Source organism: Trichomycterus rosablanca, chromosome 17 (genome assembly GCF_030014385.1).
Source record: "Trichomycterus rosablanca isolate fTriRos1 chromosome 17, fTriRos1.hap1, whole genome shotgun sequence".
Lineage (NCBI taxonomy): Eukaryota > Metazoa > Chordata > Actinopteri > Siluriformes > Trichomycteridae > Trichomycterus > Trichomycterus rosablanca.
Genome location: NC_086004.1, coordinates 7526818 through 7645306, shown reverse-complemented (window position 1 = coordinate 7645306; position 118489 = coordinate 7526818). Strand labels below are relative to the sequence as shown.

The window sequence follows — 118489 nt, the reverse complement described above, 5'->3', positions numbered from 1 at the left end:
ACAGCATCACCCCTTTGTGCAAAGTGAGCTCTATACAGACATGATTTGGTACAGTGGTAGCCTAGTGGGTAAAGGTTTGGGCTGTCAACTGAAAGGTTGAGAGTTTGAATACCAGCTCTGCCATGCAGCCACTGTTGGGCCCTTGAGCAAGGCTGCTCCAGGAGCGCCTTGCAATGGCTGACACTGCGGTCAGACCCCAGCTTCCAAACAAGCTGGGATATGTGAATTAAGAATTTTGTTGTACTGTACATCTGTTTATGTATTTATACAACAAGTAGTTCCGACCTTACAATCTGATTGGTTGAGAAGCGTTCTAACTGTGCTGATATTCGTGATAACAGCACGGTCTTTTCACACCACAATGGTATTACTCCGCTGACGCGTTGCCAGTAACGACAAGCTTCATGCACACAAACGCGCACGCAGGCGACACAGACCTTATTCCCGATCACGTTTTAAATCCGTTATCTGATAAACAATCTAGCGCACTGTGTAGGGAACATAAATCCGCGATCTGATACACAATCTAGCGCACTGTGTAGGGAACATAACCAATTGTCTAATATATTGTCTAGTGCACTATGTAGTGAACATGAATGCGTTATCTGATATACAATCTAGCGCACTGTGTAGTGAACATAAATCAATTGTCTAATATATTGTCTAGTGCACTATGTAGTGAACATGAATGCGTTATCCGATACACAATCTAGTGCACTATGTAGGGAACATTAATGTGTTTGTAACGCGAACAGTTAGCTTAATAGCCCAGTTAGCAGCTCCTAAGAGTTCTGTTCTCACCTATATCCTTTGGTGTGTGCAAGATGTTTTTTGTTTCTTTTTTTTTCTCTTCGGAGGTTCTTGACTTTTTCTTCTTGTTGTTCTTACCTCCCTAAAATGAGTTTTTGCAACTTGGGATGTCTGCTTTGTAGTGTTAAACTTTATATTCGTTGTGGAACTACTTTTTGGCGGAAGGTATTGTCAATATTAAAGCATATTTATTATGAAATTCAGGGCTTCTTTGATTTATTTTCTTTCTTTATTTTGTCAAAACTGTTGTATAAAAGCAATAGAACACTTGAGGTCATGTGTTATTGCGAATAACATCATGGCTGTGATTCGGTCGCAGGCACGAGCCAAAGGCGAGTACACACTCCCTCTCGCGTTCTATTGCTTAAATATGACAAACAGAGGCATTCTATTCTGTTTGATAAGTCTGATGTAAGCACCCTTGGGCAGAATTTGACCCTGAGTTTATAAAATGTGCCCTTTCCTGAATAAATTTCCTCAGACAAACTTCAAAATCCTGTGTAAATCCTTCCTAGAGAAATACAGCTGCAGTGGTGGGGCAGCTCCATATTAATGCCCATGGTTTTGTAACGAAATATCCAACAAGCTCATGGTCAGGTGTCCACAAACGTTTAGACATATAGTGTATTAACATTAAACTACTAAACGATTAATCAACAGAATGCATAAGTATTGGGTGGGTAAAATGAAGAAATAGTGCCTTCAATATCTTCATCCCCAAACAATTTTTTCACATAAATAACGGTCACAGGAAGTCAAAAGGATTTTGTTGTTGCAACAACAAGACAACTGTTTTGCATCATTGTACCTCTTTAGCTCACCACATTAACAACCGGTCAGTGGTTTTGTAACTTGTTCTCTTTTCTACCTTTTGTCTGTCACGCACAAAATGTGCATTAAAATGAAAGTACCTTTTAGTTTCTAAGAATATGCTCAAGTAAGTTAGTAATGCAGTACCTGTAGGAGAAAAATGTAGCATGCTACTAACCATCTCTAATCACCATAGCTGAAGCACTTATCATAGCTCATTTAACTATCAGTGTCTTTAATTTATTACTATGTAATATATAAACCTAAAATCTGCATGTTAAAGTTTGTTGCTGACTAGATGGACTAAGAAGAAGCAGACACAGGGGTTTCTTTATTGAATGACAGCCTCTAAACCCATGGCAATCCTTGCTTAACTGTGGACAGAGATGCCCATGTTCCAGCAACTTTTCATTCATGACATACCCGACCCGGGGAAAGGGGGGTTTAATAAGAGGTGTGATCTGTCTGTCCGTCCATTCACCCATCTATCTATCTATCTGTCTGTCTGTCTGTCTGTCTGTCTGTCTGTCTAAGCAATAAGGTTTGAGAACAGACTATATTATAGACTATATTAAGATGCAAATGGTGTGTTTTATTTTACCTTCAGGCCTATCTCATAGCCTACCAATTAGTCTATGGGATGTAATAAAAATGAAATCATGGTGCAATTAAATGCAAAAGGTATTCAGATGAGTTAGCATTAAGTGTATAAGTGTTGGGCTGTGATTTCCTGTCAATCTGTGTGTTTATTGTGGAACTTGTAGCTGGATTGTGAGCAACATAGTCCATATTTCTGTGTGTGTGCTTTGTGTTCAGCCAGCATGGACTTTTTTTCTGGCGCTTTAGCACTGAATAGAAACATTGTATTTAGCATCTCTGTTAACTATTGGATGGATGGATGGATGGATGGATTAGTGAAAATATTAATTGTAAACATCTAGGAGGAAAACATGTCATCCAGGGTTGTGACAAGGTATGGGACCAGACCATTAAAAATACAGGAACAAAGAATAAAAACGTATTTTGCTTGCTCACAGGCTTAACAGTGGCTGCTTGGCAGAACTAGGTTTCAAACCCTCAACCATCCAGTCGACAGCACAGCTTTTGTTTGTGCTGCAACTGCATGTGTGCTACAGCTGCTGAGATCTCTCTTTACTACAGATTAATGAAAAGGCCCTTGCTCAGTTTCCATCTGTGCACATCAGGAATGCTGAGGTCTTGGCTGATGCTCAAAATGGCAGGTACCTGTAAAACCCAAGCTATTTCCGCAGGTGCAGACAGTGCCAGAACAGACAGGTCGTGGTGTAATAACACACCCTAGAAGGAATGTCAGTCAATTGTGGGGCCTCAAGCCATGACACCCCCAACTGCCCCCCCCCCAAATGGTCACTTATGTCTGTAGGACTTGAACGCTGGATGCTACCACAATTCATTGCACCACCCGAGCGCCCCCTTTTGCAAAAAGATGTGTTTAATCAATTGTATATATAATTGTGGCAACAGAATTGGGAAGGACCTTTCCTTTTCTGCGTGACTCTGTTTCCATGCACACACTGACAGGGATTGATTCATTTGTTGTTGAGTAACACCAGTGGCCCACACAATTCCCTCACCTCAGCCCTATTAAACATGATCAGCCAGCACTTTTTTGATGTATTGGGTTAGACTCATACACATAGTTTAATACTGACGATCATGTTTTGAACATGTAATGAAGTGATTGAATTACTCTACTCAAATATTTAAATAGTCATTTTTTTTGTAGCTGTACTACACAGAACATGTACTAAAGAACAGAGATGGATTTTACTGTACAGTGCATGTGTGTGTGTCTGTCTGGGGTGTTTCCTGCCTTTCGCCCACCAAACAGACAATGAATAAATGATTACTGTGCTCTATAGTGCCTCTAGTGGTCCACTAGACACTGTATGGCTGGCAATATTAATGATCCTGGATTACTTGCCAGTATGTCTATTGTTCAGTGCCAGCACATTACATTTCCATCATAAATTTCAGAATGATACAGTGTACTGTAGTCCCGTCTGTAGTGGCCACTCAACGCCTAAAAATAAACAACTTCTAGACACCATCATCCATAATGCATCAGACAATGGGCTGAGCATTTCCTGGACTGTGAAAGCGTGATCTTTTGTTTGGAGATTGAACAGATGAGCTGAGTCTTCCAACTCCATGGCCCAATTCCTATAGTGCATGAAATAAATTATATAAAATAAATTACATACATCCAACTCTGTAGCCCAATTCCTATATGGCATAAAATAAATTATATAAAATAAATTATATACTTACAACTCCATGGCCCAATTCCTATACGGCATAAAATAAATTATATAAAATAAATGATATACTTTCAACTCCATGGCCCAATTCCTATAGAGCGTGAGGGCTATGGAGAAACTGTCCACAACCACACTTTACACCTCTGAATTAAACTAGAACATTTCACACTGCATAAGTGCCTGTCCTTACAAATTCTGATTGAATGGAGGCTGTTATAGCCAACTCTCTATTTATACTCATGGTTTTGGAAAAGTTGAGTGAATGTCCAACAAACTCATGGTCAAGATACTTTTGTCCATATGTATGCTGTGTTTTACATCAAACTATAACATTTATTTATTATTAAATAATATTAATTGCATTCATGTTGATTTTGCAACTGAAGGTTTTACGTCACAACTCTTAGTTATTTATTTTGCCCTAGAATGTAAAAGTCATGGTTCTTCACAGCAGCATGACGTGCAAATGTTTTTCCAGATCCTCCCAGCTGAAGCCCCCAAGATGCTGAGTGTCAGTCAAATTCCACTTCGGCAGCTGCACTTCAGAGACAATGCATTATAAATGACCGCCTCTGACCTACTTTCTCTAACGTGATTGGCCCTGGAGAGCCTTCTTTCATCTTTCAGCTCTTGCCATCCTGCATGCTGCTTTGAATTCACAAACTTTAGAAAAGGTAGAGAGAGTGACGAGAGAAATACAGCTGAACTGAAACATACCAGCACTGAGACCATTTCGGTCATGTCCTGTTAGTTACTGAGGTGTTTTCATGTGGGCTTCCAATGGGTACACCACATTTTTATACTCCCTAAACTTGCAGAAGATGAATGGGTTACTCTTATGTACCTAGGTACCTAGGTGTGGTACAAACCTCGAGGTACAGGGTTTGATCCTGTCTTTCACTCATTTTTGTGCAGGGTAATAAACAGTCACCTAGATCAGAATTTACATTTACATTTTTGGCATTTAGCAGACAATCCTATCATATCATACTCTTGTTTAGGTAGACAACAGTCCAAGAGCACAAATCTGCTGAAAACCTGTTAGAACAATTTTTTTTAGAAATATGAAATAAATAAGAGTGTTAGTAACATGTTAGTTCTCAGCTTAAGTGCTTAGTAAAGAGGTGATGAAGGTTTTTAATTGCCTTTTGAAGCTGTTGAGAGACTCGGGTGTTCGGACAGACAGATAAAGTTCGTTCCACCACTTGGGTGCTAGTACACAAAAGAGCCTTGATGTTTGTCTTCTCTGAGATCTGGGTGGAGGATCAAGACGAGCGATACTAGAGGCTTGGAGGTTCCGTGGTACAAAGAGGGGTGTGATGAGTTCTCTAAGGTACATTTACATTTTCAGCATTTAGCAGACGCTTTTATCCAAAGCGACTTACACAGTGAGCGGAACACAATGAGCAATTGAGGGTTAAGGGCCTTGCTCAGGGACCCAACAGTGGCAACTTGGTGGTGGCGGGGCTTGAACCGGCAACCTTCTGTTTACTAGTCCAGTACCTTAACCACTGAGCTATCACTGGCCACAAGGTAGTTTGGAGCTGGCCCATTTTTGGCTTTGTAGGTGAGCATTAGTGTTTTAAACTGAATGTGGGCAGCTACAGGAAGCCAGTAAAAAGAACGCAGCAGTGGGGTGATGTGGCAGAATGAAATAAATTTAGGGCAATTACTTCTATAGGAGACACCGCTAGCTTGTAATAGATGCATTCCATTAAGCATCCATCATTGAACAAACACAGAGTTTGCCATTTAGGGCCTTGCTCAGGGGCCAATAGTGGCAGCTTGGCACAGGTGGGGCTTAACCCATTAACCTTCTGAGCACTAATCCAGTGCCCTTACTGCTGAGCAACCACAGCTATCAGCGTGACTAAAATTGAAGATTTATGATGAACCATGGTGCTGCACAACACCCACTATACCAGCTCTGTCACCATGACACTCGAATAAAGCAGATACAAAAGATAAATGAACAGACAGATGATCACTGAAGATAAATGATTGAATGATAGGGTATCAAGGATCTCACCTTGACTGGAACTAAGCTTCCTATTGTTAGCACTGCAGCTCCACTGTTTATTCGGTTTAAAGTGAATCATCGTGAAGGCACTGAGCAGAAAGAATTGATCATCTCATCATCCATTTACAGCTGCAAATGTCTCTTATGGTTGTCAGTGCTGCTTTGAGAGGGTAAAATGTTGGTAAAAAGCCCAGCCTAGCTGCACTATAGTTTTATGTTACCCCCGAGCCCTCATAAAGCTGGCGTCCTGAACAGTGGTAGCTAAGTGGAAAAATACGGACTAGTGATCTGATTCGAGGACTAGGTCACTGATTCAAGCCCCATCGTTGGCAAGTTACGACTCTTTTAATACTCAGCTGCATAAACTGTATTCAGTAACAATTGTAAATTGCTTTTGATAAAACATCAGCTAAATGCCATAAATGCAAACCAAAAAAGCCTATTAAGAAGGGCTGCAGGGAGGTCAGGCTGTGATGATTTTTAATGGGTATAAACAGTTTGGGTATAAAGGTACACTTATCAGCCATAACATTAAAACCACCTCCTTGTTTCTACACTCACTGTCTATTTTATCAGCTCCACTTACCATATAGATGCACTTTGTAGTTCTACAATTACTGACTGTAGTCCATCTGTTTCTCTGCATGCTTAGTTATCCTGCTTTCCTGCCTACACTACAGAGCAGGTATTATTTGGGTGGTGGATCATTCTCAGCACTGCAGTGACACTGACATGGTGGTGGTGTGTTAGTGTGTGTTGTGCTGGTATGAGTGGATCAGACACAGCAGCGCTGCTGGAGTTTTTAAATATCGTGTCCACTCACTGTCCACTCTATTAGACACTCCTACCTAGTTGGTTCACCTTGTAGATGTAAAGTCAGTAATTGTAGAACTACAAATTGCTTCTATATAGTAAGTGGAGCTGATAAAAGTGTGGTTTTAATGTTATGACTGATCAGTGTATATAGACAAGCAGTAGCCTAGTTGTTAAGGTACTAGACTAGTAATCAGAAGGTTGCTGGTTCCAGCCCCACTAGTGCCAGATTGCTGCTGTTGGGCCCTTCAGCAAGGCCCTTAACCCTCATTTGCTCAGACTGTATACTGTAACTGTAATGTAAGCCGCTTTGGATAAGGGTGTCTGGATGTAAATATAAATGTATTGGGTGGGGGTATTTCTGCACCCAAAAAGATGGGAGTGAGTGGGTACTGGATTAAATCCACAGAGAGCTTTGCTGAGAAATCCCCAGAGATTGACGAGACGAGAACTAGCTGCACCACTCACCAGCTCTCTATATATCTGTCCTCATTGTTACTTTCCAGGATGACATTAAAGCCATGATAAGCCAAACATTTTTTAAAAAGCTTAATTAATTAAAAAGATTCATAAATCAGTCAAAGACTAAAACGTTGTGTAAAAACTGTCGGAAATTGTTGCTGTGCTTTTAGACAGCACACAATAACATATTGTACTACAGGGTTTTTCATTAAAATTTGAAAAAAAATGGGTCACAGAGAAAAATAATAATGAAATAAATTAATTTTAAAAGGCACATAAACATGAAATGAATTTGTACACGACCGCCCCCGTGTGGAGGCTTTACCTCTTGTAAACCACAGTGGTACAAGATTGCCACCACTTTAATTAATTAAGTATATTTGGTTTTGTGTTTTGTTTTGATGCATTGTTTGTGTATCCTGGGTCGCGGTAAAAATCATGGACAAAATGTGGGTCACTTAAAAAAAGTTTTGGCCGATTGGCCTGTTGTTCGTATAGGGATGGGATATTGAACCAGATAAGGACTCTGTCATAACTAATGAAAGTACGACCTCTGCTGGCTGATTGATGCGCCTGCACAAAAATGGCAAAAGAGTGTGGATCAGGGTGTGTCTCTCCGTACACAGAGCTGATCCACGGCTGATCTCGTCTAGTGTAGGTGACAAAATGAATATGGCTGCTGCCCACGTGTCGGAGGAGGCGTGGGTTAGCTTCGTTCTCCTCAAATCAACTCCTGTTTGAGTCCTGATGATGCCATAAAATCATAGCATTACCTTGTGCTTTAGGTGGCAGGAATGAAATTTTACCTTTCCCATGTTTTAAATCAATTTTAGCCTAATTGTAAAATAGTGGCTTATGTAAATAGAAGGTGGGCATTAGCACCTTCGTCCAATCTTTATCTGATTAGTAATGTTGCATTACAGACCCTGCTGCAGTTTATGTCTCGGAGTAAGCACCTGCTACCCTTCACCCTCATAGATTGGTATCTGCTGTCTGACAGAAGGCTTATGGGGACTGCTAGTTTAGAGGTTCAAGTACTGGACAAAAATTAGACGGTCACTGGTTCAAGCCCCACCACTGCTAAGTTGCTGCTTTAAGCCAATGAGCAATGCCCTTAACCCTTAATTGCTTAGATTGTATTTAGTCACAATTGTAAGTCGCTTTGGTTAATTTGCTAAATGCCAGTTAAATGTCAGTTAGTTGATTGCAATTGACAGTAACAATGGGAAAGGTGTGTGTGTAAATCAAAATTATTTGATTTGATAAAAAAAGCAAATCATAATGCAAATGTTTAAAACACTTCACTCTGCATAGAGGAAACCAAACAATCCAAACTCTGCCAGCCTGGTCCCCTTTTTATTTTGTTATTGGGAGTTTCTTAAAGAGCTCTTGGCTTTGTTGTTGAGTGGGTACGTGAGTGGCTTTGATTTGTAACACTCAGCAGTGATGCATGGGTGCATAGCAAGGGCATAATGTAAGCAGCAGGGCGGAGTGAGACACACATTGGCTATTAATGGCCCTCCATTCTCATTCCTCTCATCCTCCTCTTGCCAAGACACACACTTTCACCCACAGAAAGGTATTATATAAGTGGATTAACTGCTTACGAATGGACACACTCAACATAGCTAAGCCGCCACCAACACACATCTTACCCCGAGGCTGAGACGCCTCACTGGGTTTATCTGATGTTCCTGAATGGCATCATTTGCACACATGAATGCTAGTGGATTGCATTTAGCCAGCAAGGAGTCCCGTTTAAAAACCTACCAGCAGAGTGCAGGTGAACTCTAAACTAATCCCACTTACACACTCAGAAACACATCTGTGTGCTTCATCACACAGGGACATAAAACCCTTACCAAAAAAAAGACCCCAAACACTCAGCTCCATTATTTACACACTAGATCCAGCAGCTTGTACTCAACATCTGCTTCTTCTTCAGCGGTGTACTGGTAGATTGCATTTATTATGAACAAATGAGTTTTTCATTAATTTTTTTCTTTTAATTTTGTTTTGTTAAGGTTTGTTACTTTATATACGATGAGCTGACAAAGTGTGAAAAATAAAATAGTAGCTTGGTTACCCTGATAATTACAACCCCAAATCAAACACAGAGTTTCTTACATTTACTTTGACTTTTATTTGATTACAGACAGGATGAACCTGAGATATTTCATGTTTTTTTTTTCTGCTCAACTTCATTTCATTTATTAACAAACATCCATTCCTGCATTTCAGGCCTGCAACACATTCCAAAAAAAGTTGGGATGGGGGCAATTTAGGGCCAGTTATGAGGTGAAAAAACTAAATAATGATGTGATTCCAAACAGGTGATTGTAATCATAGTTTGGTACAAAAGCAGCATCCAGGAAAGGAGTCTTTGATGAGCAAAGATGATCAGAGGATCTCCATTGTCAACAAATGCGTGAGAAAATTATTGAAAAGTTTAAAAACAATGAACCTCATAGAAAGATTGGAAGGGATTTGCATATTTCTCCCTCTACAGTGCATAATATCATTAAACAGTTCAAGGAGTTGGGAGGAATTTCAGTGCGTAAAGGCCAAGGGCGCAAGCTTAAGCTTAATCCCTCAGACGGCACTGCATCAAGAACCGTCACTCAACAATAGCTGATATAACCACATGGGTGAGGGATTACTTTGACAAACCTTTGTCAGGCACTACAATACAGAGTTACATGCACAAATGCCACTTAAAACTTTACTGTGCAAAAAAGAAGCCTTATGTTAACCATGTCCAGAAGCGGCGTCGACTTTTCTGGGCTCGGAGGCATCTAGGATGGACCATCATACAGTGGAAACGTGTATTGTGGTCAGATGAATCAGCATTCCAGGTCTTTTTTAGGAAAAAATGGACACCGTGTGCTTCGGACCAAAGACGAAAAGGACCATCCAGACTGTTATCAGGAACAAGTCCAAAAGCCAGGGTCCGTCATGGTATGGGGTTGTGTCAGTGCCCTTGGCAAAGGTCATTTACACTTATGTGATGCAGCATTAATGCAGAAAAGTACATTGAGATCTTAGAGCAACATATTCTGCCTTCAAGACGTCATCTTTTCCAGGGATGTCCATGTATTTTTCAACAAGACAATGCAAAACCACATGCTGCACACATTACAAAGACATGGCTGCGACAGAAGAGGGTACGGGAACTGGACTGGCCTGCCTGCAGTTCTGACCTGTCCCCAATAGAGAATTTTGAAACGAAAAATGCGACAACAACGACCCCGTACTGTTGCACATCTTAAGACGTGTTTGCAGGAAGAATGAGACAAAATAAAAGCTAAAACACTAAATCACTTGGTCTCCTCGGTGCCGAAACGTCTTTTAAGTGTGGTGAAAAGGAATGGCAACATTAGTGTTGCAGACCTGAAATGCAGGAATGGATGTTTGTTAATAAATGAAATGAAGTTGAGCAGATAAAACATGAAATATCTCAGCTTCATCCTGTCTGAAATGAAATAAAAGTCAAAGTAAATGTAAGAAACTCTGTGTTTTTGGACATTGGACTTTCAACCAACATCTGCTGCTGGATTAGAGACTTCCTCTCAGACCGTGTACAGAGAGTTAGAGTTGGCTCACATCTCTCCACAGCTCTCAGACTCAACACTGGGTCTCCACAGGGCTGTGTGCTGAGTCCACTACTCTATACCCTGTACACGGTATGACTGTGTCAGTAGCCATCCAGACAACGTCACAATTAAATTCGCAGATGACACCACCCTGGTTGGGCTTATCTCTAATGGCGATGAAACGGCATATAAGGAGGAGGTCCAAAGGCTAGTGGGGTGGTGTGCAGACAACAACTTGGTCATCAACACCTCCAAGACCAAAGAACTGATTGTAGACTTCAGGAGGAGGAAGTCTGAACTGCATCCAATTTGGATTAACGGGGAGTGTGTGGAGAGGGTACCCAGCTTCAAGTTTCTGGGGGTGCATATGGACGCAGACCTCCAATGGAGCTCTAACACCTCGGCGGTAGTGAAGAGGGCCCAGCAGCGCTTCCACTTTCTGAGGATCCTCAGGAGGCTGAACCTGAGGAAAGATCTGCTGACTGTTTTCTACCGCTGCTCCGTGGAGAGTGTGCTGACCTATTGCATCTCTGTGTGGTTCTCCAGCTGCACCACAGCACACAAGAAGGCCATACAGAGGGTCATCAACACTGCCCAAAAAATCATTGGGCACCCTCTCCCATCACTAAAGGAGCTCTACAGCACCCGCTGTCTCAGGAGGGCACACAAAATTTAAAAAGACAGTACACACCCAGGGTACCGAATGTTTGAACTGATGCCCTCGGGCAGACGGTACAGGCAAATCAAAACAAGGACTAATAGACTAAGAGACACACAAACATGTGACACATCATGTGTCATTCAACGGGTATTGTGCAATTGCAATTTCATTCACTTTAATGGGACATGTGCAACTTATAATTTAAAATTTAATTGGACATTTAGTGAACATGTGCAATAGCTTATTTTCCTGCTTCGGTTTTGTTTAAGTGCTTTTTTTATATTTATATTTGTATATACTAGTACTATTGTTTGCTGTTGTTGTTTTTCCTTGCACCGAGAAGGGGGGGTTGTATTTCAATTTCGTTGTGTAAGTGTACAAGTACAATGTGCAATGACAATAAAGGATTCGTATTCGTATCGTATTCGTATTTTATTATTTGCATTTTCTATACTGTCCCAACTTTTTTTGATTTGGGGTTGTATAATAATAACAATAAATCTCTTGAATGCCAAACATTAGCAAACATATTTAGATTCAGCACAAACATAAACGTAAAATCTGACAATACCAAGTGGCACTGAACTTAAAAATAATAAGATACTTGATTCCTTGTCTTTTTAAAAAATAGCATCAGCTTTAATTTAAAAGCAAGCAATTAAAATTTGAAGCTGAATAATAATGAGGACAGGAAACAGACACAGGAGTAAATTAGCCACTTCTGCTTTTAATGGTGATGTCTTACTTTTTCAAGATTAGCTTTGTGGTTGTTGTGTGACATGTTTGGGGGAAATGGGAAGTGATCTCATTAGCAACATAGTGATGTGAAAAAATGAAACTGCTCTCTGTGGGTTTTGGTTTAGTGTAAGACATTAGACAAAAATTCTCTTTAAAGATGCCAGAAAGTCCAGTTCACTCTCTCAAGTCTCTTGTAATTTTCTTTATCTGTGTGACCTCATACATAAACACAAGATAGTTTTCCAGGCAAGGATCATACACTGATCAGCCATAACATTAAAACCACCTCCTTGTTTCTACACTCACTGTCCATTTTATCAGCTCCACTTACCATATAGAAGCACTTTGTAATTCTACAATTACTGACTGTAGTCCATCTGTTTCTCTGCATACTGTTTTAACCTGCTTTCACCCTGTTCTTCAATAATCAGGACCCCCACAGGACCACCACAGAGCAGGTATTATTTAGGTGGTGGATCATTCTCAGCACTGCAGTGACACTGACATGGTGGTGGTGTGTTAGTGTGTGTTGTGCTGGTATGAGTGGATCAGACACAGCAGCGCTGCTGGAGTTTTTAAATACCGTGTCCACTCACTGTCCACTCTATTAGACACTCCTACCTAGTCAGTCCACCTTGTAGATGTAAAGTCAGAGACGATCACTCATCTATTGCTGCTGTTTGAGTCGGTCATCTTCTAGACCTTCATCAGTGGTCACAGGACGTTGCCCACAGGGTGCCGTTGGCTGGATATTTTTGGTTGGTGGACTATTCTCAGTCCAGCAGTGACAGTGAGGTGTTTAAAAACTCCAGCAGCGCTGCTGTGTCTGATCCACTCACTTCCAGTAGCAAGGAATGATATCCGGACACGTTTGTTTGTTTTGTTTGTTAAGATGTAATGATTCTTGAAGACATTGTGGACTCTTTGATCTTATGTTCCTGAAAAACATTTATTGTATTTAAAATAAATGATATTAGCTTGATTGTATTTAATACTTTTAATTTTGTTCACATAGAAGAAGTGGAATAGGTCTTTATCTGTTTATTATTATTATTATTATTTTTCATCTTTGGACAGACAGATTTCACACTATAGTTTCTACTTGACAGACAATTACTGAAGTTAACCATACTGTGAAAAACTGTTTGCCCACTTCCTTCTCTTTTTTACACTATAATTGTGTTATTTCAAATACTGTAATTATTTTATCTATTAAAGGAAAAACGTCATCAGTCCCTGTGTAATAAGTAATTACCTGTTTTACTCAGTCAACCATTTAACTGAATGGAATTGATAATTGAGTTTATTTAGATTGGGCACACCCTGCTAATCATGTAAAAATATAAAATTATGATTATTGCAAAGTAGATAAAAGGTCCCAGCATGTATACTCAAAATTAATGTCACAATAAAAGAATACCTCCAAAAATCAGTGTTAAAAGGGTTATAAAGACATTTCGAGAATACTGGTATTTCAGCCAAACACAGTAAGAACAAATAAAACAAACATCAAAGGGTAACTCAGAACTCGGAATAAAGAAAAAAAATCTGGAAAACTGCAGGTCCTTTTGCCTCAGATAAGGTCAACATTACCAATTCCACTATTACACTAGTTTACACTATTAAGAGACTGGATAAAATGGTTTTCATGTGAAAGTTGCAGGGTGGAAATCACTGCTTGCCCAAAATAACATAAAAGCTCATCTCACATTAGCCAACAACACACTGGTTGTCCTTGAATCTTTTGTTCTGTGGCTCAATAAGTCAAAAACTGAACTTTTTTTGTAGGCGCTTGGGTGGCACAATGGTAAAATACACTAGCACACCAAAACTTGCGAGAATCTCAGCTCTGGTACCACCAGGCTGGACACCTATAAAGACAATGATTGGCTAATCCATGGGTGGGAGTGTCGGAGAGGATTCCTGATAACTGCACAGAGACGGGTAATAATGGAGATCAGTCCATGATTATCCATCCATACATACAATGGCAAAAGGGAGTCAATAATAGCAGCATAAATATTTGAGGTGCAAAGTGACAAAAATTAGGTGCAAAAATGCATGAGTTCTTTAGGGTTTGGGTGGGGGTATACAGAGGGATTAATGGGGGGTCACAACTCTGGGGAAGAAGCTGTTCCTCAGCCTGCTAGTCTGAGTTTTTATTGTTCTGTATCTCCATCCCAAAGGCAGAGGGACAAACAGGCTGTGTCCGGAGTGCGTGGGATCTGTAGTAATGTTGCTGGCTTTCTTTTGGAGTCGGCCAGCATACACTGAGTCCAGGTCTGGAAGTGGATTTCCTGTGATCCTCTGTGCTGTTCTTACCACCTAGGCTAGGTCCTTCCTGTCTTGTACTGTACAGCTGTTAATTGATAGTGTGTATAAAATAATTAAAATAAATAGTTAATTATATGCCTCCAGCTTTGCAGCAACAGTTTGGGAAAGGCCCCTTAGTGTTTCAGAATGGGGGGAAGCTCCAAAGTAATGTGCCTGATTTTTCAAATGATATGTCCAAACAAGCTCAGTCAACTGTCCCCAAACTTGTGGCTCTACAATGCAAATGCGCAAATAAAATGTTTAAAAAGCACCACTGAAAGTCCTGACAAGTAGATTTTTCATTATTTTGTTTTTTTTGGTTCCAGTGCATGTGGATTTCAGAAGCCTGCAGCAGCAGGGTGCAGGAATGAGCCAGTGTAGGAGGTCTGGTTGATGCTGCCAAACTGCAGAGCACAGAAGCCAGTGTGAACACAGAACCTGTTCTGTTCCAGTATTACTGCCAAACAAACGGTGGGAGGAAGCCGCTCTCCTCTGCTGGCTGGTCCGGTCCGCAGCAAGCTGATTCAGAAACAGTTTTCACAATCTAACACTAAACCAAAAGCATGTTGATAGAAACACTGAACTGATCTCAGAGCAGAATGAAAAGGCATACGCTTTCCAAATGCCATGCTAACAGTGGGCGCTTCCTCTGGCAGAAGAGAGGCTAACGAGGAGAGCTACGGGGGCTGGAGATTCTGGAAAAGCTGTCCAGCTTTCTGTCACGCAGCCCTGACGAACATTAATAAAAGTGTTAAGAAACCAAATGACACAGAAGTACAGCTCAAATGTGCCGGATTAATTTCTTTTCGAAAACAATGTTTTAATATAAATAATTGTAACCACTCGTGGCATTTAGGGTTTTTTAGAACTAATTTCTCACAAAACGTGTATTTTTGAGCATTTATCTACCTTGTTAAGATTAAATCTCAATTAATTTTGCATGACATGATTCAGCTATTTAAAATCTTAAAGATGCAGTGGGTAGAATTTTAATGTTAGTGATTTGTTTACTTTTTTGTCCATCTCCCATCCATGCAAATTTACACTGATCAGCCATAACATTAAAATCACCTCCTTGTTTCTACACTCACTGTCCATTTTATCAGCTCCACTTACCATATAGAAGCACTTTGTAGTTCTACAATTACTGACTGTAGTCCATCTGTTTCTCTGCATGTTTTGTTAGCCCCCTTTCATGCTGTTCTTCAATAATCAGGACCCCCACAGGACCACTACAGAGCAGGTATTATTTGGGTGGTGGATCATTCTCAGCACTGCAGTGACACTGACATGGTGGTGGTGTGTTAGTGTGTGTTATGCTGGTATGAGTGGATAAGACACAGCAGCACTGATGGAGTTTTTAAACACTGTCACTGCTGGACTGAGAATAGTCCACCAACCAAAAATATCCAGCCAACAGCACCCCGTGGGCAGCGTCCTGTGACCACTGATAAAGGTCTAGAAGATGACCGACTCAAACAGCAGCAATAGATGAGCGATCGTCTCTGACTTTACATCTACAAGGTGGACCAACTAGGTAGGAGTGTCTAATAGAGTGGACAGTGAGTGGACACAGTATTTAAAAACTTCAGCAGTGCTACTGTGTCTGATCCACTCATACCAGCACAACACACTAACACACCACCACCATGTCAGGGTCACTGCAGTGCTGAGAATCATCCACCACCCAAATAATACCTACTCTGTAGTGGTCATGTGGGGGTCCTGACCATTGAAGAACAGAGTAAAAGCAGGTTAAAAAAAGCTTGCAAAGAAACAGATGGACTACAGTCAGTAATTGTAGCACTTCAAAGTGCTTTTATATAGTAAGTGGAGCTGATAAAATGGACAGTGAGTGTAGAAACAAGGAGGTGGTTTTAATGTTATGGCTGATAAGTGTATATGTATACACAGGAAATAACTGCATTTCCTACTATGGATGAATTGTATTGATTGTCCTTAATTTATGTCAACAACCGATGAGATGCTTGGGTGGCACAGCAGTTATGCTATCCCACCACTGTTGAGACGCAAGTTTGAGTCTCACCATTGCCACAGCTGATTGTGTCTGAGGGCTGGATGAGGATTTATCATCTAGTATCATCACCCACAAGGGCAGCAAAGAAATACTTGACATATAGCGTTTTGCACCCACCACTAACCAGCATTTTCTGTATAAGCTAAGCATGTTATTCAGTTATGCAGTATTTATTTGAGGGCAGTTGTAGCCTAGAGGTTAAGGTACTGGACTAGTTATCAATAGGTTCACTGGTTCAAGCCCCACCACTGCCAGGTTGTCACTGTTGGCCCTTTGAGCAAGGCCCTCAACCCTCAGTTGCTTAGACTTTGTACAGTCACAGTAATGTAAGTCGCTTTGGATAAATGCATCTGCTAAGTGAGGAAAATGTAAATGTGTAAATGTTTTTACATCATGGTGACTAACTGGTGTCATTTCAGTTCTGTGTCGTCCGAAATTTATTAAATCTGTCACTGCTGAAAATTGATGTTAAGTGGAGCAAAGAAATGCACTTCACTTTTTGTGTAATAAATGTACCTGTCTATATTCTAACAGAAAAAAAATGTTTCCTGCAAAGCAACAACTGCAGCTTTCAAAGTATCAGGCAAATTTGAAGCGCCAATCGCTTTTTGACCTGCGGTTGTCCATCCAGTCCGAAATTGAGTTTAGCCAAAGTGCCGCGTCTGTACGAAGAGGTGAAGAGCACTCTAGCCGCCCTACATCAGGCCGAAAACAAATGAGTTACCCCGCCTCGCACCCGAGAGGCATCATTACCAAACCATTTAGACAAATGAACCAACCTTTGTTTCCTGTCTAGGAACTTTATAATTCAATTAGCCTCATTTATCGATGACAGACGGACGTTTAATGCCTCTTAGAGTGGGCGTAGAGAAATATTTACACGCAGGAGTTTGACAGGCCCATCAATCTTACAGAAAAAGAGTTAATGACAAATTCCGAGGGAAGTGATATAGGAGAACGTGGATGGAAAAATCCCAGGGTAGGAAACGCTTCAGCAATCTGCCTAATGCTATTTACCAATGGAGCTGATCTAAGATCACAGAAACTCTAGTAGAGGGTCATTACTTTGGGTAAATATCAGTTCTACAAGCTGCCAGACTACTAGTGATACAGTAAATACATGCCTGAATAAAGATTCAGAGAGTGTCAAACATTGTGAAATCCATAATGTTGAGATAGATTCCTATTAAGCAGCGTTTTTGATCATCTTTTTTGAAGACGTCAGTTAATCATTCACTTTTACTAACGGCTTTATGAGGGACATGGTGGGTCCAGCACCACCTGGAAACAGCAAGCAAAGGCAATAGTTCATTCTGGATTGACACTTGGTAGAAATTACAGTCTATATACCAGTACTTCTACCAGCTACAACACGTTCCACTCATAATTTGTTTTTAGACTATATTTAAATCTTAGTGTATTATTACAGTTAATATACTCTTTTTGTAGTTAGATTCAGGGTTTTCTTCATCCCCCGGCATCATAATTTCTACCGTAATGAGTCACATCAGAGATGTGACATTACCTGCTGCACCACTGTTCAACCGATCATATAAAAATGACTAAATAAATTGTGGTCAAGAACACAGACTGGGCAGCGTGTCAATCCATCACTTACTAAAACTTTCACTTTCTTATTATCACTATGGGTAATTCAAAGCTGCCAGCCCAACAACAGGCATTTTTGAAGGGTGGAAAGAAATCTAAGAATCCATAAAAGACCCAAGCAGACAATATACACTGATCAGCCATAACATTAAAACCACCTCCTTGTTTCTACACTCACTGTCCATTTTATCAGCTCCACTTACCATATAGAAGCACTTTGTAGTTTTACAATTACTGACTGTAGTCCATCTGTTTCTCTGCATGCTTTGTTAACCCCCTTTCATGCTGTTCTTTAAGGGTCAGGACTCTCCCAGGACCACTACAGAGTAGGTATTATTTGGGTGGTGGATCATTCTCAGCACTGCAGTGCAGGGCCGGCGCTAGGGGGGGGCTGAGGGGGGCATTGCCCCCCCAAATTGTGTCTTTGCCCCCCCAAGCAAAGCAGTCCAGAACCGGGGCTAGGGGGGGCTGAGGGGGGCATTGCCCCCCCAAATTGTGTCTTTGCCCCCCCAAGCAAAGCAGTCCAGAACCGGGGCTGCTGCAGTGACACCGACATGGTGGTGTGTTAGTGTGTGTTGTGCTGGTATGATTGGATAACACACAGCAGAATAGTCCACTAACCAAAAATATATCCAGCCAACAGCGCCCCGTGGGCAGCATCCTGTGATCACTGATAAAGGTCTAGAAGATGACCAACTCCAACAGTAGCAATAGATGAGCGATCATCTCTGACTTTACATCTACAAGGTGGACCAACTACGTAGGTAGGAGTGTCTAATAGAGTAGACAGTGTGGACACAGTATTTAAAAACCCCAGCAGCGCTGCTGTGTCTGATGGACTATAGATGGACTACAGTGGACTACAGTCAGTAATTGTAGAACTTCAAAGTGCTTCTATATGGTAAGTGGAGCTGATAAAATGGACAGTGAGGGTAGAAACAAGGAGGTGGTTCTAATGTTATGGTAAGGATCAAACAAAGTTCACCAGGACCTGGTGCTATAATACACCCATTTCTTCTTTGAAGAGGAGCAGTTACAGTGGGCTGTTATTTAAAATCAGAAATTTCTGTAAAATGGCTGATTAAAAATGTATTTTTTTCTTAACACCACTAAGATTAATCTAAGTAAATCTTTCATTTAATTTTATTTAATTCTTAAGAACTGTGCTTCATTTAACACAATCTTTGATCAAACTGAGCCAACTTATCGAGATCATTAATCTATAATGGCCTACAGTGTCACATAGTAATCTAAAATCACTTATTAATATTATCAGTAATAAATAAGGCTTAAGAAACCTGCAGAAAAAGTAAAAAATAAAAGTAAATAAATCAAAAGTAATCTATTTTTTAAACAGCATCCTCTGTGCATTAATCAGCGGCCCAAAAAACTTGACTTAAACACATTTATTACAACTTGAACATAAACAGTGATCAGGTGTAACCCTCACAGACATGAGGAATGCATGCCAGACTTAACATTAAGCAGAGCTGAACCAGGTACGTTAGAGCTAAGCAGCACCAACACTGACTGCTGCTCCACCATGCCACCTTGGGCTAATATTTAACTATAAAAACATAATGATCATTACCAGAGATTAATTCACTGATATATTGGACCGCTGGCTGTATTTTAATGGAATCATTTGCCTCCTAATAGACAGTCTGCGCTTCATCAGGACCTCTGGGGACGACGCTATAATTGTCATTCACATAATCATGACATTCAAAAGCTGTAATAACAGCTTAGCCAACAACACATGGACATTAAAGATTCATAGTTCAATGACTACGCTGTTCAAACAGTGTCTGTTGCTTCTCATTTCTCCGTCTTAAAACTGTTCATTCTTTTTTCTTTTGCTTTGTGATTTTGGAAAATTAAACGTAGATTATACACCGATCAGCCATAACATTAAAACCACCTCCTTGTTTCTACACACATTGTCCATTTTATTAGCTCCACTTAACATATAGAAACACTTTGTGGTTCTACAATTACTGACTGTAATCCATCTGTTCCATCAGTGCTTGTAACTTTTATAGTGTTCATTTGTATTCCTGGTTAAGGTAAGCTTCTGGTTAAAGTGTATATTTTTTGCTGTAACTTGTTCTAGACTCTATCTTTGTAACTTTGATTATTAACATTGCTAGAATTGAAGTAGCATTTAAGTAGCATTTAACTATTGTTAAATAGTCTGTTGATGCATTAATCTGTGTTTTGCTGATTGGTGAAGTGGCTTCAGGTGCCTTTTGTTAGAGGCCTAGGTGTGAATTGAGGGGCAGGGCTAAGCTTAGTATAAAATTAAATCTCCAGCCATTGAATTAATCAGTGCTTGTAACTTTTATAGTGTTCATTTGTATTCCTGGTTAAGGTAAGCTTCTGGTTAAAGTGTATATTTTTTGCTGTAACTTGTTCTAGACTCTATCTTTGTAACTTTGATTATTAACATTGCTAGAATTGAAGTAGCATTTAAGTAGCATTTAACTATTGTTAAATAGTCTGTTGATGCATTAATCTGTGTTTTGCTGATTGGTGAAGTGGCTTCAGGTGCCTTTTGTTAGAGGCCTAGGTGTGAATTGAGGGGCAGGGCTAAGCTTAGTATAAAATTAAATCTCCAGCCATTGAATTAATCAGTGCTTGTAACTTTTATAGTGTTCATTTGTATTCCTGGTTAAGGTAAGCTTCTGGTTAAAGTGTATATTTTTTGCTGTAACTTGTTCTAGACTCTATCTTTGTAACTTTGATTATTAACATTGCTAGAATTGAAGTAGCATTTAAGTAGCATTTAACTATTGTTAAATAGTCTGTTGATGCATTAATCTGTGTTTTGCTGATTGGTGAAGTGGCTTCAGGTGCCTTTTGTTAGAGGCCTAGGTGTGAATTGAGGGGCAGGGCTAAGCTTAGTATAAAATTAAATCTCCAGCCATTGAATTAATCAGTGCTTGTAACTTTTATAGTGTTCATTTGTATTCCTGGTTAAGGTAAGCTTCTGGTTAAAGTGTATATTTTTTGCTGTAACTTGTTCTAGACTCTATCTTTGTAACTTTGATTATTAACATTGCTAGAATTGAAGTAGCATTTAAGTAGCATTTAACTATTGTTAAATAGTCTGTTGATGCATTAATCTGTGTTTTGCTGATTGGTGAAGTGGCTTCAGGTGCCTTTTGTTAGAGGCCTAGGTGTGAATTGAGGGGCAGGGCTAAGCTTAGTATAAAATTAAATCTCCAGCCATTGAATTAATCAGTGCTTGTAACTTTTATAGTGTTCATTTGTATTCCTGGTTAAGGTAAGCTTCTGGTTAAAGTGTATATTTTTTGCTGTAACTTGTTCTAGACTCTATCTTTGTAACTTTGATTATTAACATTGCTAGAATTGAAGTAGCATTTAAGTAGCATTTAACTATTGTTAAATAGTCTGTTGATGCATTAATCTGTGTTTTGCTGATTGGTGAAGTGGCTTCAGGTGCCTTTTGTTAGAGGCCTAGGTGTGAATTGAGGGGCAGGGCTAAGCTTAGTATAAAATTAAATCTCCAGCCATTGAATTAATCAGTGCTTGTAACTTTTATAGTGTTCATTTGTATTCCTGGTTAAGGTAAGCTTCTGGTTAAAGTGTATATTTTTTGCTGTAACTTGTTCTAGACTCTATCTTTGTAACTTTGATTATTAACATTGCTAGAATTGAAGTAGCATTTAAGTAGCATTTAACTATTGTTAAATAGTCTGTTGATGCATTAATCTGTGTTTTGCTGATTGGTGAAGTGGCTTCAGGTGCCTTTTGTTAGAGGCCTAGGTGTGAATTGAGGGGCAGGGCTAAGCTTAGTATAAAATTAAATCTCCAGCCATTGAATTAATCAGTGCTTGTAACTTTTATAGTGTTCATTTGTATTCCTGGTTAAGGTAAGCTTCTGGTTAAAGTGTATATTTTTTGCTGTAACTTGTTCTAGACTCTATCTTTGTAACTTTGATTATTAACATTGCTAGAATTGAAGTAGCATTTAAGTAGCATTTAACTATTGTTAAATAGTCTGTTGATGCATTAATCTGTGTTTTGCTGATTGGTGAAGTGGCTTCAGGTGCCTTTTGTTAGAGGCCTAGGTGTGAATTGAGGGGCAGGGCTAAGCTTAGTATAAAATTAAATCTCCAGCCATTGAATTAATCAGTGCTTGTAACTTTTATAGTGTTCATTTGTATTCCTGGTTAAGGTAAGCTTCTGGTTAAAGTGTATATTTTTTGCTGTAACTTGTTCTAGACTCTATCTTTGTAACTTTGATTATTAACATTGCTAGAATTGAAGTAGCATTTAAGTAGCATTTAACTATTGTTAAATAGTCTGTTGATGCATTAATCTGTGTTTTGCTGATTGGTGAAGTGGCTTCAGGTGCCTTTTGTTAGAGGCCTAGGTGTGAATTGAGGGGCAGGGCTAAGCTTAGTATAAAATTAAATCTCCAGCCATTGAATTAATCAGTGCTTGTAACTTTTATAGTGTTCATTTGTATTCCTGGTTAAGGTAAGCTTCTGGTTAAAGTGTATATTTTTTGCTGTAACTTGTTCTAGACTCTATCTTTGTAACTTTGATTATTAACATTGCTAGAATTGAAGTAGCATTTAAGTAGCATTTAACTATTGTTAAATAGTCTGTTGATGCATTAATCTGTGTTTTGCTGATTGGTGAAGTGGCTTCAGGTGCCTTTTGTTAGAGGCCTAGGTGTGAATTGAGGGGCAGGGCTAAGCTTAGTATAAAATTAAATCTCCAGCCATTGAATTAATCAGTGCTTGTAACTTTTATAGTGTTCATTTGTATTCCTGGTTAAGGTAAGCTTCTGGTTAAAGTGTATATTTTTTGCTGTAACTTGTTCTAGACTCTATCTTTGTAACTTTGATTATTAACATTGCTAGAATTGAAGTAGCATTTAAGTAGCATTTAACTATTGTTAAATAGTCTGTTGATGCATTAATCTGTGTTTTGCTGATTGGTGAAGTGGCTTCAGGTGCCTTTTGTTAGAGGCCTAGGTGTGAATTGAGGGGCAGGGCTAAGCTTAGTATAAAATTAAATCTCCGCTACAGACGGTACCGTCTGTAGCGGCTGGTCTTCTCTATCACTAGGTTTTTTCTACTAATCTAAACTAACTTGGGTAAGTACTATCAGTCTCACATTGTTTAATCTATCAAACTTTTTCTCAGCATGTGCTACTCAATTATTCCTGTGCTTATATCTCACAGACCCTGCAGACATCAGAGGGCACATTATAGGAACAGCAACGCCAGCAACCTCATCTACCCCCAACTGTTGCAACAGTCTCAAACAGTGGTGGTAGGTGCAGTCTGGAACTGTCAATCAGCCGTCCAGAAAGCTGACTTTATTTCAGCTTTTGCACTTTCTCACAGCCTTGACTTCCTGGCACTGACTGAGACGTGGATCACCACCGAGAACTCAGCAACACCAGCAGCCTTATCCTCTGCCTACACCTTCTCTCATACACCGAGAGGATCTGGTAGGGGTGGAGGCACAGGTTTGCTCCTGACCAGGAAATGGCAATTCACTACTGTGACTGTTTCTCACCTTAACATTTCATCTTTTGAATTTCATGCTATTACTGTTACTTTTCCGATTACTCTTCATATCATTGTCATTTACAGACCACCTGGCGCACTGGGAGACTTCATAGAAGAGCTGGATGTTCTTCTGAGTTTCTTCCCTTCAGATGGAACTCCCCTAACTCTTCTTGGTGACTTTAATCTCCCTACACTTCAGTCCTCCTGCCTTCTTCCTCTTCTTTCATCTTTCGACCTCCTCTTTAACCACAGCCCTCCGACACACAAAGGAGGCAATCTTCTGGACCTGGTCTTCAGCCGTCCAGCTTCTGTTCTGGACCTCACTGTCACCCCACTCCACCTCTCTGACCATCACTTTGTGTCCTTCTCTCTCTGTCTCCCAACTCTTCCTACCTCCAACCACACTTTCACCCTTACAACACGCCCCAATCTTCACTCTTTATCTTCCTCCCTGCTAATCTCCAACATCCTAACTTCACTACCTAACCCTGACATGCTTGCTACCCTTCCACTTAACTCTGCAACTAATACTCTACTTTCTTCTCTTTCAACATCCCTTGATCAGCTCTGTCCTCCTACCCTCAAACGAGGAAAACCTTCTCACCCTGCTCCTTGGCTTTCAGATGCACTGCGCAGCAACAGAAGAGAATTAAGGGCAGCTGAGAGAAAGTGGAGGAAATCTAAGCTCAGTGGTGATCTCCACTCCTACCACGATCTGCTGTCCAGGTTCTCATCTGATGTGACTGCTGCAAAAACATCTTTTTACAAAGCCAAGCTTGAACAATCTGCTGCTGACCCACGTAAGCTTCATGCTATCTTTTCCTCTCTTTTAAACCCTCCTCCTCCTCCCCCTTCTGCCTCTCTCACTGCTACTGACTTTTCAACATTCTTTCAGGACAAGATCGACAAAATCAATCAATCCTTCTCTCCGACTGACCCACTTTCAACTGACCCTCAACCCACCAACACACTCACCAGCTTCACCCCACTCACCATGGATGAGGTTACACAGCTCCTCTCATCCAGCAATCCCACTACATGCACACTTGACCCTATACCATCCTCAAAGATCTCTCGCAGGACCTAATCCCCTTCATCACACCCATCATCAACAACTCCCTGACATCAGGTGTTGTCCCTACTGCATTTAAGAAGGCTCAGGTCATCCCCCTTCTTAAGAAACCTACACTAGACACTACAGACATTAACAACTACAGACCTGTCTCACTCCTCTCTTTTCTATCCAAAATTCTTGAACGTGCTGTCTATAACCAACTATCTGCCTTTCTCACTCAGAATGACCTCCACGATCCGTACCAGTCTGGCTTCAAGGCAGCGCATTCTACGGAAACAGCTCTTGTAGCGGTTACTGAGAAGCTTCATGCAGCCAAAGCAGCCAAACTGTCATCTGTCCTTATTCTTCTTGACCTCACTGCAGCCTTCGACACAGTGAATCACAGCATTCTCCTGACCACTCTCTCCAACCTTGGAGTAACAGGTTCAGCATGGCAATGGATGGCCTCCTACCTGGAAGGGCGCTCCTACCAAGTGTCATGGAGGGGATCCATATCTCCACCATGCACTCTCTCAACCGGTGTTCCTCAGGGCTCTGTACTTGGCCCACTTCTTTTCTCTATCTACACCCGCTCTCTGGGCAAGGTCATAGCCTCCCATGGCTTCTCCTACCACTCCTATGCAGATGACACTCAGCTCATTCTATCATTTCCTCCCTCAGACACGCAAGTCTCAGCTCGCATCTCAGCATGTCTGCGAGATATCTCACAATGGATGTCAGCTCATCATCTGAAACTTAATCCCAGTAAGACAGAGATGTTGCTCATTCCTGGAGATCAGTCTCCAACCCAGGACCTAGTCATTTCTCTGGATGACTCCCAGATCAGACCATCTGATAAGGCAAGAAGTCTTGGTGTTGTCCTTGATAACCAGCTGACATTCTCTCCTCATATAGCCAACATGACAAGATCATGCCGGTTCCTCTTGTACAACATCAGGAAGATTCGTCCATTTCTCTCCAGGGAAGCTACCCAGATTCTGGTGCAATCACTTGTAATCTCACGGTTGGACTACTGCAACTCCCTTCTGGCTGGAGCTCCCATGTCCACGATTAAACCCTTACAGCTCATTCAAAATGCAGCTGCCCGTCTGGTTTTTAACCAACCTAAACACTGCCACATCACCCCACTGCTGCGTTCTCTTCACTGGCTTCCTGTAGCTGCACGCATTCAGTTTAAAACACTGACGCTCGCCTACAAAGCCAAAAATGGACCAGCCCCAAGCTACCTTCGTGGCCTTATCAAACCCCGCTCTGTACCACGCAACCTCCGAGCCTCTAGTCTAGCTCGACTTGAGCCTCCATCCAGGACTAAAGGAAGACAAGCATCAAGGCTGTTCTCTGTTCTAGCGCCCAAATGGTGGAACGAACTTCCTCTGTCTGTCCGAACATCTGAGTCTCTTGCTGTCTTTAAAAAACGATTAAAAACCCATCTTTTTACTAAACACTTAGGCTGACTTGTACTTATTTACTAACATTTTGTTCCATTCTTTTCCATTTAAAAAAAAAAAAAAAAAAAAAAAAAAAAAAAAGCAGCACTTTGGTTCTAACAGGTTTTAGCAGATTTGTGTTCTTTGACTGTTGTTTTCCTAAACTTGAGAAATGAAATGTTCACTATAGAAGCACTTCTGTAAGTCGCTCTGGATAAGAGCGTCTGCTAAATGCTAAAAAATGTAAATGTAAAATGTTCCTCTGCATGCTTTGTTAGCCCCCTTTCATGCTGTTCTTTAATGGTCAGGACTCGCCCAGGACCGCTACAGAGTAGGTATTATTTGGGTGGTGGGTCATTCTCAGCACTGCAGTGACACTGACATGGTTGTGGTGTGTTAGTGTGTGTTGTGCTGGTATGAGTGGATCAGACACAGCAGCGCTGCTGGAGTTTTTAAACACCTCACTGTCACTGCTGCACTGAGAATAGTCCACCAACCAAAATATCCAGCCAACTGCGCCCCGTGGGCAGCGTTCTGTGTCCACTGATGAAGGTCTAGAAGATGACCAACTCAAACAGCAGCAATAGATGAGCGATCGTCTCTGACTTTACATCTACAAGCTGGACCAACTAGGTTTGTTTAGGTTCCAAAACAGGTGTTGATGATTACACACATTTCTAGTCATACATTGCCCTGTCCCAACTTTTAGGAATATGTTGGATGCACCAATAAGGAATTGCAAATATGTACAAAAAATTTGAGTTTAAAATACCTGTAAACATGGCAAATCGCTGTTTTACTTGTATTTTACCTACTGGCCCAGTTGCTCCAAAATTGGGATTGTACTTAACATGTAGAGATGTTTCTACACCGCTATGGTTTTATTCAGAATTTATTTCTTGTTGTCCATTTTTCATTCATTATTTTTAATACTTAGCACACACATATCATGCTCTCAACCTCCTCCTGATGTGCAACACATATGGCACACAACATCTGCTCAGTTCTAGCCTGGCACTTCTTTTAATTTGTTAGATGGAGGATAGAAAAGGTCACCGGTGCTACATTTGAATAATGCAGTCGTTATTCCTGAGGCGTCTTGAAGCAGCGCTGTTTGCACAGTGATGATTTTCACAGTATTAGTCTTGCAAAATGAGGGTCTATTTACCCTCAGAAAGTCCCAGGTGTCCGTTCAAGTGTACCGCAATGCACAGAATAAATAAATGATTAAGCAAATTAGGTGAACAAAAGAAACCAATTCATTCCTGCTGCACCAAATACAGAAAAACTAAAATAAATTAGTAGTGAATCTCAATCTAAGCTCTGGGGACTGCATCTTTTTAACATTTGTTTTTTTCTTGCTCATCATTCACTTCACTGGGCATGGAGACAAGGGCCAGAGGGGCGGGTAAGGGCAGGAGGGGCAGGAGGTTTACTAATGCATCATTTACTATACCAGAGTTTTTCTACCTTTATTTCATAGTTCTGTTTGAGCATGATGCCATTTTGACATGCTTATAAATTTCATATACACTATACGGCCAAAAGTATTGGCACATCATCCTAATTATTGAGCTCAGCTCCCTACATTTACCAGTTTTTATTAATATTTAAGTAGTTCAGGTCCAGTGAAAAACAAAAAAAGTGCAAAAATAGAAAAACAAAGACTTTATCAAGCAACAAATCAAAGTCATTGCAGACTGTAAAGCTGTTCTGCTGCAGCTAAAGTAAATTAGACTTTAAAAGTTAAACATTTATCTGATTAAAAGCAGTGTTGGAACAGGTTGTGTTTAGCCCTTATTAGTGTAGACCAAATTTACCCCCCCCATATATTGTGATTATGGTCTTGATATAATGAATCAAAACAGCAAGAGGTGGCTGGGCGGCCACATGAACAACCATTGGCTGTTGTTCGTGGTGGGATGAGCTGGAACAGGGTTCTTTATAACTGGTGCAATGACAACCTCTGCTGGCTAATTGATGGTACCTGCGCAGAGTTGGGGAATAATGCTGATCAGGGTGTGGCTCTCCGTGCACAAGGCTGATCCGCATATGAACTCACCTCGTGCAGGTGAAAAGAGGCAGTTGGTACTGCACACGTGTCGGAGGGGGCGTGTGTCAGTTGCACAGCTCCTCAGTCAGCAGTGGAGGGTTGTATCAGTAGAGGTAAAGCGTAACACAATCAGTGTAATTGGATACAACTAGATTAGGGGAGAAAATGTGGGGGAAATCGGAGAAAAGAAGGGGAAAAAACCCCAGCAAGTGGTCGACCAGAACAGGTCTTTCTAATCTGCCATAACAGAAGCATTACTATACGACCATCTACTAAACTAAATGTCACTTGCTTAGCTATTTACATATTTAACAGTTTTGTTTAATAACATTTTTACTTGTCTTTGCACATTGCAAGTTATACATGTGTGCTTTCACACACACCAGTTGTTGTACCATGTTAGGCACTAGAACAAGTAGCAGATTCTGTAAGCACTTCTCTCAGGCAATGAAGATGCTGTCAATTTCTACACTGAGCCAAAATGTTTCCATAGTTTTGTCATTTGATATTAAAAATGTTTTGCAAAAAGTCCAGATCAAGAATAGTAACCAGGAAGTGACTATCAAACTCTACTAATCTCTGTTAAACAGGCCTTCAGTCTGATGACCAAATAGAAGCCTTTAAGGGAACAAATGACCCTAAAATGCACAGATAACTGATGCTCATCATCATGCATCTCAAAAGGCCATTTTCATCCTGCCTTTGCTTCTTTACAGCCACATCAGCTCCAGTCCTCACACAGCGCCTCACAGACTTCATCACATCAGGTGGCTGACATTTAGAATTTGACTAATGGGGCTATAAAAAAGACAGACGTTGCATGTATTATCATCAGCCTGTAAAACAAGCTTGAGTGAGGAAGATGAAAACAATACAACATCAAAATAAAGATCCAGAATTAACATCTGCACTGAACCACCATTTCCTTCTGAACAGATGTGCTATATGACAGTCTGACATGCCCCACTTGCACTGGTGTTAATCTTATCAAGATCTAACACAAACCTCATGTAATGCTTTACTTACAAATGATGCAGAAATGCATAAACAGTAAGAGACTTGTTTATCATTGTCTTGGAAGTTTATTCATTTCTGCAAATGTTCTTTTACTGTGACCAAATAATTGGAACCTACATCTTCGTCTAAAAACTTGGGTGTAATCATTACATAACTTTAATGTAGGTGTTCTAAAAAATATACATACAGCACATAATATACACCGACCAGGCATAACATTATGAGCACTGACAGGTGAAGTGAATAACACTGATTATCTCTTCATCACGGCACCTGTTAGTAGGTGGGATATATTAGACAGCAAGAACATTTTATCCTCAAAGTTGATGTGTTAGAAGCAGGAAAAATGGACGAGCGTAAGGTTTAAACGAGTTTGACAAGGGATAAATTGTGATGGCTAGACGACTGGGTCAGAGCATCTCCAAAACTGCAGCTCTTGTGGGGTGTTCCCGGTCTGCAGTGGTCAGTATCTATCAAAAGTGTTCCAATGAAGAAGCAGTGGTAAACCAGTGACAGGGTCAGGGGCTCATTGATGCATGTGGGGAGCGAAGGCTGGCTCATGTGGCTCATCCAACAGACGAGCTACTGTAGCTCAAATTGCTGAAGAAGTTAATGCTGATTCTGATAGAAAGGTGTCAGAATACACAGTGCATCACAGTTGCAGGGCTGTTTTGGCAGCAAAAGGAGTACCAACACAATATTAGGAAGGTGGCCATAATGTTATGCCTCATCTGTGTATATAACACACCTGATGTTGTGTTGACACTATATGGTGAAAACAATGTAGACTGTAGAAAAAAATTGTAGTTTGGAGAGAAGAGGTTTTCTCCAAGGATGTTCCAGTATCTGACCGTGTTTATTCATCCAATTATTCTGACCCTACCGCTAAAAAGCACGTTCATAGCATGCTGTTGCAACTATCTTTTACCAAAGAGATTATGTCTATTTTTCACTAGACATAGTGCTTGCTGTTCTTTTAGAAAACCAGAGAATCAGTTTGGTTCTTCCTTACCTCACTGACCAAGGCCCTTCTTGGCTGGATGCCCAATTCTGCCAGACGGTACTTTCTAGGGAGGTTCAAGGTTTGCCAAGCTTCCATTTCAAAATTGAGGTCACTGGGGGCCAAACACTAAAGGCCCAACATATTGTTTTATATTCTCTCAGCCTTGTTGCCTTATTTGAGTTTCTTGGACTGTATTGCTTGGTATTGTTCCTGACAGTGCAGTGAAAACTGTGGGCACTTTTTCACAGACGTGTGACTTTCCGAATTATGTGCAAGTCAAGTCAAATTGCAACAGGTGAGACTCCAACTGAGGTCTAGACAAAACTCAAGGATAATTTAAGTGAAAAGGATGCACCTGACTACAATTAGTGGTGTCAGAGCGAAGGTTCTGAATACTCAGGTTTTTAAGCTAATTTTCAAACAACGACGTCATTGTGGATCATTAAGTGTGGATTGATGTGTCAAAATGTGTAATGATAATACACTATACATTCAAACCCCAATTCCATTTGTTACATTGCTATCCTGTATTACTGGAAAGCATTTAAAGTCGTTTATTCAGACCAGGATGTTAGGAAATTCATTAAACTGTTTTAAGGGCCAAACATATCTCACATACAGATCTGATTGCATGACTTCAAAGGTATTAAAGAACCAAAAGTGTCAAATTCAGTACCACAGCACCACCTACAGAGTGATTTGTTAAAGCACCCATTTTCCAAAGTGCTGTGCCAGAACTGGAACTGGTGCTTGTTCAGGCTATCAGGATACATGTCCTAGGACCAAGTTTACGTTGTCATCAGTTTAAGAGACAGACTGGTACAAAATCAAACTTAAATAATTACTAATGCAACGTATTAGTAATTATTAGTTAGGCTTTCTTCCTAAAGCCAAAACCTTTAACATCAAAACACTGCAGAAAAACGTTATGTGGGCCATTAAGTTTCAGTGACCATGTCTAACCATTACTGAAAAAGCTCGTGTTCGTGTCTCTCTCAAAAAGTGGCCAAAAACTGACTGGTTGTTGTCATGGGAATAAAAATTTGAGTAAAAATAATTTTCATTTAGCCCTCAAATTCTTTAGTTCTTAGATTACATTAGCATAATTTTTCTGATGTAATTGAGTCAATTTTGTCAGCTCTATTGCACTGGAAACTTGCACAACAGTTTAAGATCTTTCAGTGAAAAACAGCTAATAAACACTTCTTAAATTTAACTTAATTTATTGCGCACAGTTAAAAAAATCCAGATTCAGGCGTATATGTAATATTCACAGGATCTACTGTACACAGTCAGGAAAGAACAGTATTTTTTTTATCTCAAAAACACTAAACACACACAAATTTTTTTCTGAAATCTTAACTACTAATTATTATGCAACACACAAATTTGTCTTCTGACCATGAAGGTCACGTAAACAAGGAGAAAAAAGAAACATTCAATTTTAAACTGAGGTGATCATTAAAATGAAACAGACAAAGAGGACGATCAAACTAGTCAACAGGCTCAGTCGTCTCGTTCTGGGCTCTGGCTTCTGCGGGGACTTCGAGAGGAGGTGCGACTGAAATGATAAAGAGATGCTAAATCTTACATGCAAAATAAACATCTCCAGTCTTTATGATGCACTTTAGAATAGATTAGAGAAAATGTCATTCATGCAAACCCATTGCAACTTTTCAATGATAAGAAACACATACCTTTGTTTTTGAGGTGAAGCTTTAGATTTGGAACGGCTAAGATGAAAACAGAAAGGCTTTTGGTTTGTTTTCTAACCAGGGATAGATGCAGGCTTGTGCAGTAATTAAACTAAGCCAGGCATTACTCATTTTACATACTTTACTGTTTATTTACCTTCTTTAGTTGCTAAACCTGGTTTACTAAAGGTCTAAATTTACAAAAGCACAATAACGAAGCTCATTTTCAATATATGCTACATGTCAAACATACAGTGTATCACAAAAGTGAGTACACCCCTCACATTTCTGCAAATATTTCATTATATCTTTTCATGGGACAACACTATAGACATGAAACTTGGATATAACTTAGAGTAGTCAGTGTACAGCTTGTATAGCAGTGTAGATTTACTGTCTTCTGAAAATAACTCCACACACAGCCATAAATGTCTAAATAGCTGGCAACATAAGTGAGTACACCCCACAGTGAACATGTCCAAATTGTGCCCAAATGTGTCGTTGTCCCTCCCTGGTGTCATGTGTTAAGGTCCCAGGTGTAAATGGGGAGCAGGGCTCTTAAATTTGGTGTTTTGGGTACAATTCTCTCATACTGGCCACTGGATATTCAACATGGCACCTCATGGCAAAGAACTCTCTGAGGATGTGAGAAATAGAATTGTTGCTCTCCACAAAGATGGCCTGGGCTATAAGAAGATTGCTAACACCCTGAAACTGAGCTACAGCATGGTGGCCAAGGTCATACAGCGGTTTTCCAGGACAGGTTCCACTCGGAACAGGCTTCGCCAGGGTCGACCAAAGAAGTTGAGTCCACGTATTCGGCGTCATATCCAGAGGTTGGCTTTAAAAAATAGACACATGAGTGCTGCCAGCATTGCTGCAGAGGTTGAAGACGTGGGAGGTCAGCCTGTCAGTGCTCAGACCATACGCCGCACACTGCATCAACTCGGTCTGCATGGTCGTCATCCCAGAAGGAAGCTGATGCACAAGAAAGCCCGCTAACAGTTTGCTGAAGACAAGCAGTCCAAGAACATGGATTACTGGAATGCCCTGTGGTCTGACGAGACCAAGATAAACTTGTTTGGCTCAGATGGTGTCCAGCATGTGTGGCGGCGCCCTGGTGAGAAGTACCAAGACAACTGTATCTTGCCTACAGTCAAGCATGGTGGTGGTAGCATCATGGTCTTGGGCTGCATGAGTGTTGCTGGCACTGGGGAGCTGCAGTTCATTGAGGGAAGCATGAATTCCAACATGTACTGTGACATTCTGAAACAGAGCATGATCCCCTCCCTTCGAAAACTGGGCCTCATGGCAGTTTTCCAACAGGATAACGACCCCAAACACAACCTCCAAGATGACAACTGCCTTGCTGAGGAAGCTGAAGGTAAAGGTGATGGACTAAACCCAATTGAGCACCTGTGGCGCATCCTCAAGTGGAAGGTGGAGGAGTTCAAGGTGTCTAACATCCACCAGCTCCGTGATGTCATCATGGAGGAGTGGAAGAGGATTCCAGTAGCAACCTGTGCAGCTCTGGTGAATTCCATGCCCAGGAGGGTTAAGGCAGTGCTGGATAATAATGGTGGTCACACAAAATATTGACACTTTGGGCACAATTTGGACATGTTCACTGTGGGGTGTACTCACTTATGTTGCCAGCCATTTAGACATTAATGGCTGTGTGTTGAGTTATTTTCAGAAGACAGTAAATCTACACTGCTATACAAGTTGTACACTGACTACTCTAAGTTATATCCAAGTTTCATGTCTATAGTGTTGTCCCATGAAAAGATATAATAAAATAGTTGCAGAAATGTGAGGGGTGTACTCACTTTTGTGATACACTGTATGTGAACTCAGCTTTCTAACAAGCTGAACTGAATGTTTCGGGAGAGCTCATCATCCCTAAATGTGTTAGTCATACAGTCTTGTATGTCCTACCAGATCTGCCCCATAATATGTTATATTATAGTGAGGTAGGGGCAACAGGAATTCTGTTAATTCTTATTAGTTAATTATTAATTAACTATTATCTGGGGTAAAATAAATGTCTATTGTGTGAAGGAAAAAAGACTTTGTGAATGCCCTTTTCTGTTTCAGCTCAATTTAATGGCCTTTTAAAAAGGCAACCCCATCTAACACCTATGGGATACACTGAAACCCAAATCCCTCTTCTGGAAAGATGAGAAAAGTTTTTTACAGTACTAATCATGCAACAGTGTGGAGAAACATGCATGCACATATATTTCATATATACACATATTTATTTACCTCCGGGGAGCAGAATCAGACCTGGACCTCCCAGCAGAGCCCGATCTGCATTTAACAAATAAAACAAACATTTAATTACACAAAATAATTACATGGGTAATGTCTTTATATTAACTGTAAACAGAAGGTAACAAAGGACACCGAGAGGTAATGTTGTGGTAAATTATACCTGCTCTTTGCATGTGAGTCAGAGCGAGATCTGGACCTTGATCGAGACCTTTAAAGCACAAGAATTTTTTTTTTGTAATAATTCATTAATGCACTGGCAGGCAGAAATTTGGACTAAGACTGAATTCCCACAGTTATTTTAAAAACAACAGCTTTTAAGAGCTACAAGAGTCTAAAAGACAACAACAAAGTAAGCAAATCTAGGGAAGTGGGTCACAAATGCAAGCATTCAGACTGCAACGGTGCAATCAGGGGTTGGGGGTAGAAGCAGGTGCATTTTAACGTCATGTTTTACACTTTGGTTACATTCATGACAGAAACGGTAGTCACTCATTACACAAGGTTCTTCAGTTCACAAGGTTATATTAAACACAGTCATGGACAATTTAGCATCTCCAATTCACCTCACTTGCATGTCTTTGGACTGTGGGAGGAAACCGGAAATCTCGGAGGAAACCCATGCAGACACGGGGAGAACATGCAAACTCTACACAGAAAGGACCAGGACCGCCCCACCTGGGGACCGAACCCAGGACCTTCTTGTTGTGAGGTGACAGTGCAACCCACTAAGCCACCGTACTGCCCTGCAGGTGCATGATTAAAGTGTTAACACTAATTCAGTGTTGTTACTAATGTTAAATGATTAAACAGAGATGAGGTATTTTTATTATTCAGATATCTGCATTTATAAATAGTAATTAATAGTAAATAGTAATCTTAATACTATTTTATTAAATCGTAAGTCATCAAAAGGTACATTTTGGGCTTTGTTTAATTGGTCACACAAAAAAGTAACACAACAAACACGCATTGTCCTGTTTGCACTGTGTATCTGGAAAAAGCTGTACTAAATCCAAATACCACCAACAGTGTAGTGCAGCAATTGAGAATTTTCAATCTTACAGAATGGTCATATAACAATAAAGATATATTAAATACTTCCAACAATACACTTTAAAACATTTTGAAATGATCTAGTGTAACCAAAGCGTGAGAAAAGTATTTCTGATGTATGCTTTGGGCAAAAAAAAAAAAAAAAAAACAGCTGAATTGTAGATTTGAAGGCTTCAGTTTTTTCAATGACCACATCCTGTTTATGGTGTGTGAGAGCAAAATACACTTTCTTTTTCATCCCAGCAAGTTTTAGAGGTCTTCTTGTTTTAATATTCTTTTTTATGCTAGAACAGTTGCTATGGAAATTATTTAGCATATAGACACTTTGACAGCCTTTGGTATACAACACACTTTGGTCCTACTTTATTTGTGTATTTCCCAATCTCCCCATGTCATTACATGAATGGGAATGTAGGAAAATTGACCTGGGTGTCACCTCATTTTACACTCCAGTGAATTAAAGCCAAGAATGACCGCTTAAGATTTCCTGAAGACGGTTAAACATAAAACAGAACTAGCTTAATAATTAAAGGTGAGATTTTTCATACCTTTAGTGTAGAAAGATGCTTTCTCTATTAAGCCACTTCTGTTATGTCTTAATGACATTAAAGCCTGGATGGCCTTAAATTTTCTGAATTTCAATGAAAAGAAAACAGAAGTGATGGTGTTTGGTCCCAGTGGTTCCTGTGAAGCCCCTCCTGTTGATTTGGGCCCTTTGACACAGCATGTGAAGCATACAATCTCTAACTTGGGTTTTAAGATGGACAGTGATTTTAAATTGGACCGTCAAATTGGTGCAGTAGTCAAATCCAGCTTTTTCCATTTGAGGCAGCTGGCAAAGGTGAAGTCAATCCTTTCACATGAGCACTTTCAAACAGTGATCCATGCCTTCATCACATCTCGGCTGGACTACTGTAATGCACTTTATTTTGGAGTCAGCCAGTCCTCCCTCAAACGTCTCCAGTTAGTGCAAAATGCTGCGGCCCGACTTTTAATGGGATCACGTAAGAGAGAGCATATAACCCCCATTCTGGCCTCCCTCCATTGGCTGCCCGTGCATTTCAGAGTACATTTTAAGATTCTGTTGTTTGTTTTTAAATCTTTAAATGGACTTGCCCCGCCTTACCTCGCTGAACTGCTCCATCCCCACACTTCTGCTCGGTGCCTCAGGTCAGCTGATCAGCTGCTCCTGGAGGTACCAAGGTCAAAGCGTAAGCTCAGAGGGGATAGAGCTTTTTCAATCGCTGCCCCTAAATTATGGAACAACCTACCACTCCATATTAGACAGGCCTCTTCACTGGCTATTTTTAAAACTAGTCTTAAAACCCATTTTTATTCCTTGGCTTTCAATCCAGCATGAGACTTCTCATTGTTTCTAGTGTTTGTTTTATGTTTTATAATTATCTATGTACAGCACTTTGTCACAGCTGTTGTTGTTTTTAAAGTGCTCTATAAATAAAGTTGACTTGACTTGACTTGACTAAAATGTAGCTGAAGAATTAAATGACTGGGAGCTTTGTGGCCTTTTAGCCCGGCTTCATTAAGCTTACTGATAAATACAACCATGCTCCCCTTTTATATACAAGGTTTTAAGTACTTACATATTTTCCAGCAAACCATACTTATTTTATGGGGTAAATCCAAAATACACAGTTGTGCTAATGTTCAGCTGTTAAAAAAAAAAAAAAAGTCTTATGACCCACCTGGATCTTCTCGGAGCACGAGATCTAGATCTTCTTGACCCAGATCTGGAGCGGCGAGGAGAGTATGACCTCGACCTGCACCAAAAAATCGTAAGTAAACTTTACTACAGTCACTACAGGCGTTATATTTCATCAACACTTTATCCTGGTTAGGGTGGTGGCAGGTCAAATTTTTATTTTACTGCACTAAACAGGATGCCAATTCATTGCAGCGGTTCAGCCAGACTCTCTCCTCAGACATAGCCAATCATGAATATATAGAAGCCCGGCCGGCCAATGGCACAGCTGAGATTTCCTGTTCCAACAGGAAATATAAACACCAGTGTCTTTGTAGATAACCACATGACCTCAAAATAGTCAATAAATTACTATTACAGGCTTTATATAAACATAATGCAGTGTTTCGCAAAGACAATGCTGTGGAAACTTGCACAACAGTTTAAGATCTTTCAGTGAAAAGCAGCTAATAAACACTTATTAAATTCAACTTAATTTATTGCAGTTAAAAAATCCAGATTCATATATGTAGTATACACAGGATCTACTGTACACATTGAGGAAAGAACAGCATTTTTTCGATCCCAAAAACACTACACACACAACCTGTTCATTAATGAATACACAACATACACTCACCTCCTGCCCCTGCTTCTGCTCCGAGAATAGGAACGAGAATATCTCCTCCCACGAGAGCGCGAGTGAGAACGAGACCTGCCAAGTCCAGGCAAAAGGATAGACGTTTGGATGAAGAAGTGTATAAAAGGGAAAATAACTATTTTAGTGCTGCTGAGACCCAGTAGGTACAACACAACATTAATTCTGCTTTTGAATCTGTCCCTGCACCTCTTCTTACAATAGGTTAAAGCAGTCTACACCTCTGCCACTACCCTCACCTAACATGAATTAAATAGGCTACAATAATTCACTTTAGCATTACATTTGTAACTGCAGTCATTTCCTTACAGGATTCTCGCATAAAGCAGGCACTTCCTATGAATAACAAAAAATAAGAGCCTATTATAGTGCTAATGTTTCACAACTTTCAGTCAAAGGAAATAAAAAAAAGAGACACATTAATTGGTACTTAAATTAAACCTTGCAAGTTTGCAGGTCGACCCTCTTTGGAACCAAGGTCTAGCAGATCTAGGAGTATCTATCACCAGTCGACCTCGGCATCTAGTCGTTTTCGTCGCTTTCTAACGTTGATCGCACTCACAGCCAAATTGCTTGATTGAGACTTGATAGAAGCGTGCAAGGTGCTTTGTCTAGACGGGACCGTGGTCTGTCGAGGTCTCGATGCTCTCATTAGCAAAAATGTGGGGCCCAAATTGATAGTCAAATTGACTCAGATTGGTGATCTCTCAGGTTTGGCAGAGTTGGCAGACACGTTTTAATGCCCCGCCCCAAACGGTTAGCTGCAGGCAGAAGTGGCAGGAGCTTTAGAGGGGTCTGGCTGTTCAAGCCCTGGTCAAAGCAGATGACTGTAAGTCTGGCATTTGCTAGAAGATTCATGAAATCGTAAGGGTTGTGACAATCAAACGACGAAACCTGAAAGGTTTTGACCAGGTAAGTCATTAAATAAAATCGCAGACAACATTTAAGCAATACAATATACAAATATAATTTCAAAAGACATAGGACATTTATATAGTGGTCGACAGATACACTGTAGCAATTATAGAACTGGTCATAGAGAATAAGCAATAATACAAAAAATATGGAGACCATGATCCAAAAAATACTGGAGGCTTATGGTGGGCTACAAAGATTGTATATGTCTTATATTGTCGTCTATGAAGGGCACATGGGCAGCTAGAAAAAAAGGCCTTCAAGATTTAACATAATTGATTCTATGAATCACGGTTCATAGAAGTGTCCTTTAGTTAGCATTGTCTTGACAGATGACCACTGGCCTCTTATAAAAATCAAATTTATCAATTAGGTTTCTGAAACTCGTTTGTAAATGCATGGTTTAACATTTAAACACAATTTCTGAGGTCTCATTAGACTATGCTGGTATCTTCCCTTTGAAATAAGCATACAAGTCGACCACTATATGCATAATTACCCAAGAAAAAAAATGCTACAGCATTAATTAATTGCAATGATAAAAAAATTTAAACACACAAAAAAGTGTGTGTTCATTTAATAACCAAACTGGTTGCTTTGGCCATGCTTTACCTGCTGTGTCTACGGCGGCTGTAGCGATGACAGTCGTAAGCATAGTGGCCCTTCTCACCGCACTCATAGCAACGATCATTAGGATCAAAGGGGCGGCGGGCAAGCGGCCGTTCGTAGCGGGAGCGGCGCGGCATTCCTGTTGATAATTCCACACGTACACGAGTTCCACAGATCACTCTGCAACAAACAATAAAAAAAAATCAGTTATGTGTAATATTACAAAGGTTTTGGTCCTCATTATCTACATTCTACTGCCTTAAAGATAGCCTTCCATAAAAAAGCTGTCCAATAAGAGAAATATTGTGTTAAAGGTCAACAAATTAATAACAGGCGGTTGGGTGGCACAGCGGCTTTACAACAAGACTTACAAATTAACATTTCAGTGGTGCCAGCAGCCTGGTCGGCTACTCTACAGTCACAGCTTGCTGTGATAGACTCACCTCTTTACCACTGCAGCAGGTAATTACCAATCAGCACAATTCTTGATGAGGCTTATAACTCTGAAGAACAGCTTTAAGGCAGGAGGAAACGACAGCATGTTAGGCTGGCGTATTACTCCATCTTTTCACTGCTTGTGCCTACCTGTGACATGCAACCCAGCAGGTCATGCAAGCACACACTGTCCTCTTTTAACCTTGATATTTTTATTTTAAAAATGTTTAAATAACAGCTCACAAAAATATAAAAAATAAAACAATAAACGAAAAACCCAATGGCACGTGTGTCAAATCCCCTTTAACAGTAAAGCAACTAAGCAGTTAGAACTGGACTAAGATGAGTTAATGAAGTCACAGTATTCCATACAGTGCTCTCAGTACATCACACTACCATACAGTTCACTTATCGTTTATGCTGATTGTTTCATTGTCAACAAAAATATTATTATTCACCACTTGTGTGAGAATCATTTTAGTTGCAGATGTAATAAAAGAGCATCTATGAACAGTAAACTTATGCAGCAGATAAGAACTTTTCATGAGGAATGTTCATGAAGAGGCAACACTGGCAGGTGCTGTATGGATTACTGTTAGCATAATGGCTGTTTCGGTCAGTAAAGCAGTTTGTGGATTATGGCTTTTTAATTGTTTGGTAATAGGCTAAACAATCCAGGCTTGAAATAAAGGCAAGAATCTCCTCCAGCAATTAAAAGTATTACTTGTGATAAAATGGATGCAGAATTAGTAAAAAATAAACAAACCACACCATGACCTTTGAACAAGCAAATGCAGGAACAGACAAAACTTCCGACTGTCTATTTAAAGTTAAGAAATTGCTTATAAACTTATTATCTGCATCTGAATGTTTTGTTTTGTCCACTTTCAAGCTCAATGTTGTTGTGGTGTGCAGCAAATAAACAGTAAAACCCAGAGCTACCAAACAGCAGGAAGAACTGTTATTACTGGACCCTATGCAGAGCACAGGAGCAGGCGATATAAAAACAACACTGTTAAAACTGGCTGAAGAAACCTGATAATATCTTGGTTTAAAGGGTTTTGCAGGCTTAATTTGTCATTTAAGGATTCATGCAGAAGGAAATGCTTACAAAACTGACATTATCTAACTAAACGACAATGTCAATTATTAACAATACATTTTATTATTGATTTTGACAAACTTTTACAGCCTAGGTAGAAACTTTTTTAGGTCTTAGCCACCAAAATGCACATTCTGTTAGTTATATTAGCTAGCCCATTTAGGTTAAAGGCCAAAGTTCTTTAAAGTAATCTAAAGAAAAAGCTATCGCTAAAAACGCTTAATGGTTTATCGATGTGCATGTTCCACCTTACTTGCCATCGAGGCCCCGAACGGCATCCTCTGCGTCTCTGGGATCCTCAAACTCCACAAACCCAAAGCCTGGAGGGTTTCTAGCAATCCACACAGTTCTTAACGGCCCGTAATATCCGAAAGCCCGCTCAAGCTCACCTTTACCTGCACCAGTGCCAAGGTTCCCCACATAAACTTTAGCCTCTGTAAAAAGAGAGGAAAATGACACTAATTCAGTCCTCGATAGGGCCTGTAGTAGCTTCTTATAGGCAAGGATTTCTCAGGTGTTCCTCACTATAAAACTGGTCTTTCGCATGAACGAATCACAGATGAGCTGTGCCTCAATAATCTAATGTATATGGACAGGCCTACAGCCAACAAGTCTGGAGGTTATGCTTCATATATAAATATAAATATATATATATATATATATAAATATATATATATATAAATACAGTATATATATATATATATATATATATATATATATATATATATGTATTTTCACCCTGTTCTTCAATGGTCAGGACTCTCCCAGGACCACCACAGAGCAGGTATTATTTGGGTGGTGGGTCATTCTCAGCACTGCAGTGACACTGACATGGTGGTGGTGTGTTAGTGTGTGTTGTGCTGGTATGAGTGGATCAGACACAGCAGTGCTGCTGGAGTTTTTAAACACCTCACCGTCACTGCTGGACTAAAAATAGTCCACCAACCAAAAACATCCAGCCAACAGCACCCCATGGGCAGCATCCTGTGACCACTGATGAAGGTCTAGAAGATGACCAACTCAAACAGCAGCAATAGATGAGCGATCGTCTCTGACTTTACATCTACAGGGTGGACCAACTAGGTAGGAGTGTCTAATAGAGTGGACAGTGAGTGGACACGGTATTTAAAAACTTATACACACACACACAGGTAAAGGTATTTAACACCGATCTATCTCTCCCATGACGTCTCTTTGCCCAGCAGGGTGGACTTTTGCCCAACCAAATAAAGAAATAACACTGAATGAACTGCATGACAGCTTACTTTATTAATCTGATGTACGGAACACTGTGCCAACATGATGATGGCGGAAATGTATCTGTTTTAATGATTTTGTGCCATTGGGAAGTTCACGCACAAGGTAGCCAGTTACTCTGTAATATAAAACCACGCAGCCATTAACCACTTGTCATTACTAGCTAGGGTAGCTAGCATTGCTAACAACAAAAATAAGAGGATTATTTAGCTAACTAGCTAGCAAGAGCGCTTTTGCTAGTTGGCTATTCAGTTATCGTAAAGAAATTACCATTTATGACACATGGCAAACTGTTTTAAACAGAACACAGATATCAAACTATGGGTTTATGATTAGACCTGAAACAGAAGGCATGTGGTGGTGTTGTGTCTGTTTATTTCCACCGAAAAAAAACAACGAGCGCTAATTAGCTTAGCATGAGGTTAGATAGTAAGGCGAGCTGCAGTCGCCATTACATCAAATACAAACATACCCAACCGCTCACTCATGATAAATTATCGTCTAAAAGAACTTCAGTCCATACAAACTATTGTTTGTTTCTAAATAAAATGAAATAAAACTGGAGTTCTTCCTTGTTTACATCCGACTCACCTCCTCCGTGCCGTCCGTATCTGGACATCTCACACAACACGGAACGCGCTACTGGAGAAACGAAACCGCCGGAACTGTAGGGTTGCCATATCCACCATCATAAATCCCCTATCTGTTTGATGGAGACACACCAGACTGACACATTAATGATCCTTAATTCATCGTCATTGTCATCTTCATTCTCATCTTAATCAGGTTTACTGGAGGTCCAATCTACCTAGAAAGACCGGGATCAGGGCAGGAATACATTTTGAACAGAGCGTTAAACTATTGCAAAGCATTATCCGTTCACCCATGCACTTACACCCAGGTGCAACTTAGTGCAGCCAGTCCACCTACTGGCAAATTTGTTTTAAATGAATTGTGGTTATTTGAAATAATAGCACAGTCAATATTTACATTTATAAATGTAATTGAAATTATAATTGCAAATCTGGGGTTTTAACTTGAAATTATGATTAGCTTTTTAAGAAACAGAGACGAGTGTGAAATCTCGTACAAATGTTAGTTGACCTGGCAACATCGATCAACAGCGCTTGGGGCTAGGGCTTGTAGTCCATGAATACCGCCTTATAATGGGGGTGAATGGAAAATAAAACTTCAAATCCCATAATGCATTTCATTTATTCAGTTTCCTTTACTTTCAAGCTTACAAAACGGCGCTACTTCTCAGCTGTTTTTCGGTGTTACGACCAAGAATAAAATTTGCTATGTTTTGTTACCGTTTAGTTTATTTATTTATTAAATAATTAATTGGCCGTAACAACTCATTTGCGTTCATAGCAACACCTGTGTTTATATCCGCGTACAGTGCTAAGTTTATGTAGCAGGAATGGAAGAATGGTGCAGCATGTTGCCTCAAGACTGGATGAAATATGTGAACCAGGAGGTGAGAGTGACAGCGCAGGATAAACAGCAGTATGAAGGCTGGGTGTTCACTGTGGATCCTGTTTCTGCCAGGTATGGTCACTGAAATACTCACGTTTATGTGCTATCCGCAAATACTTAAGTGCTAAAAGTATGTTGACCGCATGAACACCGCGTTTCAAAACCATAGACAGTAATATAGAATTGGATGCTTTTTTCTGCTATATGACAGACGTCCCCTAAACTCAAAATATTTGAAACCCGACGGCCTTTGTGGAAAAATATGTACCCTTAAACTCGACGTTTTTCTTAAACTCGACGTGTTAAGCCTTAAAAAAAATATTTATTTAATTTTAAATGACCAATAAACAGCTGCTTTGTTCAACACTCTTTGTTCAACGCTTGAGCGGTGCGGTAATGTCATGAGACGAAAAAAAAAAAAAAAAAAGCTTAACGTGGAATAATGTACTGAAAGAATGACACAGAAGCACTTAACTTCTTTTAATTATTACTGCTCATAAGTTCTCTCCACTAATGAAATTCCTCGCTCGTTGTTTTAGTACAATAAGTCTATATAAAAACACTGAAATACAATTAGAAATAAATATAAAAATATATAAAAACCTGTACTTTACCTTTACTTTTTTATTGTTTCCTTATGCTTATTAATGTGGAGATGTTTGATCTTGAAATACCGTATTCCGCTCAGTAAAGGCGCATTCACATGCGGTGTACAAATGGTAAAAAGTGCAAAAGCGGTTTTGTCACTACTCATGTGAATGCGCCTTTACTGAACAGAATATGGTATTCCAAGATCAGGCATCTCCACAGTTAATAAGCGTAAGGAAACAATAAAGAAGTTAAGGTGAAGTGCAGGTTTTATTGTATTTTTATTGATATTTAACTGTTTTTCAGTTGTATTTTAGTGTTTTATATTATATTTGTGTTATTTTTATATAATGTATAAGTGTCAGAAACAACCCCATTATTTTACATTAGCCTAAACTATATGCAGTTCCATGCGACCATGGAACGCATTAACAGGTTTCCTATACATCCTAATGGTGGTGTGCTTTACATTGGCACTGAAGATGGGTTTAGGCCAATGTGCAGCTGCCTGGCCATGAAAACCTAATTTATAAAGATACCAGTTAACATTTATTTTACTGTTGTTGCTTTAGATGCAGTTAGGGAACATAGTAATGAGTGTTAACCTGGGATCAAGGATTAAGAATTTTAACGCTATATAGCCTCAACACTATGGTTTCTTTTCTGTGCAGACCAGCTGTTGCTGATCTTAAATATTTTTACAGCACCAGCTCAAGCTGCCCCAGCAGGGAAACAGCATGACCAATTTAACTGCCACTGGTTGTCTAGAATTATCTAAACACTTTTAACTATGTTGTGTATATTTGCTTATGAATATGAGTTATTAAGATGGTTGATTTTCCATTTTTTAGTGTGGTCCTTGTGACTTTCCAAGGAAAAGAAGGCGCGTCTGTGAAGGTGGTGCTGGGCCATGCAGTGAAAGAAGTGCAGCTCCTCAGGGCAGGAGATGAAGATACAGAGAGGAAGATGAAATCTCTCTTCATACCCAATGTTATTAAGAATTTCAGCTCAGAGGAGCTTGAGGAAAGCAAGAAGAGCCTGCATGCTTGGCTAGAGAAGAACCTGATTCCTGTTACAGATGAGGGTGATGTCCTGCGAGTGGCCAACGTCCTCACTATCAGCGCCCCATACGAAGCCGAGCAGTGCAGTAGCAGCAATGAAATCATCCTGGCGAGAGTGCAGAGTCTCGTCAAGAGCAAGGACCAGCAATGAGGTCTTCATGATTAGCTTGGGTTGCCAGGTTGTGGCCTCTCTGTGAGAGCAGTTCATGTGTACCCTCTGTCTTGAGGGAGATCTAGAGTTAGAAAGGATCTAAAATGTATTGCCTTAGAGTAAAGCACTTGACGTATTCGAACAGGATGTGGTTCTTTTTTTACTTTCATGGATCATTGTATTAGATGCATGGGCTGACAGTAACAATTTCAGAATAAAAATTAATATGTAAAATGATGCCTGACAGGTTTTGATGTCTACTTTTAACACATTCTGTTACCACCAATGGTTTTAAGTTCAGAAAAGACATCCCTGCTTCATCTATTTCCATGTGATCAGCATCAAGCTTCCATTAAGGAGTTTCTTACCTTCATCTGTTTTGACAACATCAGTGCCCAGGCATCCCAAAGGCTTTAGTGAAGCTGAGGTCAGGGCTCTGACAACCTGACAAACCTTTATCCCAGACTGTCGCCACATAGTTGAAAGCATGTAACTGGAACTCTGCCTCTGCCAGACATGGCCACTAAAATACAGGTTGATAAGCTCTTCACAAATACTGCATTGGCAGAGGTGTTTACCTAAACATCTCATTACAAAACCATGGGCAGTAATTAAAATACATAAATTTTCAACTAGATGTCAAAACATGACTGTAGGGATTTACTTGTATTCATACACAATAACATTAATAAGATCAGACATTGTACATTGAGAAGTACTAACCATGTTTGTAGGTTCTTAACCAAATGAAGGACTTACGCCGGAGCAATAGGTACAAACCTTAAATAGTTCACTACATGACCAAAAATATGTGGACACCCCTTCATATTCTTTCAGCAATTGCTAAAGAGTGCTTAGATTAAATAAGTAATATGCTGCCAACTTAGTGGCAAAAGTTTAATGAAGGCTCTTTCCTGTTCCAGCATGATTTAAAATACATAATTCATGTAATCCCTTAGGGGTCAGCATTGGCCTGCGATGGATTAGCAGCTTGTCCATGGTGCGTTCCCACCTTGAGCAGGCACTGGACCAAAAAAAATTTTTGTGAAATTAAATAAATCTACCTTTGCCCTAATCGGCCCTTGGGGTTATTTTGTGACACGTACGGATGTAGCAGAGCCTGTTAGCAAGTCCAAAGTTTTTTCTTGTAATGTATGGCCACAAATTCCCACAGACACAACCAAAATCTTGTAAAAGGCTTTCCATTAGAAATGTGGGCTATTCCAGAGGGGTGTTGAGGCTTTTGGAATAGGATGTCTGACAAGCGCATGGTCAAGTGCCTACAAACTTTTGACTGTAAAGAAATTCCCTATTAAACTCCAGAAAAGATTGTCATGATCTGCGTGGCACACAGTGGTAGAAACACTTTTATTCCCTCGTTTTAGGAAGGCAATCGTTTTTTTCTTTACATACTCATTGGCAAAACGGAAATGATTTAGAAAATAAAAGTTCTAACACATAAAGGACAATCACTTCGTTTCATGTTTCTCGAATGCTTGAAAGTACCTCTTTGGTTGTGGGAGGGTACCTTTAACTCCTGGTACTCTTCAAACTACTGGCACACAAACCTCTCCCTGTGGTTTAAGGGTTTAATACAAACACAGCTTACAACTCACAGTCCCTTTTTTAAATGAAATGAGGTGTGGTGAACCCAAGGCTGGGGAAGTCCTGTTGTTGGCCCGGCATCACACTGGATAATAAAGTCCACTCCCATAGACAGGCACGTGAAATTAGAAGACCATGCCGGGTTGATTTGCATTGTTTATTTCTAAACTGGTTTGAAATGGTTTCTAGTCTTTTACTGTCCAGCACGTTTTTCTTTACGTGATGTTATTGATTTTTTTTTAAATCTAGTCCTGGTTGCAACTTCGCATGAGAGGAAAGGCCGCCAAACTCACTGCTGAAAAAAAGCAATGTACAAAAAGGGAGGGAAAAAAGAACGGGCAAATGAAATGGAAAAACAAACATACAACAATACGAGGACATAAAAACCCAAAACGAAACACTGCAACAGCTAACGGAAAGACAGAAAAAATATACAGATGAGCTTCACACTCAGCTTCATGAAAACTCAGTCATGGTTTAAGGGCACATGTTTTGAAATCCAACACTGGCAATTCCATCATTCTCGTACAACAGTCTTGTAAATTCATTCTCGCTTCTCGGAGTCTTTAGTGTTTCCCTCGATTTAGGAAGGATTGGCGTTCTCCAGAAGAGGCGGGCCGTCCCGCTCTCTTTTGTACGTTTTCGGGGGCAGTTTGGGGATAGCCGTGTGCGAGGTGCTGTGCCGAGGGGGCAGCGGGGGTCCGGCTGCAGCGTGAGGACCGTCGCACTCAAGCACGGGCAGCGGAGGAGCCGAGACCGGGATCTTCCGGGGTCCGAGCGGAGACGGAGACGGCGGGAAGAAGAGGCTGGGCTCGGAGCGTCGGCCCTGGGGAGGGGGCTGGAGGAGCAGGGGCGAACAGGAGAACACGTCCGGAGTGCGCAGGGGCTCGCGGGGGGGCAGCGAGGGCGGGCTGGACGGGCCGTCCGATACAGAGTAACGGAGAGAGTACGGTTTACCCGTGGGCTGTCTGGGAGGGATGGCCGGAGGACTGTCCACGTGCTTTGACATCATCTGAAAGGGAAATGACAATCATGAAAACAAGGAATATGCCAATCTCCAATACATGCAAAATCATGTGAACTGGATGCCCAGGAGTATTTTCGAGTGGTGTGGGATCATCTAAAAGAGGTCTGAACAATGGTCAGGCTTTTAAAAGAGACGTTTAAGGAAGAGAAAGTGAACAGCTCAGAGGAAGTAAAAAAGTGCTTTACCTTAGAGGGTGAGGACTCAGCTGGTGCAGATTCAGGACGCCGCCGTGGCGGGACAGGTGGAGGAACAGGGGGGTCTTCTGTACTCCTGTGGAAAGTCACCATGGAGGACACAGACGATGACCCTGAAATTAGGAAAAAAGCAGGTCACATCTCAGACCTGAAGTTTTAACCACGGCTGATGAAACCACAGAACGATGGTTGGAACATGAATCATGGACACCAGGTCTAACTAACATAGAAGTCATTTTTACTGTGCATTTAGTCTCAAGAACCCAGAGCTGGAGAGACTTCAGGTAAGCAGGACCATGGAGAGGACAAGATAGGGCTGTGAGAGAGAAATAAGCACGAATAGGCACCAGCATACGTTTTAGGTTGACAGGACAGGGTTCTGAATTTAGTCATGTGCAAATCAAGATTAATAAGGATAGCAGTAAAGCGTACAGTGATACACCAAAATAAAATGTAACCATTTAATTAAATTGTTGATAAAAGTGAGCTTGTGTGGCGTAATGGCAGAATTCACGCTGCTGTAAACATGGGGTTAAATTTAAATGGGCTGGGCTCACAAATACAAAAGGTGCAGAGCGTTATGTGAAGCTAGCAATTTGGGGGACACACATCAGTGCATCCTTAGTTCTGCTCCCAAGTCTGGATTAATAGGAGGAGGGTTGTGTCAGGGAGGGCATCTGGTGTAAAAACTGTGCCAAAAATGCCCAGGTGGCGCAGCGGGATATTCCGCTAGCACACCAGCACCAAGATTCTGAACACCTCAGTTCGAATCTCGGCCCTGTCACAGGTCGGCTGGGCACCATCTAGCGGGCATAATTGGCAGTGACTGCAGCAGACAATAATTGCATTTTGAGGAGCGCCTCCGACGACCCGTGCGCAGTCCTACTGCCTTCCCTTCTTTTCGCCCATGGTTTCTCCACAGGTGCCTCTATCTGCTAACCGGCGTTTAAAAACCACACCCACTTAGTCCAGTCATCCCACCCACCATTATTATTACTAGACGCAATGCAGTAACACACCCCAGACAGGACGCCAATCTATCATAGGGCCTCGGCTACCTCCCTCCTCTCAGACACAGACATGATTAGCTTCCAGATCTCAACCAGTGATGACGTTAATGCAAGTTTATGATGGAATCCACAAAACAAGTGTAATGAGGTGAGTACAGGGTACAGGGTAAGATAAAGGCAGAATGAATGAATGAATAAATGATGAATAAGTCAGACAGGTAAAACAGGGATTATACTAACGTGGGCCGTGAGGCAGAGAAACCGGGGCAAAAATGCTGTCGCTGTCTGGCAGCAAAAAGAGAAGGAAACAGAGAGACACCCTGAGAGGGGGCAAGAAACAAGGTCTCGGACACATGGAGAAGTACACGAGTGAAATAAAGCAGATTTGGGATACAGCATCAGTTTATCCAGGACGAAATGTAAGTAAAAATGTTTGCAACTGTGACACACATAGTATGCATAGTCATAAACACTTGTCTGAAACATCCCTTGAATGCTGAAATGTAACATGGGGATTTTATTAGTATCGTTTATTTAAGGGTTTTTTTCAACCTTGAGTGTGTCACGAGCCCAAAAAAATGGGTCGCAGAGAAAAATAATACTAATTAAATAAACGAATTTAAACGGCATGCACACACGAAAAACCTGTACACAAACGCCCCCTTGTGGAGGCTTTAAGTTACATCTTGTAAACCACAGTAGAGACCATTTTCATTAATTAAGTACAGTGGAACCTTGATATAACGGTATTTCTTCCCAGTATTACAGTACATCAATTTTAGTATTTATTTACAGGTTTTACATGACATATCTACATTTCTATGATTATTTTACTGTTTTTTACCTCGCTGTTTTCCGGTAAATCGAGGTTCCACTGCATATTTTGTTATGTTTCCTTTGATGCATTGTTTGTGTTGCCTGGGTCGCGTTAAAAATCTTGGACAAAATGTGGGTCGGTGGAAATTTGCTGGTTTATTTGACCAACATGCAAATAATTGTGTTTCACCACTTTACGCAGTGGTCTGAGAAGAGATAAGCCACAAGCTGCTGATAGGTTGTTGGGTTTCCAAAACTCATTAATGTCAAAGGTCATGAAGGCTATGGCGTCTGGTACGGAGAAACAGAAGAGCTACTATGGCTCAAACTGCAGATCATTTAAACACTGGTGATGAGGTGAACGTGTCACAACACACAGTGCATCAAACCCTTCTGTGTATATGATAAGAAGCCACCAGACATCAGCATAGTGCACAGTGAAATTAAGTATAACCAAATTGAAATGCAGAAAAAGAGGGTGGGAGCAGTCATTAAAAAATCCATTAAATATTGCTGTGTGACAGTTTCAAAAACATATAGTTTAAATCCACTGACCAACAATATTGATTAAAACATAGTGTATTTTTATCATAAATAAACAAAGCATACAATTTGACCATGGGTGTCCAAACCTTTGCACAAGACTAAATATAAGATCTATATCATGTATATAAAACACTTACTTGAATGGAAGGGGCTGGAGGGACCCTGTGGAGAGTCGAAAACGCTGCAGATGTCGGTGGAACTGGAGGCGGCGGAGGCCAGCGGGGGTGTGAGGGGCGTCCGGGGCGAGTTCGGCGCCGATGCTGCGCTGCTTTCCGTCTCACTATCTGGAATGCGACTGTAGCTGATCTTTCTCGGCTCGTTCTGCAGGGGCGTCGGGTGACGCATGGTACCCGGCCGGCTCGAGGACGGGCGCACGCCAGGAGACTTGAGGTTACAGCTGTACTTTTTAGGCTGTGGGGAAGGGGGGAGAACTGGGTGAGGCAGAAGTAACATTTGACAATGAACCAAAAGTGGAGTTGCATGTAGAGAGGTAGAACTTACGAATCGAGGCAGGGAGCGCGCGTTTCGAGGCTCAATTTCCAGAGATTTGTTGAAGAGATAGTCAGTAAACTCCTTCTCCGTCATGTCCTCCATAGGGTTTAGATTCTCAAAGAATTTCTGCATTGAAGTGAGGAGACCAGGTTAGACAGAATGCAAAACAAACATTGATGCTTGACTGTTAGATTGTGTCTTACGCCTTAGTTTTTTATTATTAATAAGATAATAAATACATCTTATGTACACTATACACCTTACTGTGAGCATGTCATTTTCCAAAACCATGTGAGTTTGTGGCTTGAACTGCCCCCTCTATTCTTTATAAGGCTGTCCACAAGATTTTGAAGTGTCCTTGGTGTTCAGAGCAATGTTGTTCCTTCATACCACACTTGATAAACCATGGCTGCATCCTAAATCGCATACTTCCATACTGCACAGTACGCAAAAGCAGTACGCGAGAATGGGTATTGCGCCCGATACGTAGTGACCTACTGCATGGGCAGCCATTTTTGAGTATACAAACACAGCACACTGTGGTCCGATAATCTATCCCATAATTCAACTGGAGAAATGTTATGATTGTGTACAACCCTGAATAAAATAAAAAAAATTGATCATTTTTATGAATAGTGGGGCTTTAACTGTGGCGATGTGACGTCATACATCACGTGACATTGGTAAGATGCCGGACGTAGTACCTCAGAGGTTGCGTGCGTACTGAAAGAGCGTACTGCTTTACCAGCCGAGCAGTGCACACTGTCTCGAATTTAGTACGTACTGTTTAAGTATGCGGTTTCAATTTTCAGTGTGCAGCCCATGTCTTTATGGACCTGGCTTGATGCACAGGGTCACAGCCATGCTGGAAGGACCATTTCCAATTTATGCCAAGGAGTTAAAAATGTGGCTTAAATATGTGAGAAAAACATGTTAATGACCATGGTTTTGGAAAAAAAATGCCCAACAAAGCTCAGGATCAAGTGTCCACATACTTTTGACCATATAATGTTTGTTTTCATTAGTGTATCTGACAAGCAAACAATTAATTTCGCTCCATATAATTAAACAGTACTATAATTTGTACACAATTTATGGGAATTTAACAGGAGCTCAGGTGGCACAGCAGTCTATTATGCTAGACCAGCGGCCCACAACCTTTTTTGCACTATGGACCGGTTTTATATAAGATGTAATTTCACGGACTGGCAGGGGCAGAGGGATTTAAAATAGAATAACAATCAGTGTAAGACCTGAGCTTTTTTTTTGCTGCAATGAGACGCTGCTCCCACCTGGGGGTGATAGGAGTGTGTTGGAAATTTAAGCAGTGTGTCATTGCTTTCGTAGTGATCTCTTATTATTTACTCTTTCTGTGTGGCCTGGTGGTTGGGGACCACCATGCTAGACCACCACCGATACTATCGGCCAGCTGACTATGTCTGGAGAAGAGGGATGGCCAGTGCCCTATTTAAGGGTATTCCTGCTTTGCACACAGTGTTTCCAGTGGAATTGGATGTGCCGCAACCCTGACCGGGATAAAGTGACTGATGAAAATGAAATGATTATTTTGATAATATTTAAGCTGACTGACCCGTATGTCATTTTCCACCCGTAAGCAGTACGGCTGGTTCTGGTACTGCTGGATCTCTCCGGTGATCTCGGCTACCTTCCGTCGTTTGCTGAAGTTGATAAGCTCTTTCCCGTGCCTCTTTAGGAAGTCTGGGTTGCCTTCTTCCGTTTTCAAAATATTGGTTAAATAAATACCTGAACACAAATAATGAAAAATACATTCACTCAAAAGCAACATCATCCATTCTCAGGTTCATGTGTAAATCAGTTCATGGAAAGCTTTTACCATATAAGGGCAAACCTACCAAAGAAGGGCACACACGGTGGATTAATAGACCTGAGTCTGGCCAAATACTTCTTATAATGGTCCTCACTGAGCTCATGTGCCTCCTCCAGGATCTTCCTCTGTCTGCTTGGGATTTGCTAAAAATCATTTTGAAAATCAGTTAGTAATCCACTCCACAGCTCGGTATGCTCGTAAGCACGGAAACAAGGTTCCATTAATGCTTTTGAGGTCAACCTCAGCTTGTGTGGGACATTACCTCAAAGGTGTGGTCGAGCCGGTAAACAGGAGAGGAGTTCATGGCGCTGACGACTTCAAGAACACCATTGAAGTTGTTCAGCTCCTGAAAAACCTGCAGGATCTCGATGATACGGATCATCACGTGTACACGCTCCTCCAGGTTCTCCGTCTCCACCATGCACCTGAGGAGGACACATTCCAAAATAATGAAATTTCTCTGGGAGCATTCACGTGTAAAGTAATTCATGTGTGGGCACTCGGGTGACTACACGCCACCTCCGACCTGGCCGGGCGTCCACACAAACGAAACACAATTGGCTGTGTTTGATGGAGGGAAGGCTGGATGGGGTCTCTTCTTGCTACAATATGCAATCTCCTAGGCTTGTCCGGGCACCTGTGCAAGTGGGGAGGGGGTCACATGGAGCATAGCATGGCTCTCCGTATGAAAAAAAGTGGCCATGTAGCTATTTTTATAGCCGTTTCCTGATTAGGTCAAAGAACTTGGATTCTTTATTCTTCCCCATGATGATGATGACTAAGTGACCACAATGAAACAGTAAGCCATGGATGACGTGGACCGGTCTTTATGCTGATTTTACATTATGCGATCTCCTAGACTGGTCTGGGCGCCTGCGCAAGTCAGGAGGGGGTCACATGAAGCATAGCATGGCTCTCTGTATGCAAACCCAACCCTGGCAGGTGAAAAGAAGTGGGCTTGTAGCTATTATTATAACTGCTGCCTGAATGAATGTCAATGAACTTTCGTCTGGCTTCATTTCAAGATTCTTTACTCTTCCCCATGAAGTTGATGACTAAGTGACCAGGGTGACCAGAGTGAAACAGAAAGTCATGGATGATATGGAAGGGGGGTTTGGATAATAGTAATAAATAATAGTAGTAATATCTTAAATATTAATATCTTACTTTTCGAACCAGAGTGTGAGGTTGGTGGTGTGGCGAATCATGCGTAGCAGATTGGGCGAGTTCAGCTCTTTGTCCTCTTTCGTCCATACGCTGCCCACCAGCTCTGACGGCTGGACCGCCCTAAAAAAAAACATAAATAAAATAATAATACAATCTGGTCTAGTTAAAGCTTCACACTGTGACGGTATCTCTAGACTTTATATGAGAGTGGAGAACATTTGTCTGAGAACAACACTACAAGCACCAAGCTACCAGAACTACCACAAGAGTGAGCTGTTCACACATAATCGCAGTTCACACTACACGATTTTTGCCCTGATTTTCGCTCGGCGACTGGTCGGCGCCAGATTAGTCGTTCGCTCAGCGATCAAAACTCGGCTCTCAATCGCTAAGTGTGAACTACTCAACAACTCGATCCGACCGGCTCGCCGAGCGCTCGGCGACCAGATTGAGATTTCTAAACGTCAGATATCTGATCTCAGTTGCCCGACTGGCAATGAGTGCTATGTCGAACAGCCAATTAGAACGCAAGATACGGTGTGAGGGGAAACGCAGGAGAGGAGTGTAAACAGGTGGGACAGGGGGTAATATAGTTTATATCAGAATACACCGGCACACACACGTTTTACAGTATTTCTGACTTGATCCTCTACAAAACATAACACCAACACTGCATTGCAAAAATATTAATTAACCTCCAACTCACTATAGAACAATCCATACTGTTCGTGTTGCCAAATCCACTCAGATTCATTTATTTTTTTCTCCTTGATTTTACGCTGCACATCAGCGCACAAACACTTTGATCTCTCGCTACTTGCTGACGTGCATTTTTGGACGTGGTATCATTAAACCCCTCGAAAAAACAAAAAAACGTAGTTTGGGAGATCAGAGAAGCTCGCCTGCGATTCCAGTTGGTGATGGATCGTGTAGTGTGAAACCCCCTATCACCGATCAGTCGTGTAGTGTGAAATATACACCGACTGAAAGACTCCCGAGTGCAAAAGATTCAGTCGTGTAGTGTGAACTGTACACGACCCGACAAATCAGAAAGTCGTGTAGTGTGAACTTGGCATTAATGAGCAATTTTGTCTGCTGCAGGCACTGCCAGCTGTGCCCGCTAGAGGGCGCCCAGCCGACTGGTAGCAGAGCTGAGACTTAAACCTGGGAGTTCAGAATCTCAGCGCTGATGTGCCAGTGGAATATCCCGCAAATTTTACCAGCTTTATCCTGGGCAGGGTCACGGCAGGTCAGATTCCGCCGAGAAACTCTCGAGAGCACTATTGAGATTTAAACACAGTTCTCAGTGGTGGCGTAACAGACTGCTGGTAATGGTGCTCGCCCTACACAAAGAGTAACTAAAGCGGAGGATCAAGGACAGGACCCTTAATCTACACAGCACTAACACTGTGTTGATGACACACTCTTGGGAAATTATAAGAGGTTTTTCCAGGGAGAGAGAGTTTGGCCTCTAGAGAAAATAAAGTACCTTGGGTACGACGGTCATCCCCTGTTCCCACAGGCTCATTGAGGTTAAGGGAAGTGCCTCCCCAGATTCCCTTTTGTGTGTAAATATAAGCTGTGGATACAATAAGCTGCACTCCCCTGTGCTGTATTGTATTAAAGTGCCCCATTTTGTCTTGACCGTTACTTGGCAGGTGATCAGAAGATTAAAAGAACTAAGCAGGATGTGATCATTGCACTCGCTCTTGGTACTCAAATGTTCTTATTACAGCTTTAATTAAACGTCCTGCCACTTAACTATCATTATTTGTCACTTAGAAACAATGGCAGTGAAAACACATGGTAGAGCGCCAATCCATCGCAGGGCACCATGAGGGCAGAGGATGGACTGGCACTCATTCAGCATCTGGATTCTGAATTCACCTTCGTACAAGATCCTGAGGCTGAAGAAATCACTGAAGAACTCTGACGACACCCACTCATATACAGAGAATACATGCCAGATCATGACCAGGTGAGATTTAAACCCAGGTTCTGCTGAGCTACTGTGCCACCCACTGTGATACACCCAATCTAACACTTTAAAAAGTACGGTTACATGTCCGTACCTGTAGAAATCAGACTCTAAGAGAGTGAGCTGGCGAGCGATCTCAATCGGATGAAGGGTCATCAGGTCGAACTGGTCGATCTGGCCCGGTTTGCTAATGTGCCACTCGATGGTCGGCGGTGAACTTTCGAAGGTGATGTTGTGGCTAGGGCCGTTAGCCTGTGCTTGCTTTTTCCTCTGGATGATCTTTGTGATGGACTCGACCCACTTCCTCATGGCTTTGCCTGGACAGAGGGAAGAGATGGCAATTTTTGTAAAGGCAAAGTATTACTTGGTTACCAAACAGCCTTTTTTTGGACCAAGTACAGAGTGCAGAGCTAGTCAGTAAACAAGATTACCTCTGACAGTCCCGATGAACTCTTCTAACTGGCAGAGCAGCTGAGCGTCCCTCTCAAAGTCATAAAAGTGGTGCTCCACCCAGTGCCGACACACGTTCAGCACCCTGCAAAAAAAAAAAAATGACACTACACACTGTTGATCTATGAACATTTTCAGGCAGAAATAGTTGACTATCAAAGTCCTCTTCATCTAACAAAAAAGAACAACCCAGGGGACCAACAGGCCATACCCGTTATATTGAGTATGCCTCAGATAAACAGGTTAACATTAGAGTACATTCACGCACTTGGCTATACCTCACTCATTTATGGTGTGTCTCACTGCCACAGCTTTTTTTCTTCACTAACACATGGCTCAACAGTCTCACCGCTATCGTTCCCTAAAGAACCAACCGCAATGTTTAGAAATAAATAACTGATAAGTCAGTCAGCGATGGAGAAAAACAAAACCAGTAGAGAAGATCTAATTAAAAAATGACTGCATGGCTTGTAGTGTGGAAATGGTTTGGTTTCTGCAGGGATGATGCGCAACATTTGTGGAAATTATGTGGAAAAAGGGTTGCAACTAAAGGTAGCAGCATGACGAATTTATTTCATCACCTCAAACATCATCGAATGCAGTCTGCTGAGTGAGTGAAATACCACGAAGAACAGACGGGTAACAGCTCTCCCTATGTCCCTCCGTCTTTGCTTATATTTCACACTGTTTTTGTTCATCTTTATTTATGTACAAAAACTTTTTATTTAAGTAGGTCCTACAGAATTGTCTTTTATGTTGGAAGCAACCACTTAAAATACAAGCTGTAAACTGGGTGTGCAGTTGTCTTATGTTTATTATTATTTTAAATATAATGTAGATTTACAGTTTGATAAGTACAGTTATAATACAGCATGCTCCTTTTTGTGTTACAAATAAATACTGATACTTTAACATTATATATGAATTAGGTTTTCATTATATTGTACCGTATATCACCACTTTTCTTAAGCATATCGAGATATGAGTTTTTAGTCATATCGCCCAGCCCTAGTCAGCCAAGGAGTAGAAACGGCCCAAGCTTATTTTTACCCAAGTATTTAGACTCAAAGTAAACTCAAATAAATGGTTGAGCAGACTGTTAAAGGGTTAAGGACAGAGTTTTGAGCAGGACACTGAGTTTTTCCCCATAAAGTTGGCTTCTTGGGGCACATTTACATTTACAAAGTAGTACCTAGGGCTGGGCGATATGGATCAAAAATTATATCTCGATATTTTTTTCTGAATGGCGATATACGATATATATCTCGATATTTTTTTATTCCATAAGGTAATAACAAAAAGACACTTCTGAGACAAAGCTACATGTTCCAATTTTTTTACAGGCACTTTTATTAATATTCATGCTGGGGAAGCTTCACACAAGAATTATTTTTGCTTAAAAAAAAAAAAAAGAGCTATTCTAAGAAAAAAAAAAGTTGTTTTCTAAGGCATCTCCTGTTGTCTAACGTGAATTACAAATATATTGTCTGGCCCTTTAAGAATGTTAAGTGTACTATAGGGCGCAGGGAGCGAGTGTGTAGGGAAGATGTTGGAATGACACGGTTTCCGGCTGAGCTTGTGTGACATTAAAAGTAAAACCCCGTTAAAGTAAACCCCTCGTTAAACCCCCACCCCCCCATGTTTGGACTTTATACATTATTTTATGTATATGTCGCCACAACATTAACATTTACATTAATATTTTCTTTTACTGTATAGAACTCAGTTCTGTAATACAGGCAGAACTAATCGTTCATGTTACTGTGTAACTATTACAACATTTAATGCATTTTAATCAGCGTTCTTCTTCATGCACTTTATTATTATTTAACAGCTTTATTTGCTGTTTAATTGCTGTTTGCTCCTTGTTTACTGCAGAGTTAGTTCATGCAATTTAATAATGTTTGGTTGTTTATTGGCCGACAACAAGAAATACTATAATAGAAGATAAATAAATAAATGACGTGTCGGACGTCGGGCGATCGTCCAGTATAAACTAACACAACCACGTACAACATCCAGTACAGAAATCCCCATAATGTTTGTTTTTACAGATAGAGCAAATATATGCACATCACATATACAAACACAAGAGTCAGAACAACAGGAGACGCACCGTTACGTTATTATTACTTTCTCAACACTTAATGTGAAGTAAATACGTGCATGTCAGCGTGTGCATGCGCTTGTGTTGGTTTTTGAAACGAATAACGACTCGTTTTCTTGTTTTTTAACTTTGGGATTTGAAGTGAAAAACGAATGAAGGTACACGGAGCTGGAACCTTTTACCAACCACAATGTTGGTAAAGCTGTGGCTGAAAAACCTCAGCTCAATAATCCTTTCGGCCACATAGTTTACTACTAAACAATGTTTCTGAACACTGAAACACCTCACTAAGAATGTGTACAGGTGTGTACCTGAGCTGCACTGGCTGCACAAACTCTTTCCGGAAGCGTTTGAGCTCAGCACTGAGCGGCTGGTCTCCGTTCTCAATCGCCATCTGATCTGCTTCTGTGGGTTTGGGCTCGGGAATGTCGAACCTGCAGAAAAAGCAAAGCTTTTACAATTAAAAGAGTCTGATCATAAACAAGGTAAAGATGTGTGAAGGTCTTTTATGATCCACAGAAGGGATGAGGATTGTCACATTTACTTAAAGAATGTTCGAAATTCAACATCTGTGGCCTTTATAATGCTATATATTTACATTTATTTTAATACTTTTGTATCAGTGGTTCGTTTGCTCTATATGTTTAACAGTGATTTTATGGTGCAGCTTTGATCTCACCTCTCTATGAGCAAGTCCAGCAGCTCCTGTGGTTTACAGAACGACCTGTAGGTGGTGAGAAACGTCCGCACAAAATTGGGATCTGCAACGGAAAACCAAACAGTCACTACTGGTCATTCAAAAACAATAAAAAAAAACTCAACCTCATTGTTTATGTGAGTGTTAAATCTCGCCTTTTGTTTTGTGCTGCTGGGTTGTGTATTGTTTTGGGTTTTGGTCAGTGTTAGGGTTGCTGGTGTGGCATTAAACCGCATCTGTTTACACAGCTGTGTAACATAAGGATTGACATTTCCCTTAAAAAAGAGCACTTTTTAATGTTCACATTTGATTCTCTGCTGTACTATCAACCAAACGGGAACACACTCAGACACACGATTGGCTGCGAGGGAAAAACAGTTTCGTAATTAATTAAACTAACCTTTCCATCACCAAGAAAGAACTATGCCATGGAGTCACTTGGGTCACATGTTTTCCAAATTCTTGGTCCACATCTGTATGATTTAATGCAGGGGTCTTTAAACTGTCCTTACTGGGGGCCACATTAAAATAAAAATGCAATGACGGGTGACGGACTCTAAGCAATAAAATGAATAAGAAATAATAGGCCTACTAGATTACTATAAACAACACGTCCTTTTGGTTTGAACGGGATTATTACATTCTGTCGTTAAAGCAACTGTTTGCTGACAAATTAAACATACACACTTCTCTCTGAAATCAGTGAATCAGCTCTTTATTAAGTTCAGGAACGTGAATTCATTACCGTTTTGATTGGCGGCACAGTGGCTCAGAGGGTCCTTTCCGTGTGGAGTTTGCATGTTCTCCCTGTGTCTGCGTGGGTTTCATCCAGGAGCTCCGGTTTCCTCCCACAGTCCAAAGATGTGCAAGTGAGGTGAATTGAAAATACACTTGACCGTCAGTCTGTGACTGTGTTTGACATTAAAGACTTGAATCGATGAACTTTGTGTAACCAGTAACTACCTGTCCTGTCATAAATGTAACCAAATTGTGTAAAACATGACCTTAATCCTAATAAATAAATAAATATAAATATAAAAGGAGTAGGGTTTTAGACAGGTTATCTGTAATAGCGACACCCAGTGTTCAAACTAGGAATTACTTTTTTTTTTGTAGACCTTAGACCTGTGGGCCAACTTCTAAAATACCTCACAAGAATGGGTAATGGGGTCGTAGTTTGGACACCCCTGATTAAATACCCTGTGCTGCTGACACATCACTCGCTGATTACACACCTCCATGAGCGAGCAGGTATTCAGATATTCCTGATAAAGCGTCTGGTGAGCGTACGCATTAAGTACGAGCGGTTTAGGAAACTAGCTGTTCATATGATGGATCTGCAGTTCTGAGCTCCTCAGCGTGGCCGGTTTTGGAACAATAGCTGCCTCGGTTTGCGTTTACAAACAATCAGCCTGGAATTATTCAGGCTCAGGAAACAGACGACAAAGTGACGCATGAGGCTGCCCTCTCACGGGCTAACAAACACACACTCACAACGACACACTTGCAAACATCTGCACACGGCGCGGACTTAAAATAGACAAGGACTCGGCACAATCAGATCTTGACGTCTGGTCACAAAGGACAAACAAAGCCAGAAATAAAGCCACGGCTCTCAGACGTACATACAATGGTAAGCAAGTAAGCGTTCGTGCTATTGTGGTGGAAACCAAATCAGTTTGAATTAGTAAGCCAACCTATGACTGGTTAAGGTGAAGCTCAGTTATGCCAGTATTTGAAGCAGCTGTGTTTTAAGTTGCACACTTTTGTACTAAGTAGAATGTCTAATTAGTGCACTACAAATAGAGAACTGAGTAAAATGGTAAGTCTTGGCTTGAAAGACTTGGCTTCAGAGGTGTGGTGAGTTTTAGAAAAAAAGGTGAGAGTGGACATTTGGGTGCGGCTGTCTTATGTGCTAGCCTATCACTGCTGAGATCTTGAACTCTCAAGTACTGACCTGGCCGGCTGTCCCAACAAGCATAACTGACTGTGCCTACAATAGTAATGTCGGCAAGGATGATTGACTGAATGAGTCCTGGAGCAGCATAGTGTCCTTCCAAACGACACTGCTCTGAAAAGAGACAACCGCAGGCGGTGTGGGATAGTCGGGTGATGCAAGCGGGAATTGGGCGTAACTAAATTGGGAGGAAAAATAAAGTGACCACACTCGATTTCAGCACCACTGCAAGACGAAGACCTTTTACAGCTGCAAATCTCATTAGGCCGCCACCTAGCCTTGCAAGAGCGACATGACATGACAAATGTACTTTTATTTTATAATCACAGGGACAGGGAGACACAAAGAGTCAAAGCTGCGCAATGACGAGAACTACCAGGGGTTTCCGGATTGTGTAAAACCCAATCCCCCTTTGGTTCCTATCAGACAGGGATCTACCAGAATGAAATGGAAAGTTTACAAGACAGTAGTGAGGCCTGCTATGGAGAAAGTAGCACTGACAAAGACATGTAGCGAGCTGAAGGTGGCAGAGATGAAGATGCTGCCATTCTTTTTAGGAGTGACATAGATGGACAAGCTGGACAAAGGATACGTTTATTAAAGGGACAGCACAGGTAGGATGTTTTGTAGGCACAGACTGAGGCATGTGCAGAGGATTCTAACAGAAGAACAGTGCTTAGTAGGAAAGGAGGGTCAAGAAAGAGTTTATGGATGCCATAAGGGGGGGCATGCAGGTGGTTGAAGTGACAGAGGAGGATGTTCAGGACAGAGCAAGATAAAGACGAACGACTGGCTGTGGCGACCCCTAATAGGTAGGTGATATCATGTGTATACATATCATTGATCGTACTTTTACACACGGGGTCTGTCCGAAAACTCAGTGAGCTCTCTACATAGACGCATTTTATGTCATCCTACCCACGCTCCAGAGAGAAAGACTGTCGAATTCTTAGATGCCTTAAAATGCTGCCTACTAAGGTGCCTCGTATCAAAGTGATAATCTGACTGAATGATGAGAGAGAATCCAATCCCAGCATTCAGTGGGAACAATTTTTCTCATAAAAAACTACAAATATGGCAGACGGATGCTGAACAACGAATGGAATTCATTTCAAATGTAAATAGACTGTCAGTGATTTTTAATTGGAACCATTTTCGGTACACAGAGGGAGATGTTAGCTGGCGTACTGGGGGGTTGTGCCGCCTCAGCCCATTAGTTTGAACGGCCTGAGACTAACTGTGTTAGCTTATTAAGCGAAAACTGTGGTGATGTAATTGCTGCCTTAGTAATTCGTCTAAATAATCTGCCTTATGAGTTTGATCTCTTATTAGAATCCTCTCCACTTATACAGCTGCCCAGGTAGGCAGTGGGCAGCAAGGTAGCTCACTAGGTTTTCAGACAGACGCATGGTGGATTCAGCTAATTTAGTCTCAATCCTGACAGGAGTCCCAAGCTAATGCCTTTTTTTTTTTTTTTTTTGCCAGAGGTACAGCACTGGAGTTCACGCATCCATCAATTCTCCACCCAGCAGTGTTCAGTAACCCAGTCACAAGGTGAATTGGACAGGATGCACCTTTTTTCCCCTCCTGGTTACTGTATTTACATGCACACACACATTCCATTTTCCTCAAAAGCCCTGTCTCGTTTAAAAAATGAGCGAGATGCAGGCTGCTAGACTCTCTAGAGAAAAATTAAGAGTTGCAGTTACTACCCATACACACTCTTGGGGAAAGGAAGTTTATTTAGGGGTGTTAACAGCACGGACCACCCTTTAGAGGAATCCTCACACAGATCACACACAGAGACGGAGTACTGAGACATGCTCATCCAACGAGTACATGATAAAATGAACAAAACAGGCAGAACGTCTGACTTTATCACAGAACCAAAAGTATGTGGACGCCCCTGTTTGGGAGACTCAGAAACAAAGGTTTTACATTGACATTGTCGGCATTTAGCAGACGCTTTTATCCAAAGCGACTTACAGTACTGTGACAGTATAATGTCTAAGCAACTGATGGTTAAGGGCCTTGCTGAAGGGCCCAACAGTGGCAACCTGTACACAGTCAAGGAAGCTCTGCATTGCTAACAGCCAGTCAAGTGCCTACAAGGACAATGTTGGGATTCCTCATAACTGCTGCAATTAGGACCTCTACTGGCTAATTAATAGTGCCTGCAGAAAGATGGGGGGTAATATAGATCAGTGCTTGACTCTCCGTGCGCGATACGGATCTCCATTTAAACACAACAGGTGAAAAGAAGCGGTCGGCTACTGCACACGTGTCAGATGGACCGCGTGGCGGTTACAACTGAGACTGTATACACTGCAAGAAATTGAGGGTTAACGGCCTCAAGGGCCCAACAGTGGCAAGCTGGCAGATGTGGGGCTTGAACCTGTGACCTTCCAATTACTACCCCTGTACCTTATCCGCTGAGCTACCCCTGCACCTTGATTAGCTGGAGCCAGGGAGGCAATTACATTCCCAAATGGTCAGTGACACATTTCTACCAGACAGTTTGTGTGGCGTAATAATAAAAGCCATGCTGCTGGGCACAAATTCCCACAGATTTACTTTGCAGTCTAATGAGAAGCCTTCCCAAAAGAGTGGCTGTTGTGCTAGCTGAGATCACCACACAGAGGTCATTATATTAATACTTTCATCTTATTTAATGCTTCTGAAATGGGATGTCCAACAAGCTCATGGTCAGTTGTCCAAATACTTTTGGCCATACAGTGTATTTGTTACTTTATATTAGGGCAAGTTGTATCCTAGTGGTTAAGGTACTGGACTAGTAATTGAAAGGTCGCTGGTTCAAACCCCGCCACTGATAGGTTGTCACCCTTGAGCAAGGCCCTTAACCCTCAATTGCTCAGATTGTATACTGTCACAGTACTATAGGTCGCTTTGGATAAAATGCTGCTAAATGCTGAAAATGTAAATGTAAATATTAGTTTTAATGGTAAAAATGACCTTCAGTACTGCATTAGCTTTTGTATAAAAGCAATTCTTACTTGTATGTGGCATTTTTTTTGTTTCTCTTTACCAACTATACTGACTAGTAAAAGCTTTGTACTTTTCTCCCTCTTAAGCCTATAAAAAAAATTTCGACTTTCGTATCCATAGGACCAAGAGGATTTGGGTCACATTATTTAAGCCCTGTTCGAGGGATTTAACCACATGCTCACGCAAACTTTAGCACTTCAGAGCTGATTAAGCAAAAGAAAGTCCTTTCACATTGCGGTGGAAAAACAGCCATCGGTGTGGTTTTTGATTTTCTGCTCCAGCTTCTTATCAGCTTTTTAAAAAAAACGTTATCAGCACCTCAGTGACACTAAAACAAAGCAGGTCGTCACACAGCCTTCGATGACGTCAAATGGCATCCAAATATTTATTAAGCGTGAGAAAACAGCCAGGAATAGAAGTGAAGTGACAAATGGTCCAAGTCAACAAGGAGACCTTTGAGCCTCTTGTTTTTATGTGCGCGGTGTCGGGTTTTTTGATTGCGTAATCGAGGGTAATTAAGCTTCAGTGCTGGATGGTAAATACACAGAGCTGTTGGGCAAATAGCACAGCAAGGACTGTAAAAACCCTACAATCGCTCAGAAAAAGCATCACAGAGGACGTCATCACTACAGGCTTATCTGATCAGTGCGTAAGGGACTGCAGTAATAATCTGAAGGTTGCCGATTCAATCGCTAATACCGACAAATGCCACTGTTGGGCAAAGCTCTTAAATCTCAATTGCTTGTATGGTATTCAGTCATAATTTAATAAAAGCATCTGCTAAATGGTGGTAATGTGAAGACTGAATTAGAACGCCAGTTTAGTCTGGATTCTGGTTTGGAATCAACCTTCCCTCCATCATTTTGTAATAAAAAAAAATTGAAATACTAAAAAAAAAGTTGAATTAAATTTATAATGCATTTCCTCCCTTTTTCTCCCGATTTTTTAGCATGTCCAATTTTTACCCAATTGCGTTTTTGCTTCCTCTCTACTGGTGCTGACCTCCGCCCCGATTGTGGAGAGCGACCTGACACACGCCCCCTCCGACATGTGAGCAGTAGCCGACTGCATCTTTTCACATGCAGACCAGCCTTGTGCACGGAGAGCCACACCCTGATCGCATTATTCCTCGACTCTATGCAGACGCCATTAACCAGCAGCAGAGGTCGTAATTGCATCAGTTATGAGGTCCCTATCCGGCTCCCTTCTGGATAAACAAAGGCCAAACATTGTTCATATAACCGCCCAGCCCAGCCCAGATGGATGGCAGAGCTGAGATTCGATACGATATAGTCGAAATCCCAGCCCTGGTGTGCTAGCGTATTTTACCGCTGCGCCAACTGAGCGGCAATAGTTCAATCAAATTTAAACCAATTTAAATAGAACTCAGTTTCCTTATAATAATGCTAATAAAATCTGCTCAACCTAAATATGAATAAGTAGCATCTGCAGTGACCCACATGTTCACTGAATACTTCATTAAACACTAACCGTGTGCTTATTTAATTATAATAGTAATAAATAAATCACCTATATAGTCTTTCACTAGCATTTTGGCAGATGTGAAGTCTGTTGCCTAGACCATTAGAAAAGGCGCCCAGGTGGCACAGGGGGGTATTCCACTAGCACACCAGTGCTGGGATTCTGAACTCTCCAAGTTCGAGTTTCAGCTCTCCTACCAGCTGACTGGGCGCCCCTAGCAGGCACACTTGGCTAATGAGTGCAGCAGACAAAACTGCCCAACAGTTTGTTGTGTGGGAAAAGACAGGACAAAAAAAAAAAAAGGGGGTGGGGTCTTCAATGCTGTGTAAGAACCTTAATTAGTAGGCCAATGCGCCTGTACAGAAGTGGAGGAATGTGGAGATCAGTGTGTAGACTCTCTGTATGTGAGACTGGCCTCACGCGTGAATCCACCAAAGTACGGGCAAATAAGAAGGGGGCGGTGGACTGCACACATGTCGGAGGGAGCATGTGGCAAATAAATACACCATCCTCAGAGGGGATCAGGGTCCCCAGAAGCTAAAAACTTACTGTCTACACCTAAAATTGGGAGAAAAAGGGGGTAAATAAATAGTATAATTAAAATAGATAGTTAATAAATAGTTCTTCTAAATCTTCTAAAAGATGCTCACTGGTCCAACTGGGTGTTCCCAACAACCAGTGTTCCATCTGTTAAAATGTGTTTACGGCACACCATTGCACGGCGCTCCTGGAGCTGAGAGGGTTAAGGACCTCACTCAAGGGCCAAATAGTGGCTGCATGGCAGAGTTGGGATTCAAACTCTCAAACTTTCAATTGATAGCCCAAAGCTCTACCCACTAGGCTACCACTGTCCCGCAATACTGTCCCAACATCCCCCAAACATACAGTACAGATGTAGCACTGACCTGCATACATGTGGAAGGTCAGCCTCTCGATGAGCTTCAGCACCGTGCCCGCCTTGATTATCGGGATGCCCGACTTGGACTGAACATTCTCCTCGAAAACGATGTTCTCCTCAGAGTCCGGCTCGGCAAAGCGATAGATCTCGGCACCAGGCAACCTCATCTGTTCATCTTTCTCTTCCTGCAGCATGGCCGTATCAAGCATGCGCTCCAGCGTCGAACGATACTGCAGCGATATCAGAGCCGCCATCCATCCGTTCTTCTCCTCGGCGGACTTGGCAGCAAACACCACGCTGTTGCCGTCTCTGGGGATGAGCTCGAAGGCATGTCGGTACTCACCCTCCTTGTCGTCCTTGTCGTTGATTTGAACCTGGAGGAAGGATGGAGAGATGGTGAGGGTTTGTGGGTTTAACCAAGTACAGTCACCTTAAATTAAGACTATTAGTGAATTATTTATTATAGAGTCAGTGCCGTCAATCCATTAACCATCATCCTCATTAATCATCCCCCGTCCCAAACATCATCCATCAATCCTTTTTCCCACTAACACAATACAGTTTATCTCTTGTCCCACACTAACCATCAGTCATCTTTTCCCCAACATCATCAGTCCATCAGCCAACTCATCCAATTACATCAATCCTCTCCTATCATCCACACCATTAATCCAACTCATCCCATTAACACCAACAAACCATATCTTCTCATAAACACTGTTTATCCATTTCCCAACTCATCCAATCAACTACATCAAGCATCTATCCATTCCGCATCCAACACCACCATTAGTTTTACCAACAACCCCTTTTTTAATCCCCCATCAGTCTCATCCCACCAACATTATCCCTTCATTAACACTCACCTTGCGCATGAAAAACTTCTCCTTTAGCCTGTATTCGGCTGCACTGGCTCCGGGTAACCGCGGCTGCCCATGGTTGCTCTTGCAGCAGATCATCAGGCCATCGAAGAGGAAGATGTGGCGCTCGTGTTTGGCACCCACCCGCGTCAGTGTACCTTCCATTATGAACTCGTTGCAGCACTGGCCGATATCTTTGCCCTCCCAGCCATCGATGTTCCGTTGAATCTCGTTCATCTTCTTGATGGCCAGGTGCTTGCCCTTCATCTGCTGACTGTAGAAGCGGCAGGCCGACTCGCTGGAGGAGGAGGCAAAATAAAACCTATTGTAAATAGAACATTTGCGGTGCAAAGCCAAAAGCACGAAAGGGAGGGAGGGCAAACAGAGGGAGAGGGTGAGCGTGGAAGAGTTGGTGCGTTGCTCACACAATACCTTTACAAACATTGTTTTTAAGTGCTGAAAATAGTAGGCAGAAGGGAAGACTGGTTTTATCTGCAGCTATCAGGACTAAGTCAAGTCTCGGAAGTCCTTATAAACTTAAAAATGTCAGATTGACCTGCGGTCCTGCAAACATAATCCTCCAAAAACCCTCAATCATTAATAGATTCTGATGAATTAAAAAGAGACACAGAGTTCAAAATAGACCAAGCTTGACTGTCAACATCTTCTGTGAGGTTAAGATTTTGTGCAATTCTTATTTCACTCTGTGGAGCTAAAAAGACCAGGAACAAACAGTAGAGGAGTTAAACTAGCCACTAGTAGAAGGGTAGAGGACCAGCTGTGAAACAAGCATGGGAAAAGGAGCTTACTCATTCTTTCTGGGTTGCTGTGTGTTTTAGTTACTGGTTCTTTGGTCATACCACCTGCTGCAAGTGGATCTGTTCCAATCGGCCTGGCTCTTGCACAGGGTAGTGATGCGGGCAATGTAGCTACACTATAAGTCTTCCTGACTCATAAGTACAAAATGCAGAAGGTGAGAACTATGGCACCTAGGTAAAGAAAAACATTTACATTTCCCGGCATTTAGGAGACACTTTTATCAAAAGTGACTTACAGTTGTGACAGTATATAATCTAAGCAACTGATGCTTAAGGGTCTCGCTCCAGGGTCCAACAGTGGGCAGTGGTAGGGCTTGAACCGGCAACCTTCTGATTACTAGTCCATTTTTATCCATTTTGTTGATTGTTATTTGTTTACCTTCCAGCAATGTAACATTTTCTTTAAAGCATCGGCTGATGAATCTCTGCCTTTTATTTGCATATACATTTTTCCCTTATTCTTTTTTGTATAGTTGCAAGCTTACCAGTCCCAAAGTCTCAAAACAGAGACAAAACCAGTCCCAGAGATCGCATATAACAATGGCGCCCAACCCACACTTTAATTTTTACTTTGTTCACTTTGTACGTTGAACACTTTGAAAGGGCTGTTGTCCCAATCTTTACATATTTTTTCACCATGAACTGGAAACGATTAATCACTGGGTTTATTATTGATTGATGGATTGATTGACTGATTGATTAATGGTACATATGAACTACACTGATCAGCCATAACATTAAAACCACCTCCTTGTTTCTATAGGAGCACTTTGTAGTTCTACAATTACTGACTGTAGTCCATCTATTTCTCTGCATGCTTTGTTAGCCCCTTTCACCCTGTTCTTCAATGGTCAGGACCCCCACAGGACCACTACAGAGCAGGTATTATTTAGGTGGTGGATCATTCTCAGCACTGCAGTGACAATGACATGGTGGTGGTGTGTTAGTGTGTGTTGTGCTGGTATGAGTGGATCAGACACAGCAGCGCTGCTGGAGTTTTTAAATACCGTGTCCACTCACTGTCCATTCTATAAGACACTACTACCTAAGTTGGTCCACCTTGTAGATGTAAAGTCAGAGACGATCGCTCATCTATTGCTGCTGTTTGAGTTGGTCATCTTCTAGACCTTCATCAGTGGTCACAGGACGCTGCCCACAGGGCACTGTTGGCTGGAGATTAGTCGTCTGGTAGAAAATGATTTAACAGATACAGTATAACAGGGCGGTTTATATGATTTAAGCTTAATTATTTAATAACTACTTGAGTCCCAATGGCTCACGTAAACTCAAATTTAAACCCATAATTTAAATAATAAACTTTAAGCACAGGTCTTCAAATGTTCTGTGATATAAATATATCCAAAGAGTGGTGCAGCAGGTCGGTCCATTGTTCTAACTCACAAAGAACCCAGGAGCGACAGGAAGGCGGTCATTAGCTACCGTTTCAGTAAAACCTTAAATAAACACATACTGAGAATCTTACAGAAAACTTACAGCACATACCGTAAAATAAGCCATCCTTTCCCCATAAAAGAACAGTAGAACCAGGTGAAAATTGAAGTCACCAAACAAAAACAGGAAAAAAAAAGATTAGAGATCCTAAATCTTCATCATGGACACTGTTTGTGTCTTTGCCCCCATAGCGAAGACTAATGCAGCAGACGGACTGAGCTGAAACAAGAAATATCTATGCGATTCAAGTCCAAAAACGACACAGCGGCTGAAATACAGACTCACGACTCTGGGTTTGAATTTCTAACTCCACTCACATAATATCACACTCACACTCGCTCTCTCTCACTCTCTCTCTTCTTTTTTGAAAACCTGAGAACAATAATAGCCAGGCTGGACAGCCCAAACCCTGACGCAACATCCCTGCATCCCCCCCCTGTTCGATCATGCACTGTGGCTATTTTAAGTGTGGGGGGGGCAGGGGACGCAGGACTGAGTCTGGGTGGAGTGGGGAGGATGGGAGGAGTACAGGAAAACAGTTGTGTGTTGGTGATTGTATGTGTGAACATTGATGTGTAGGCTTATTTAAGTTCCATGTCTAAATAGTTTAAAAGATGAAGTGTGTGAGTGTGATTGTGTGTGAGAGGTTTGTTTATTTTTTCAACAGCATATTTAATGTGTGAAATTCAGGGTAATGAAACAATTAAAAAGAACAACAATAATGACTATTATTATTATTAACATAACTTATTATTATTCATTTATCCTGGTCAGGGACGCGGTGGTTCTGATACAATGGGTGAAAGCAAGGAAACACCCAGAACAGGTGGCCAGTCCATCACAGGACAGACACTCTTATTTGCACACACTTACACATAGGGCAATTTTAGTAGCTTCAATTAACCTGACAGCAAGTCTTTGGACTGTGGGAGGAAACCAGAGCACCCGGTGGAAACCCACACGAACACAGGAAGAACACTCACTCACTGTCTTAATCGCTTATCCAATCAGGGTCGTCTGGGGAGGGGGGGGTGATGGAGCCTATTCCAGCTTTTTCAATGGGCGCAAGGCACACAGTAACACCCTGGACGGGGCGCCAGTCCATCGCAGGGCAGACACACATACATACACACACACGTACACACCCATTCACCTAAAGGGCAATTCAGTGTCTCGAATTAACCTGGCTGAATGTTTTTGGACTGTGGGAGGAAACTGGAGCTCCCGGAGGGAACCCACGCAGACACGGGGAGAACATGCAAACTCCGCACAGAAAGGACCCGGACCGCCCCGCCTGGGGATCAAACCCAGGACCTTCTTGCTGTGAGGCGACAGTGCTACCCATTTAGCCACCATGCCGCCCACAAGAAGAACATACAAACTTCACACAGAAAGGACACTGGCTGCCCGGCTGGGGAATCAAACCCAAACCCAAGCCCCTCATGGTGTGAGGTGACAGTGCTACCCACTGCGCCACCGTGCCGCCCTTAGTAGAATTTAGCCAGCTTTTACTGAAACTCCACCCTTATTATACATTATGAGAGTTCAATTTTGTGTAAAACGATTTGTGTAAAAGAGACTGGAGGAGGAACAGGAAATGGAGGAAGGGTGAAATAATAAAAGAGGAGGGGGGTATATCTACCTGAGCCTCCTCTTGGCCAGGCTTTTGGAGCAGATCCTCTCCATGCTGCTCTGCAGGTTAAGTAGTGCAGTGATGGCCTGCTTCAGTCGTTCCTTATCATCCTCATCCTCACTCTTCTCCTCCAGTTGCTGTAAAAACACAGAAGTTGTGAGTTTTTGTTTTTGAACAAAACAAAATACAGAATGAAAAACAGCATAAACACAGAAAGATTTAAAAGTAATACACAAGACTAACAAGTCAAAAGAAAAGACAAATTAAGACAAATGAAAAATACACATATTTAAAAAAAAAATAAAAAATAAAAAATAAAAAAACAGTGAACACAAAAGGAAAATAATAAAATACAAAAAAGAAAAACACAAAGCATAAGAAATCTGATAGAAATAAGACCAAAGCATTTTTTTCATTACATACAGAGCTGGTAGCAGAAGTGAGGTGGTAGAGAGGAGGAGGAGGAGGGCACTACAGGATAAAGATGGTGAAAGCTTTCCTCATGAACCAGCTTACAGCAGAACAAAGACTAAGCTCTTACAGCTCACTTATTCTCTTTCACTCTCGTTCTCTATTAATGCTGACCAAATCTGATTCCTTATATCTTATACCTTCCTGGACCTTTTAAACCATGCTGTACTTGTATCACTTTGCTGACCACCGGTTGCCAGGTAGCCAAAAGTGTCCAATAGTATAACAATGAATAAAAATAAGTGGACTGAACAGTATAACTGGTTTGAATTGAAGCATGGAGTTTGATCGGAGTTTGTTTGGACTCATTATAAAAACATTTTAAAGAAGAAATATGTGCCGCTCAGGTGGCACAGCGGTAAAACACACGCTAGAACACCAGAGCTGGGATCTCGAATACATGCCGGCTGGGCTGAGGCTACATGAACAACGATTGGCCTGTTGTTCAGATAGGGGTGGGATATTAAAGCCGGATAGGGTCTCTCTCATAACTAATGCAATTACAACTTCTGCTGGCTGATTGATGGTGCCAGCACAGAGACCGTCAGGGTGTGTCTCTCCGTACACAGTGCTGATCCGTATTGCACTCGTCAAAGTGTAGGTGACAAAATGCATACAACTGCTGCCCAAGTGTCAGTCTCCTCAATCAGAGCGGGGATCGGCATTGGTGGTGAGGGAGCATGACGCAATCGGGCAATTGTCGGGAGAAAAGGGGAGAAAATGCATAAACAAAAAATACAAAAAAAAAAGAAGAAATATGCACAGAATTAGCAGTGGAACGGTTGACGGCATTTCAGACAGATTTACACACACTGTATCCCTCTTGCCAAAGAATCCTGTAAAGAAACTTACTGCTAAAAATAAAGAATGAGAAACGCTGCAGCAGAACAAACATTGTGTAAAAACCTTGTGACTCCAGATCAAAAGGTAAACAGAATTTACCTTACAGGATTTTTTTTATTGCATTTACCTTTATATTTCACCCAACCTCATCATTAATGTTTCCCCACTTCAATTCCTTTGCTGCTTGTACCACCCCACACTGGTCGTAGAGAGCTGAGCCTATCACAGGCCCTCCCCAAGATGTGTGCAGTCGCCAGCCTTGTCTTTTCACCCGCCAGTGGCAGAGCCTCACAGAGAGCCATGCTATGAGCTCTGTGAAAGCTCCACCACTAGTGCAGCCAACTTGACCAGATCCCACAAATGCCCGTTTGTGTGCCCAGTCAGGTCAATAGCAGCATCTTGAATTTTAAGTCAAGAGCTCGTGATAGGACCTTTCGACCTCTTCTTTAGCTGGGTCTACACAGACACAATTGGTCAGACGGGTCTCCTCCTGCTAAGATATGCAATCTTTAAGACTGATCTAGACTGGGGCTCTCCGTCTATGTGAAAAACCCAACACTGGCAGGCCGCACATGGACACATGTCGGCGGAAGGTGGGGGGTAATCCGGCTGTCCTTCATTAGATCAGGGGTTATGCAGCAGCGGATTCACAATCGGGAAAAGCGGGCATCCAATCTTGTACACAAAGGGTCAGTGTGGCTGCAGGTTCCAGCCAAGCAAAAGCACAACTGATTCCACCTGTTGAATCAGTCTTGGTTCTAAAATACCTAATTGCATCAGGTAAAGTTCTGGTCTGATTAATATAAAAACTCATGGCCACACCAAACCAGTGCATACAGTTGGACAATCCTGGATTACAGGTACATTACATGTTATGTTTATGATTTCTGCATCCAAGAAAGTGGGTAAAACTATGGGTAGAAATGTGACCACCAGAAAACACTCACCTTCAGGATCTCAAAGTGGTGGAGGCAGTGGTAAACAGGGGTGAGGAGCAGCCGGGGTAACACATACTGTACCGCCTCTTTAAAACCTTCACATATGCCCTGAAAAAAAGAGAGGATGAGAAACTGAATGTGATTTGTGTATTAATGTCTGGACCTTAGTACATTAAACCTGTAACTTAGATTAAACCCACACCCCACAGTCATGTCAAGTACGGGGTACACACCATTGTACCAAGATAAAAAAAAAACATATGCTATATAATTAATTACATTTCATGTCTTTTAATGACACACTATATGGAAAACAAATGTGTGTACATCATTACATATTAGTATTTAAGCTCAACATGTGTAAAAATGAATGAAATACCAGTGTGTATTGGGTGGCAGTGTGGTCTAACATGCTAGCCCCCTCTCGAGCATGAATCTAAGCCAGGTGCTATCCAAAGTGACTTACAGTACTAAGCAATTGAGGGTTAAGGGCCTACCTCAAGGGCCCAACAGTGGCAATCTAGCAGTAGTGAGGCTTGAACCAATGACCTTTTGATTACTAGTCCTGTACCTTAATTTATAGGCTACAACTGCCATGTACACCAATCAGCCATAACATTAAAACCACCTTATTGTTTCTACACACACTGTCCATTTTATCAGCTCCACTTACCATATAGAAGCACTTTGTAGTTCTACAATTACTGAATGTAGTCCATCTGTTTCTCTGCATGCTTGGTTAGCCCCATTTCATGCTGTTCTTCAATGGTCAGGACCCCACAGGACCATTACAGAGTAGGTATTATTTGGGTGGTGGATCATTCTCAGCACTGCAGTGACACTGACATGGTGCTGGTATGAGTGGATCAGACACAACAGCTCTGCTGGAGTTTTTAAACACCTCACTGTCACTGCTGGACTGAGAATAGTCCACCAACCAAAAATATCCAGCCAACAGCGCCCCGTAGGCAGCATCCTGTGACCACTGATGAAGGTCTAGAAGATGACCAACTCAAACAGCAGCAATAGATGAGCGATCGTCTCTGACTTTACATCTACAAGGTGGACTGACTAGGTAGGAGTGTCTAATAGAGTGGACAGTGAGTGGACACGGTATTTAAAAACTCCAGCAGCGCTGCTGTGTCTGATCCACTCATACCAGCACAACACACACTAACACACCACCACCATGTCAGTGTCACTGCAGTGCTGAGAATGATCCACCACCTAAATAATACCTGCTCTGTAGTGGTCCTGTGGGGGTCCTGACCATTGAAGAACAGGGTGAAAGCAGGTTAAAAAAGTATGTAGAGATACAGATGGACTACAGTCAGTAATTGTAGAACTACAAAGTGCTTCTATATGGTAAGTGGAGCTGATAAAACGGACAGTGCGTGTAGAAACAAGGAGGTGGTTTTAATGTTATGGCTGATCAGTGTATAACTAGCAAGCTTGAGGTACCAGCACTGGTGAGCTAGCGTGTCTTACCACTGCGCCACCTGAGTGCCCCCTGCAATGTTATTTATATTTTAACGGAATGCTATAAGCTTGTCAATTATCATCTTTTTTAAAAATGAGCTAAATTTGTGCTCCTATTTAGAAGTGCTCACTTCTTTATTTGTAGCCCTAATGTAATTTTAGGACACTTCAAGTTCCCAACACCTAACCTCCTAATGTCCAGATTCAATCATGTATTGGTTGTAAGGCATCTTAACAGAGACTTTTCATAAATGAAGGTCCTAATTATGGTGATTTGAGAGCCTTGAGCTCTGACCTGGAGGTATGAGGCGGCGCCAGGTTTGGAGAGCTGGCTGAGGAAGTGGTCGTGAAAGCCAGGCCGCAGGATGTCCTGAGCGTACGTCTCGTAGGGGTCAAAGGCAAGCTCCTGAAAATGAGTTAACAATGCAAGAGATACCAATTACAGCCTGCATTCTTAAAGCTCAATGTTAACCTAATTACAACAACAGATTCCTTACACACAAGCACCAGCATGTTTATTTACACCACACGGTGCAGATTTTTCAGGGACTACTTATACATGTATTCTTTTTTCTTTCCATCTAGTCATATCCAATTCCCCAGCTGTGTCTTTCCTTTACTGCTGCAAACCCCTACCCTGACCGACGAGGGCCGTAACTAACACATGTCCCCACAGACACGTGTGCAATAGCCAAGTGTGTTGTTTTACCGACACGAAACAGGTTCACACTGACGGCAGTGTGGCGAACGTGTCACACACTGCTCTCCGATATTCACCATCGACCACCAGCAGAGGCTGCAGATGGAGCAGTAATGAGGAATCCCGACGTTACAAAAAGATCTTGAACTCATCGGTTCAAATCTCAGCTCTGCTACCGACAGGCTGGGCGCCAACACTAACAATGATTGGCTCGTTCGCAGTGAGGGTGTGACCTCTGCTGGCTGTTTGATGGTGCCTGAACAGAGTTGAGGGATACTGAGGATCAGGGTGTGTCTCCCCGTACACAAAGCTGATCCATATAAAAACTCGCCTAGTGCAGATGAAAAGATGCAGTCGGCTAGTGCACACGTGTTGGAGGGGACGTATGTTAGTCACGACTCTCCTCAGTCAGGAGTGGAGGTCAACATCAGTAGAGGTAAAGTGTAATCCAATTGGGTAATTGGATACGACTAGATTGGGGGAATAAATGAAAAAAAAAAAGTAATAAGGAATCCCTTTGGCCCGCCCACCCTCAGCAGTGAACCAGCAGTGAATGACTTGAATAATAAGCCATTGTATTTCGTGTTTACTGTATGTAGGATTGTTATTTATCACGTTGTGTGTACCAGGTCGTTCATGTGTGAAAGGGTTTAACCTGGTATACCGGCACGTAAAGCGGGTATGTGTGATTAACACCAAATTATGTAATCATCACAAAGGCTACTCAGTGTTTACATGGATTTCAAGTGTGAAAGGGACTAATGTGAACACATCAGACCTCAGCCAGGTCCTCAAAGCAGCGGCCCACCAGCGAATGAGGGCTTCCCTCATCGGTCATCTCCACTGTGTCCTCAATAAGGCCTAGCAGCTTCAGAGTCACTTCATGGATGTCAACGATACGACTGAAGATGTTCTCCACATCCTGCAGGGAGCAGAAAGAAAGATGAGATGTGTGTTCATGACTGGTCAATATGAAACCTTTCATGCTGTTCTTCAATGGTCAGGACTCTCCCAGGACCACTATAGAGTAGGTATTATTTGGGTGGTGGATCATTCTCAGCACTGCAGTGACACTGACATGGTGGTGGTGTGTTAGTGTGTGTTGTGCTGGTATGAGTGGATAAGACACAGCAATTCTGATGGAGTTTTTAAACGCCTCACTTACCCTGCTGGACTGAGAATAGTCCACCAACCAAAAATATATCCAGCCAACAGCGCCCCGTGGGAGGCGTCCTGTGACCACTGATGAAAATCTAGATGACAAACTCAAACAGCAGCAATAGATGAGCGATCGTCTCTGACTTTACATCTACAAGGTGGACCAACTAGGTAGGAGTGTCTAATAGAGTGGACAGTGACTGGACACGGTATTTAAAAACTCCAGCAGCGCTGCTGTGTCTGATCCACTCATACCAGCACAACACACACGAACACACCACCACCATGTCAGTGTCACTGCAGGGCTGAGAATGATCCACCACCTAAATAATACCTGCTCTGTAGTGGTCCTGGGGGGGTCCTGACCATTGAAGAACAGGGTGAAAGCAGGTTAAAAATGCATGTAGAAAAATAGATGGACTACAGTCAGTAATTGTAGAAGTACAAAGTGCTTCTATATGGTAAGTGGAGCTGATAAAATGGACAGTGAGTGTAGAAACAAGGAGGTGGTTTGATCGGTGTAATTATACTTTTGGAGATGACAGCCATAAACTTCTACTGTATGTTTACACTCACCACCTGGTTAATAGACAAAACAATAATAATAATAAAAACACTTGCTAATAGACGCACGTCTGAGCAAGCATTTTCCAGCTTTATAGATCTAATAAACAGTGTTCCAGCGTTTTTTGGCTGCTCTCAGGTCATCTGAGGTTTACAGCATTTGTTTGAAATGCTAATCATCAGAATACAATCATTTTCAAAATCAGATTACTGACACGACCCGAGCGTAATCTGATTACGAGTGTGCATGTCGACACACACCAGTAAATCCCGCAAGGCTGTAAAATCAGGTGAAATGGCAGAGCCTGGTGTCAACAAACAACTCACATCGAAGGAGAAGAGCTTGGTGTTGGTGGCAAAACGTTCCCGGAACACCTTGATGATGAGGTTCAGGTCTCTCAGGTACTGGCGCACCTCGGCCATGAAGGCCTTCACCAGGTCGTAGTAGGTCTGGGCCTCGGAGGCTGAGGGTTCCTCATCCATCAGGGGGAAACCACTGATGTCTTCTTCATCTTGATGAAACATATCCATCAACACCTGCAGTAAGAGGTTGGGGGAGGTATAAGTTAGCATGGAGTTCACTGGTTAAATATGGGGTCGATATGTTTAAGACTATATAGTTTTTACATCTTATATGGCATTCTTTTTTTTTTTTTTTGGGGGGGGGGGGGGGGCTAAGGTGAAGAATTCTTTGTAGTTGTTTTGTTCTGGTGTTTGGCATATGTAGAGATTCTTGCTGCACAGAGGGGACAAGTGGGTGCCTGGTCTTCAAGCTCTGAGGTGAATGTATATAATTAAGGCCCTACCTAATTCACGACTGTGAAAATCGCGTCACAGACGGTGAAATGAGCCGTTTCACGTGTAATATGCCATTTCCTGTGAAATTCAAAATTTAAGGTTTGTGGCCGCTCAGGTGGCGCAGCGGTAAAACTAGCTATCACACCAGAGCCATCCGGCTGGGCTGGGCGCCTAGATAAACAACGACTGGCTCATTGTTCATAAAAGGTGGAAGCCGGAGCCGAGACCTCATAACTGATGCAGTTACGACCTCTGCTGGCTTACTGATGCCGCCTGCACAGAGTCGAGGAATAATGCGTTGATCAGGGGGTGGCTTCCCGTACACAAAGCTGATCCGCATATGAACTTGCCTCATGCAGGTGAAAATATGCAGTCGGCTACTGCGCATGTGTCAGAGGGGGTGTGTGTCAGTCTCGCTCTCCTCAATCAGTAGAGAGGAAGTGTAATGCAATTGGGTAATTGGGTATTGGGTAATATGACTGGATATAGGGCCAGTGATAGCTCAGTGGTTAAGGTACTGGACTAGTAAACAGGAGGTTGCCGGTTCAAGCCCCGCCACCACCAAGTTGCCACTGTTGGGTCCCTGAGCAAGGCCCTTAACCCTCAATTGCTCATCGTGTTCCGCTCACTGTGTAAGTCGCTTTGGATAAAAGCGTCTGCTAAATGCTGAAAATGTAAATGTAATGTAAATGACTGGATGGGGAGGACAATTGGGACTTGGGTAACTGAGTGTGGAAAATAATAAATTCTGTATGGTGGGTGCGTGTCAAAACACGGACGAGAATTTTTCATTTTTGAGACCGTCCCTGGGTGTTCTAGGTTTACATTCACCTCCTAAGGTAGCTGTGCTGTGTATTGTAGCTTCCATTTATTCTATTATTTAGGAGGTCCGTGAAATTAAGCACATTTTCCCGTGAATTTAGTACGGGCCTATATATAACGTATGTTTCATTTTCATCATCTGCTTCATCCTGAATTAGAACTAGGTGTTTTACCTTGTCCGCACACATGGCCACACTGATGTCCTGCTGCGAGATCTCATAGTGCCGTATATTTCGTACATAGTTCCCAGCCAACTTCAAGATGTCTGCTGAGATGTATTCCAATACCGCCACTATATACACAGACACCTGGTGGTCTATCTTGTAGCCTAGTACCTCCTGTCATACGAAACACAATAACACACAAAGGGTCAGTAAGTGTGTTCTTGAAAAACTGTTATTATTCGGCTAGAATGCGAGACGTGTGTGATTTTTGCAGGAACTTTCCACTCTGGCGCTCCTAAATGTTAAAAGTAATCCTCTCCTCCCAGCTTGCATTCTTTTCCTGGCATCAGGATGGAAAAACACCAGCTTACAGCTTACAGGACTTCTGCTTAGTCACCAGAGTGCAGAAGAGCTCAGTTTCAGCCCCTCCTAGTGGCCGGTACTGGGAGTGCTGGGAAATTCCCAGCAACCGTTAATAAAAGGTAAGTTTTGTTATAGAGGTCAAAGAAATGGTGCAGCAAACATCTTGCAAACCTTATAAATAGCTTGAACACCCTTACAGTTTTGATGTTTAATTGGCTTGTAAGAATTTGTTGGGCATGTAAGGAACACTCAACAACTAGTACACTGAGGATATGAAATATCATCAAAGCACCCTAAGTTGCTGTATCCACAGTCCAAAAGAGGAACTGTAAGGGTCAAGGGAAGCTTTAAAAGACTAAGAAAACTATCTGAGAGCTAAACTCCAGCAGGAAGGTTTAGAGTTTAGCTAACTAACAGAGGAATGGTGGAGCAGTGGGCTACAGTGTGAGAGGTTCACTGGATGGAAACCTCTTCAAGGTAAGTCAGAAGAATTGTGAAAACAAGAGCTGTGGAGTGATTAAACCACTAATAAAGGTATGTTTAAAGATAAGAAAAAAATAGTTAAATTAGTTAATTTAGGAGTATTTAATTTGTAAAGGTGGTGATTGTGTGGCAGCCAGTGTTACTAGAAACATTGCATACAGTAGGTAGATGAATGAATGGGCTCCACCAAACACCAAAGAAAAGGCATTTGTAGCTAAAATATTTTAATAGTTAAATTTAAATAGGCAGTGTAGGGTTTCACATACACTGTATGGCCAAAAGTATCTGGACACCTGACCATGAGCTTGTTGGACATCCCATTTCAAAAACAAATAGTAATAAAATAGAGTGACCTATATGTGATCTTTTTAGCTATAATTGCAGCTCTCTTTTGAGAAGACTTCTCACAAGACTTTAATGTCTAGGGGAATTTGTGTCCATTCAGTCAAAAGAACATTAGTATGACTGGGCACTGATGTTGGTCAAGAAAGCCTCAATTGACGTTCCAGTATGTCTTTATATTGCTTTGTTTACAGGGACACAATCACACTAGAACAGGGCCTTTTTCTAAACTATTGCTGCAAAATGAAAAGCATATAATTTCCCTTATTTAACTGATTTATTACACATGCAAGCGAATGTAAACCAACAGGAACACACACAATCAAAATCAGCCAAAGCCAATGACGTGTTGCACCTTTAAAAGTGGGTGAATCTTATCCACAGGTAAAGCAAGAGGGTTCCTCCTCTTCCTCTTGTCAATGGCTCCCTGGGCATCAGAGATGGCCCACTTATCTATGGGGTGAGGAAAACTCTTCTGTACCCGATCCTAAAAAGAAAGAAAAAATTAATTACAAAAGATCAACAAAAAATCTCATTTCCAAAAAAGTTTGGACATTTTGAAAAATGCAATTAAACCAGAATCTGTGATTTGCTAATCTTCTTCAGTCTTTATTTAACTTGAAAAATGCAAAGAGATGACGTGTAATGCTTTGGCTGACAAACTGTATTGTATTCTGTAAAAATACTAAAAGATTTTGAATTTGATGCCTGGAATGTGCTCCAAAAAAGTTGGGACAGAGCAAAATACCAAATAAGAGGGAAACATTTATAGAATATTCAACAATAAGAAGGTGAACTGGTAACAAGTAAGGGTTGTCATGAGTCATGATTGGGTATAAAAGGAAGGAGCAACCAAAAGCTCTTTCCAAGCAAATATGGGCGTGGCTCATCACTTAGTGCCAAACTTTAGGAGAATTTCTCAATGCAAGATTGCAAATAATTTAGGTCTTTTACCATCTACCACACAAAATGTCATGAAAAGATTCAGAGAATATGGAAAAATCTCAGTCTGTGTAGGGCAGGGCCTGAAACCACTGTTGACTGTGCATCACCTTTGAGCCCAAATAACCATCATGCTTCTGTGATGAATATAGCGACATGTGCTTATGGGTACTTCAGAAAACCGTTTTCACTTAACACAGTCCACCACTGCACCAAGAAATGCAACCCCTGAACTCTGTTATGCAAAGAGCCCCTTGGCCAGAGCTCATGGAGAGAAGGACAATAGAAACATGAGCCGTGGTCGGATGAGTCCACACTTCTGCTTGTTTTTGGGGAAAATGACATACATGGTGGATCATAAAGAGGAAACTTAGACAACAGGGACAACAGACAGTTGAGTAATTAGTGTCTTCAGTAAGCAAACCATTACAAAGTGTCATTAATAGGAAAGATTATGTAACACAGTGGCAAACATGCCTCTGACCCAACTTTTTTGAGTGTGTTCCAAGCATTACATTTCAAATTAAGTTAAAATACAATTAAGTTAGTCAGGTTGACAAATGGGGCGGCACGGTGGGTAGCACTGTCGCCTCACAGCAAGAAGGTCCTGGGTTCAATTCCCAGGCGGCGCGGTCCAGGTCCTTTCTGTGTGGAGTTTGCATGTTCTCCCCGTGTCTGCATGGGTTCCTCCGGGAGCTCCGGTTTCCTCCCAGAGTCCAAAAACATGCAGTCAGGTTAATTGACGCCGCGTCCAGGGTGTTACTCTGTGCCTTGCACCCATTGAAAACTCCCCTTTCCCACGATCCTAATTGGACAAGCGGTTAAGAAAGTGAGTGAGTGAGGATGACAAATGTACAGGAAAGTATGTCCAAATAACAGATTCTTGTTTTTTTTTGTTTTTTTTTTTCATTTTATCATTTACAAACTGTCCAAACTTTTCTAGACAAACAGATTTGCATTAATTTTTGCATCATCACAAAAATTTCAAACAAGGGTTTTCCAGTCATGCTCTAGATTTAATGTAGACACACACTGACTAACATCTTCACATCCTCCGGGTTTGAAGGTTCGGGTTGTACATCTCTGCTTTCCCATGTACCAACCCACCACACATAGGAAGGCAGATCCGGATGCAGACACATTCCACCTGACGCTCACCAGAACAAACGAATGAAGAGATGAACGCGAAGGAGCAGTGAGGAGAAAATTCATGGGAGAAGGAAAGCTAACGGGATACTGATGCTGATGCTGACGATGTATGGAAGATGAATGAGATCTACGTCTAAAACACAATCTGCGCTACGGCTGACATGGGACAGCACCACAAATAAAGCACCTTTCAATCTCACACGAGTCGTCTGGGCGTGAAAATAAATCAGAAACACAGAGTTGAAAATGGTCAGTGAGAGAAGTTCATTGTGACCACTTTAAAATAAGATACACAATAAAATGTACAAACAAAATGAAATTTAAACCAAAGTGGTGAGAGAAATGATGTGGTGCATTTATTCAGCTTTTCCATTTATTATTATGTGGACCAACCTTGTCTTACAGGAGCAATCGGTATTGGACTGGTGATTCACTATTTGCTTAAAAATACCTCAACCAGGCATAACATTATGACTACTGACAGGTGAAGTGAATAACTGATTATTTCTTCATCACGGCACCTGTTAGTGGGTGGGATATATTAGGCAACAAGTGAACATTTTATCCTCAAAGTTGATGTGTTAGAAGCAGGAAAAATGGACAGGTGTGAGGATTTGAGCGAGTTTGACCAGGGCCAGATTGTGATGGCTAGACGACTGGGTCAGAGAATCTCCAAAACTGCAGCTCTTGTGGGGTGTTCCCGGTCTGCAGTGGTCAGTAGCTATGAAAAGTGGTCCAAGGAAGGAACAGTAGTAAACCTGTGACAGGGTCATGGGCGGCCACGGCTCATTGATGCACAGGGCGAGCGAAGGCAGGCCCGTGTGGTCCGATCCAACAGACGAGCTACTGCTGAAGAAGTTAATGATGGTTCTGATAGAAAGGTGTCAGAATACACAGTTGCAGGGCTGTTTTGGCAGCAAAAGGGGGACCAACACAATATTGGTGTGGTTGGACACCTAAAATATGAGAGATGTTCACCTACTTTTGGCCATATAGTGTAAAGTTAATGGTTTAAGCCCTACCACTACCAAGTTACCACTGATGGACCCTCAATCCTCAGTTGCTTGGACTGTATTTGGTCACACCTGTGTCTACTAAATGTCTTTAATGCAAATGTAATCCAGTGAATAATGCATTTGGCTGTGCCTGACGGTGGGTGGTCAATAGGGTTCCATTTATGTTGCACATGCGAGACCTCTGCTGGCTCATCAAGGGGGCACCTGTAATGTAACAGCACGCTGCAAAATTGAAGTAGTAATTCCACCTTACTGGAAAGTGGACTGACTGACTGACCAGGTCAGGTTACCAAAGTACATGTGAATACAGTAACTGGATTATTGCAATAATCTGATTTCCTGCAGCAATCTAAACACACTCATTGTAGGCATTAGCAAAACAGCTTGGTTGACGCCTTGACTGTACATACGCACGCTTACCGCCACGTCCTGCACGGTGCGAGGTTGGGCCTGACAGAGCATGCTCAGTAGCAGCAGAATCAGCTCTTCGATGTATTGAAGGGCTTCCTCCTGAGACGACAGCTTTGGATGTACCTGGTTTAGCACCTGTAAAGACACAGATTTTGTTTTTTCATATTATAAACAATGTCAGGTTTGATTTCGGCCGAGCCAGAAAATAAATCTCACTTATTTTGAACCATACAGACAAAGTCAAGCAGTCACACGAAGGTTAATACAGAAACAACTTACCACAAACCAAAGACATTTTTTCTTAAAAAAATCAATTATGTCAGTTTGCAAAGCCATTTTCAAACATGATACCGCATTTTTATTTTTAGCTATTATGTGATTTACAAAGGTTGCCATACATTATACATTATGTGTGGATTTCCTAATGCAGCTATGTCCCCATGCAGCTAAATAAGTTAATTAGAGATGTCCCCTTATGAACCAGTCACAGAAACCCCCTTAAGTGTTTCTTAACCTTTCCAGAGGTACTATAATCTGGTTATTATTTTTAATAACCAGATTTGGTTATTAAAACTTACACTTAATTTAGTTTGTTTGTATTTTTTATGTTACTGATGGCAGGAATTTGTGTTTTATGCCACTGTTATTGATCTTGTATTATTTGTATGTACTCAGTCTTATATTATTCAGGAATTTGATGATTATTTCTGTTTGATCTTGTGTGAGAGTTTGTTGTAATGTTACCCATCTTTACAATATTTCTGAAGCTAACTATAGAAACAATAGTATCTCACACAAACATGATGCATCATTTATTTCTTGAACCCAACCATCACTCTCGCGGTTGCATAAACGCCAGTTCTTCATGCTAAGGTTTATCTTAGACCTGAGGTAACAATTAATACTAAAACTATGTGAAGGGTGAAATATGATAAGTGATGAAATACAGTGTTGTGTTTATCACATGATTCCATGACATCATCAGTTTCACTAAAATAGAATAGCACAATGCACTCGCGCTTTCTCATCATTTTTTGAGAAGTTTACAAAATAAACGGTCCAAATTCCTTCCTGCAGGCCGTGCATCTCTCAGTGTGAAGGGTCATGTGTAGTGTCCTATTGAATCCTCTGCTCTCAATCATGGCTAATGCCTAGTACAGACTAACCCTCTCTCAGGTCAGGTTTGGTGACTAAACAAGACTTGATCAAGAGGTGCACACTACACTCCGGCGTTTCTCGACATTGTTGACATTTCAGGGCAGTTGTAGCCTAGCGGTTAAGGTACTGGACTAGTAAGCAGAAGGTCGCTGGTTCAAACCCCACCACTGCCAAGTGGCCACTGTTGGGCCCTTGAGCAGGGCCCTTAACCCTCAATCACTTAGACTAGCGTCTGGCAAATGCCGAAGATGTAAATGTTCACATAAGGTTTCCTTTGGAGGCGCTTTGAAAAGGTCAGTGACAAACTGGGTCAAAATTCAATCAGGTGAGGGGTGGCTCGGTGGCTAGCACTGTCTCCTCACAGCAACAAGGCCCTGGGTTCGATTTCCAGGTGGAGCGGCCTTGGTCCTTTCTGTGTGGAGTTTGCGTGGGTTTCCTCCGGGTGCTCCGGTTTCCTCCCACAGTCCAAAGACATCATTGCAAGTGAGGTGAACTGGAGATACTAAATTGTCCATGACTGTGTTTGACATTAAACTTGTTAACTGATGAATCTTGTGTAACCAGTAACTACCTGTCCTGTCATGAACGTAACGAAAAAAATGACGTTAAAATCCAAATAAAATAAAATAAATCAATCAATTAGGTGAACTTTCAGTGCAGCGGCAAGCACAACATCACAAATTGGGCACACGATTTTTGCCACACTCTATAAGAAACAATGACAAACCCAGTGCAAAAGTGGTTTTGCCGCTTCTCATGCGAATGCGCCCTTACTCTGTATCTGCTCTCTGGTAAATGAGCCCCATCTTTTCTCATTGCAGAGGCATCTTCTACCCGAACTGCTGCAGGCAGGTGTGTTCATGCTGTTGGGTCCGAACATGCTATACTGAACCAAAACTATTCAGGAAATGCCGTTCCTGGGCATGGCAGCAGGCGCTGGTTTGCATGTAGGCAAAACTGAAAAAAAAATGTAGCAGTAGCGCACATTTCAGATCCCAGCACGGTTTGTGTTTGGACTTTGGCCTTTCTTAGACTGGACTCATGAACCCCTGGGTTGAAGGAACAGTTGTCTTTGCAACATTTACAACATGTCTCACATGGACCTAAAACCAAGAGGAATCTGGCCACTGATTGGCTGAATGTAATTAATCATGGCTTCAGTGGGTCCAGCACCATTGGGGACAGGGCACAAGGTGGGGATATAGCAGGGACAGGGCGGAGATTCATCACAGGACATCCTCTGATTTGTGTCATCACATGAGTGGTGACACGTGCCATTTTGCTTATGATCTGCATGGAAGAACTATCATAAGGTCTAAGTCTAAATGTGATTGGGCTGTTGTAGCCCATTAAGGTTTGATTGTTTTTGTTCACTGCAGTTGCAAAAATGTTTGAGTTGCTGCCCTTCTGTCAACTTAAACAGTCTGCCAATTTTCCTCTGATCTCTCATCAGCAAGGAGTTTTCCGCCTGTAGAACTGCTGCTCACTGGATCTTTTTTGTGTAAACTGTAGACTGCTGTTGCATGAAAGGCCTGTCTGGTTCCAACAACCATGCCCTGCTCAAATCCACTCATTAAGTAGTTTTAGGGACTGTACTGCTGCCACACAACTGGAAAATTGGATTGGATCAATGAGCAGGTGTACAAATAATTCCCAAAGTTTTGGCCCAATAATCCCTCCCTGTCGTGAATTAAAAAGCTAAAGCGCCCCACAAACGCTAAACAAACAATTTCCATGTGAGTGGTTTTACAATTAACAGACCCCATCACACTGAATTTTGGCAGCATTTGGCGTATGTAATAAGCACAGCCGGAGCCTTGTTGTGGTTTCAGTGCATAGCAGGAGCGAGGAGCCTGCCAGGCGGGTGGTGCAACTCTGACAGCCCAGAGAATCTGATCACTCGGCTCCTTACACCAGCACATTCCCAGCCAGTGCAACCGTGTTTGAAGTGCAAGCCAGCGCCAGAACCCGACACGCCGAAGGGAGGGTGTGTCTGGACGTTTCTCGGCAAGAACTCGCCTTAAGTCGTTGGAAAACATATACAGTGTATCACAAAAGTGAGTACACCCCTCACATTTCTGCAAATATTTTATTATATCTTTTCATGGGACAACACTATAGAAATAAAACTTGGATATAACTTAGAGTAGTCAGTGTACAACTTGTATAGCAGTGTAGATTTACTGTCTTCTGAAAATAACTCAACACACAGCCATTAATGTCTAAATGGCTGGCAACATAAGTGAGTACACCCCACAGTGAACATGTCCAAATTGTGCCCAAAGTGTCAATATTTTGTGTGACCACCATTATTATCCAGCACTGCCTTAATCCTCCTGGGCATGGAATTCACCAGAGCTGCACAGGTTGCTACTGGAATCCTCTTTCACTCCTCCATGATGACATCACGGAGCTGGTGGATGTTAGACACCTTGAACTCCTCCACCTTCCACTTGAGGATGCGCCACAGGTGCTCAATTGGGTTTAGTTCATCACCTTTACCTTCAGCTTCCTCAGCAAGGCAGTTTTCATCTTGAAGGTTGTGTTTGGGGTCGTTATCCTGTTGGAAAACTGCCATGAGGCCCAGTTTTCGAAGGGAGGGGATCATGCTCTGTTTCAGAATGTCACAGTACATGTTGGAATTCATGTTTCCCTCAATGAACTGCAGCTAGCCAGTGCCAGCAACACTCATGCAGCCCAAGACCATGATGCTACCACCACCATGCTTGACTGTAGGCAAGATACAGTTGTCTTGGTACTTCTCACCAGGGCGCCGCCACACATGCTGGACACCATCTGAGCCAAACAAGTTTATCTTGGTCTCGTCAGACCACAGGGCATTCCAGTAATCCATGTTCTTGGACTGCTTGTCTTCAGCAAACTGTTTGCGGGCTTTCTTGTGCGTCAGCTTCCTTCTGGGATGACGACCATGCAGACCGAGTTGATGCAGTGTGCGGCGTATGGTCTGAGTACTGACAGGCTGACCTCCCATGTCTTCAACCTCTGCAGCAATGCTGGCAGCACTCATGTGTCTATTTTTTAAAGCCAACCTCTGGATATGACACCGAACACGTGGACTCAACTTCTTTGGTCGACCCTGGCGAAGCCTGTTCCGAGTGGAACCTGTCCTGGAAAACCGCTGTATGACCTTGGCCACCATGCTGTAGCTCAGTTTCAGGGTGTTAGCAATCCTCCTATAGCCCAGGCCATCTTTGTGGAGAGCAACAATTCTATTTCTCACATCCTCAGAGAGTTATTTGCCATGAGGTGCCATGTTGAATATCCAGTGGCCAGTATGAGAGAATTGTACCCAAAACACCAAATTTAACAGCCCTGCTCCCCATTTACACCTGGGACCTTGACACATGACACCAGGGAGGGACAACGACACATTTGGGCACAATTTGGACATGTTCACTGTGGGGTGTACTCACTTATGTTGCCAGCTATTTAGACATTAATGGCTGTGTGTTGAGTTATTTTCAGAAGACAGTAAATCTACACTGCTATACAAGTTGTACACTGACTACTCTAAGTTATATCCAAGTTTCATGTCTATAGTGTTGTCCCATGAAAAGATATAATGAAATATTTGCAGAAATGTGAGGGGTGTACTCACTTTTGTGATACACTGTACATGTTGACACGACGTGAAATGCTTGCGGCCCACGTCAGAAGCTCGGGCTCATTCGGCAGAGAGAAGGATGAGTCGAAGAAACTTCATTTATTGCTCAAATCAGGAATTCTTTTAAAAGCAGGGTTGGGCTGATGTTACGAATTTCCTTCACTGTACAAACAAAACATCTGTTTTTCTCGTTTCTTCTTAAATTCAGTTACATCTCTGATCTCCATAAACTGACCACATGATGGTAGTGACTTCTTGGCCCTCATGCTTACTAGTTCATTCCTGACATTTTTGTAGGCAATGGTGGCAACTCAGTACAGTAGACCCTTGAGTTACGAACCGTTTACCATTCGAACATTTTGGGTTATGAGCGATCTTTTTCAACTTAACGTACGAGCAAATTTCGGATTACGAACCGAAATTCACGAAACACGTGACGTCACGAACAAGTTGACTCCAACCGTCTCTCTCTCTCTCTCTCTCTCTATCTCTCTATCTATCTATATATATATATATATATATATATATATTAGGGCTGTCGAAGTTAACGCGATAATAACGCATTAACGCGACCTCAATTTAACGCGATTAAAAAAATTAGTGTTATTAACGCAAATTCTAGTTCATGTTGACACTTGACTGGTAGAACAAACGTTTTAATGTCGGACTTGCCACCGTTTTTCATTTGCGGTTTGTTAACATAATGTAACCGATCGTGGTAGTGATGCACTTGCATAATAAAGAAATAAATACACGCTATATTCACAAGTTGTCGGGAGCAGAACACTTTATTACAATTAACTTCTTCTTCTGTACCGAATACCGGAAAGCTGAGTCGAGCACGTTAGTTCATGAACTATGGAAGCCCCAAAGGGTCAAAACACACTCACTTCGTGTAGAAACGTCCATCAAACCATCGTCACGATACAACCACAGAAAAGTCTGATACAATAACTACGCCTTATCCCACCTAAAGCACCGCTGATCTACAATGTTTGCTGATGGAGAAATTCTAACCTACAATCTGACATTTACTGCCTAGTATGTGAGTGAATAAACTCCCTTACAGTTTTCTCTTGTCCCAGCAGTTTTTAACATAAGTACATTTAGCATAAAATGTGTTCACCATTTTAATTGTAACATTTCACTTAAAAATCCTTGTTTTCTATAACATTTACACAGATTTTTTTTAATGCGATTAATCGCGATTAACTATATGAAATTCTGAGATTAATCGCGATTAAAAATTTTAATCGTTTGACAGCCCTAATATATATACATATATATATATATATATATATATATATATATATATACACAGTGAGCGAACATTCGAACAGCGGACGGTGTTTTCTTTATATTTTGTAAAATTCTATATTAAAATGTCCCCAAAGAAGGTGCAGAGAAAGCGCAGTGCAGAGAAAATAAAAAAATCTATTGGTTGTTGTATAATTACTCCTGCCAGTATGTCACGGTGTATTAGAAATAAAGAAGAAAATAATAGAGAAATATGAGAGTTATTGTTGTTTCTGGTAGATACATTTTATAAAAAAAAAGAAGGAAATTTATTAGTGTATGGTACAGCACACGTACTGTACTGAAATGTGGTGTGTGTTTTATGTACAGTACTACTGTGTATTGTTGTTTATTATTGTTTATTACAGTATTATCTATTCTATAATTTAAGATGTAAGGGAAAATATACTTGTATTTATAACAAAAAAAACCATTTAAGACATTAGAAAGGTTAGGTAAGGGGGTGGTTTGGGAGGTCTGGCACGGATTAATTCTATTTACATTATTTCTTATGGAAAAAATAGGTTGAACTAACGAATATTTTGACTTAAGAACAGCCATTCGGAACCAATTAAATTCGTAAATCAAGGGTCTACTGTACTTGCAGTATAATGAACAGCAATAAGGAGGCTGATTTTACACTCCTACACCATACAGGCATTCTTGGATTCTGTTACATACTTGTACATAATGGTGGGGCTTGTCACCTTCTGATGCATTTTTCCCAGCGTCGTACCTTTTAATGCCATCAGCAAAAATGTTTTTGGTTGAGTGCGTAGCCACTGATGCACCGTTGCTGTCACATTATCTTCTTCCTCTTAAAGCTTCTTTGAGCGTCCAAAAAGGTGGAAATCAGATGGTGCTGAATCCAGACTATAAGCATCTCTCCCAGTCTCTCAGACACGACCAGTTACTACTCCTCCTGCCCTCACCGTTTCCAACCAAAATATAAAAGTGCGGAAACTTTTTGAAGATCCCTCGTACAAATACATGTCTATGAAATTATTTTTTCCGCATATCCCAGCTTGTATGGCGCCCCTGGAGCAGACAGGGTTAAGGGCCCAACAGTGGCGGCATAACCGGCAATCTTCCGACTGATAGCTCAAACCTTTACCCATTAGGATACCACTTTCATTTGGGTCCAATGAAAACCAAGATGCAAAAAACACCAACAAAACTGCAGTTTTCATTGATGGGATCAAATTTTTACATAAGAAACAAATTCCAGGCATCCACCAGGCACAAGAAGAAGGGATGGGTGACGGGGTAGTACGTGATACAGTTTTCTGTGAGATTCCACCTCTGGCAGGTGAAAAGAAGCATTCAGGAACTGCTTGTATGATGTCAGTCAGAGCGAGGGGTTTGAATAAAGTACTACTGGGAATTGGAAATGACCGATTGGGAGGAAAAATGGGGAAAATGCAAACAATTTTCTTTTTTGGCTGTTCCCATATTTTAAGGAGTGTAAAAGTGGATCATTCTGGATCTGATTGGGCGTCTTATTATGCCGATGCCCTTTCAAACGCAACCCTACTTATTTTTATCCGGGCTTAGGACCGGCACTCAGACCACGAGTGGACCTTACAAGTGCCCCTCCCAATGGCTAGGCTGTCCGGGCACCCAAATTAACCCTAATTACAAAACCATGGCGTGTATGAATCGTGACATTCATCAGAAACTACTGTACAGAAAGGTGAAAAGTTCAGTAAAATCTAAACAAGGAAGGATAAAAAGAGGCCCCTAAAACCACAGCAGTTCACACGACTTGGTAGAAACTATGAGCCGCTGAGGGTGAAGTTTCAGTAAAAGCACATCAAGTGCAGAAAGCATGATCTCTCATTTCTCAGAATTACACCCTGCTGATTCTGCGCAGCGCTAAGAGCTGAGATCTGAGATGAGAGCTGTGACTTCCCAGCAAACCCTGATAGAGCAAGTCTAGTCCAGCCCAGCCCAGCCCAGCCCAGTCTGTAGCACATACTGGCACTGCTCTCACAGCCAGTAACATAACCACAAACAGCCAGCGCCTCTCAGACTGTACAAACAGCAGGACAGCAAGAGGAGTGGATACAGCCCAACGGATGGAACTAAGTTCAAATGAAGAGCTGCAAAGTCCAGCAGTAAGACACTTTTTTCATTTCATTTTCATCAACCACTTTATTCTTGTCAGGGTTGCGGTGGGTGCTAAACATCGGACACCCAGAACAGAACGCCAATCCATCACAGGGCCCTGGCCTTCCCAACCTATTAGGCCTAGCCAATCATCATCATCTGCATAGACACCTGGCTGGCTGATAGCACCACTGAGTTTTGAATAGACCACTGCGCCAGCCAAGCACCCCTCATTATCAAAATAAACCACTATCATCCGCGTACATAATTTCCACATCTTATTTTATCCGTGCTTGGGCTCGACACTGAGTGTGCAGTGTCAAGTACACCTTCCAATGGCTAGGCTGTTTGGCCATTCCCCCCTCCCTCACCACAAACATAACCAATCATGTCTGTGTAGATGCCCGACTGGCAGATAGCACAGCTAAGGTTCAAACCCTGGGTCCTGGTGGTAGTGGGTTGGTGTGATTCACGGCCACGCCGTTCGAGCAACCCTTGACTTCACTTTCCTGATGGGTAGCACTGTAGCCTCACAGCGAGAAGGTCCTGTGTTCCATCCCCGGGTGGTGTGGTCCGGGTCCTTTCTGTGTGGAGTTTGCATGTTCTCCCCGTGTCTGCGTGGGTTTCCTCCAGGAGCTCCGCTTTCCTCCCACAGTCCAAAGACATGCAAGAGAGGTGAACTGGAGATACTAAATTGTCCATGACTGTGTTTGACATTAAACTTGTGAACTGATGAATCTTGTGTAGTGAGTAACTACCGTTCCTGTCATGAATGTAACCAAAGTGTAAAACATGACGTTAAAATGCGAATAAATAAATAAATACTTTCCTGACAGCTTCGTATCGCATGAAATGTGACAGAAACTGGATGATGCAACATCATCTTGATGCAAGACAATGACCCACAACACACAAGTAAATGGACAACAGAGGGTTTCAAAACATCCGAGACGCTGCGGCCTGAACAGGGCTAATTACGCAAAATCCTCCTCACTGTCGATCAAGTGTGATTAGCATCATCAGGAAAGATTACTGCATCTTAAGAAGATCCATATAAATAAAGACAAACTTAATTTTTTAAGTATAATCATGTATGTTCGCAGTGAAGAAATATGGTCTCATGAAATTACATTTTATATGGGGTCCACTAACTTTTTCCTCCCAACTGTAGCTAGCTGCATTAGCGAGAAGACTCCCGCAGGACTTCCTGAAAGCTCTAATCACAGATCCCATAGCACAGCATAATGTGAGCACTCTTCGCTATATTGGAGATCGGATTGCACAGGCCTGGATTACGCTAACAATTAGTGAACGCATTATTAGAAGCAACACAATCCACCGAGCGGGCATTCTGGGGGTGAGGGTAAACCCATTCCGTTCTGTGCTTGAATCTCCGTGGTTATTTATGGTGCTACTCTTTGGTTGTTTGACACACCAGAATGCACACCGATTTTAAATCGAACTTCATGTAAATGACAGGAAGGTTGCAGTCACATGATGCACAACAAAACCGCTTTGCGCTGGCTGTGCCAGCATTTTCTATAAAGATGGGCGGAGCCGCTTACCTCACCACTGCGCTACCCTGATTTGCTGCTTTGATGCTCGGTTTTTACCACTTGCTGCTGCAATGATTGACTTTTTTGGATTTACCCTTTCTGTCCCAATCTAGTCATTTTATTTATTTATCAGGATTGTAACTAGGGCTGTCGCGCTAACCGCAATTTTGAAATATCGCGGTATAGACCAGCCAACCGCAGGGCATGCCAAGCAACCGCAACACCGCGGTGTTCACGTTTTTTCTTTCTTTCTTCTATTTTTTTTTTTTATATTGTTGCAGGTCCATCTTGTTTTACGCTTACATTCAAGCGTAATAAATGTTAAATGAATTCATAATGAAAATGAGCTAGGAGCGTCATTTTCCCGCAACCTGTTCTCATGCGTTGCTGCTGAGTGTCAGGCTTTGTGTTTTAAAATGTAAATAATCGCAACAGGAATTATAGGCAAGTTTATTAATGATCAAATTGAGTTCACACTCAATAAATACTTGTAATTTAGACTATATTCAAACAGCCTTGGTGAACTAAAACACTTAATGACGGTTAATATGGCATTGCAGCCTGCAAATATTCTCTTTCTGGTCTTGCTGGAATGATTTAAATGTATTTTTTCGTTGAATAAAAATGTATTGAAACGAATAATAACTTGAAATGTAGTATATATTGTTATGTTAATTATACCTACTAAATAGATAGTTTGTCGCATTGTAAAGTCGCATGCAGGTACAGTACACGTGTATTAGTGTAACGAGCCCCATCAGAGAGAGTTTTAGTACCGAGGGGAACATCGCTACCCCACTCAGATTCTCTCTAAACCACATCAGATGAACGTGTTGGTTCTTCTAGCGCGCATAATAACGCAGGTTTAAACTCTTACAGACTTTATTATATTTCTTTTTTACCATATTTTGATTAGATGTGTATTTACAATATTTAGCCTAAACACTTTTTTTTTTCGTTTCACACTGTATATCTAGCCTAGGAGCTAAATTTAAACCTTTTTTTAATAGAGAAAAGACGCGCATCCCTGCTCTGTTCTGTATTTAACATTAAACACGCATTTCATTGGTCTTAAAGCTGTCTCATCTTTGTCATTATAAAGCAATAATATACCGAATCATAGCCTAACAATAAAGCTTGTTTATATAGCTCTAAAATGCAGATTAATTAAGTAATTTTCAAAAACAAAAAAAAATGGCGATATTACCACATACCGCGATATTGAGACAGGTTGAATATCGCAAGGGGAAATTCTTTCACCGCGACAGCCCTAATTGTAACGTCATGTTTTACACTCTGGTTACATTCATGACAGACAAGGTAGTTACTCATTATACGTACAAGATTCATAAATTCACAAGTCATGGACAATTTCGTGTCTGCAATTCACCTCACTTGCACAGCTTTGGACTGTTGGAGGAAACCGAAGCTCCCAAAGGAAACCCACACAGACACAGGGACAACATGCAAACTCCATACAGAAAGGACCCGGACCACTTCACCTGGGAATCGAACCCAGGACCTTCTTGCTGTGAGATGGCTACCTACTGAGCCACCGTGCCGCCCAATCTAGTCATTTTTAATTCAAGATTATAATTTCGTTGCAGCTTGCACAACCTCCGATATGATCAAGGAGAACCGGTTCACCACCCCCCTCCAACACGTGTCTAATCTGCAGCCGCTTCTCATCACCTGCTAGTGTTGGATTCCCGACCAGAGCCGTATCACGTATGGAGAGACACGCTAGGCTACCCTCCACCATTCGCACAGGCTCCCAGAACAGTCCCAAGAATTGCATATCGCAAACAGGAGGAGACCCCATCTGACATTCCCTGCCTCAAACACGACCATTTATGTTTATATGGGCCCGGCCCGGCCCATACAGGTCTCTGCTGAAACTCTATCTCACGAGTTTGAACACTCCGCAATGTTGTGCAAGTACATTAGACCGTTGCACCACCCAAGTGTCCTAATTTGACATGACATAGACAAAAGCAACATGCACACATGACAAAAAGAAAGGATTCGAAAAATCCTGAACTGTTAAATTCAATCTTAAATGTCGCATGACCGCAGAGATAAAATACGCTAGCACACCAGAGCTGGGATTTCGAATATGTCGCATCGAATCTCAGCTCTGCCATCCGGCTGGGCTGGGCGGTTACATGAACAATGATTGGCTGTTGTTCACAGGGTGGGATAAGCCAGACCAGGGTTCCTCATAACTGGTGCAATTACGACCTCTGCTGGCTGATTGATGGCACCTGCACAAAGTTGAGGAATGATGCTGATCAGGGTGTGGCTCTCCGTGCACAAGGCTGGTCCGCATATGAACTCGCCTCGTGCAGGTGAAAAGATGCAGTCGGTACTGCACACGTGTCGAAGGGGGCGTGTGTCAGTTGCGAAGCTCCTCAGTCAGCAGTGGAGGGCTGTATCGGTAGAGGGGTAGCGTAACGCAATCAGGGTAATTGGATACGACTAGATTAGGGAAGAAAATTGGGGGTAAAATTGGAGGGGAAAAAATGTCACATGACGTGAGAAAAAACATGGCAAGGCGACTAGTGAGCTGTAAAACAATAAGATTTGTCAAATGCACATTTATTATTATTTTAGCACATTGCAAACATGCTTCTTACATTCAGATCTGGGTAGGGTTAATTACGTATAGAAGAGATAATTACGTATAGAAGCAAGTCGAGTCCTCCTGAATTATAATACCATTAAACACTAAGCTGCCCAAAGATTCTCCTCACTACCCCCGAGAACATCATATGCACTCCATCAGATAACGTGATATCTGTCAAGCCCATCTCGTGACCATCTCAAGAACAATGACTACACCTACTAACCAGATCTGCCCCATTTAACTGGACACTGCACAATCCAAAACTAACCAAGTGAGGCTAACATAGTAAATCCCAAGCATTTTGTTGGTATTAAAACTCTAGCCGAAGCTGAAGCACCCGGCCCAGCTGTTGCTATGGATTCAGTGTGGCAGAAGAGAGCAGGAAGAACTTGGCTGAGAAAGTGTGACTGTACTCCTCCATACAGGAGCACAAGCTGTAGTCACACTCACATGGAGTCCAAATGGTCTAAGACTGTGGTATGGTTCTTCAGATTTTTATCTAAAAGCAGCCAGAGAAGGAAGTGGTAGCTTAGTGGTTAAGGTAGTTAACTACTGTAGTATTCAGAAGGTTGCAGGTTTACCACAATTGGGTGCCTGAGCAAGGCCCCTAGCCTTGACCTTTCACTGTTCACATTAGACAAGAAAGCAGAAAGTAAACACACAAGTGGGGTCGCCCGGGATGCAGAAAGGGTAACAGGCCCTTAATTAAAAGGATTTTTTTTTTAGCATTCCAAAATGTTACTACCTCACTCTGTGTATTTAATTTGAAGCTTGTCCGTCACTCATGATAATACCAGCTGCACTATTTGGCCAAATAAATGAACACCTCCGCCTTAAATTATCAAGTTAAGGTGTATTAAATCAGTTATACGTTTTTAACTTTGTGGCAACAGTTTGGGTTGGGTATTTTTCTTTCCCATCGCATGGCTTTGCCCATCTGCACAAAGCAAGGAACTAAAGTACAGTACAAGGTTGCAACCGAAAATGATGGCTTAACCTGTCCAATATATTAAAACTGTGAGACAAAGGGCATTTTGAAAAAAGGACTCCCTAATAAAGGACAGAAGGTCTTGTGTTCTGATTAGACCATTTTAAATTGCAGTATGTGCAGTTTACATTTACAGCACTTAGCAATGCAAGCAACTGAGGGTTAAGGGGCTTGCTCCGGGGTCCAACGTGGCAACCTGGTGGAGGTGAAGCTTGAACAACAAACTTCTGATCACTATTTCAGTACCTCAACAACTGAGCTACCACTGCCCATTTGCTTGTTTTGTTCAGATCAGACAGGAAACACTTTTCCCAACATGTGAACTATGATGGTGGTAGCTTCATGTTTTTTTAGATGCTTTGCAGCAACAAAACTGGTCAAATTCTTGTCAAGACTAGTGGAAGAAGACATGCTGCACGATACAGAGATACCTTGGATAAAGACCCGCCTCATTTAACAGGAAAGGACGTTTATGCCATCTGTGCCAAAGAAACACTGGGGTTTTCTACATACAGCTAGACCTTAAAACTTATACACAACAAGTCTAAACTGACACGTTTTAGAAAGATAAATGGCTAAAATTGCTCCAGGAGGTTGAGCAGAATTAAACGAGACTTGTTGGTGACAGTTGCCATAAATGGCTCGACCAAGTACTAAACGATGGAGTGAATATTTAAGTCAAACTGATACCTGTGTTAGGTTGAGAATCAGTTATGTGAATAGTTCATTCATTCATTCATTCATTCATTTATTTATTGAGATTTTAACGTCATGTTTTACACTTTGGTTACAATTATGACAGAAACGGTAGTTATTTGTTACACAAGATTCATCAGTTCACAAGTTTAATGTCAAACACAGTCATGGACCATTTTGTATCTCCAATTCACCTCACTCGCATGTCTTTGGACTGTGGGAGGAAACCGGAGCTCCCGGAGGAAACCCACACAGACACGGGGAGAACATGCAAACTCGACACAGAAAGGACCCTGACCGTCCCACCTGGGGATCGAACCCAGGACCTTCTTGCTGTGAGGCGACAGTGCTACCCACCTAGCCACCCTACCGCCCATGTGAATAGAAACAGGTGATAAATTCCGTCTGAGGCAGAATATGGTCTGTTTACCAGCCATTACAATGTGGCACCTGATCTCTATTATAATAAGCTTTACACAGATACGTTTGACTTGATCTTACCTTGCTGAGGGATGGCACTAGTAATCCCCTCCATTTGGGCGCGTTTTCCTCGCTGAAGAAATCGTACTGGCACTGGGCCGCCTGCATGGCGATCAGCTGAGCCGAGAAGATCTTACTTCATCTAAGCCTGGGCAGGGGCCACAGGCTGGCCGGGATTCACTGAGAGTAAACAGCGGATGCCAGGAGCTCCGCACCCACACCATCTAATGCCACCATGGCATCGCTGTGTACCAACTGTACTGTACACTGTCTGATGACGTTGGCTAGCCAGCCCAGGCTGGTGATCTTCAGCAGAGAATTAGATGTATGATTGTCAAAATGCGAATTATTTCTAAACAAAAGACTAGGCGATTAAAAAAGTGTTTAACCTGACTGGCATTGGGGAATCGATCCGGATTCCACTACGCACTGTTGCTAGCTGGCTAATAATAAACTAACGTTAGCCTGGGAGCTAACCAAAGATTTAGACTAGAATATTTATCCTTTATTCATCTCAAACATACCACAAAACTCCAAATGTATGTAACACTCCCCCGCCTTCGCGCATTATAACTGGTTTAAGACAAAAGTCTGTGCCAGCGGTGCCAATTTTCCTCCATTTTTAACGCTATCTTCTAAAGGGTGGCTGGATTTAGCTCGTTTGTTAACAAGTCAGCATTTTAATCCTTTCTCAGCGGGGTCACAAGTGCAAACACATCCAGAATCATTCACACACACTTCCCGAGTGTGATCCGCCTCCAAAGTGCCAGTTCTTTTCATCTAAGAGTAAAAAATAGAAGGAGATCTGAGTGATTTGTTGTTGTGACTCGGGCGCAGTTTATGTGTGTGTGCGTGTGTGTCTGTGTTGGTACTAGGCGCATGCGCAGTGCACACCACACTCAGCCGTCCCAAAAAAGTGTGAACTCGGTCAGTAACGGTACAGTTCAGACACACAGCTTTATTTCGGTTCGATCAGTTCAGTCATTACTAATCAAGTCAAGGAAGTATTTAAAATTTGGAAAAAAAAATCACACAAAATAGTGAACTAATTTCTTATTGATGGTGTAACAGGTCGGTTGGAAAAGCAAAGCGCTTGCGAGAACAGGTCCTAGGTTCAACTAACAGATCACTGAAATCATTTATCTGAGAGGAGAGATTGCCGAGCAATAGAACTGTCCTCATCTTCAGTACAAACAGAGCGTCCTGTCCTGGACTTTACTCTATACAGCAGGTCGTTCAGGGTCCGTGTGTTTTTGGTCATTCGTTTTTCACTTCAAATCCCAAAGTTGAAAAACAAGAAAATTGGTCGTTTTTCGTTCAAAAAAACAATATTAAAAACAAGAAAACGGGGCGTTATTCGTTTTTCGTTTCAAGATCAAAAATCAAATAACAAACATGAAGAAATTGAAAAACGGCTCGTATTTTAATTTTCCGAAATCAACATTTTTTATCAGTTCAACCGGAAATAAATACACAAGCGCGTGCACACGCTAACATGCACGTATTTACTTTTTTTTAAATAACTTTTATTTTTAAACAACAATATTACAGAAGCATACACATAATATATATAAACATATCAAATATGTTTTTGCAATAAAATTTAACAATATACAAAATATGTTAAATAACAGCAGAGAAGAAAAAATATAAACATAAAAGAGAAAAACAACAAAGCCAGAGGAATTACAGTCATCTAAAAACAGAGCAAGCAATAGTATATATAGTATATCATATAAAGTAAATATAGTATATTATATAGTGATATAGTATACCATATAAAATAAGTCAATAAGATAAATAAGCAAATAAATGAAAATCTCCTTAGAAAATATTATCCTTATATAAATTTAAAGTGTTTTGAGACAGTTACCAATTTACAAAATTTTTAATTTAGTGAGGGGCTCAAAGAATTAATTGTTTTTAAATATATTTTCAAATCTGAATTTACAAACGAAATAAAAGATGGTAATTTTTTTGCATTTTTAACTTTATGAATATAATATTTAGCTAATATTATTATGCACATATTTACTTAATATATAGAGAGTGTAAATCAAGGAGCTCATGGGCCCCAGTGCAGTTTTTTAGGCCCCCTCAAATTTTATATATATATTGAACCCAATTGGTGAATATATATACAGTGTATCACAAAAGTGAGTACACCCCTCACATTTCTGCAAATATTTCATTATATTTTTTCATGGGACAACACTATAGACATGAAACTTGGATATAACTTAGAGTAGTCAGTGTACAACTTGTATAGCAGTGTAGATTTACTGTCTTCTGAAAATAACTCAACACACAGCTATTAATGTCTAAATAGCTGGCAACATAAGTGAGTACACCCCACAGTGAACATGTCCAAATTGTGCCCAAATGTGTCGTTGTCCCTCCCTGGTGTCATGTGTCAAGGTCCCAGGTGTAAATGGGGAGCAGGGCTGTTAAATTTGGTGTTTTGGGTACAATTCTCTCATACTGGCCACTGGATATTCAACATGGCACCTCATGGCAAAGAACTCTCTGAGGATGTGAGAAATAGAATTGTTGCTCTCCACAAAGATGGCCTGGGCTATAAGAAGATTGCTAACACCCTGAAACTGAGCTACAGCATGGTGGCCAAGGTCATACAGTGGTTTTCCAGGACAGGTTCCACTCGGAACAGGCTTCGCCAGGGTCGACCAAAGAAGTTGAGTCCACGTGTTCGGCGTCATATCCAGAGGTTGGCTTTAAAAAATAGACACATGAGTGCTGCCAGCATTGCTGCAGAGGTTGAAGACGTGGGAGGTCAGCCTGTCAGTGCTCAGACCATACGCCGCACACTGCATCAACTCGGTCTGCATGGTCGTCATCCCAGAAGGAAGCTGACGCACAAGAAAGCCCACAAACAGTTTGCTGAAGACAAGCAGTCCAAGAACATGGATTACTGGAATGCCCTGTGGTCTGACGAGACCAAGATCAACTTGTTTGGCTCAGATGGTGTCCAGCATGTGTGGCGGCGCCCTGTTGAGAAGTACCAAGACAACTGTATCTTGCCTACAGTCAAGCATGGTGGTGGTAGCATCATGGTCTTGGGCTGCATGAGTGTTGCTGGCACTGGGGAGCTGCAGTTCATTGAGGGAAACATGAATTTTAACATGTACTGTGACATTCTGAAACAGAGCATGATCCCCTCCCTTCGAAAACTGGGCCTCATGGCAGTTTTCCAACAGGATAACGACCCCAAACACAACCTCCAAGATGACAACTGCCTTGCTAAGGAAGCTGAAGGTAAAGGTGATGGACTAAACCCAATTGAGCACCTGTGGCGCATCCTCAAGTGGAAGGTGGAGGAGTTCAAGGTGTCTAACATCCACCAGCTCCGTGATGTCATCATGGAGGAGTGGAAGAGGATTCCAGTAGCAACTGTGCAGCTCTGGTGAATTCCATGCCCAGGAGGGTTAAGGCAGTGCTGGATAATAATGGTGGTCACACAAAATATTGACACTTTGGGCACAATTTGGACATGTTCACTGTGGGGTGTACTCACTTATGTTGCCAGCCATTTAGACATAAATGGCTGTGTGTTGAGTTATTTTCAGAAGACAGTAAATCTACACTGCTATACAAGCTGTACACTGACTACTCTAAGTTATATCCAAGTTTTATTTCTATAGTGTTGTCCCATGAAAAGATATAATAAAATATTTGCAGAAATGTGAGGGGTGTACTCACTTTTGTGATACACTGTATATATATATATACTGTATATATATACTGTGTATGAAAAGTGAATAGAATTGCACGAACTAACTCTGCAGTAAACAAGGAGCAACAACAATTAAATATATTTCAAAAAGTTATTTGGTTAATTTTTAGTTAAAGCTGTTTATTAAAAGTGCATGAAGAAGAACGCTGATTAAAATGCATTAAATGTTGTAATAGTTACACGGTGACGTGTACGATTAGTTATACATGTATTACAGAATTGAGTTCTATACGGTAAGAAAGAAATATGAATGTAAATGTTAATGTTGTGACAACGGTGATGTAACCCAGGAAAAAATTTGCTGTGAAATTTCATAGTAAAACTGTGAATTATTTTACAGTTCTACTATAAACAATTTCATAGTAAAACATAGTAAAAATGTGCCCTAGGAGCACCCCAGCCTGAATGTGCCCTGAGAGCACCCCATCCCAAATGTGCCCTGGGAGCACCCTAGCCTAAAGGTGCCCTGGGAGCACCCCAGCGTAAATGTGCCCTGGGAGCACCCCAGCCTAAAGGTGCCCTGGGAGCACCCCAGCCCGAATGTGCCCTGGGAGCACCCCAGCCGAAATGTGCCCTGGGAGCACCCTAGCCTAAAGGTGCCCTGGGAGCACCCCAGCCCGAATGTGCCCTGGGAGCACCCCAGCCTAAAGGTGCCCTGGGAGCACCCCAGCCCGAATGTGCCCTGGGAGCACCCCAGCCGAAATGTGCCCTGGGAGCACCCCAGCCTAAAGGTGCCCTGGGAGCACCCCAGTTCGAATGTGCCCTAGGAGCACCCCAGCCCGAATGTGCCCTGGGAGCACCCTAGCCCGAATGTGCCCTGGGAGCACCCCAGCCTAAAGGTGCCCTGGGAGCACCCCAGCCCGAATGTGCCCTGAGAGTACCCAATCCCAAATGTGCCCTGGGAGCACCCCAGCCTAAAGGTGCCCTGGGAGCACCCCAGTTCGAATGTGCCCTAGGAGCACCCCAGCCCGAATGTGCCCTAGGAGCACCCCAGCCCGAATGTGCCCTGGGAGCACCTTAGCCCGAATGTGCCCTGGGAGCACCCCAGCCCGAATGTGCCCTAGGAGCACCCCATCCCAAATGTGCCCTAGGAGCAATGTGCCCTAGGAGCACCTTAGCCCGAATGTGCCCTGGGAGCACCCCAGCCCGAATGTGCCCTGGGAGCACCTTAGCCCGAATGTGCCCTAGGAGCACCCCAGCCCGAATGTGCCCTGAGAGCACCCCATCCCAAATGTGCCCTGGGAGCACCCCAGCCCGAATGTGCCCTGGGAGCACCCCAGCCTAAAGGTGCCCTGGGAGCACCCATGGCTGGATTACTGACCGGGCCAGTGGGGCCAGTGCCCAGGGGCCCTTGAGGTCAGGGGGCCCCGGGGGGCCCTGGCCCAAAACATTTTGCGATGCCTATCAACATTTATGATACAATATATTTTTATTTCCGAGGGCCCTCCATTTTAAGGATCCTCTGACTATTAGGGACTTTGACCCCAGGGCCTCTTGGGGGCCCTAGCCATGCAACTCTTTGCCCAGGGGCCCAGACTATCCTTAATCTGACCTTGGGAGCACCCTAGCCCGAATGTGCCCTAGTAGCACCCCAGCCTGAATGTGCCCTGGGAGCACCCCAGCCCAAATGTGCTGTTTTCGTTTGGTGCAATGCACACAACGACTCTGACCAAACTAAATGAAAGAAAGAATGACCGCGACACTGACCAGAATACGACGGTGGTAAACAGACAATGAATGAATACAAAAATGTAGGATTATTTTTTTTACAGTATAATACAACGCTGTTTGACCGAATACGGGTAGGGAAAATAGGTAAACACACCACTACTAGTATGGGCGCCGCCATAGTGACGTCAGAAGGGTCGTCGTCTTTTGTGCGCCTGGCGGGAATCTGGTGGCGCCTTTACACTTGTTTGCTTTTGGACTTGTTTTGAGGTATTTTACTTTATTTTGTGTAAATATGTTTTTATATGTTTGTGTGTAATATTGAAAACCTTATATTAATGCAAGTACCTGGTTGTTTAGTTGATATATTGAAGTCAACGAAGGTTTGTAGAATTAACAGTTTGTACAGTGTGTTTGTGGATTAGCAGTCGCTATATTTAGCATTATTAATTCTCAGATTAAACCTCAGTCAGTGGAAGATGTGGAAGTGTGTGGGGTGGAGGCAGGTGGAAGCCTATTATATATTTTCTCACTTTTTGCAACATCATGTTGTTGTGTGTCCTTCCACTGTTGGGTGGCATGTCTCCTAAATTTTAATGTTGGGTTTCATATGTGAGTGTGGAATATACATGTTATTATTATTAATATTTCATTAGCAATAAAAGGTGTAGTACATCTGTCCTAAACAAACCTGTCATGCCCTGGGCACCCAGATGTTTCTGAGCCTGTTTTCTGACAGGATCCTGGACCTGGATCTCTGACAGAAAGCCAGAGATCCAGGTAAGAGAACATTTGTTTAAACAGTCAGATTTTATCAGAATCAGATTTATTGGCCAAGTATGTGGATACACACGAGGAATTTGGTTCCGGCTGATAGTATATCTCTAGTATAAATACAGTATACAAGCAATTCACAAGAAAAATTTAACAATAAACACAAAAATATATAAACTGTAAGACTATATACAGGCAATATATATATAATGTATTAATGTGTGCATTAGGGTTGCCAACTTTCAGAACTGGAAATAAGGAACACCCTGGGCTGGTGGGTTGGCGGAAGGCATCGTGTGGGGGGTGGGTTGGCAGGTGTTTACCTGAGCGGGAGTGGGGGGTAGGCGGTTAGGGTTGCGCCTACAAAAAATATAACGGGTCTTACACCGTCATAGGTACATTATCAAAATGTTTTATTTAGGCTGTTTAACGTATATTATTTTCATTCTTTATAATAATAAATCAGAACCATATTTTAGGCAAAACAACATGCATAAAGAACATCATGTAAAAAAATTTTCTCAATAGTGCAAACAACATTTTTACAAAATCCATCTTCACATTGACATGCAGCCCCGGTTCTGGACTGCGTTTCTTAGCGGAGCAGTGAGAAAATCTGCACCCCCATAGCACTAACCCTGCTTAGTTTCACCCTAAGCTGGATTCGAACCTAGGGTGGAAAAATATGCGCGATGCGCCCTGCTCACTGCATTACTCAAACAGCGGGGTAATGAACAGGTTGTTATGCTGATATGCCTGGGCACACATGGCGTTACTAAGACTGAAAGTGAACACTACTTAAAATAATAACCAAACGTTTTCTAATTCCCACGGTAGCAGCAGTTTCCTTCTATTTCATACATATCACCCTGTCTCAGTCTAATCTGCAGCACCTGCCTGAGGGATCAGCTTTGTGTAAGGAGAGACACACCCTGATCCTCATTATCCCTAGGCTCTGTGCAGGTGCCATCAATCAGCCAGCAGAGGTCGTAATTGCATCAGTTATGAGGAATCCCCTCTGAAACCCCCGCTTGAACAACAGTCAATCGTTGTTCGTGTAGGCGCCCAACCTGATGGATGGTAGAGCTGAGTTTCTAACCGACTCTGGTGTGCTAGCATGTTTTACCGCTGCGCCACCTGAGCACCACCTGTGATCTGTTTTTTATTGAAAACAGTACAAAACACAATATTTACTTACCTGTAATTTTTTGTAAACATACACTCACTTATTTGCATAACAACACTTAATCTGGTAGCACAAGACACTAGTTGAACCCTGTTTTGTTATTCAAGTCCTTACCGAAGCAGCTGTTTAAGTCTTTCCTAATCTAATTTTGCTCTTCGCAATGTACCAAACATTTCCAGTAACAGACAGGTCTGGACTACAGTCTGGTACCCTACATCTCTGACTATGCAGCTATGCTGTTGTAACATGCAGGATGTTCCTGAGAAATATGCGGTCTAGAAAGCAGAACATGTTGCTCTAAGACCGGTGTGGTGCAATCATGTCAACATGGACCAACATATTAAAGAATTGGTTCCAACACCTCACTTTGAATCCAAGCCAGAAAGAACTTGGCCTTTTTTCAAGAGCAAATGAGGTCCTACCCTACATAAGTGTGACGTTCCTAATAAAGTGACTTGTGAGTGTAACGATGTGTAATAAATATATAGGCTTTCCTCAGAAAATAGTGTGTAGACAAAATTGATCCCTGTATGTTTTTGTTAGTTCTGTTAAGGAGGAAACATGCAGGCTTTTCTAAAAGGATCCACACAAAGTGTTAAACCACAAAAGGACAAAGCAGGAGCATCGGGCAGTGGAGAGAAGCGTCAGAAGCTGGTCCCATGGGTGGAAAAATAGTGAGTACATTATATGAACAGACATGTTGTATGTGTCATTTAAAGCAATTAAAGGACTTCAGTGAGTCATAGTTTTTTAATCTTAAGTGCAAACCCAAAAACTGTGTGTAAATTTATATTGGGTACATGCACTGGAAGTATATTAAGTCAAAAACAAAAGGGGTTGAATACTTCTACATTCCTCTACATTTGCATTTATCCAATACACTTTTATCCAAGTTCACTTGCAATTGTACAAATACAATGCAAGCAATTTAGTGTTAAGGGCCCTACTCAGGGGCCCATCAGTGGTAACTTGCTGTTGGTGGGGCTTGAACCACCAACCCTCTGATGACTAGTACTTTAACCACTTAACTACCACTGCTGTTTGGTAATGAACAGGTTGTTATGCTGATATGCCTGGGCACACACGGCGTTACTAAGACTAAAAGTGAATAATACTTAAAATAATGACCAAACGTTTTCTAATTCCCACGGTAGCAGCAGTTTCCTTCTATTTCATACATATCACCCTGTCTCAGTCTAATCTGCAGCACCTGCCTGAGGGATCAGCTTTGTGTAAGGAGAGACACACCCTGATCCTCATTATCCCTAGGCTCTGTGCAGGTGCCATCAATCAGCCAGCAGAGGTCGTAATTGCATCAGTTATGAGGAATCCCCTCTGAAACCCCCCCCCCCTTGAACAACAGTCAATCGTTGTTCGTGTAGGCGCGAACCCAAAAACTGTGTGTAAATTTATATTGGGTACATGCACTGGAAGTATATTAAGTCAAAAACAAAAGGGGTTGAATACTTCTACATTCCTCTACATTTGCATTTATCCAATACACTTTTATCCAAGTTCACTTGCAATTGTACAAATACAATGCAAGCAATTTAGTGTTAAGGGCCCTACTCAGGGGCCCATCAGTGGTAACTTGCTGTTGGTGGGGCTTGAACCACCAACCCTCTGATGACTAGTACTTTAACCACTTAACTACCACTGCTGTTTGGGGCGGCACGGTGGCTAAGTGGGTAGCACTGTCGCCTCACAGCAAGAAGGTCCTGGGGTCTTTGATCCCCAGGTGTGGCGGTCCAGGTCCTTTCTGTGTGGAGTTTGCATGTTCTCCCCGTGTCCCTGTGGGTTTCCTCCAGGGGCTCTGGTTTTCTCCCACAGTCCAAAGACATGCAAGTCAGGTGAATTGGAGATACAAAATTGTCCAAGATATAAAGATATAACCTTGTGAACTGATGAATCTTGTGTAATGAGTAACTACCCTTCCTGTCATGAATGTAACCAAAGTGTAAAACATGACGTTTTAATACCCTAAAATACCCTAATAAACAAACAAACAAACCACTGCTTGATTTTTGTCAAGTTTTTTTTGTAATATGTATTCACTTTTTTCCAAACAAATGCAAATAGTTTGGGTAAGTTATTTCAATTTTGTACCCGGAATACCCTTGCCCTATAGGTTTTACTGTTTAACCCACCATTTCTACACCCTAAACTTGACTTTTTTTAATATACGTTTTACAATATTCTAATTGAATACCTGGAACTGTTAAAGAAACCCTCAACCAAGAAAACACAAGAACAATCCTAAACTTCCTGGCAGAAACAAAAATAAAAACAAAAATATAAATGGTCAAATAGAAACAGGAAAAATGACTAAAAAATAATTAATTAAATATAATTAATAATAAATAAATGTTTATGTTTTATAGCAAATACTCAATAAATCACTTGTTTACAGCCTGACTTATGTCATATGTTCATCATTTGAACAGCAGGCCGAGGTGTGTGGATGAAGTTGCCTTTCAAGAGGAGGTTGTTGCAGTATTGAAGAAATCACTAGAGGGCTCTGATGTAAGTGTTTATTATATATCACTGTGCGGCTCAGTCACATTTGGCAGATGTGTACAAATTGTTTACGTATTCAAATGCTTATCTATATACTTATGAGTGTAGTGTTGATGTGTGGAATTTGTAACCATGTAAACTGAAATAAAATCATTTTTATTTTCGCTTCTTTTCAGTTGCCTAATTTGCTGTTTTACGGGCCTCCAGGAACAGGAAAAACATCCACAATCCTGGCTGCAGCAAGAGAGCTTTATGGGTAAAAGCATACAACAGTTCTTTCATTATTAAATATTAATTAGTGAGTGGAAACCACTTTACAAGCACAAACATTTTGGATTATTTAGAAGGTTGGTTCTTGCTTATAACTTTACTGTACAATATGTCCTGATTTGTCAGACTAAATGGATCATATCCACATGCAAATGTAATATAGGACAAGAACATAAACCAGTTTTTAAGTGATTATTTCATTTACCAAAGAAAAAGAGTAAACCTAATGAGTGTTTGTGCCTCTTTTAGAAGCAACAAGTACAACCCCAATTTTGTAAAATTACTGTGATAAGAGCCAAATTGCTATCGCCAGATGACTGGATTGAAGTGTCCCGGGTGATTACCCACCGACAGTGGTCTGATAAGGGACAAATTACCAACGGTTGCAATTTAGTGAAGCACCCTTGCCAGAATGCCATTCTGTTGTGGGCCTTGGCCACCAACCCCCAGATACAGCTAATCATGTCTGAATGTGGACGCCAGACCAGACGATAGGACAGCTAGGGATTCCAACCTTGGATCTTAGTGATTGTGGGCACTACCCGAGCACCTCTTTGGAAATTCAGTTGATACATTTGCGTGCAATGTTTATGTATTATAACAATGGTAACGCTTTGGCTTTTCAGAAGAGCATTTTATTCTAGGTAGTAATACAACGGTGGAAGTCAAATAGTTGTACAACAATACTTGTAGTTGTGTTCACACTGATGAGTTTTCTGCTTTGCCTGCAGTCCAGAGCTATACAAACACAGGGTGCTGGAGCTAAACGCCTCAGATGAAAGAGGGATTCAGGTGATTCGAGAAAAAGTAAAAACCTTTGCTCAGCTCACAGTGGCTGGGACACGAACAGAGTAAGTTTACTTATCAGTTTGGTCACTTTAACCTCTTTTATTTATGTTGTGTACTTTACCTGTATTGCTCTGCTTTCATTTCTCCAGTGGAAAATCTTGTCCTCCGTTTAAAATCATCATTCTTGATGAGGCAGACTCCATGACCAACGCTGCCCAGGCTGCTCTCAGACGCACCATGGAGAAAGAGTCTCGTACCACTCGCTTCTGTCTCATCTGCAACTATGTCAGCAGGTCATACACTGACTTTACGTCAAACAACAACCTGGCATTTATTTGTCTTTTAGTTTGTTAGGACTTGACTTGTAGCAGTAGCTCAAAGCTTAGATGTTTGTTACAGAATCATTAATCCTTTGACGTCCCGCTGCTCCAAGTTCCGCTTTAAACCCCTCGGAGACGAGATTCAGCACGAGCGGCTAGTAAACATCTGCACGAAGGAGAACCTTAAGTACACCAAAGAGGGTATTGAGGCGCTGGTCAAAGTATCAGAGGGAGATCTTCGAAAAGCTATAACACTCTTGCAGAGTGCAGCACGACTCACTTCAGAGAAGGAAGTCACAGAGAGCATCATTATAGAGATCTCAGGGGTGAGTCTTCAGCTCACCTTATTCTGCTGATTTTGTATTTGGAGCTCTATGTAAACTGTGTGCTTTGGGTTTAGGTGGTTCCACCAAAAGTGATTGAAAACCTGCTGAAGACCTGTTACAAAGGCACTTTTGAGAAAGTGGAGATTGCAGTAAAGGTGAGTGTAGTTCACAATTCTGTGCATGTTGTTATTATTAGGGCTGTCAAACGATTAAAATTTTTAATCGCGATTAATCTCAGAATTTCATATAGTTAATCGCATTAAAAAAAATCTGTGTAAATGTTATAGAAAACAAGGATTTTTATGTGAAATGTTACAATTAAAATGGTGAACACATTTTATGCTAAATGTACTGATGTTAAAAACTGCTGGGACAAGAGAAAACTGTAAGGGAGTTTATTCACTCACATACTAGGCAGTAAATGTCAGATTGTAGGTTAGAATTTCTCCATCAGCAAACATTGTAGATCAGCGGTGCTTTAGGTGGGATAAGGCGTAGTTATTGTAACAGACTTTTCTGTGCTTGTATTGTGACAATGGTTTGATGGCCGTTTCTACACGGTGAGTGTGTTTTGACCCTTTGGGGCTTCCATAGTTCATGGACTAACGTGCTTGACTCAGCTTTCCGGTATTTGGTACCTTAACAGAATAAGTTAATAAAAGTGTTCTGCTCCCGACAACTTGTGAATATAGCGTGTATTTATTTCTTTATAAGTGCATCACTACAACGCTCGGTTACATTATGTTAACAAACCGCAAATGAAAAACGGTGGACTTGCCACCGTTTTTCATTTGCGGTTTGTTAACATAATGTAACCGAGCGTTGTAGTTCTACCAGTCAAGTCTCAACATTAACTAGAATTTGCGTTAACGGCACTATTATTTTTAATCGCGTTAAATTGAAATCGCGTTAATGCGTTATTATCGCGTTAACTTCGACAGCCCTAGTTATTATTAATAATATAGGGCTGATGGAATTTATTTGTCATAAATACATATGCATGTGCAGTACAGATTTTTCTGCATATCCCAGCTTGTTTGAAAGCTTGGGTCAGAGCACAGGGCCATTGTTGGACACCTCTGGAGGACAAGAGTGTCAAGGTTCGAACAGCAGCTGATTGCCAGAGCCCGGAATTCAAATTCACTCAACTTTTTGTTTGATATCCCAAACCTCGTCTCACTAGGCTACTACTGTTGACTTAAAATTGTGGTTGAAATTGTAATAGAACCATTTAAAGGCATATTTGACATTATAATCATTTTTAAGGAGTTTGAATCAGGGGTTTTATCTGGTGGGGTGGGGTGCTATGATGGGATATTAGATTCATTTAGTAGAGTCTCTATTTTTAAACTGAGGGGTGGAAGTGAATGTAGTAACTTTCAGTAATATCATCTGAATGTCATGTTTTCCACCAATGCTAATTTAAATGCTCCCTCTGTTTATCTTTAAATGTGTATTAACTTATCCTGTACACACTGCTTACAATCCACAAAGAATAGCTGCTCGAGTGCCACAGCGTTCTAATGTGCTAGCCCATCACTGCTGAGACTGGGCTCAAGCTCTGGATTGGCAAGTCAAATCTTGACCACTTTTACTTTTTGAAAAGTTTTTTTGGTCTTGGCACAGTTTTTACGCCAGATGCCACTCCTAATGTAGCCCTCCTTTTTAATCTGTGTTTGGGACTGGCACTGACAAGTGCACTTACCATTGGCTAGGCTGTTTTTTTTTTCACTGTTGTCTTTTCTGCTTTCAGGATATGATTGATGAAGGCTACGCTGCCACACTGATACTAAACCAGCTCCATGACATTATTATAGAGGAGAAACTGAATGATAAACAGAAGTCTGTAATCACAGAGAAGATGGCAGTAAGTAAAAACACTTATCACGATATGTTCTCGGCATTCCATTACCATCTCAATCTGACAGCAGGTGTGGTAAAAACAGTAAAAGATGCCACAGATGTTTTGTCACATTATTTAGATTTTATCATCATGTTGTGCATCTAAAGCTCAAGTTGTGAGGCACAGTTTGTTGAAGGATGTGTAAGGATGGAATTCTGACTGGTGTTTTTTTACGTTTTAGGTGGTGGATAAGTGCTTGGTGGATGGCGCTGATGAGTACTTGCAGTTGTTGAATCTTTGCTCGGTCATCATGCAGCAGGCTGCACAGAGCAGCTGAGTTCATCATATAACGTTGTGTTGGTCGAGTCCAAGTATTTTCTTGTTTTGTACTAAAATTGTAATTAAAAATTATTTCCTACAAATTTTTGTCTGCTGTTTTTTCACCAGTGATGACTGACTCCGGCTGGGCACTCATTTGCCCATATAAATAGGGCTAATTTGACTGTACAATTAATTAGAAATGACTATATTAGGAGTTAAAGGAAGAAAACTTAAAATGAAGACATACATAATGGGGTCACTGGCTATAATTCCCAAAATAAAGACAAATAATGGAGTCACTGGCTATAACTCCCAAAATAAAGACAAATAGTGGACTCAATGGCTATAACCACCAAAATAAAGACATGCATAATGGGGTCACTAGCCATAACTTCCGGAATAAAGATGTAAATAAAGAGGTCACTGGCCATAACTCTCAAAATAAATAAATATTGGGACTCACTGGCTATAACTTCCAAAATAAAGACAAATAATGGACTCGCTGGCCATAACTACCAAAATAAAGACAAACATAATGGGGTCTCTGGTCGTAACTCACAAAATAAAGACAAATAATAGACGCACTGACCATAAAGCTTAAAACCCCTTTTACAGAAGAGGGGGAAAAAGGTTTTAAATCTTTATTATATATTTTTATGAAATAAATATAACACTTCAAATACTGTTACAAAGCATGTCAGATTTAAAAGCATAAGATTAGGTTATTCAAATGGTCAGAAATGTAGCACTTTAGTTGTCATAGCAAACAGAACTGATTTCATAATAAAGGTCACAATATCTATATTGTTAAGCTGGGATTAATTTTTTGACTTATTTAGAGGTTTTAAAGTCAGAAAGGTCGGTTCCTGGAGCGAGTGTTGATCAGACCAAGCACGGAGAAGGCACTTGCCGCTGCTGTCACCAAGCTTATGGCTCCTATAGCACGCTTAGCCTGAGAAGACAAGATCAGATACAATTACAATAAAGCATATAAAATATACTGTAGATCTGCTTTCTAAATGCAGCTACATTCCTCTGTACTCTCCACAGAACCCATAGGCCTCAAGTGCTAAATGTGATGTCAGTGCATCAATATTTTTTATGAAAATGACAAAAGGACTACCAGACATGAGAGGAAACTGTCGAACCTGCTCAGATACGCCCTCGCCATATCGCAGTAGGGTGACAAAGTGCTCACAGTTACTGCCCAGCAGGTCATATGACACCTCCTGCCCAATCAGTAGCTGTGCTTGCTGAATTATGTCAGAGACGGGCAAGGGCGTGTGACTGTTGTCATATTTATTGTTGACTCGGAAAGTGTCTCCCCCCACCACGTCCTTCAGGAGCTGCATTCGTACTATGGCCTTCCGAGTGAACACCGACTTCACACTGGACATGGCAGCCGCCTGACTCTCATCTAAAGGAAGAGTAAAAATGGACAGTACTTTGAAAACCTTTGAACTTGGTTACATCTAAACTGTACCCACATTTCTTTAAGCTGAATAGTATTTCCATGAGTTGAGCTATAAACCAGTGTGCATTGTCTTTATTAGGTCTATCAGTATGGGCTGGGTGCATTTAAAACATGGATCTCAGCATCAGGAAGCACAGATCTGATGCATATCAGACTCTTCTGAGAGGAAAGATGATGAGAGGAAAGTGAAAGTCTTTGGCTTAAATTATAAATGGTATTCTTTTCATTTTTACCACTGCTTTGATCTGAGCCGGGTTGTGGTGGGACTGGTTCCCCTGGAAACACTGGGCACAGTGCAGATATGCACCCTCGACTGGGTGCCAATCTATCTGTGCCCCCACCCCTCAGCCAATCATGTCTGTGTAGGCACCCGGCCGGTCAATAACACCTGCTAAGATAAGAACCTGGATCTCAGCGGTGGTGTGCTGGCATTTTTTACTGCTTCACCACCTGAGCACCTATCCAGACGGTATGTGGGGTGTAAATCTGACAAGCTACATGAGCCAAGTAACACCATCACCACTATAAAACACACTAGTGTCCCATGTGCCCTTAAACATTCACTACACAAGGGGTTGGGAGATTTATTTTGTTTCGTTCTTTACTAACTGGTTCATCCTGGTCTTCAGTAACACTATACACAGCAATACATTTGTACATGTTTGTACACTCACTCACACCTAGGGCCAATTTACAGTAGCTGATCATCCTTCTACAGGTTTTAAGGGGGTGAAAAAAAACCAACACAGACAACAAGCCAAACTTTATACAACCATCGGAAGTTGAGGATCAACCCAGTTCTTAAATACCTACCAACTGGCGTAAGGTTGATGATGTATCCGTCTCCCAGGTAGAGCGCCCAGTGTTGATACGCTGGTCTGAAGATCTCAATGAGGTCCCCAGGTTGGGGTTCATTATAAGGGTCAGGTTCACTAGTGGCCATCTGAATGAAAAAATAAAACTGAGAAACTGCTGTTAAATGCTTTATTGGTCAAACAAAAATGTTCTATTTTATCAAACAATAAAAATGATTAATGAATAATTAATGAAGTGTGATGGTGTCAGAACAAGTAAAACGTATTTAAAAAATCGGTATTTTAATACAGTATGGCATCTGATGCAGTGTGACACCTGCTTTTGGATATTCTCAGAACATTTCCCTTTAACTGTATTTCGGCATTAAAACTGAATCCACTTCACGTGAATAATGTCAAAAGCTCTGTTCATGAAATAGATTAGTTTGAATTGTTGGAAATCTCTTGCTGAAGTTCATTACTTACAGTATGGTTTGTCCTTTGTTGACTATCCATCGTCCCACAGTATCACTGTATTCATTCTATTAAAATCAGAATTATTAAACAAACATTCATTATTAGTTCCACACACATTGTTCTTATTATTCGTATTATTTGTACTAATAGTTGAGTATGTACATAGTTTTGTGCATCGTGCCCAGTGATGGACTGGTGCCCTGTCTCTTCTTTGCAAAGATTTCACCATTTTATATACTTTTTAATGGGTGCAACCAAACTAGTCCAACATATATAAGCTAGTCATAATCACACTCACAAAAACACAGGTGGTTGCTTTCTGCAACACTAAATTAATAATTGATTCTGTGTGTATAAAATGGATCCAAAAGATGTTGTTTTACTTTTACTTTTTAACTTTGGTTTGGTTTTATGGGGGTTTGTTTAATTTTTTGGATGAGATAATACACCGATCTTCCTAATATTGTGTTGGTCCCCCTTTTGCTGCCCAAACAGCCCTGCAACTGTGATGCACTGTGTATTCTGATACCTTTCTATCAAAACCAGCATTAAGTTCTTCAGCAATTTCAGCTACAGTAGCTCATCTGTTGGATCAGACCACAAGGGCCAGCCTTCGCTCCCCACGTGCATCAGTGAGCCTTGGCCGCCCATGACCCTGTCGTCGGTTTACCACTGTTCCTTCCTTAGACCACTTTTGATAGATACTGACCACTGCAGACCGGGAACACCCCACAAGAGCTGCAGTTTTGAAGATGCTCTGACCCAGTCCTAAAATGTTCACTTGCTGCCTAACATATCCCACCCACTAACAGGTGCCGTGATGAAGAGATAATCAGTGTTATTCACTTCACCTGTCAGTGGGCATAATGTTATGCCTGGTCGTGTATGTGAGAAAAGCACTATTGCAGAAATGACTGAAATCCCAAAACTGCTACAGCATACATATCCCTTTCAAGTGTGTGTACATGTTTAACTTTTTTAACAAAGATAAACTTGAAACAATGTGAACAGTTTCCAGTATGAGCACTAGAAAGTGCTGGAGTATCGAAGGACAATGATTTTAGTCACATACGTGCACAGGCATACACTCACAATACATGGTTCAAACAACATGCACACACAATAGCATGAAAGTAAAGGAGAAACTAGTGGTTTAAAAACAGGAAAGGGAAGCTTATATAATATGTGTTTGTATATAATATCTAAATGTGACCCACATTTTCTAATATTATAATATGGTTGAAAATAACATTACAAATAAAAATGTAAAGAAAATATTTGACATATATGTAAGTGTTTCAGAATTTGTCTTACAGGTTTCACTGTGTTTATATACTTAATGCAGTTATAAGTCAAATGTCCACTTAACCTGATCTAACTAATTCAATACAAAGTTATTGTACTGGCTCAATACAAACCCACCAAGGAGAATTAGTTTATATCCCCCATGTTTTCAAATACCCGACCACAGCATGGGGCTCTCAAACTGAATTACATGATGAGTATAATCTTACTTGTAATTGTCAGCAACAGAAATCCCATAACTAACACTATATTAATACAGTACATACGTAGGTTACATACAGTATATAAAGCCACAGTATTTAACAATACTTACTTAACAGCAGAGATCATCCTTATCCAAATCTATTCTACCCCTCCATTGGAGTCAGACTGGATTAAGAAGAAATAAACACAAAATACTGTGAATATTTATATATCTTGAATGGCTGATTTCCAATATGAAGAGTCCAGTACTGGAACCACAGTTTGGATTGATATCTCTCTGTCTCTCTCTCTGTGTCCTCTCTCTCTTGACTGATATTGCTCTGTAGACTGGCACAAAAGCATGGCAGTGTCAGTCCCAGGTCAATCCTTTCATTGTTTCCAAAATACCCCCACTGTCCTATGGTGCAAAAGGGAGGGTCATGGAAAAACACGTTTTTTACCCAAGAGTCCTGCCCCAAACACTGGCCAGAGAATGGAATAGACTGAATAGCTTTGTGGCACTGTCACAGAATGACACCTTTTTAACATGTCATTTCTGTCAAATTGCAATGATCTTATGTCCTTGCTGGTGAACTGTAGAACAAGACTTGTTCATACAAAACTTGTTGTATTGTTTTTTCATGGTCAAGCAACCATTCTCACCATGTTCAGAGCCATGAAATACATTCTCAAGAGAGAAAGTTTAGGTGGACTGTAAAATCTGTTGGGCAAGAAATAATGACCTGGGCTGTCTGGATGGTTTAAACTGGGAGTTACAGTGAAAGTAAAATGGCATATTGCTGGTTATGCTAATAGGTAAATAGATAGATTCAATTTTATTGTCATTGCTCAGTACAGGTACAAGGCAACGAAATGTAGTTAGCATCTACCAGAAGTGCAAATAGTAGTATTGTTAAAAAAAACAGAGAATATCAGTAAACATATGTCTATGATTAATATGAATATAAAGTTATGACTATAGCTATTTACATATATGGAATTATTTCTAGGTACATAGTACTACATACATAATAGCAATAATAACAATAAGCATATGAATAAAAAAATAAGGTATGTATTATAATAATAATAATAGTAATAATAATAAAGATTAGTTAGGTATACATTCTAATTATAACAGTAATAATAATAAAGATTAGTTAGGTATACATTCTAATTATAACAGTAATAATAATAAAGATTAGTTAGGTATACATTCTAATTATAACAGTAATAATAATAAAGATTAGTTAGGTATACATTCTAATTATAACAGTAATAATAATAAAGATTAGTTAGGTATACATTCTAATTATAACAGTAATAATAATAAAGATTAGTTAGGTATACATTCTAATTATAACAGTAATAATAATAAAGATTAGTTAGGTATATATTAGTAATAACAGTAATAGTAATAAAGATTAGTTAGGTATATATTAGTAATAACAGTAATAGTAATAAAGATGTGTAAATAATAACTATACAGCTGTAACTATAACTATATAAGGATGGTGAAACATAACTATAACTATACATATATGTGTATGAAGGTTGTGTAAAGTGCAGGTGCAAATGATAAATAATTACAACAGTCCAGTGTGCAGTCCGGGGTGTTGGTAAAGTGCAATCAGTATTTGGTTACAGAAACTAACTTAGACAAAACAACTCTCATGCCAGTGTAGGCACTAGGTGGCAGCAGCTGATCCCTTCGTTAGTAATGATGCCATTTGGACAATTCTAAACCAGTACCAGTAAACGATCACAGGAAGGGTTTGTAACTTAACTTTTTAACTTAAGTACATTAATACAATTGGCTGGACACACTATTGTTCTTATGGAACTATCTTATTTTGTTAAATATGAGTTCACTGCATGTATCACTTGAATCTTTTTAAAGCATTAATAAGCACAGACACTGATGTTGGCTTGCAGTCACTATTTCAGCTTATCTTCAAGGTGTTTAAATGGACTGAGGTTGTGGCTGGGACTCCAGTCA

The 118489-nt window shown here is 41.4% G+C and overlaps 5 protein-coding genes across 9 annotated transcripts; 2 read left to right on the top strand and 3 right to left on the bottom strand.

Annotated features, from left to right (window-relative positions):
* Positions 1-31720: 31720 nt before the first annotated feature.
* On the bottom strand, positions 31721-42635 carry LOC134331347 (serine/arginine-rich splicing factor 7-like). Of its 2 annotated transcripts, XM_063012720.1 has the most exons (9): positions 42584-42635; positions 40989-41169; positions 39202-39378; positions 37657-37731; positions 37021-37095; positions 34425-34472; positions 34256-34300; positions 31991-32026; positions 31721-31854 (listed from the first exon to the last, which is right to left on the bottom strand). In XM_063012720.1, exons 1-9 carry the CDS (start codon positions 42609-42611, stop codon positions 31800-31802), a joined length of 720 nt encoding a protein of 239 aa, XP_062868790.1. In that variant the 5' UTR covers positions 42612-42635; the 3' UTR covers positions 31721-31799. The 2 variants fall into 2 exon arrangements, with proteins under 2 accessions (XP_062868790.1, XP_062868791.1); XM_063012721.1 differs by lacking the exon at positions 31991-32026.
* A 721-nt stretch (positions 42636-43356) lies between these two features.
* Positions 43357-45413, top strand: gemin6 (gem (nuclear organelle) associated protein 6). The gene is made up of 2 exons (XM_063013171.1): positions 43357-43543; positions 44911-45413. Exons 1-2 carry the CDS (start codon positions 43416-43418, stop codon positions 45269-45271), a joined length of 489 nt encoding a protein of 162 aa, XP_062869241.1. The 5' UTR covers positions 43357-43415; the 3' UTR covers positions 45272-45413.
* A 1207-nt stretch (positions 45414-46620) lies between these two features.
* On the bottom strand, positions 46621-99351 carry sos1 (son of sevenless homolog 1 (Drosophila)). Of its 2 annotated transcripts, none has more exons than XM_063012459.1 (23): positions 98514-99351; positions 83968-84093; positions 80796-80927; positions 79262-79426; positions 77796-78005; positions 76525-76668; positions 75342-75452; positions 73577-73675; positions 71325-71452; positions 67419-67710; positions 66560-66926; positions 59192-59273; positions 58824-58946; positions 56387-56490; positions 56050-56272; positions 53978-54097; positions 53073-53235; positions 52836-52953; positions 52553-52725; positions 50971-51087; positions 50607-50880; positions 48089-48210; positions 46621-47888 (listed from the first exon to the last, which is right to left on the bottom strand). In XM_063012459.1, exons 1-23 carry the CDS (start codon positions 98598-98600, stop codon positions 47460-47462), a joined length of 3909 nt encoding a protein of 1302 aa, XP_062868529.1. In that variant the 5' UTR covers positions 98601-99351; the 3' UTR covers positions 46621-47459. The 2 variants fall into 2 exon arrangements, with proteins under 2 accessions (XP_062868529.1, XP_062868530.1); XM_063012460.1 differs by having other exon boundaries at positions 76555-76668.
* A 4759-nt stretch (positions 99352-104110) lies between these two features.
* On the top strand, positions 104111-112358 carry rfc4 (replication factor C (activator 1) 4). 2 transcript variants are annotated; one of them, XM_063013012.1, is made up of 10 exons: positions 104111-104181; positions 106415-106545; positions 108316-108394; positions 108565-108644; positions 109390-109509; positions 109597-109740; positions 109847-110093; positions 110168-110248; positions 111847-111960; positions 112178-112358. In XM_063013012.1, exons 2-10 carry the CDS (start codon positions 106433-106435, stop codon positions 112271-112273), a joined length of 1074 nt encoding a protein of 357 aa, XP_062869082.1. In that variant the 5' UTR covers positions 104111-104181; positions 106415-106432; the 3' UTR covers positions 112274-112358. The 2 variants fall into 2 exon arrangements, with proteins under 2 accessions (XP_062869082.1, XP_062869083.1); XM_063013013.1 differs by lacking the exon at positions 104111-104181 and adding an exon at positions 104272-104294.
* Positions 112359-112850: 492 nt separating this feature from the next.
* Positions 112851-118096, bottom strand: plaat1 (phospholipase A and acyltransferase 1). 2 transcript variants are annotated; one of them, XM_063013062.1, is made up of 6 exons: positions 118081-118096; positions 116621-116676; positions 115012-115067; positions 114545-114674; positions 113406-113674; positions 112851-113209 (listed from the first exon to the last, which is right to left on the bottom strand). In XM_063013062.1, exons 3-6 carry the CDS (start codon positions 115039-115041, stop codon positions 113108-113110), a joined length of 531 nt encoding a protein of 176 aa, XP_062869132.1. In that variant the 5' UTR covers positions 115042-115067; positions 116621-116676; positions 118081-118096; the 3' UTR covers positions 112851-113107. The 2 variants fall into 2 exon arrangements, with proteins under 2 accessions (XP_062869132.1, XP_062869131.1); XM_063013061.1 differs by lacking the exon at positions 118081-118096 and having other exon boundaries at positions 116621-116822.
* Positions 118097-118489: the final 393 nt, after the last annotated feature.

Excerpts from the sequence above, each read along its gene's own strand:
- plaat1 (XM_063013062.1), bottom strand. The coding sequence starts at position 115,041 with ATGGATAGTCAACAAAGGACAAACCATACT. Across the intron at positions 114,675-115,011 it reads AACAAAGGACAAACCATACT|ATGGCCACTAGTGAACCTGA; the intron begins GTAAGTAATGAA and ends TTTTTCATTCAG. Across the intron at positions 113,210-113,405 it reads GCGAGGGCGTATCTGAGCAG|GCTAAGCGTGCTATAGGAGC; the intron begins GTTCGACAGTTT and ends TTGTCTTCTCAG.
- sos1 (XM_063012459.1), bottom strand. The coding sequence starts at position 98,600 with ATGCAGGCGGCCCAGTGCCAGTACGATTTCTTCAGCGAGGAAAACGCG. Across the intron at positions 71,453-73,576 it reads ACCACTTTGAGATCCTGAAG|CAACTGGAGGAGAAGAGTGA; the intron begins GTGAGTGTTTTC and ends GTGTTTTTACAG. Across the intron at positions 67,711-71,324 it reads CTGGCCAAGAGGAGGCTCAG|CGAGTCGGCCTGCCGCTTCT; the intron begins GTAGATATACCC and ends CTCCTCCTCCAG.
- rfc4 (XM_063013012.1), top strand. The coding sequence starts at position 106,433 with ATGCAGGCTTTTCTAAAAGGATCCACACAAAGTGTTAAACCACAAAAG. Across the intron at positions 106,546-108,315 it reads GTCCCATGGGTGGAAAAATA|CAGGCCGAGGTGTGTGGATG; the intron begins GTGAGTACATTA and ends TCATTTGAACAG. Across the intron at positions 108,645-109,389 it reads GCAGCAAGAGAGCTTTATGG|TCCAGAGCTATACAAACACA; the intron begins GTAAAAGCATAC and ends CTTTGCCTGCAG.
- LOC134331347 (XM_063012720.1), bottom strand. The coding sequence starts at position 42,611 with ATGTCCAGATACGGACGGCACGGAGGAG. Across the intron at positions 39,379-40,988 it reads GTTCGGGGCCTCGATGGCAA|AGTGATCTGTGGAACTCGTG; the intron begins GTAAGGTGGAAC and ends TGTTTGTTGCAG. Across the intron at positions 37,732-39,201 it reads AGCCGCCGTAGACACAGCAG|GTCTCGTTCTCACTCGCGCT; the intron begins GTAAAGCATGGC and ends TGGACTTGGCAG.
- gemin6 (XM_063013171.1), top strand. The coding sequence starts at position 43,416 with ATGGAAGAATGGTGCAGCATGTTGCCTCAAGACTGGATGAAATATGTG. Across the intron at positions 43,544-44,910 it reads GTGGATCCTGTTTCTGCCAG|TGTGGTCCTTGTGACTTTCC; the intron begins GTATGGTCACTG and ends TCCATTTTTTAG.